The 144,179-nt window shown below is 40.1% G+C and overlaps 3 protein-coding genes across 4 annotated transcripts; 1 reads left to right on the top strand and 2 right to left on the bottom strand.

The window, feature by feature from the left end:
- Nucleotides 1-64,045: 64,045 nt before the first annotated feature.
- On the bottom strand, nucleotides 64,046-65,846 carry LOC133624859 (proline-rich proteoglycan 2-like). Its single transcript, XM_061989628.1, has 2 exons — nucleotides 65,359-65,846; nucleotides 64,046-65,020 (listed from the first exon to the last, which is right to left on the bottom strand). Exons 1-2 carry the CDS (start codon nucleotides 65,844-65,846, stop codon nucleotides 64,813-64,815), a joined length of 696 nt encoding a protein of 231 aa, XP_061845612.1. The 3' UTR covers nucleotides 64,046-64,812.
- Nucleotides 65,270-113,698, top strand: RMDN2 (regulator of microtubule dynamics 2). 2 transcript variants are annotated; one of them, XM_061989922.1, is made up of 11 exons: nucleotides 65,270-65,518; nucleotides 66,037-66,503; nucleotides 73,186-73,375; nucleotides 75,686-75,788; nucleotides 77,835-77,895; nucleotides 90,178-90,253; nucleotides 91,917-91,994; nucleotides 100,590-100,688; nucleotides 102,281-102,334; nucleotides 102,429-102,509; nucleotides 113,112-113,698. In XM_061989922.1, the coding sequence occupies exons 2-11, from the start codon at nucleotides 66,049-66,051 to the stop codon at nucleotides 113,163-113,165; spliced, it is 1,251 nt and encodes a 416-aa protein (XP_061845906.1). In that variant the 5' UTR covers nucleotides 65,270-65,518; nucleotides 66,037-66,048; the 3' UTR covers nucleotides 113,166-113,698. The 2 variants fall into 2 exon arrangements, with proteins under 2 accessions (XP_061845906.1, XP_061845907.1); XM_061989923.1 differs by lacking the exon at nucleotides 102,429-102,509.
- A 23,941-nt stretch (nucleotides 113,699-137,639) lies between these two features.
- LOC104559443 (cytochrome P450 1B1) lies at nucleotides 137,640-142,926 on the bottom strand. Its single transcript, XM_061990103.1, has 3 exons — nucleotides 142,907-142,926; nucleotides 141,090-142,100; nucleotides 137,640-139,397 (listed from the first exon to the last, which is right to left on the bottom strand). The coding sequence occupies exons 1-3, from the start codon at nucleotides 142,924-142,926 to the stop codon at nucleotides 138,785-138,787; spliced, it is 1,644 nt and encodes a 547-aa protein (XP_061846087.1). The 3' UTR covers nucleotides 137,640-138,784.
- Nucleotides 142,927-144,179: the final 1,253 nt, after the last annotated feature.

Genomic DNA, 144,179 nt, shown 5'->3' with positions numbered 1-144,179 from the left:
GTTTTCCTAATGTGAATACCTGTTCAGCAGACATCACTTAAACAATGGCATTCAAATAGAGTAGGCCATGTAAAATAGCTACTTTTATTTGTTAGCTGCACGCCCATTGTTTTCAGTCAGAGCCTGTAGAGCAGCTTCAGCTGTACATTCCTGGGAAGTGAATAATATCAGTTGAGATTACGCTACAGTACCACATCTATTACAAGCACATTATAAAGATTGAATATAACCTAATTAGGAAATGCTGAAGTCGGCTGGGTGTGGATGTGGGCTGGTAAAGAGTCATTTTACATGACCTTCACTTCACTGAAAATGAGAGTTCACGGAGGATAAAGGTAACAGTATAGATTTCAGTCCCAAACTCAGATATCACATGCTCATCTCACGTTCCTCATACCCTTGCCACTAAGCTGAACAATTGCTCCCCAAGTTTCACTGCTGTGAAACTCTTTTGTAAACACTTTGTCAATCCAGCAGGGTAAACTAAATTTGGTCAAATTCTTATTTTTTACACAGATGAGAATTAGCACTCTATTCCGGCTTTTAGTGCTAGAAGGAGGAGTTTGCCAACAGAGGCAGCCACAGTTTCTCCCAGGAAGCCATTCTCCTGTGTGCCCTCACAGAAGGTTGTGTTTCCTCAAGATTGCCTACTACAGCCCCTTCCCCCACCACATGAGAAAAGAGAGCTTAGCAAGTTGGTTGTCTCCTTTGGCTCCTCACACACTCCCTTGGCTTGGTCTTAAGAAAGCAACAAAAGACCACAAGTTCCTGTAGACCACAATGTCCTTCCTACCTGTATGATGGGACAATTTGAGATGTAATGTAGCTTCAGTTTTTCTTAATTTTTGAATTTGGATGGGATGTATTTCAAGGATCAAAAGTTATTCTTTTTTGGTTTTGGGTTTTTTTACAGGTTCCTTAAGGTCTCTTCTTCATTGGACAAGTGCATGGGCAAGCTCTCCCAACAGCTTCATGGGGCCTTCCTCAAACTATGGATCTGTCTCTTCTGACAACCCTTCTGGTCCACAAAACAGGGTTGTTTCATTGCTTGGCTTGTGGCTTTACCACAGCATCACTGATCAGAACTGTAGGATTTCACAGCTCTAAAAACCCATATCAGCTGCCCTGTTGTTGTTAGCCAGCCATGCTGCTGGCTAACAAGAAGTCACTGAAAAAATGCCTTCAAACATGTTTCATGTCTTGCATTTACCTCCGGATTGCAAAATGAAAGTAGCATTAATGACAACAGCTGGAACAGATCAGTACACCAGGTTGGATTCGTGCCTTACCACTGATTGGAATAGAGGTTGCAGAGAGAAAACTTCAGTATGCCAAGCTGAAAGCAGTCTGCTGCGTTTATAGGACAAAGTCTTGTCTGTACAGGTACTCAAAAAGGACAGACCAGTTTTCCAACAGCACACCACAGAATGGAGCAATTCAGCATGCAGTTAGAACTAGTAAATATAACCTCAGACATCACAGTATGTCCCCAAACTGAATCAGGACTAGAATAGATATATTGAGGATAGCTCTACTCTTCATGTGGTGAGACCTGAGTTAAAAATCAACAGTTATCCATTTTCTTTGCCATAAATAGATTTTTGAGACCCCATTCCCACCAAAACCAAAGGAATTATTCATCTTTTCTTGTGTTTGCCTTTATACATTAAGTACTATGAAATTGGTTATCAGCTGATTTTAGTGTAAGTGGAGAATTACTGTTAAGATCAATGACATGATGCTGGTGGGAAATTACATGCAAGCATCACTTAAAGAAGTGCACTTCATAGAGACATGTCTTTACTACACATTTACTATGGTGTGTACTTCTGCATCTCCTCATGCTGCCATAGGTGTGCAGCTCCTGTCCTGTGCCCTGTAAAATGGGATTATGTATTCCACAATCCCACAACTATTCTCTAGTTCGCAACCTGAACAAGTCACAAACCAAACCTGAAACTGACAAAACCCCGAAGATTGTAAAGGTCTGACTTTTTTTTCTATTGTCCACTGTCCCCAGAGCAGTTAAGAGAAGCAAGCTGCTACCTTACTTTTGAAGCACCAGTTTTGAACTTGTTGTCTGTGGGCTCCTGATGCCTACTTCTGAGGGCTTAAGAAAAGGTAATTTAGAAAAGAATTCTCATTGTCATTAGGTTCATATTAGCACAGGAAGATTTTTAGGGGTCCACAATTTGAGAAAGATGGAAGTAGTTAGTCCAGAACATGTAGATTCACACTGTTTCGTTACACATGCTAAAGAATTAGAGATTTATTTTAAACTACACAGTAGGTACAAAATATAATAAGCTTAATATATAAGCTTAAAAATGGTTAGATTGATAAAATCTGTCATTATTTTTTTAAAGATACTTTCATTTTGTAAGACAATGTATTTACATAAAAAAAGGTCTGTAAACCTAATAACAAATATATATGTTTAGTTTCCATAATAATCACATCAATCATGGCAATGTTTTTACAAGTGTTCTGTTACGTAATTAGATGACCAGACATTTGGCTAAACAAACAACATACTGTGTGTGATTAAAATATTGTATCAAATTGCATAGAATAATAATAAGAGCTTGCTGGAAAAATTTATTTGTTTATGATAAAGAGTGGTGGGGTTTTTCCCCAGATAAAAATACTTTCATCTGAAGAATATAACTGTAATTAACTTCTTCTCTCCCTTCCTTGCAATCTCACACAAAAGTTGTCATCCTAGAAGATCATTTGGGAAGCAATTGGACTAACTTTTCAAAATGTGGCAAGAGCCTACAAATTGGCCATTACCTACAGGCAAAAAGTGCCTTGCTAGTGGAATCAAAACCCAACATAAGAAAACTCCCACTTAATTCAGTAGGAATTCTGCTTGAACTGGCTTAGCCCAGAACCAGATGCTTATGTTTTGTGGAAAGTTTAACACTCAGTGAATATTTTAAATCACATTCTGTTTTAGCTAACTTATCATTTTTGTGTAACCTCTTAAGCAAACTGTTATGTCTATATTACAATATATACATTTTAGAGAACAAAGATGTGTACCATGTTTAATGTTGGAGTTTTTAAAAATGTTATTTATCATAGGTTTATTACACTTAAGTCTGTAAAAACTACAGGAGTGGAACAAATAGAGTCAGTTAGTAACATCTGCCAGTTTACTAGAAACACACAAAGTGTTTTTGTTACAAGTTTTCCATTACTTGAAGTACCTCAGTGCTCTGAAATGTCTGAAAATGGCACTTTCTATTTGATCTAAATGTTCAAGTTGCTACACAGAGCTATGTGTTAATGCAAACCAGATTATCCCTTTGAGTTACAGATGATGGAATTGGAAAAAACTAAAAAAAACCCAAACCTTGTCAGAATCCCTCCTGTAGGTGCAGACAATATGGAATCTAACAAACCTTGCAGGATCTGAGATAGCACTGCATAGAGAATAGAAAACCACACTGCTTTCCAACCATTTGTTTATTCAGCCTGTCTGAATACTTAGAAAATCCATTGCATGCATCTTTATATTTGACTTCTGTTTGTCTGTTCAAGGCCGTAAAAAGTAAACCTGAAAGAAATAGAAAAACGTGAAATTGCTTTCAGGTATCTATGTATTTTTTCTCCATTTTGATCTGATTTCTAAGAAGTCTGTAACTTTCTTTTTTTTCCATCAAGTTTGAGTTCCTTACAAATATTTCAGGTAGTTTCATCAATTTTCAGTTTCTTATTGGAGACACATCAGCTTAAAGCTAGGGTATTAGTGCTCAGCTTTGGATTTCCAGCCAAAGATTTCCAGGAGCTATCTTGCATTTCTGCCCTTGAAAAGATGACTTTTCTACTAAGTCTATTCCATTTTTAACTGGAGTCTTAACTGACATGCAAATCTCAGTTGTATATTTTATGCAGTATAGGCACATCTATTGGAAAAAGACCTTGGCACTGTGGAAAAATGTCACGTGATTACTCCCTCATGACATGTCCAAATATGAAAAAACTACTTTAAAAATGCATCATTGAAAAAAAAAAAAGTCAGAGGAGATTACAATAAATCCCCTTGTGCATTCCATCGAGAAAGGAAGTAGCATTACTCAACATCTGCTCAGAGTCAACCAGTTCCTGAAGTTTGGAACAGAGCTTTCCTCAGTCTCTGATTTGGTAGGATGCACACGTGCAGATGAAGAGGCGATCCTTCCTGAAGGGAAGCCACAGCTCTCAGCGTTTCTAAAAGTTTGGAGAAGGGAGGGAACATGTTTGCTGGGAGGAGATAGAGGAAGAGATCCTGTTTCTGCAACTCATTATTTCCATATTCAGGCTTGCTTGCTTTTGTGTAGTGTTTGTTTTAAAAGTGACTCAGAATTTATGGAGCCTTTCAGGAGGATGTCCTGCAACCTGTGATTCACGACACGCCATCCTGGAGAAATTGCATGCTGGTTAATAATACCTGCTCTGTATGGAACTGCATTTCTGAGCTGTAAAACAAAACAAGTGCTGACAAATCCTTCTAACTTAATTCTTTCAAATTTTTTTTTTTTTTTTTGGTGTACAGTTGTTCAGAGTATAGGCCAACCCCCCTAAAAGGCTTCCAGAGTTCTTGGTGACAGTTCACAGGCCTCACAGAGCACATCCCTCCACACACACTGACTCCCTAGAAATAAGGGGGGCGTATTTAACAAGCTTAGGCATATTAATGCTACATTATCTGAAAAGCTGGTATATTCTTAAAACACAAGCTTCCAAATAAAAACTTTAATCTGTAAAGCCAATCACCATACCCAGAACTCACTGCAGTGGAGCAATCCAAGGGTTTTACCTGGGAGACATCATCTTATGGCTCATTTGAGTTCAAAGGAAACTTTGTTGACTTCAGGTAGCTCTCTGCCTGGCAATATGCATAATAAGATTTACAAGTTTGGAGCATGCTGTCTAGCAAGCTATTTTTATCTGATTTTAAGTCACACTGTTATTTAGAAGAAATAAAACTCCACAATATTACCAAATTAACACTATTAACACGGCAATTAATTTTTAAATATGCAGTCTCTTGAAAGTGAAATGGAAATAAAAATGTAGGAAGGAAAGTGCCATTAAAAGTAAGCTACCCTTACGATGCAGCATGCAAACAGATGGGCTTTATAGTTTGTTATTAGTGCCCACAGAACTTGCTGGTACTTTGATGCTAAGATTTGACAAAATACGCCTTTAACAGTACATCCTGCCTGCACATCAAAGTGTCTTATAAGGGCATAGTGCCAATGATATTATTTTGCATACCTTACAGTTTGGCTGATTCCTTTCCTGCAAGGTAAGAGACTTTTACTGTCCTCAAAAGAGATTACCTGAAAGAAAAAAATGATGACAATAGAGATAAATACTGATCTGAATGGAATTACCTTATAGTTAAATAATCTCTTCTGTGAGTGAGGATATGACAGTCAGCACCAGATAAGGATCAAGAAACACTGAACTTCTACATTCCAGTGCTTCTCATTTTGGTGTAGTAGTATTGCCATTTTCTGTAAATAGTTGTGGCTTCAGCTGAGCTGTGCAGGATATTGTAAACTGAAACACTTCCTAAAAAACACAATGCCTGCACAGGTGCAGTGAGCCAGCAGGATGATATGAAGAGTTATTCTGTGACGCTCATCCTCACCAATATACGTCTCTTGATCTCTATGGCCATAAGAAACCTTTTAGCCACATTTTCTCTTAGCATTGAATACTCCAACATGCAAAGAATGTTTTCAAACAGGATGACAGGGCTACATCCTGCTTGGATTTGAGAGGAATTGATTGCAAAGGGTAGGCCATAGCCCATAATATCCTTCCTGCTCAGTTGGGCCTCCTATCGCTGCTAATCTCAATATGGGGAAGTCCCAAATAAATAGGAGCTTTAAACTTCCCCTGTTGTGTCACATTCCTATTTGGCATCTAAACCCCTATTATTTGCTATCCAATGGAGAGATAAATGGATCATTGATTAGCTCATGGTAGGTTTGAATCGAGGAATGTGAGTATGTGAAATTGCAGCACCATTAGATCACCCTGGGCTAATAGCTGCTATAAACAAACCTCAGCCCATTGTTTTTCAAGGATCTTTCCCATTCCCTGTGGGACACAGGTATCCCTGGTCCCTGGTAGATGCAGCTGGCACATCCAAGATGTGTCTAGGCTGAGGGCAGAAGGCTATGCTATTATGCAGTGAGGATCCTGGGCTCCTCAAGCCTCTGTCAAGGTCTTGCGTGAGCATGTGGCATCTCTCTGCTCAACTTCCATGTTGCTTCCTGCAGAAACCCAAGCAGGGAGAAGACAGCATGTGTCTGATTTTCCCTCCAGGATGCTCTCACCCAGGGGATCAGAAGTGCTTCTGGATCCAACAGTTTGGACAGGCCTCAGGCTGGTTCTACAAAGACGGTTTGGTTTGACTACAGGAGTCACTCTCTCTAGGTTGAAAATGTACCTCGCTCTTGTTTGCATCTCACACTGAAGTTCTTTCCACAGTATCTGTATGGTGCTTATTGACCTTCTAGAAGTAATTACCTTTCAGTAATCAGCCTTTCTCTCTCTCCACAGTAGTTACCTGTAATTGGGGAAGACTGGTGAGTGGGAGATGGTGGGAAGGCAGAAATTGAGCATTGCCTGCTTGATGTTTGAAGACAACTTGCACTCATGCTGTGTAGCCCAAGGGTACCTTGAGTAGGACAGGACTCCTTCTCCCATGCTGGCATCTCTCTGGCCATGGTGTGAGCAGCTGACTGAGTGAAGTGAGGGATTTGCTTTGGAGATGGGGGATGGGTTTGGCAGAAACTCACAGTCCAATCAACTGCTCCAAGGCTCTGCTACAGGCACCTTGAAGAGAAAGCCAGGACTGGATTAAGTCTGTGTCTGACTGCACAGATTTATGTGTTTTCTGTGCAGTTACCCAATAATTGTGTAAATTTTATCAGGACTGTTTGTTCTTCCTCATGGTTCATCCATGTCCTATGCCTTCCCTGTGTTTGTTTTTCCACATTTCAAAGAGTGAAAGATAATTTCACATGATTTGGTGGGACAACAGACTCCAGCAGTAACCATATCTTTCAGTAACATGCTTTTCGCCAGAAACTGCATAGAGAGTATTAGTATTCATTTCCACAACTCAGGTCTCCTAAAAGACCCAGTATAATCAAATAATACAGCATTTTGTCTTGCTTAATTAATGAAAGGAAAAGATTGAGATAATTTATCACTTCATCATCCTCCAAATTAAAAGTCTGGTGTTTGAGCCCTTTACCCAGGCATCCTATTTGTTTCTATTAGGGTAAGATAAAAAGGAGTATGCTGACAGGCCAAATTCTGATAAAATTATAATCTTTTAAGGGACTGATTCTGCTTTCTTTAAGTGTATTGCAAAGCAGAAGGAAACTTCACAGTTATCAGGGGAGCTGTAATGCAAAAACATCAGCAATAATATCTGGGTCCTAGCTATTTATAATAAAAGTTATAGTGTTATGTTTGTCTTATGTTTCTCAATAGTTTAAGTTTGAAAAAGAAAGTGAAAACCAAAGGCCTGGCTTGACAGTGATTACTTAGTTCCCATTTTCTTTTCTAAAATATAAATGTCTAGGTTTTCTTCTACCTTATACTTGAATAATTTCATAAATTCATCACTAAGTAGGAAATGTTTTACTTTTTGTTTAAAAGTCCCTAATATAGCAGACTAAGCTAAGTCACTGACATGAAAATCAACTCTTAAGTGAAGAAGAATTTACTTTTACAGCATTCCCTGTAAAACATCCTAAATCTCCAGGCATATCAGAGGAAGTAATTAATTATTTTTTAGCATTGGACAAGAGGTTCTAGATAAAAGCCTTAAAACTGGACTGTGAAGGTATTATTGTTTTCAGTAATTGGAGGGATGGACTGCTTCAGAGCTGATGAGTCATTGCAAGAGCTTGCTGGAATTGTTGCTCCAGCTGCATATCAGGATCCACAGGTGCACATTTCTCGGCCCTGATATTCAAAATTAATAAGGAAGCATCCAACATTCAGCAAATTCCTACTAGCTGAAGAATATATTCTCCAGAGAGAAAGGCATGGTAGCCAGCCTCCTCATGGCAGCATACAGTACCTATTGCAGTGTAGAAATACAGTGATTTCTGATCTGCTTCAACTTTCTGCTTTGATTCCCTATTTTATTAGTCCAAACCTAGTAACACACTTGTGAGCATGACCTAGTACTAAGAGCTGTCTTGAATGTTTTCCTACTTTTTTTTTTCCTCCATTTTTGCCTTTAGCCTAGTCTGAAGGAAAAAGTGAACATCCCAAGACAGGCAGCCAGCCAAAAGCTTAGGGACTTCTCACCTACAAGAGTTTCTTGTGGAGCACAGAGGAGAGTACATGCAAAAGATTTGAGCCACTATTATTCAGTTTGCAGTCTGAAACAGTTTAAGAGTCAGATCTACTGTGCTCTGCAAAGGACTCTGCATACAAAATCCAGCTTACTCTATTGGCAACAGGTTACAATTCCAGTTAAAGTATTGAAAATTATACTCCCTTTTAAACACTGCATTTTTTAAGTGTTATGTATTTTTTGTCCTGTATCTTGTATAGTGTTTGGTGTTTATTATAAACAACTACTGAGAGGTTTTCTTAGCATGTCTTTTCCCATTCCTCTTAAAGCTTCCTTTAATCCTAAACAGGAGAAATTATAGTTGTTTATCTTTTCTGACCTGAGAAAGAGAAAAAGGTGAACTGTAATCATGGTAAATTATGCAACAAATCAGAATTGGGTTTGATCCAGCTCTAGTTGTTAATGTATAACATAATACAGATTTCTGATTACATGATTTCATTAGTCAGTAGGAAGACACGCTTCTGCCTTCTTCCGCCTGGAAGTCTCTCCTGCGCAATTTTTGATCACTTTCTATATTTGTCTGGGATTTTCAGCCTTCCTAGACACTAGTTCTTGGTGAAAGGTCAGACACTGTTTGGCATATGTCCTGTACTGACACATGAGCTGACAGTTTTGGACCTGGTTTGTGTACAGTGTTCTAAGACAAGCACAAAATGTGGACACACTGTATGGATACATCCCTCACACAGTGCTTGATGGTTTGGAAAACATAGGATATACTCCACGTGAATTATACAGTTATCTGGGACCTGTGAAATCAGTTTGATGTGGGAAGAATCAACTTTAATTACTGTGCTGGTGTTGCAGAATTACTCTGTGGAGGGAGCAGTAAGAGATATGTGTGGTGGTGTCACACAAGGATAGAGCATGTGCAGCAGAGTTCAGCCGGCTCTATCCTCAATTGCACAAGAATAACTATTTAATCAATTTTTTTGTACTTTCAGTTAATTAGCCTTGGCTTTCTTGAGTGCTTTCTCAAAGACAAGCTCCCAGTGGAGACAGTCTCGTTTCTCACTTGACCCAGCTAGGGTTTTTTCAGGAATACCAGAGATTTTGGACACTGCTGCCTTTTGTGGCTGAATATATTTGTGAATACACATTAGATATTTAATTATATTTGGGATTTCAAAAAAGACCAGATGATCTCCCATGACAGGATCATTCATTCTTCAGCCTCCTGAGTACATGAATTTATGACCCTCTGAAATGCAGATGGAACACTGAGGTATAGTTCCTTTTTTTCTTGACTCATTCTAACCGGAATTTAGAATACACAGATACTCTATTTTTTCAGATTTATGTAATTATATAAGCACTGCTAAGACTACAAATAAAGCCTTAGATTATTGCAAAACAGCAATAAGGGTCCAAGAAAAACTCCAAAAGAATGTTCACTTATGGAAGGAGAGAGAAATATTTCTAAGACTCACATAATAATTTTAGCAATATCTGAAAGAATATTTTTTTCCCAGTTTATCTTTTGCCTTTGGTAATTAGAAGTTATGGTTCTTGCCCTGAGGAACTCCAGTTTCCATTTAGCTTTGATTTCAGTGAATGAATGGAATGCAGCTCTATGCAAAACGCACATGTTGCCCATGGCTTTCTTATTGCTAGAGATTGCTTGTCTGGTGCTTGGTGAGTTAGAATTAATTGGAAAAAAAGAGGTCTGAATTTTGGGTTGTGCAACATCCTTTGCTTATGATAGATTTGTAAATAGATAAAGCTGCTAGTATTATATGTGAGCTTGTCAAATATATGTTTGCTTTTTAATCAGGATAGTATTTATGCTTGTTACCATGGTTTTGCTGCATTAACTCCTTCATTATGAATTTTCAGTCAAAAAGAGGAACAAAGATAAACATTAAAAAAGGAGAATAATCTTTTGCCAAGATTTTAAGTACTATGGTATTCAATCAGTTTGATTAAGTGTTTTATTAAAAATAATAACTACATTTACACCAGCTACATCAGTGCTCTCTCCAATTAAGCTACTTTGGGATTTGTAAAAGTGGTCAGAGTAACAGACAGATCATACTGATTAAAATTTTATCAGCATCTGTTTTGCCATGCAGTTTATTTCGTGCAATTGCAGAACTCAGACATCCAAAAATGATAAGATATAAATAATAAGATTTTAAGTAACAAAAATGTTAATGCTGGTTTTATTCCCTGATGTTAGATACACTTTGTGTGACCTTATATCTAGTTTGTGTCATACCCTGCTCTAAGAACAGCACATGATATTGTACTTTATTCTCCTTAAAAGCCCACTATGTCCCTGGACATTCAGCAAACCTCTCTGACATGTCATTAATTTCTGTGCAGTTTTACCCAAGTCAAAAGTATTTCTAAGTAAGAATCATTACATACGTGCATTACATTAATCAGTGCAAGCTTCTCATGAATATGGTGTCTGTTTACACATACACACATTAGCAATAGCTACTATGAAGATTTAGTGCTGTTTAAACATAAGCTAGGTAACATATTTCTTCATTTAGCCTTGCCAGTCCCAACATTTTGCAAAACAAGAGTCAAGCCTTGAGGTCAGCCTACAAATCACGGTATTCAAAATATAAGTTGAGAGGGGAGTGGGGGTGTTGGGGTTTTTTTTTTGTGTCTTTATAACTTCTTTAATAGTACCACATGTTCATGCTTTTTGCAACACAGAATTATAGGAACTAGGGTTTCTTTATGAAACACAGTAAATATCATAGGACTTAGAGTCTTACATCTTTTAAAATTTTCCTGCTTTTTTCTACTGCCAGCTATATATAGGGACATTTAAACTGATGTAGGGGAAAAGATATAGCAGTCTGTCTACAAAGACCTTGAAAAGCTGTCACAAAATCTAGTTCGCAAAAAGAAGTTTGTCATTTTAGATATAGTTCCTGCATTTTGGCATGTACTTAAAGCATAGTGAAGAAATCTAAATGAATAATGAATAGTGGACTGAAAAAAAAGGACTAAAAAGCAAACCAGCATATAAATTTCCAGCTTGTTTTATCTAGGGTGACATATACACCATGGAAATAAGAAGAGAAGTGAGCTAAGGTTTCTAATACTGTATATAGTCTGGATCACAAGTCTTTGTAGTGCCTTTATGTTACATACATGTATTAGCAGACCAGTACATTTTTTAAAATACGGTAACTCAAGAGTACATATGAAAACTACTGCAAAGTTTGCTACTTTCTAATTAACTATACTTGAAAGCAATGCAATATGAAATGAGTGGTACATTATTATAGTCTCTCCATTTCAGGCATGTTTTGTGTGCATTATGAACAAAATACATTGGGAAACATCTGGCTACATTCTTCTTCTGATAGATCAAAATGAGTGCAAGTTGTAGCACAGGAGCAATTTTATGTCTGCAGTCCTCTTCTCCCATGAAAATTCAGGACCCAATTCAAGGCTGTCAATACAAGGACTTTTGTATTTCATCAAGGCTTGCATTAAGTTGACAGTACCCAAACAAATAATTCATATCTGCCTTAAACACTACTCTTTCTCTGGTGAGGATATAGATCTATGCAATTAGCATAAATGAGTTTTATAGTCACACAGAAATTCCTTCTCCTTGCAGTAGTTTTCTTCTTTCCTTAGTCTTGACCCTATACATATACTATTAAAAGCCTTTAACCATATAACCCATTTTTATACACATACACACATATATGTGTACACATATATACATATCATAGAATCATAGAATGGTAGGGATTGGAAGGGACTTTTAGAGATCATCTAGTCCAACTTCAATGGTCTTTAAACAGCAGTAACATACAATTTGTTTAGTCATTTGTTGTTAATCTCCTGCATGTACTGAAATCAGCATTCCTGATTCAGAAACACCTGATATTTGCAAACTCCCAAACCAAACTGTCTCTCAGCAGGACAAAAGGGCTTTTCAAGATCTCTGTGGTAATTGCAGCGAAGTTACTTTTCATATTTGAATGAGATCTTTTCAGCTCTAATTGTACAAATGTTTAAAGTTGCCGCTGCTCTCTTTCCCCCTCTGCCCACCTAAGATTCATATCCCCACTTCTGAGGGTAAGGGAGCTTCTCTTATGGCAATACCAGCCAAATCAGTTCTCCATCTCTCTCTGTGGCTGCACAAGTACTTGTTTTGGTAACAAGCAGATGATCTGGACAAGGATACAATCAGCTCTGTCCATGGCAAGATTGCTTCCTCCAGCAACAGCTGATAGCGATATCTGCTGGCTGAAGTTAGTCCAACTACTGCCCCAGACAACAATACGTTGCACAAGACATTCTCAATAAAACATAACAGTAGAATACAGTCTGTCTATCAGGTCTACTGTTCATTGAGAAGTCCTATGAGGAGCCATGGAGGTTGACTGCTGTTGATTTGGAGAGGCTTCTGCTCTGGTGCTGGTATGTGCAAATGATCCACCAAGTCACAGCCATTCATACAGATCTAAAATTTCTAGCCTCAAAATAGCTAAAGTACCCTTAAAACCCCATTCGTCAGCTGAACTACACTGAATGGCACTGAATCTGCACAGAAAAAGAGTAATTTCCCTAGATGTGCGCCCGACCTTAGCCTCAGCATATTAGCTTAGCTTGCACACAGTGGGAGGGTTTCAAAAATGTAATGGGAATGGGTTTTTTTTAGTTTCTGAAGATTGATGGTTCTTCTTGTTAGCAAAAACTATGTCCGCTAGAGGGCTCTTTTAATTTTGGCTAATAAAATCGGAATGAAAATGTTATTAAAATGTTGAAATAAAATTATATAGTTATGTGAACTTTTTATTTTGAGTCATATCATACTGCAGATGTAAATACTGATAATAATAGTCAGCATTTTTTTATTCAAAGCACTCTTGATTATCAACTAATTATCTACCGATTATCAATGATCTACTGATTTATCCTGTCTGGTGTAACAGTGACTTTTATTTCATGCATGGAGTAATTTGAATGAATCAGATGTACCTGGCACCAGATTCTGATTCAATGATGTGGTGAAGATCAGACTTCAGATTTCTAGGCACATTGTCTTCCGACTGGCAATTCATAATTTGATAAATTTGTTTGTGAAAAAAGCACTTTTCAGTAGCCAATCTGCATTATAATGGATATTTTTAAATTAATCAGCTACTGTTTGAATTAGATCAATATGACCTTGAACTCTGTAGCCTGGATTTTCTGCGTTTATGTGGTTGTTTCCACCAAGCGAAGGTAAGGACAAATTGCTTTCAATTCAAAACTGCAGCATTTTACATTTGTTGTGCACTTCCAGACAAGTGGAAGTGATCCCACAAGTGATACGAGTCTCTGGAAAATGAATCCTCATACTCTAATCTCAAGCTGTAGTGTCATCACGCACCTCACATGATAAGGCAGATGACACAAATCTCCAGCTCAGGTCAATTATATTGAGCAGGAGATCCTTACTTCACACAAGTCATCTCAAACTCTGTATATGTTATTTTTCTCCTTTCTTCTGTTCTCAACATTGCTTCTGGGCTACTGCATCCCTTTGACCCTCACTGAACCTTGGAGTCCTTTCTGCAGGATACATCCAGCTTGCTGATAATTTCTATGGTGACAAGAGTTTGTATACCTCTGCAGGCACAATCCACAGAATTAAGTGTTAACAAAAGCCTTGTTTCATGTACATGTATACTTCCCCTCTTGCTGCAGTCACAGCTCAGAGGAACTGCTGCTCAGTTTGTTGACCACTCCACACAGATGCATACAACCCAGTGGCTGCAGCTGGACTGAGTACAGAGAAATATTGCTGTTTAAAACACTAGAACACAACCCCAGTAAGAGCAATTATTTCAGTACTTCTACCATGTACTTTTCAAGTTCTGGACACCTCAAAGATTAAGAATGACCAAAGCATCTCTCTCAGGAATGCCATGCTGGGCCAGAGAGGATGCTTCTGATTCACGGCCTTTGACTGTGTCTCTGGTAAGGACAGGCAGGGGAGAAAGGGGGAACAGGTTCAGACGGAGATACCAAGAGCAGAGCTGCCCTCCCTACTCTGCTCTGACTGCTCAGCATTTTTCACTGCATTTGGCCCTTGCAAAGCAGGAACCTCTGACCTAAACACTCAGCAGCTTTATTTGCCCACACTCAATCTCTCTCTTTAGGAAACATGATTACTGGATCCTAAATGCTTCCTAGAGTCTTTCATCTTTCCTCTATCTAATTAATGCTAATTTTCTTGATGGCACTCCTAAAGTACAGTCGGAGTCTGGTTGTAGATTACAGAGCACTCTACAATATCAGCAGTAAATCAGACAGAGATTGTCAAGCACATATAATACGCATTTCCTGAGACTTGTGAAGAGTGGGATTTTATCTTGCAGTGCATTAGTGCCCCAAAGATTGTGTAACACTATAAGTCACTCAGTTATCATGACATTTGGTTTCCTGGAAATTCTCTTCCTTTATTCCATATGCCTGTTCCATTTTTGTAGACAAATCAGTTTGACACATATTAACTTGGAACTACAACTTTTGCCTTTTGGGTGGTTTTCAAGACTGATTTAAATCAAAGAGCAAAACATGCACTTAATGTGTTGCAGGAAATGAAGAAGGATCACATTCATATTTTGAACCCAGAAGTGTACCTAAGACAAAACAGAAGAATGCACATTAAAAAGACAAGTTATGCTCAGCTTGCGCTGTAACACATATGATACTACTGAACCCATGAAAAGAAAATTACTGTCCATCTCTGAGATATTTGCCTCTGGTAAGAAATGTATATGAGTTATTTTTCAATATCATTTTAGACCACTTGGCTATATGACTTAAGATAAATAATGTAGCCGGCTTCATTCCACCTACTACTGAAAAATCTTTCTTTTGGGGATGTATGACTGCTTGCACAGTCATGCTTCAAGTCATATTTGTGGATGTACATGCAGAACGTGCAAGTGGTATTTGGAAATCAAGTTCTAAATATATGTCCTAAATGCTGCATCATCTTGTCACTTGCAGTTGTGGAGAGCAGATATGAAATCTGACACTTCTGGCTTGCTGGTATTTTGTCATTACTTCCTACTGATTACCCAGAGATCTGATCACCCCAGGGAACTCCCACAGGTTTTGTCTCTGTTTTTCTGAACTGTGTCTCTTTGATGGCAATACATACAAGGCAGTATAGTTTTTGACTTGACTCAGATTACTGTTGTAACTCTCACAGCAGCAACTCAGTTTCTCAGTGTCTCTTGTTACTACCAAAGATCAGAAAAACTCTCTAGTAGCAAGATGGAGATTGGTCACTTCTCACAAGTAACAATTGATAGGACAAAAGGAAATGGCCTTAAGTTGCACCAGGGGAGGTTTAGAATGGACATTAGGAAGAACTTTTTCACTGAGAGGGTTGTTAGACACTGGCACAGGCTGCTCAGAGAGATGGTGGAGTCACCACCTCTGGAGGTATTAAAAAGACAAGTAGCTGAGGTGCTCAGAGACATGGGTTAGTGGTGGGCTTGACAGTGTGAGGTAAGTGGTTGGACTCAGTGATCTTAAAGGTGTTTTTCCAACCAAAACAATTTTATCATTTTCCTAGCTAAAGTACAGTATCTTCCAAAATGCATTCAAGGAAGGAAAACTCAGACAAATATACCCTTTCATCCTTAATAATATCAAACTTGTCCATGCTTTTACCTGAGTTTGTATATAACTTATAAAATGAGAATACAATCAGAGCATATATTTATAAATGTAAGAAAAAACCTGTATTGAGTTTTCTCCAGAGACATTTTTCTCAGCCAGCATATATAAAAATCAGTTCATTTTTCAATTACAGCTTAGCTTCAGCCACTACAGTGGCCCAAACAAATTATTTTCATTGTAAATTATGGTACCCACATTTTACAAAATCTATGTGTTATTTAGTTTAAAATCCTCCTCCCTTTTAATGAAATACAGTAGCTGGCGCTTTTGCTGAAAAATTCATTAAATATTTCCATATTGGCTTCCAACTTGTCTGCTGTTTTGGCCTGGAAGAATACAGTACATCTTTGTGCGTTATTAATGGGCCGAGCCTCTGGACAAGACCGTGCTTTTTGCCACTGCAGAATTTTCTTAGAAACTATGCACTATCAAATGGACGGAAACAGAAACTTTCATACATCCAGAAGACTATTTTGAACAGGATAAGTTAAGACATTTCATTAGACAAAATCTGAAATAGAGATGTCTTCCCTTCAATGCATAAATTTTTTCAGAAAGTCCTAGGCATTCTAGCAGTTGCCACACTAGGAGGAATGTGGGAAGTTGTTACGTCTGCAGGTCAGATCTTTGGCCTATGAGTCTTCCCCTCCTTTTCACTCTGAGATGAAGGATAACAGTGTGAGCATTGCCAAAGTAGAACTACACTGAAGGGTTGCCAGATGTGGGTGGTGCAGACAAATCACTGTCAAGTGCTAAAAGAACCATTCCAGGAGGGCTGCAGGCTCTGGGCTGGGAAATATGCCATTCCCAACAGCACTAGGAACCATATGCAATGCTGCTACATCCCTCAAGCACTCCAGAGACATACTAAGACTTAAAGTTGAGTGCTGAAACAGAGCATTTCAAGATTTGGAACCCTCACTGCCCTGGCACCCAGGAATCCTCTAGCAGAGCAGTGCAGATGTGTCTCAGAGGCTCAGTTAAGACCCCTCTGTACTTCATGGCATGTGCAGCACATGTGGTGGAGCAGGAGAGCAACTGTGTGAGGCCCTGTGCCCAGAGGGCAGGAGCTAATGGAGCTGGTTCTTCTCATATGGAGGAGAGGCTTCCTTGGCTGCACATCTATCATCTTAATCCCCAGCACTACAGCTGAACACATCTACTGAAATGAAGGCAACACAGAAAATTGTCTAGGAACTGTCAGATACTTGAGATGTTTGTACTACAAAGATGGTTTTTGGAGAATATTTGGAGATATTGTCACCCCTGGAGCAGAAATAAACATGTGCCTTGGTCTCAGTTGCAACATGTCATAAACTTGAGTAATGTGTTAAACCACTGGTGAAGAGTGAGCTGTGCTATGTCCTGGTTTAGGCTCATCTATGAACAAAGGACCATGATCAGCCATAAGTACCAAGGGCCTTTGGAATGCCCTAAGGATAGGGAGGGCTCAATTGCCACTTATGGTCCCAGGCAAAACAGAAACTTGGGGAAGGAAACAAAAATTAATTTAATTCACCATGAACCAAAAACAAAACCTCAAAACATAACAAACAGAAAACATCACAGAGTGGTATAAAGATGAAGAGCACAACCAGCACTTTAAGACTACTCTCTCCCCACCCCTCCCCTCTTCCTGGGCTCAGAGATCCGATATCTGCCTCTTTACCTTCTCCTCCCTTGAATGGCTCAGGGAGTACAGGGGTGCAGTCAGTCCTTTCCTGATGGCTCCTGCTGCTTGTCTCTCCTCAAGGCAGCCAGGCCTTGCCAGTCCTCCCTGCTCCAGTGTAGAGTTCCTCACAGGCCAGGCAGCCCTGCACTGGCTGCTCCGATGTGTGTTCATCCTGAGAGCTGCAGCTCCTCTCTGCTGTGTGTGTCTCTGTGGCCTGTAGGCTCTCCAGCACGGCCTGTGCCATGGCCACCTCCTCACACAGTCTCTTGCCCATCTGGGCTCACTCACCCAGAGCTGCTGGTGGCTCTCAGTCCTGCCATTGCCCTCCATGAGTTTCAGGGGTACAGTCTGCGTTCTTGCCACAGACTGCTAGGGAGGGCCTTCCTTCCTTCCTTCCTTCCTTCCTTCCTTCCTTCCTTCCTTCCTTCCTTCCTTCCTTCCTTCTCTGACTATGGGATTCACATGCTCGCCTCCATCTTGTACCACTCCTCCATCTCCTCTTTCAGTTGCAGATTTCCCTTCTTAAATAGTGATGGCAAAGGCACCAGTTTGGCCCAGTCAGGCTGGAGATGGGTCCACCTCAGAGCCAGATGATGTTTCAAGAACTGCTTACTGGGACCAGCACTGCAGCTCGCTCACCGTTACCAAGCAAAAAGTGACTCCACACAAACCCATGACAGCTATTGAGCCAGTATGTAATTTGTTGGGGAGGTAATGACACTTTCCCTGATGCTCTCTGCCTGGTGAGGGACCCAGCTCTGGCCAACAGGCATAAAGGGATTTTCTGGACTTGTATTTCCTGACTGCTTGGCAGAAGTGAATTTCTGTAAATTATTTTGTGCACAGTTGCTGCTGCATGTTTACTAGTATCATATCCTGGAGAGACACAAAGAAATGAAAAAGGAAGTAGCAGTGGCTGAGGAAAGAACATGACAGGATACAAAAACATGGGTTGTTTCTTAAAGCAAAAAGAGTTTGGAGAAGGTTCTAACATAAGATCTTCAGTAGAGAGAGTAGCGTGTTCTTGATGACTAAGTTGTTCTCCCCTTTTGCTGAAAGTTCTTCGCTTAATGTTGCAAGAAAATAGTAAGATTTTTAATCTACTCTAACAAGGTGAAAACTCAGATTGCTTTTTTTTCTTTACTTGTATGTGTTCCACCATCGGCAATCACTTGCAGAGAGCAACAACCAAAACTCGTGAATGTGCTGCAAGTTCTTCAGCACCATCTACTGGCACTTTCCCTATCCACCACTTGGACATTGCATCACCTACATCTCTTGAGACACTGTCAGGAACAAAGGAAATCAGCAAAATCCTCCAAGCGACAGTCTATACATATAAAACTTAAAGACTACCCTAGATTCTTATAATAAACATAGTGCAAATCAGTCAACTTAGAAGCCATGCAACCAAGTTAATGTTTGTACACATCCCCTAACAAATGTTATGGAGGCCAAGAATAAAAAGACAACTCAGAGCAAAACAAAAGACATGAGGTTATGAAAACACAAGATGAGGTTATCTGGAAGAGAAATAAAATCTACAGGGAATGTAAGAAGATATTAACCTGGAAAAGAGCTTTTGGAAGCAAAGACTGAGGACAATATTTCCTGAGATCTCTGCCTTAAGAACAGATCTGTGCTGAGTTTATTGACAGTCTCTACTGTCTTCAGAAACAATGACATGACAATAAAAAGAAAGCCCGTCTTGTAGACAGTGTAATTCAGTGCAGCTCACTGACATCGAAAGCACTTAGTGATTTGCTGCAGTGGAGGAACCCTTCCCTCTGATGCCCTTTCTGCTAGTGGAGTAGACTCAAATTGAAGCATAGACAGTGAGTAAGCCCTAACGTATATATAGTAAGTTGAATAGTGTTCAGAGCCAATTTTCAGTATTCACTTCATTGACAAAAGATGGTGTGCCAAAGGCATTCCAGATACCATGAATGAGCTGTTCCTAGTATTTCTGAACATGAAATAAGAACAGAGAAAAATGGCATAACAGAATGACACATTGTGATAAATACCCATTAAGTCTAAGTTCTTTTTATCTATAGCTCTATCTTCACAGATTTATGACAATTCAGTGAAGCAGAACAGAGAGAAGAGTATACTCTTCTCATCATGGAAGTTGACCTCAAAGCCATCTCTAGTCCCATAAAAATCCATTGATAAAAGGCTTCTATACAAAACCTTCTCTTCACAGCTTTTTCTTCTTTTCTTCTTTGCAATTAACATAATACTTGATTGCAACAGCAGTAAAATGTTGATAAAATTATCATTTTGCAGTATCTATTTTGACAGTACCACCTTCTGAAAAACATTTCCAAGTTGTCAGCTTGGCTTCATGAGAACAAAATTTAAGGAAAATCTCATTTAGCATCAGTGCCTACTTATGCTATTGTTGCAAACACAAATGCCTCCAGTAGTTAAAAACAGGATAACTATTACTGGGTGTAGCTAGGGCTTCCAGCAAGTTGTAGTTCCCCATGACATCTACAGGCTAATGAGTTTCATGAATCTTTTTGGAAGACATTATTTCCAAAGGAAACACGAGGACCTGAAATATCTCTTGAAATTAATGACCCCAGCTCTGTGAGAGGTAGACATATTTCAACAGTTTAATATACGTGAGAAGTTAGTGAATGAACAGACCATGGGTAAAGCAAAACTGGATAAGAAATGAGGTTGAGAAAGCCTTGAAGTGACAAATACTGGTAACACTCTTTGAAAAGGCAACTGATAAAGAACAGGCAAAGGCAGATTCAGAAAAAGTAAAAATGACAGAAGAATTGCCCTCAAAAATTATTCTGAAATTGTTGCAGATCAAGCTGTTTTATATTTATACACTTCTTTAAAAAGAATAAAAGAAAATTGGAGTATACTTTAGGGGATATAAAACATTCAACAGGCTCCTTCACTGTAGTGCAATTTTATGATGTTTCCAAATTTAGTCATTCTAGCAACTATGAGCTCAGAAAGTTGCTAGTGTACTTAGCTGAAGATTAGAAGTTGGCATCATGTTATTCCAGATGGCTTTTGGACAGATCCAGGATGCTCAGATAGAGCTGAAGAGCGTTTGGTGAACATATGGGTGAGTTGCTTGTAGATTTTGTAAGATGTTGATAGCATCACACTTCTCGCAAAACACAAAATGCTTGTTACCGTTTATAAGAAATGAAAGTCTTGAAAAGTGTTTGTCTTGAGTGACAGAGGTAAGAACGTGCACCAAAGAATTTCCTAGTAGCATCTATAGCTGAAGTAGAACAAATCCTACATCTTAGGGATGGAAACATAAAACAATTAAATCCTACAGCTGGAGTGCTAGAGCTGGAATTTGGCTGGGACTTTCAGTTATAATAATAATCATATCTCCTTCTAAAGACTACAACTTAGTGTGTCAGTCAGCATTACAATTTAGTCTTGAAGTTCAGTTCCAAGTGTCAATTCAAAACTACCATGTTTTCCATCCTCCAGGCACAAGTCAAAACTTGACCTTAAAGGAAGGTGTTATTCCTACATCTTAGGGTAATCAAAGATAACTTTTGAGGACACTGACAGTTAATATCTGAGCAAAGGGCCTGTGGTAGTAGTAGATTTTAGCTCCTGTTCCCTTCCCATTCAGTGCTTTACACATTACACCCATATATCTTTTGATGGTATTCACACACTATGTTCTCTATGCAAGTGCAGCATGAGAAAGCCCAGAATAAAATTGAAGAAGAGTAAAACATGCCTCTCACAGGCACATATGAGGGACAGGACTTTCCATGCATATCAACAGACTTGTCCAAGAACTACAAAGAAAGGACTGTAACTTCTTGTTAAGAAAGCCAAAAACTCATATCAAAGAATCTTCAGAAATAATCCAATGCCATGACTCCTGCCTTCAGTTTGTGTGGGGATTCTGTGCATCCAGAGGATGCATATGCAGAAGGAAAAAGACTTCTGGCCAATCTTTGCACCATGCTAGGGGCCCAGCCAGACAAGAGTCTCTCCACCTCCTCAGCTGCCCTGCAGTAAGACCTGCATGGAGGTGTTTTCCGTTCTGCCATGCCTACAAGCAATTAGCTGTAGTCCAGAACCACTGGGGTGCAAGTCTCAGAGCCTTGTCCAGAACCTGATTCATTCCTTCAGAGGAACTCAGGTACTGTTGATGGTAAACATAACCCAGCTCTAGTGACAGCTACTTACACTGCTGAAGTGGTAACTGAAAAGATGGATAGGGAATCCTGAGAGAAGACTCTGCTGATCAGTAGGGTCCTACAGCTCAGTAAACAAATTGCATTATTGTAGCAGTGGAATAACCATTCTAGTAGCTGCATCCTGTATCACTTCAGCTCTGTTTTAAACACAAAACAGTGGGTCACTCTGTAGATGGAAAGAAAAGAACCAATTATCCCCAGTCACCTGTTTGCAGAAGACTAGCACAGTCCAAATTTCTGGGTAATTTCAATTACACTTTAGTGCTGACAAGTACCTGAACACTGCTTAATTATGCAGGGTAATCATAACTGTGTCCTAGTGACATGCATTTTGTGGTAGATAGACAGGATATAAGAGCAATTGGAACAGTTTTCTAGTACACAGCGTTAATAAGAGAATAGCTGAGGAGATTCTATTGGGAAAGCAGGAAAAACACTGCCTTTAGGAAGAAAGTGATAGAGAAATGTGTATTTTGAGAGATGGCTAAATGGCTAAGTTTACTTTAGAAGTAGTCTTTACAATCTGGGATTCAATAAACTAGTATTCATTAGATTTAACTAGCACTTTTGTTGTTGGACACAGCAATACATCCTTCTGGTAATCTGCAGATCTGCCTCAGTTTTCGGCAGGCCCACGTGCCTTCACACCCCAAGGCAAACTAGACCACAGGAATGCCATTTGGGGCTCTGCAGGAAGAGGAAAGCCAATAAGAAGTGTACATAATTCCCACTTCAATCAACAGTGCTATCAAGTATGACTTTATGAAGCTGAAGAATATTTAATAGCATTGCCTATTTACATTTTAATGAACAGATCATTTTACTCCAGAGAACTGTTCACAAAGAGAACTGAGATTCTTAACAATCATTGCAACTGTGATGTAACATATATAATTTAGTCATTGTATACAATGATGGCAAATATCTCTCCTGCATGTAACACATACAATAGAACTATAAAATAAGTTACCTAATAGAGGTTTTGTCTCATCTGCAATAATTTCATTTATTTAGGACAATATTGGGGACAACAAAAGAGAAGCAATTAAAAAAGAATAACCCATTTGTAGAAATGAAGAGTATAGATTGTTACACTTGCATTAAAACTACCTGCAGTAATAACAATAGGGTACAGAACACCAGTGCTCTGTACAATACTGCTTGTAACTCCTAGAACAGGTATCTGGTGATGCCTGAGAGTTATAGGAGACCTATATAAATTGAGCCTTTAGGCTTAGCTGAGGCATTTAAACCTATACTTAAAAAACAACAACTCAACTGACTTTTGCTTAAACATTCAAGCACACCATTCAATGTACAGCTAGGGCACATCGACACCAGTGTTTCATAGCAACTGGTCAAGGTAATTTCAAAGAATTCTGAATCTAGAGAATGTTTTGTTTTGCTTTTATTTCCTAGCTACCTGTAAAGATTGGCTTTTTGCCTTGCTTTTGACTCTGCTTCATTAGCTATGAGTAGGAGCTTTATTGCCTATGTTTCATTAACTATGAATTGGAGCTTTAAGTCTCAAAGGGATGACAATCCAGCATTTACTAAGCATTAAAATCAAATTAAAATATTGCATTGTTTGATGTTTCTGCAAAGTCCAAAAGCACTTTTAAATCTCATTAATTGTGTGATTCCACTGATCATTTTCAAGAATACATTTTTTTTCCATTTTGCTATGTTTCTAGAGAACTGGAAAAAATATGTGCAATAGTGGGAGCTACTCTTCTGGGATGGGCATATAAACAAATTTTGACAGACTAAATTGCTTATTCTTCTTCTTACAATAGCAAGGTAATTACAATTCTTGCTAAAGGTGAAGAATGAAAGACTTTCAGAGGTATTCAGTAAATTTTAATGCCAAAGTAAGAGCATGTGAGTAAGTTTTAATGATGTTGGAGAGATTCAACTTCAAAGAGTGGTCATACTGAGGTCATTTAATTAAAAACTTAGAGAATAAATGGCTAGAATATGCTCTTAACTGGTTATTAGCCAAGAACATGCTCATGACTGGTTACTAGCCAACACATAAATGGGAAGTCTGCAAGCTGATGATGAGAGTCTTCTTGAACCAAATCAGTAACAAAAATGTTAATGAATGAAAAATTCAGTCAGAAGGCAGCTATTTTTCCTTGGAAAGAGGAAAGAATCATCAGCAAGTCCTTTGGCTACTTCTGTGCATATCATAGTTTTATCTGAGAAAATAACTTCTGATATGGTGCATGTATCTCAAATGCAAAATGGAGAACTTAAAGCCAATTTAAAAGCTGCCTTCCCTGAGACACTAAACAAAGAAACCTGAGCAATTGCAGTTTGGCTAGGAGTAATCTGTTGAGGTACTCTGATAGAAACACAGGGTTGTACATATACTGCAAACCAGAAGAATACAGGCAAGTTTTCCAACTATGACAGATGTATCTCTCATCCTACTAGCTGAGGGAAAGAGAGAGACTGGTGCATTTTTTCAATCAAAATGTACCCTCTTGATTTTACCTAAAGGCACTCTCCTATCTACAGCAATCATCCACTGCATTCTAAGCAAATGCTCTGACTTTCTCTGTTTCCTTCCAAAAGTTTTGCTTTTAAAAGGTTCTTTTGGACAGAGGCTGTTATGAGTAATATCACAATGGTGTCTCCAAAGAGTTGTTTTCTGTTGCTCCATCAGCAGAGTGAGGTTAGTGTCCTGCAGAGCACCTAGTGAGAGCAAGGGCACGGCACAACTGTGTAACGACAGGGATTATGCAGTGCTGCACACAGCAGTAATTAGATTCTGTTATAGGGAAGAAAAAGGCTGGGAAGTGCTATGGGAGATTAATGCTTATGGTAAGATCTCTATTCAGAAGCTGGGAGTGGTTAGACTCATGGAAAGAGCAGTAGAGAAGTAGTGTGAGAAGAAATTTAGGAGTAGCCTAGAAGGTTGTCCTATGCAACATAGTAACTGATGGTTTCACAGATGCATATAACAGAAGATTGGAGCATAATATCATCTGCTTAAAAACAACTGCCGCTTTTCCTGTCAAGCAGGTCTGCAGGTGTTTTAATAAATTTTGAGCATCCCTGCCTCTCATTTGCATGGCAGTCAGGTGAAGATGCAGTGCTTGACTGACCCTGGGATGATGCACAAGCATCTGGAAGAGTTAAAAGTTGAGTTCCAGCAGACGGTGGCTCGGTGTCAGCCGAGGTCTTGGAAAAGGTCTATACCAGGGGAAAAAAAAAAAACAAAAACAGAATATGTCTGTGAAATGTTCATCAACAACCACATTGAACCAGAAGATTATCAGAGAGGGACTGGTACGTCAAACAGCAGCTCGGCTTTCTGAGGAGGACTGCTTGTTGAATGTAGGGTCTTTGGTAGCCTTCTTTGTGGGAGGCAATAAAAAATGACCAGAATAAAATATGATGAAGCGCTGTTTTTGAACAGCTTAGTGACTCCAGAGAAGTCATTTGTGGCTAGGATTTCTCTCATATTATTTTACAGCATTTTTCTGTTTCAACAAAAATGTATGTTGTGCATCTGCATATGGTGAACTGCAGATGTGCTGGAGAGGAAGAAAAGTTCATTTAAAACTTGCATGTTGGAAAACTTCATGCAGCGTGAACTTATTTTCTCTTTAAATTAAACATATATTTGAGTACATTAGAAAAGTGCTGATTTTAACTAGTTTTGGTTTTGATCTGGGAACTCAGAGGGCAGTCATCTGAACAAATTTTTGCTCTTACTGAGCTATTATTATACCTTAGAGACCTGAATGCTTACAATGTGCAAATTTGAAGGTAATTTGACAGGACATGTGGAATCTAAGGTAGTAGAACTGTATAAAGAGGCTCATTTTCCTGCAGGAAAAAGGGTTCGCAGTATAACCCGGCCTGAAATGCCAACTCAGCAACAAGGTGCCACAAAAATTTCTTTCCAAACACTGTGGCATCTGTTATTGCCAAGAAACCTTATAGAAGTTAAAGAATGTGATTGAGATGTTCAGAGTAAGATCCTGAATTCTACTTCAAGCTGTGGTGATGACAGTTTCTGTCATGTCTACGCAGGAAAAGAAAAGTATTGCTGTTATATATGTAGGTCTACCTTACCAGCAAAATCCAGTAGCATAGGTGACAAAAATAATGAAGTCTGACATATTAGCACACGCTAGCAACTACACTAAAAACTCTCCAAGAATCCTGGCCATGTATTTTGCTTTCTAATATGTTCTAAAGGCCAAGCCACTGATTCTTCTTGCCGTGGACTATCTTGGCTGATCGTCCTTGCCTGTTGATGCTATCCCACATCTGCCAGCACACACTGCAATTGCACTGTGATACTACTATCACAGTGAGAATATTTAGATATGTAAATTTGGATATCTGAAAGAGGGAAGTGGATTTCCATTTCATTTTCGTGGTTATCTGAACTGACTGCCATACCCAGGAAAGCAAATCATGACTGCTTGTTTTGGTGGTGAGCACCTGCACACTCTCACACTCTGACCCTGTATCTCTGTCTGACAACATACTCTCCATAATTGCTGGGTGGCCGATGATTTGGTACATGAAAAGAGTATTTCAGACTGAGTACACAGAGATGAGGAGGTGCAATGCAAATGGATAATTTAGAAATAAAAACTAGGTGGTTGTTCTACAGTAATATTTATGATTTATCATCTGTAAAATTCTTTTACCACATCTAAACCAAGGACTTGGTGTTTTGGAACTCCTGTGCTTTGTGGTTGGAAGCTCACATCTCATCTGAGATGGAAAATTCTTCCTCTGGAGGCAATTTATTACTCATGTAACAGATGGTATTCTGTTGAATGTGCAGCATACTGAGGTTTAGTTACCTGTTTCACTCTTTCAACACAAAGTGAAAATATGGAGCTTGTGGGTTTGGAAGAATTTCTCTTGTTGATACGGAAAACTGAGATTTAACTTGGAAATTCTTTGGTTGTGTTTATGCAGGGAAAAGATTGTTAATGTTGGAAATTAAGTTCAAATGCATTCAAAACCAAACTCCTGTCTTCAGAGACAGCTCTTGTTTCACTTTTTGGTGGACACCATTCCCTGAGCAAAAAGTCTATCATAATTTTAAATATTTTAAAATCTTATAAATGTATCTATTTTACAAATGGGAAAAGTGAAGGTCTGAGAGGCAGACCTTTGTCTTACTGTTGTGATATTTAATTGTTGAGAACCCATCAATGCTGCAAAAAGCACATCGAACGGTGTACCCTGAATCAAACTAAATAATTTGATTTGTCTACATATGACTTGCAGTATATTTCCACACTTTTGGAATATACTTATCTGGACTATATGTCTTTCAATCTGACTGATGTTTAAGATTAGAGAAATCTAGAAATGTAATCCCTTCATTTTTCCTTTCTACATCTTCTTCATCTGTAAAGGTATTTTTGTTTCATTTTATATTGTAATTTCAGTAAGCATGGGAAGACAGATATGACTGTGTTCATCTTGAGCATAGGTTACTAAGGAATTGCCACACTAGACCACTCACATACATCTGCTATTTGATGATCCAAAAATACATACAAGAAATTGCTAAATGGCTAATCACAAAGTGAAATGCACTCCCGTGAAACAGTTGGGGAGCTGTCACTAGTCAAATGTTTCAAAGTAATCGGAATTTTATGTTTCTTGTTCTAGTTCACCTCAAAATGATAATAGCAAGGATGCTTCTATTATACACTCCATGGTGGTTTGACTGTTTAATTATAGCAGTTTTGATACTATTCTTAGTTTTGAACAGGACTAGGGTATCCTTGTGATTCGTTTTTAGTGTCATGTAAGGTTTGCTTTGTTTTAATTGTGAATTAATAGGATCTAGTAAAAAAAAAAAGTCTAAAAGTAAATCCATTTGATACTTTCCTGGTGTGGATAGCTGTAGCTCACTCAGAAAAGTTTTTGTCTTCAGGCCAAACTCCTAGCAGTCCTAAAGGAAGGATTAGATTTGTGTGTTCTCTCCTTTGTACGTTCATATTTGGATTAATGTCTTTGCAAATGTTCTAAGGAAGTGTCAGATCTGCAAAGACAAAGAACAGGTATAGCTATTTTTGCTGTGAAGCTTAAGCTTATATAATGGAGAATGACAGGCTGCTTGTACAAGTATAGCAGTATAAGTAAGCAAATATCTCAGAAACCTATGCAAGGCCTTGCAGCAGATAAACTTAGTCATAAAAGATCTAGAGAACAATTTAGGGTTTCTTAGAGGTAAGAGTCAAACTGAGCATTGGTGTATTCATGCAGTTGGTTCCTATCAGGTGAAAAAGAAGATTAGTACACAGTACTGATTAAATCCATTACTTGAATGGTTATTAAGGCAAATACTGAAAACTATTAGCCCAAAGGGTAGGCATGTGGTGACATGGAAGTGATTTATCAGGATTGTATCATTCTGTAAACAAAGCTGTGTGTCTCAAATTTCACAATTTTTCGGATTTTAGACTTTTTCGGATATGGCCTTTCAACTAAATTACAAACTCTGTAGAAACAAGTTGCACTTGAGAAACTGTTTATCAAACAAATACAGGATGCTAAAGCTATAGGTTTATTTTGCCCCCCTTTTTTTAAAAAAAATTAATGCTATATTTACAATGTGAATTTCATGTTGACTATATGGATACTTTGTCATTCATATTTGGATTTGTCAGGGTCCTTTTCCAAGGCTTGTTATCTAAGCAACTGCAAAAGTTACATTTGATGTCAGTTAAGATGATTCCTTCAATCCCGTCACTGAGGCATTCTAATCACTGGCTTCCAAAAACTTCAGTCTGCAGATAACCAGAAGAGAGAGATCATGATGTAAACAGCAGGGTTGTCCCTTCCATACAAGCCCCCATCTGTTTTCTGATTTAGTCAGAAGTGGGGAGAATTGGGTCAGTGTGCAATTTTCCCCTCCAGCTTCCAGTTCTTACTTTAGTTTCTTTCATCAACGGTGCAGTTGAAAACACTCTTCTCCCAGGATCTCAGCACAGACAATAGGAGGTATGAGAATCCTAACATATGATAACATCAATTTAATCTGTATCCTGTATCATTACCTCATCCAGCTTTAAGTTGCTCTTTCCATCCTGGCTATGGGTTCAAAAGACTTGTCTTGCTGCATGGAGCTGCTGGCACAAAGTAGCCCCAAGGCCTATCCAGGAGCCACCCTGCTGAGGGGACATCTCATGCCTGAGGCAGTCAGCAAGTGACTTTGTTTTTCTCCACCAGCATTGCTTTCTGTGTTGCTATGCAACTCTGCTCTCCCGCTCCCCCAGCTAGGGCTGCCTCTGCAATCCTAATCCATTTGCATACCCTTTTGGGTGTGGAGGTGGCATAATCCTTATTCCCACCACTAACCTTGATTGGTGCAGAGCATTGGAAATTTGGGTGGGGAGAAATCTAATGAAATTAAACAAGGGCAAGGGTAGAGCCTTGGGAAAGAATAACCCTTTGTACCAGTACAGGTTGGGAAATGAACTGTTAGAGAGTAGTGTAGGGAAAAGGGACCTGGGAGTCCTAGTGAGCAGCAGGATGAGCATGACCCAGCAATGTGCCCTCGGGGCCCCAAGGCATCCTGGGGTGTATTAGAAGGGGTGTGGGCAGTAGGTCAAGAGAGTTTCTCCTCCCCCTCTACTCTGCCCTCATGAGACTACATCTGAAATCTTGTGTCCAGTTCTGGGCCCCTCCGTTCAAGAAGGACAGGGAGCTGCTGGAGAGAGTTCAGTGCAGGGCCACAAAGATGATGAAGGGAGTGGAGCATCTCCCTTATGATGAAAGGCTGAGGGAGCTGGGGCTCTTCACCTTGGAGAAGAGGAGACTGAGGGGTGACCTCATTAATGTTTACAAATACATTAAGGGTGGGTGTCAGCAGTATGGAGCCAGGTTGCTCTCGATGTCCAATGATAGGCAATGTGTACAAACTGGAACATAAGAGATTCCAAAGAAACATAAGGAAGAATTTCTTCACTGTGAGGGTGAGGGAGCACTGGAACAGGCTCACCAGATGGGTTGTGGAGTCTCCTTCTCTGGAGACATTCAAAACTGACCTGGATGAGTTCCTGTGTGACCTGCTCTAGGAGATCCTGCTCTGGTAGAGGGGTTGGACTAGATGATCTTTCAAGGACCCTTCCAACCCTTAAGATTCTGTGATTCTGTAATTGCACCAAGGTTTAGACACACAGTAAATACTGTAAATATATGATCAGTTTGAGATCAATACACAACATGGCTAAATTATTTTTCCCAGATCACCAAAGCAGATGGCATAGTGAGGATTAAAAACCCAGTTCCCACATTATAGGTTGCTTACATAATCTACTTGGTGATTTCTCCCTCTTCCATGTTCTTCCCATTATTGCTGGGAAGAAAGCAGTGCTGGGGCTGCACTTCTGCCTTATGTGTGAGTGCTCCTTTTCTACAATCACACCAGTGCCCCAATGCAGGGCAGAGTCTTACTTTAAATAAACTTAGTTTATTTAGTTTACTCACTCAGTGAGTAAATCTCTCTGATCATCTTACAGTACTCTTATGCAATGGCATAAAATTTGGTAAACATTTCTTTCTCTTATGAATTTACCTCCAGGAAGATGAGAAACCACAAGGAATTTAAGCACTTTGAATGTAGGCTTTGCATGGAATTCCTACCCTCTCCCTGAGTAAATCCTTGGAAATAAAGTTATTTTCAGATGTCTTCACAGAATCTTTCCGTCAGATTGCTGAGGTCATGAATAATAGCTTTATTGATAAGAAATGTTGATTGTCTGTTCAGCAGTGAGGAAAAATACAATGGCACTATTTTTTGACAGATCTTTTAGACTTTTTTTTCCTCACCATCAAACTTTCAGACTTCTCTCTAGCACACATGAATGAATTAGCTGTGCATCCCTTTGCCACTGCCAAGACCCTTCTTATCCCACTCTGTAGCTTTGCATCTCAGTGAAGGCAAATGTCCCCTTTATCACCAAGAAACACACCAAGACTTGGCTAAGATTTAAGGCGCAGACTTGTTGTTTTCAAGCTCAGGTTGGAGCTCAGAAAGCAGCTGGTAGCTGGATCTAAACCTCGTGGCCACTTGAGGCAGACAGGCAGTATTTTAGCCCTGAATGTGCTATGCTGCGATGACATTGACATGTGTGCCTCTTTTGGTGTCACTGTTACCAAGCTGATAAATGCAATTGTGAGTCTTAGGTCTTGAGCTGGATTTTAAACTCCACGGCTAAACACCACACTTGCAAAAGCTGCATCTTTGGATATTGAACAAGTCTCCTTATGGTAGCTGAAAGGTTAGTATTTTCACCAGGTTCTGTAAATCAGGTTTTTCAGAGGCATCTGTGCTGACCATGCACTTTTCAAAGCTTTTGTACTCAAGAGTACAATTTTCAAAGCTTTTTTGGGGCCAGGGTCTGATTTTGAGAAAGAAATGTTTGATCCACTCTAAAGTTAGTGACGTGCACGATGTTTAAGATAGACAAGGGGCTGGGCTGAAGATTTCTTTATACTTTAGGTACTTAATTTGTACCCAGCGGAGCAGAAGTAAGGCCTCATTTCTACACCTGCTCCTATGTCAGTTGGTTGCTTTGATCTGCAAGCTCAATTCAAAATAAGGAAGGATTACAGAACCTAATCTTCTAATAGCAACATATTTATAATGTTTTATACTTGAGAGTATGAATTTTCAAATGTAATCAGGTGGGATTACAATCCATGTAGCACCAGTATTTTAGATCTTATACATTATATATGAAAGATCATCATGGTGAGCTTCCAAGAGCTCACATCTACCATGATATATGATAAGAAAAATGCTTTTTAGAGGTTTTGGAAGCTTCTCCACACTTTTCTATGGCTCTCCTTTGAAATTCCTGTTCAATTGCAACCTCTCTGGTGAACACAGCTTTCCTCTTTCCCTTGCTCTTAATGCAAAGGATGACTCAGAAGAAGGAAAGATGGTAGCTGCTTTCAGAATACATAGCATTTGAAATTAGAAATAAACAACATATATGGCAACTCTGGCATTACAACACCTCACAAAGATGTGATGTAAAGTGTCATTCAGCTTTGAAAGTAGCTGAATTCTGAGGCAATAGCTCAAGTCTACAGGAAGAGCTGAATCCTTATTTAACTGAGAATTTCTGGCTGACAGTCATTGCACTATTTTCTGTCTGTCAGCTTCCCCCTGATTCTTTACCTATCATCTCACATATTTACAAGATAATCTACAGGCGAATTTGATGCAAAAAGTGGCACAGAGCTTTATGTCATTTTAAAGCAGCTTATGAGTGGTCTTGCTGAAACTGGAATGAACTTGTCTGACTTATCAGTAAGTGTCATGACAGTTTAGTTTTGCTGTAATAGTTTAAAATCTGTAAACTAGTTTGACTGAAAGTGCAGGCTCTTGGCTATTCTGATTATTGTGCTAGCAGGTTTCAAGAGCCCAAAACTTGTTTACGTCAATAGGAAATGTTCGAGCACAGCTGATTTTTACCTACTATTTTAAAAATACTTCTTCTCAGATCAGCAGGAAAAGAGATGTGTTGCTCAGCAAGTCACAAAGCATTGTTTAATTCTTATTTTTTCTGCTACTTTATACCTCTGACTCTACATGCAAGTTCAGTGAGTACGGACTCCAACCTTAACAGTCAAGGTCCACTTCCTTACTGCTGAAAAGTCTGACCCTACCAGCACTCCATTACATTGAGCAAGAAAAAAAATACATCCTGAAAGGTGCCTCAGCATAAGGGAATGGGAGAGTAAGTGTAAATAAAGCAGAAGCTGGGCAGACCAACAAGAGATGTTTAACATTCCACGCTCTCCACAAAGGGTAGGTCAAGGAAAACGAATAAGTGGTTGGGATGAAGCACATGCCACAGATATTTTTCAAGTACTGTTCAGCAGAGTATATCTGGTCACGTAAACATCCACAACAGAATAGTCTTGTTCTTGAACGTGGCAAATCTCCCAAGGATCTTCTATATGCACTGCAGATGAGTCTAACTACGCAGGGAAGCTGCAGATGCTGAACTCACGGCAGTATATGTGGAAATTCACAGGCAGAAATAATACTGAAAGCTGTACCCCAAGTGCCAGATGTTCTCAGATGTGACCAGTTGAACTCTTGCTTGTTCATGTCATAGTCAAACCAACATATTGTCAAGCTACATGTGCACTGAATGACTCTGGGCAGGTAGGAGGTGGAAGAAGTGAACTTACCAAAAGTTGTAGCTCAGGGTTTGGGAAAAAGCTAAAAAACTTCTTTACAACAAATTAAAGTTCCAGAACAGTGGGTAAGGCTTCTTATTCTAAGGTGCAATCCAAATTAATTGCATGAAAATCAGAGTTATTAACACTATATTGTAATTTACATAGACTTGAAGCAACAGGTTTTATTCTATTTATAGCTTAAGCCGCTCAGGGCTTTCATTTTGTGAGGCTGTAGTGGTGTAAAATTGATATGAGACCAAAGGATGTTTTTTTAATAGAAACTTAATGAATACAATACTTAATAGCAATTGGCTATGCCGATATAGGTCTTTAGAAAGCTGCAAAGTGTTCAGCAGTGGTAAAATGTTTCTATCAACTAAACCTTCCTTCCTCATGAATCAGCAGCTATTCCATTCTGAGAACTGCCCTGCATATGTATAGAAGTAAGAGCATGTTGCTAAAACAGCTGCACTCAATAGTGGAAACGTAAACTGCACTCAGCAAACAACAGTATGGAAAAAAGTACTTCCCATGAAGAAGACATATGCTCACTTGCATATCTGGAGACTATTTTGTTAGCACTTTTTTTCCTACCAGGATAGGACCACCAATAGCCCTTGAAGGGGCAGAAGTCCTATATGCAGGATATTCATGCATAATCTAATCTACCTTGAAGTAAGAGATTTTTCCTCTATCCCCATCTTTTTCTCCCGCCTACTCCCCTGCTGTAATTTCTGACATCTTTCTGCCCTCTGAACTATTTGCATATCAATTGCCTTATTTTTTTTAAAAGAAGTTTGTGTCATTTTTCTAAGCTTATTTAAATGGAAATTGAGCTCAATACCTTTAGATTTCACTAACACAGAGTATTTGTCCAGTTTCAGCTTAAGTAGTGTTTACTTTTCCTTAATGGATCTGGGTGTCTGAACTTGGATTACTGACATAAGCACAGTGATAAGAGGTTCCTGCTGCTTGGGCATGTCACCTCTCCAGCCTTAGTTACCAACAGCATCTACTGTCTTGAAGAATCTGGAATATCACATATCTCTGCAGGGACCCAAAATATGGAGAATGGGGACATACCTCACTACTGTCTGCAACTTAACCCTTGCAGGAGGGGAAAGACAGAAACCTCCATGTTACAAGTGCTCTCCAGTCTTTACGTCCCAGTCTTGCAGCCTTTTTGCCCAGTGGAGTATCACTGGTGTCTCATCACTCCCCATGAAAATCTCTCTGAGGACTGCAGGATTTTTCCCTTCCTGAACTGTGATCATACAAATTAAATGAAATCCTCATTCACTCTGGGGGAAATTCCATGTATGGTTCGAGGGCAGCACAATCTTAGATATGCAGACACATCAATTTTCTTTCATAAAATCATGGAATTACCCTTGGCAAAAAGGAAGATAAATCATTAAAAGCGTGTTATGACAGGAAAATGTAAATAACCATACATAACAGCATCTGTTCCTGATCAGGTTCCATCCTTTGATCTTTAGAAAGATAGCTATTAATTAGCAGGGTCAACACTAAGCTTTTTCTCAGTTACAATGCTCTCCTTAATCACCCAAATAATAGATAGTTCCTTGTAGTTTTGCTATGCTAAGCTCCTCTGGGAAGGATTCTTCAGATAAATGGGATAACAAAATTACCTTAGTATAAACAGTTTTGAAGTTAGGCCATGTCTGTATTAGATAGAGAATCCATCTTATTGACAACCATGAGGACTGAAACCTTTGAAATCCTACATGAAGTGAGTTCCAATCATACTAAAAGTGCTGGTATTGCAATTGAGATTCTAATTGCTGTTTGCGACGTGGGCATCTATCTGCTGTGCTGCGTTCCATCTGCAACATAAAAGCCGCCACATCACAGGCTCCAAGACTGCTGAAACACTCCTCTTATGTTGCATTTCAGTCTTGTACTGATAATCTGGATAAACTATAGAGTCCTACTGATGCCAACGTGACTTGACCCTACGATGGAATGGTGTGTCAGACCTTGAGGCTGGTTTCAAATTCAGAACAGGCAAATCCTAAAGCTTAGTGCCAAACCATATGCCAAGAGTAAAACCCTGGACACGGTATTTGCTAGAGCTGGGTCTCACTAGTCTCCACTGTGCAGTTTCTAATTCCACTTATTTGGAATTCAGCAGCAAACTGGAACAAGTTACATCTGTAAGTTAATTGTAGGTCATAAAATTTACAGGGAATATCTTTTTTGTTGACATGATATAATCACACACTGTTTTTCAATGAAAGTCATAGGAAACCATATGGAGGGAGTCTACTGAAGGAATGGGAAACTACCTTGATTTTTCTTACTTTTGACACAGCCACAGGCATTAGAAGTTCAGGGTCTGTGAATACGACCCTCTGCCACAAGATATGCAGAAAAACAATCTATGTGAATTTGTAGGTATGCTTAAGATAGGCCCAATATGGCCCAAAGTACTTAGGATTAGAACTGCTGTTTCACAATTTTCAGGGCTGAATGTTTAGAAAATCATGGAAATACCATCTTGTCTAACTGCTAATGTATTTTTACATCAAAATAGTTTATTCTTTCCAAAAAGATATGTAGTCAAATACATAAAGACTTCCTCCTAGCTGGATCCAACAGATACTTGGTATAATATATGTAAATGCAACAAGATGGAATACTTACCATCGGCTCTCTGGTTGCTTTGACAGAAAGACAGTGGGAGAATTTTGCTTGCAGACAATGACAAAATGACTGAGTAAACAGTGAGAGAGGATTCAAAGTAACATATACAAGAACTGCAAGCATTTTGAAAATATGGGCATCCATGGTCTAGTTTACCTTACCACTGGAAAGAACCGGGTCACAATGTTCATGTGTCATGACCTGCACAGCTCTAGTATTATATGTAAGAGCATGTGCAAAGTAAAATCATTATTTGTTCAATCCTTATGCAGAATGCTACAATGAAACTGTGGCTATATCTGACTGGAAGAGTAGAAAAAATGTAAAGCCAGCCATTGTTGGTGTACTAGATAGGTCATGGTGGTTGCATAGTTAAAACTATTCATTGTATATTGTGAAGGGAAAGATGTGGTATTTTTAAGAATGACTCTTCCTGTTCATTATCATGCATTGCAGAATCATTAGATTATGTCCCATATTAAGTAGGTGAACTGGCTTACAGATTTCAGCCAGGTTTTCACTTATCCATAAATCCAGCTTGTTCTCCAGGACAAGTCAGCATCAAGGCTGAAATACTAGAGTCTCTGTAACTGCCTGCAGCAACAGGAAATGCTGGCGAAGTACAATGTCCAGCTTCATGCTCCCCACTCCACTACTTCCTTTCATCTCTTCCTTTTCACAGCCGCAATAAAACAAACATTACTTCTGGCCATGACTCACTGTCCACCTCTCTCAGGAAGAGCATCCTATTGAGCTGAGGCCACTGGATTACAGAAAGTTTATAACCGTCTCTCCCTACTGAAGCATTTGCATAATGTGCTTGATTTGGTACAGAAAAGAGGTATACAAATGCCTCAGCAACCTGGGCTGCACTTGTTCAAAGAACCTAGATGGAAACTAGCAAAGGTGGTAGGCGTTGTTTAATCTGATATTTGCAGTTCTTAACTACCACAAACAGGTGATAATCAGATACAACATCAGAGCTATAGCTTCAAGTCCTTTGCAGATAACATAAAATTGTTGACCTTATAAAGGGTTGAGATATGTAATTTTCTTAAAATGTTACTTTTCTCATCATCCTTCACATCTTTTGTGTCACACATAAAATACTCTTATAAGAGTTCAGAAACTAGGTAGCAAAACATTAGCAGCTCAGAGTGCTTGTGGTGACGTGCCTGCAGCCATGCTCTGGTGCATTACAAGTGAAAAGGGAGAGGAAACTTCCAATAAACCCAAGCCATGAACCCTCTGTGCTGGGGTGGAGGTGATGGGTTCCTTTCTTCACCTGTGGACCCAAGCCCTGAGTTTATAAAAACTAACTGTGCAGGGATACAACATAAAAATGTAGTGTCTTCTTATACTTGCTCCATTCTCCCCTCCATCCATTGCTTACACACAAAGCACTACATGGCCCTCCACTGGGACTCTTAGCTCTCCATCTCCGAGAGGCTTTATTTCTGCCTAGGGAAAAGGAGGCTAATAGGTAAAATATGTTGGGATGTATTTGGAAGAATGATCCCTGTAGTTCCTTCTGCTCGGTATAATTCTGCACACTACTACCGATTAGTCCATAGCAACAACTAACAACAGGGACTCCTCTGTATCCCCTTCTGTCTGAAGGCTAAGTACTAAAAACAGATGTTAATTGTACGGTTCTAGAGAAAAAGAGTGTGCTGGGGTGACTCAGGACACATTCCCGCTGTTGTGCAAGGAAAAATGGTACTTAGATATGTGGAGATTTGTCTGTGGTTAGTTGTGGCTTGTTGGGGGCAGGGGAAGGGTATGCATGTATACACAAAAGCTCACAAGCACCACCCTGAACTATTTTAATTCTTGGAGATGAAGCTGGTGATTATCTGCTGTCTAAGTTAGCAATTGACTATTCAACGCCATAGTGGGACAAGCTGAACTTGGTGACAAATAAAGAATGGGATAATAAACAGAATTTTATGTGCTTCTTTTGAAGCATAAAACTTGCTACAAATTACATATCGTTAAACAAAGGCATAAAAACTTATTGGCAAACAGAGGGCGGCAACACTCAGACAAAAATGTAAATGTGACTCTGGTGCATGTATTTCTACCTGAGGGAAATTAATGCCTGTGAAAATACTCAAGACAAGAATGTCTATGAAAATGAAAACACTCAAGGCAAGAATTTATTACCCTATTTTTTTTTATTGTATTTTTAAACATCCAGTCAAGTGATAGGAATGTAATGCTCTGGATCACAGTCACCCTCTTCTCAGTGCTTGACTATAACCACTGTCGGGGAACTTAGGACAGCATTTTACACCTCAAGTTAGACACAAGTTTGTAATTAGGCACCTGAACAGTTAGCGTAATTGCCTTGGCTAACAAGCATATGAACAGAAAACTTCTTTAAGTTAGCTGAAGTTGTCCATTAGGGTACTTACAAGTACTAAGGTTGTCTATAACCTTTCCAGACCTTCAGTTACTTTAGTTGAAAGGATTGTAAAATTTCACTTATTACGTGACATCACATGTTACAGCTGTTTTTTTGTCACTGTGAAGCTCTGCATGGTGGAGTCAAATCATTAAGAAATAGTATTTTGGCACTCTGCCCTTTCCATAATAGACCTGCAGGAGGTATTGGTTCCAAGCAGTTAGTTTCTCCAAGTTCTTTTCAAAGTACTTCCTTGAATGTTTGCATAACAAAACCTATCATGGAAAGGGTAAGTCTGTTTTCCTTGGTCCTTCCTTGTCTCATCTGATCTAAATTCTGTCTTTAGGGGATCTTCTTCACCTTCTGGACAAACATAGTTCTTTCTCAATAATGCTTTAAGCTGCTAGTAAGATTGTTTATACAGATTGTAAGTGGTTAGGAGAGCTATTTTTACAGTCACCAAAAAGGAAAATTATGGCTCTCAACACCCCTTGCCTGTGTACATTCAGGAGATGCTGGTGGGGCAGAAAAATGAAGAACCTGATGTATGAAGACACTGGCATAACTTGCTTCCAGACTCCAAGCAAATTCAAAGCTATTGCAGGCACTGAAACAACAGTGGCATCCCACTGTGCTAAAGGAAGACGGGGCGCTCTGCTAATGGGGTCCTCTGGTATTTGAGGAGATATCTGTATTGTTCTGCTTTTTTAAAGGTTCAGATGCTGTTGTGAGGCTGATACCTATGAATGTGAGCTTTTGTTTAAAAGCAAAATAGTAATTTTAAACAGTAGTTTTCAATATGTTAACAAGAAGCTTGAAAATGTATACTCTGAATGTTCTCAGATAATGAAAAAGCAAAAGCAGTGCTTCTGCTTTTTAAAAACTAGATTTTTTAATCCAGCTTTTGGTAGATGCCCAGCAATGGGCTCAGTTTCACTCAGATGTTTGGCTTTTCCTGCACTTGTCTTGCCAATGGAGAGCTGTGTCCTACCTTGTTTCTCTCCCAGTTATGCTGGAGTAAGAGGTTTTGCCACTGTGAAGCTTATGTTTACACTGGCCGCACTGTGACCCTGTTTTGTGGTTCTTTCTCTCCTTGCCAAAATATTTAAGTTTCCACCAGCAGAAATAAGAATATGGGTGAAGAGTTTTGGGGTGAGTAAAAAACAAAGATAGAGTGTGTGATGACAAATGGAGCAGAATTGGTTTTTGGGAAGCGAGTGGAATGGACAGGAGGAGGAAGTGAACACATCAGGAAGGAGTATAAGATTCAAATGCTTTGTATTGTTGAATCTCCAGCACTTTCAAGACAGTGGTCTCTGCAAGTCCTAAACAACATTATTTTTGTCTGGTTACTATAAACCAATAAACAGGAAATGTATTATAGTAATAAACAAAGGGCAGGAAAAAGGAAACACCACTAATCAAACAGGAACATAGCCTAGGAACGCATAAAGGGACAAACAAGAGTTTTGCCCCATTCTTGCTCTGTGAATAAAAATGAGCATGACAAAGCACAGGGTAAAAAAGAAAGAGACATTGTGGCAGCATAGAAATGAAGACCAACATTATCAGAGACATTTTGTGGCCTTTGTTGTTAGGAAAGAGCATGGAAGCTCTGAGTCTTGTCTGAAATCTAGCTGCTGTTCTACCTCTTACATGGGAGAGTTTTGCAAGCTTTTCTGTGTAAGAAACTGTAACTACCTCATCTTAGATCTGCCTCGTGACTTTTGCACAGGTTTGCATCAACAGAATGAAGGTATATTAGCATGAGAACATGTACAATACTCAGCAGTTGCCAAAACTAGTCTAGGCTCATGCTGCATGGAAAGCAAAAATGTAACTTCTTTCGTTTACATATACATACCTATTTTTATATATATATATATATATATATATATGTACGTATTTCTTTGTGCAGGAACATCTTGTTTCCAGCATTTCTAGGTTTTACTTCAGGGCTAGGGAGTATCCTTTAACATACCCTTTGTTCTTTTTTTGAATGTTTGTTCTGTGTTTTAGCCACAAAACCCTCTTTAGAAAACAGACTTTCTGTACAGAAACTTTAGTCAAAACTAACTCTTAGTGTTCTTCTAAAGGTTATTCCATGAGGTTCATCCTAAAAAAAAAACTGCATTCTTGGAACTAATCTGTTACAAGTTTTATTGGATTATGATTCATGTAATAATCTCATGGCTTCATTTTGCACCTAAAACACAAAAGTAAATAATGGAGAATAATTTGGATTTATTTTCTACAGATAGGATATTCATTTAAAAAATGCTCAAATGAGAAAATGAGCCTCCAGTGGATAAAAGCTAGCAGCATTTTAAATACCTGATTGTTCTTCACTAACGACCTGCACAATGAGACAGATTGCACAATCAGCAAGTTTGCAGATAGTACAATACCAGGAGGAGTGGTTGATGCACCTGATGGTTTTAATACCATTCCTGGGGGACTTTGACAGGCTGGAGAAATGAGCCAACAAGAAACTTACAGGTTCTAAAGGGGAAATGCAAAGTCTTGTCCCTGAGAAGGAATAAACCCAGGCACCAGTATGTGCTGAACACTGACCTGCAGGAAAACAGGCCCTAGGAAACCTAGGACTAGAAGCTGGCTACAAACCATTAATGTGATGATAGCCATTGAAGGGACAAGAGGCAACGGGCACACACTGAAATAAAAGAAGTTCCATTTAAATATAATCAGAAAAAATTTACAGTAAGTGTGATCAAACACTGGCACAGGTTTCCCAGACTGGTTGTGGAGTCTCCACCTTTGACAATGTTCAAAACCCAACTGAACAATGTCCTGAGCAACCTGCTTTAGCTGACCCTGGTTGGAGCAAGGTGGGGTTGGACTTAATGATCATGAGAGGTCCCTTCCAACACCAACTATTCTGTAATTACTTAAATTTAAAAAAAGAAAATCCCAAATAATAATGACAAGTTGAAGTTTAAATGACCAGCAATTTCACAGTGAAAGATAAGAGGGGGAATATTTTGCAGAGTATTTCTGATTACCTCTTCTCTGAAGGTATCCCAAAAGTAACAAGATGCTGCTGAACAGTGCTTTTTCAGTGACTACAGAGCTGACATTAGCAGGAACCGAGTAATTGAAGGAGCACTCTGAGGTTTCATCCACCAGACACTACAGATGGCTGAACCAGGAGGAAATTTGTGAGGAAAATCATGGGTTCTGGAATAAGAGAAAAGAAGTACAGAGCTGTTTGGAGAGGGGTTACATTCTGGCACAGCAGCTGTTATGGATGTGTCTGGTTCCCACTATGTGCCTCAGTCCTCTTAATGCTCCCAAATGAGTACAAGGTTGTGTCCAGCCCAAAGGGCTGCTGAACTTTGGCTTGAGGTATGAGTGTAGTATGAATGCTTTCTCCTTCAGCAGCTGGTCATCACCTGCTTGTCTCACATTTCGTCCCAATCAGCTTTAGCTCATTATCCAGTTCCTACCAATCATGACAAAATGACTTAGATAATGCCTTAAGCAGCATAGCAAGGATAGCTTTGGAAAGTACTACCCAACATAAGGATGGCAGAAGGGTGAGCTGAAGCAAATCCATTTCCCTGGTCTGTTTGGGATCTTTCCAGAAAATAGCATTACAGAGGTCTGGAGGACAGAGACTAGACAAAGTTAACATCCACAACCTGCATGACCTTCACATGGGGTAGCTTAAAGAAAGGAGTAAGATACTGTTCCACCAGACACCAGGGTATCTGCAGCCTAACTAGTACTCGACTGTGCCTGTACCTAAGAGATATGTTTCTCCATCACGGAAGCATATGTGTGCTTGCCTTGTTCATGGTCAGGATGGAGGAATTGTCTCACTGCTCTGCCAAGAGCTTAACCCTGACAGGCTGTGAGCACACTCTCTAGGCCTCCATCTTCCCTGCAAATGGCCTAGCTTCAGTCAGCGGACATGCTTCTAACCAGCATTAGAAGTTAACTTCAGGTGTTGAGAAGTTTCAGCACATATAAGCTATCAAATATGGACCTTGTTCATTAGTTTCTCACCACTGCACAGTCTGTTTGCCATCCTGTTTTGCATTCCCGAAACAAATACAAATTGTTGGCAGAGCAGCATGTACGGAGAAATAAGAGGTTCAGAGTGGACAGCCCTTCCTACATGACAGATCATTTCAACAGGCAAAGGGCCCAGTCAGACTTAATGTATTAAGGAAGTGGAACCATAACTGTATAATGACTCATCCCTGCCAAAACAACAGTAACAGGACAGATCTCAAGTTTTGCCTCTATGAAATCATGCTGAGGTGATGAGCAGAAATACAATGTGGTGAGAAGGACACATCTCTGGGCACACAGAATATTGCACATGCTTCAGCATCACAGCACATAAGAGTATCAGCATATATCACCAAACATGGCTATGATTTAAAACACTGGTAATTATGATTCTCAGACATATGAGCTAGTTCCACAGCTCCAATAAACGAGAAACTTCTGCTAAAATTTCTGACACACTATTTTTTTTTTGCACACACCAAGTGCTGAAAACAAGTATGAAGAATTTTGCTAATAACAATCAAGCATTCACACTTGCCAAAGACACAGCAAGAAAATCCCTTATGCAGCCCATTTCTTCTTAGCATTATTAGTAAAACTATTTAAAGTTTAATCACTCTTTTCAGTTGTTGGCTAGACTCTCATTCTGATGTCTGAATGAAGATAAAATGAAAAATCTCTAATGAAAAAGTCTCTAAAGAATTCTTGTGCAGCTAAGCTGATACAGGTGCAACACACCAATAGGTTAAAGCAAATTACTCCAGCTTAGAAAACCTGAGACATTTATTCTTGAGTGCAAATTTTAAAACCTTTAAAAATCAAATGTTAGAAGCAGAAACCTGGGAGTAAAGCAAACCTAAGCCTTCATAAGTTAGTTTTGGCAAAATTAGTAAAGAAAACAGAACAAAATAAAATATGATCAAGGTAAGGGGAAATCCACAAACATAAAGGCACTCACAGTATAATTTTTTTCAAAGTGAATTTTCACCAAAATCTTTACATAAACTGAAAACTTCATTAAAGCATAAAGTTTGAAAGTGGACACAGGTCTTGTTTATTATGTGAGACTCTGATGTCAGTCCAGGTGGAGGCTGTAATGAAAATAGTTACATTATTTCTGTCCAGTTTCTTTGAAGGTTAACCCAACATCACAAACCTGTATAACGTGTCGTATAACACCCGTTGGCCAAGCCAGGCTTGCTTCCATCTATAAAGCCCTAAGACTGTATAGACAGTCCATAAACTGACCTACAAATTATTTGTGGGATGGTGGCTCAGTAATTGCAGGTTAAAGTCTTTTGAAGCTTATTATCAATAGTTTGGAAAAGATGAAAGCCCAGGTTTCCCAGAAACACACATGTTGTCTTGAGCATGACAAATATTCTCCAGATGTGAATGGAATGAGTGTTTTCACAAATACATACCTGAGGTCACCTGACTTGCAGGCTAGTCCTGAGTGCTGAGCACATTCATGTCACATGTGATGCAGATCTTTTAAAAACTAAAGGGCATCTTTTTGAGAAATATGCTGTAACTCCAGAATGGAGAAGAGGAGAGAGGTATTCAACTGAGACAGGAAAATCACCCACATGCCTTCTCAGCTTGACAAGATTTTTATGAGAAGTTGAAAAGAAACTCCTCCCAGCAGGTCCCACAATGGGCCTGAACCAGCCTCCAGGATCCAAATCTTAAGAACTTCACATAAGCCTGTTCATAAAGAAGATAATAAAGAAGGAAAGAAAGCACTAATTTTTACTTGAAAAGGACTATTTTTCTTTCGTGAGAGAAGAGTTGTGTTATGCTGCCTCTGCCTGTTGCTGTGTGGGAAAACAAGTGTTGGGAAACTCTAATGATGCTGGCTGCTACAACTTCGGCTGGGATAAGGGAGTTACCTTTATTGAGGCACTGCCACTACACACTTGGATAACTATCACACATGTGTACACACAAAAGGCTGTGTTTATTCATTATGGTGTAGGCACCACAGCCTTAGCAAAGTATTTGCATTAAATGCAACCCTTTTCTAAGAAGGTCGTTGTTCCAATGTCAGAGGAAGGAAATCTGTCTCTTGCAAAGCAAGCATTTCCGATTTCTAACTCAGGCCATCAGGCAGGCTGAGAGAAATGCTCTGTGCTTCCCCATCTCGCCATGCCCACATTTCCTCTCCTGTCCTGCACTAACAGCTAACAGCACAGAGGGGATCCAGTGCTCCAAATTAGTACCTGGATGCTTTGTCAGACATTGTGTAAGGAGTCCTGGAAGTTGAAACATTGACTGTGAAGCCAGTGGAAGGTGCTGAGGGTCAGGGCAAGGCTCTGGGCACACATTGGGGACCTAACTGTGTCCTGACTGGATTCATTTGCATATGAATGTTCATCACCATGTGCCTTTTCCTCAGCACAGGTACCAAAAGCATAGGTACTTCTACCAAAAGCATAGGTACTTCTTTCATGAGAAGAGGGTACTGTCTTTCATTTTCCTTTTATGAGAAGGGTTTGGTTATGCTATATATCCTGAATAACACTTTTTTGGCAGGGGATGGACTATCCTGTCTTCCAGAGGTTGCACTGGTTAGATGAATCAGGAGGAAACCTTTGCCAGGAACACTATCTGTCAGACCCTGTGACAGCACAAACAGAAAATACTTGGAGAAGCAGACCTGCAGGCAATGTAGATGTGCTAATAGCTTGTTTAAGAAGGACCTAAACATGTAACAGCATGGACACATCTGCACCTTAGTTGTAAAGACATGCTGAGAGGCAGTAATTTAGGCAGGCAGAATACTGCGGTGCCTTCCCAGGCAGGTGCATTGGCAAAGCTGCTTGAGGATCTGAGGGATGAATTCAGGTAGCTTAAGTGGCAGGTGAGGGCCTCAGCCCCTTTGGGCACTGATTCTCTCATGGTTTGCTAAATATGGAGTAGCAACGGAAATCTGCAGGAGTGAAAGATAAATTGTACTGTTAGTGAAAAAAAACACACCGTTACAAGTCTTTGTGATTCCTGAAAGGCAGACACTATCTCAAATCCAGGCAGCAGTGTCCAGCGCACCCATTGGAGGCAGCTATACTCAGCTCTGCCACTGCTTTCAGGTGTGCTTGAGCTCCCTGAGCACTTATGCAGAAACATGGAGCACATTCAGGCTTCAGCTAGCTCCCAAAATATGCAATTCTAGATGTATTTTTCCGATCCAGTTTTCTCATGACTGTGGCAATCTTTGGTTCTGATGTGTAAAAGCTAGAACCAGAAGAAACCATGCATTATTTTGGTTTGTTCTGAATTGGTTGGATTTTGTTCCTTCTTCTTTGTTCCTTCCTTCTGTTCTTTGTTCCAACACCAGATATCCTGCAAAGTGGCAAATTAGAAAGACTTCTATTAAATGCTTTGTCTAAACCTGCTTCCACCTAAATGAGTTACCTCTAAATTCTGTGGCTGAGCACTTTTGCTTAACATATGAAGGCCCCTTATTTGCCTTGTGGCTGGAACTGACCCAGACAGTTTAGGTTCCCAGGCAAATGCCACCTACTTGGGCCATGATCTACTCCAGTGTATTAAGTCGGCCCTAGGTTAAAGTAGTCAGGAAACAATACAAAGGTGCAATGCTTGGGTTTTGGTACAAACAGATTTAACAAGTCCAGGGACACGTGGCTGTGGTACATGACCTACTAACAAATGCACAATAGTACCAATCCTATGGTCTTCCATAATTCAATAGCTTTATGAATGTGATAACTATTGATAAGTTGTACAGACATTCCTCAGATTTGATTTATAATTAGAAATTTTCCAAGAATTCTAGAAATACTTGGGTTTGTTGGGACCTTTAAAGACCAAGAGTAAAAGGATTCACATTGAAAGCCAAGTGCTACAAGCCATATGCTCACTAATCCCTCAAATAATCTTCTCTGAAGAGAAGTAGAAAATATATCTGTTGTAATGTAAATATGAAATTGATGTAATTTTCTTTTTTTGTTGCTGATTTATGAACAAGGAATAATGGCAGAATGTCACTTGTGTCATGGTCAGCACAGAGTGCAAGTGGAGAGAGTGCTGCACATAGTATATGCCTACCTCAGAAGTTCTCTGAGTCTCAAGAGGGGCCCAGAGCCTTCTTTCCCTCAAAATATTAATTATTTGGTTATTATTGTCATATATTTGTTTCATAGGCATCTAATAGCAGATATGTATTTGCTATTACACCTTTGTTGGAAATTTAATAGATGCTGTCCTTAGGCTGAACTATCTCTTTATTAGTCAACTCCAAATAAATTACTTTTAGAAAGAATTGTTTTTCTGAAGAAAAATTTTTTATAGAAAAAATATAGTTTTTAAAATGTTCTCTATGCTTCTAACCTCATTTTGATATTTCCTTTCTTTGAACTAATTGCTCATTCCTGGCCATTTCTGTTTCCCAGTTTCCCATCTGAACATCATTACACTGTGGATGTATTCAATCGCCTTTTTATCACCTCAGAAGTAACATACTCCTTTCTCTAGCTTACTCTCATTTGAAGAAAAATAATATATTACTTTAGGGACCAACTTTCTTTTATTCTGGTTATTGATGCTGTTATCCAATATCCATCAATGAAGCTTTTTATTCTGTATATATCCATGTATTAATACAATTGTCTGGAGAATCACAGTGAACTTTTAAAGAGAACTAAAACAATGTACAACCTCGTTTATATGTGATAGTAAGTGAAAGCCTTGTACAATTAATGTATCAGTATTGGTTTGGTTCAGTTCCCAGATGTGCATATTTCACTTCTCAAGTAACACTAAAGACCTCAGTTTGGCTCAATACAGCAAGTCTATTAAAAAACTTCCCAGTGACATCTATGTTACAGCAGAACTGGTTGGCTGCTAGAAGGATTCTGGACTTTGAATATTTTCCTGTTTGCATACTATAAAATGTTGCATGCTAGGCTGTGATATCACTTTGTCCTATCCTATCTTTATGGTTTAAACTGTTCTGCTTTCCCATACTTACAGCAGTTTAAACTCCTCCAACAGCTTGTTGGTTCAGTAGAGAAGTTTTTGACTCCTTCATCCAAAGTCTAACAAGCAAACATTGGTGATGTAGAGGGCTTTATTTGATGAAGTCTGCCTCTCAGGGGAAGTTTATAGGCATACTTGAAGAGCTGAGGATGTTTTTGTAGTATAGAAGCCAAACTGACCACGATAAGACCTTGTAGGGTGGAACACCAGGATATTTTCTGTGTTTAGTTAAACTCTTATATCTGTGAGTAATTTAAAATGCTGATTAGATTTTATTGAAGACTTTTGATTCCATTTTCTCAAGAGGTCTATAAACATGAGAGACTTCTTAGGCTATGAACAATCCATATTCCAATGCCAGGATTTAAAATTAACAAACAAAAATTCCCCAAATCTCTCCTAAGACAATAGTTAAGATTCTAAAGGACTGTAAATTAATTAGCTTTCCAAAAGGAAGGGAGAGTGAAGTCTAGGAGTCACAGACTTCCCAAAATAATGTGTTAAGCAAACCAGAGTCTAATCTAGTTGAAAGCAGTGAAACTATTCCTTTCACTCCAACAAAGGTCTAAGGACTTTGTTACATCCAATAGCACTATGAAATATAGGGAAGTGAGACTCAAATTTTATGACATATTACAGCCATTTGGACATGGGACATGTGGAAGGACTGTCTATTTTATGGATAAGAACAACAGAGGGCTGGAATTTTATGTATATGAGACTATCTTGATATAAACCTGTGGGATAAAAGAAGTTAACAGGGGCAATCATTAATTGCATAGCAATAAGATTCCTTGCTTTAATTGATCTGGTCAAGACAAACGGAACAAGCCTACAAATATATAGCACAAAATTACTTCCAAAATCCTGCTGAGCTGATACTTACATGGTACAGCAGCATGTTGTGCATACCAACCACTGTGCTGTCACTGCTACCCTGTTAAGACATGTTCTGCATATAGCTAAGAAATATCGTGTAAACATTATTTCTGTTGAAAACAACCTCTGATGTTTACAATAATCACTAAAAGAACTACAAAAAACAACAGTTCCATATATTTTGAATCTGAAATACTCTACAATTTACAAAAATATTAGTTCCATCATTTCCAGGAAATCTGCTCTTCATTTTCCCATTGACTGCCATGACTTGCTTTCCTGTTCCAACTAACCCAGACTGTTTTCTTGTGACATGGCAAACAGACAAACGGAGAAACCTCTTTACTGTCTACAGCAGAGATTCTGATCATCTACATATGTAAACTACAAAAATACAAATCAAATAATTTTAATAATACTTTGCTAGTTGTATGTTGAATCTTTTCCTATGCTAAGCTCCTTTGTTTCTGTAGGACTACAATTTCACACTAGTTGTGTGTTTGCTTTAAACAGACCCATAAACAGAGATCCACTGGGGAGAAGAGGATAGAACTGTTGCAGGTAATGGGATTTTGAGTAAACCATCCACAGTGAAGAAAGAATTGTGAGCGGTTATGATGAAACAGGATAAATTTGTGTCTTTAGAGTTGTAGTATTAGTCTAAAAAACCTTTTCTAATTACGATTGCTTTAAAAGACAACCCATGCAAAGTTTGAACATTGCAGTATCTTAAAACAAAAATTGAAAACCTAAATGTCTAAAAACGTGCTTCTGATTTTCACATATTTATATCTAAATTCATGAGCACCCATCTGACTATTAACTAAAAATACATCAATATCATGAAAATTATTTGTCTGGTTTTGCTTTGTTTTGGAAAATTGAACCTTTATAATATACTGAGGTATTTTTGCCACATATGCTACATAAAACCTTGTGAGAAATACAACTTCAAGCACCAGGGTTTTTTCAGTTCTAGAGCTGAAGGATCAAGCAGTCAGCCAAGAAACACCACAGAGGAACGTGTTGAGGGAATAGTAGTTCAGGTAGATGGTTTGGCATGTTTTCTTGTATTGCACCATTAAATTCCAGAGTATCTGGGCTTGCCAGGACTCAGTACAGCCTTATGCATAAGTTACAGCCCAATGGGGCTCCCAGACTCACTGGGTTCACACACCAGAAACCTACCAGCAACGCTGCAGAAAATGTAATTCTTTGAAAACCAGATGTAGCCTACAGTGGTAAAGAGGCCTGTATTCATACAGTCATAGTAGGCCCCAAAAATCCCACCCCATCAGCCTCTTGCTGACAGCACTTTAAGAAAACTTTCTGGAGTATCCTATGAATTATTTTATTAAAAAACAAAACAAAACAAAAAAAACCAAACAACAAAAAACACCTTTCATGGAGTTGAATAGGCTTTGTCACAAAAACACAGGCCCTAAGAAGTTTTCATCTTCCTTTAAAAGTTTTAGAAGTTTTGTAGTAATTTGTTCAGGTTTTTGATTGCTTTCTGTCTTTACCTCTGTTGAATTCGGTGAAATGCTTTCATAAAGGAAATAATTCATTAATAGTGGTAGCCCTTAGTACAGGCCTAAATGAGGAAGGGAAGTCTGAGTTCTCCATTGCTGGTGATCGCAGCACATAGGAAATCCTTGCCCAATCCTCCCACTCATTACTTGGCACAAGACATGGCTGGAAAGCAAAAGGTCAGAGCCTGGGGAAGCGCTATACCTAAGGTGATTACGATTTATTAGGGCACACAAACAAATCCTCTGCACTAATTAGGGAGACTGGCAGAGAAAGGAGTAAATTGCAGCTGAAAAGACAGACAGGAAGGTGAGCTGATAAGTCTCCCTGACCAGAAGCCTGTGAGTGCTCCTGTCAACTTTGTCTGTTTTCAGTCCCACAGTGAACTGCAGGTCAAGTTAAAAGCAGTGCTGCCCATTGAGTGCCAATCTCTTGACAGCATTCTGATTTCAGCTGTCATCTCTAGAGACTGTATTCAAGAGGAATGAACTTGAGCAAAAGAAAGACAAGGGAACAGGGAGATTCCCTAGAGCCCTTACAAAGGTTGTCCAAGGAAGAAAATATAGACTATGTGGCTTTGAAGTACTTGCAGATTGTCTCTGTCAAGTTCCACTACAGGGAAGAACCAGGATCTTTCAAAAGGAAAGAAAAGATGCTTCCTCAGACTCTTTTCTTTGACATTTAAGAATTATTTCATCTTATGTTTGGTATGCCAAAATCAGATTTTTCCTCAAAACTCTTAGGGATGAAAAATTGTCTTGTTTAGTCTTCTCAAGAGTGGCTTATTTGGCTTTTAGCTTTACTGATTCACTTCTGATTCTGTAGTCTCCATCTTTAAAGCACACCCAATGTAGAGCTGTCTTAAATTTTGTCTGCTGTTCTTGTTATTAGGAGTATGATTTCAATGATGAATGTTTATAACACAGCTTGAGGAATTTCATCCTCCCCTGGTAAACTGTGTAGGAGATTGCCTACAAAGACAAAGAAAAATGTCTGCTGGACTATAGCCAGAAGCTTGGACTTGTTTACAAAGAAGAAAATACAAGTTTAACCTTCTGGTATTGTTTACAGAAGACATATTAAAAAAACATCACCTCTCTTCTCACAACCTAAAATGGAATCAATCAGTGATTAGGTGTTTCCACTATTTTATGGCAAATCCCTTAGCAGTGACAAGTTTAATTCTGCCCCTTGACCGGATGTCTTACAAGGCTGTCCTACTCTATTTTCTTCTATAAATACCTCTAAGTGGGAAAATAAATTACAGATGAATGTGAAAACCTGAAGAGAATGAAAAGATATGAAAAGAAAAAGTAATAATAGGCTTTATTCACAGGTGTGAATATCCTGACTTGAAACAACAGATTAAAAGCTGCAGACCAGTTTTAACTTTCCTAAATAGTTTGCCTGAGCAAGATTTGGAACTTAAATTCAGCAAGCCATGATATTAGCTAGTTTTATACTTTTGCAATTTGTTTAATCAGGACCTGAAGAAAGACTTCAGGTTTTGAGCTGTTCTGAAGTCTGTGTAACACAGGGTGTTCTGACCTTCAGTTAAATTCACTGAACCACCTATTAACCAGATAGTTTCTAATCTACACTAAAGAGAAGCCAAATCACCCTGTCTTCTCTGGCATTTACTATAATATAAATACACATGTTCAGAGCTGTATCAGAGAATGGTTCTAACAGGTAGAGAGCCTAAAAATATTCATGCCAAATGCTTCTTGAGCATTTCACTGCTTGCTTAAAAGCTGTAGATGTCCAGCAGTTATTAAAGAGTTTCAAACATGACTTAGGTGTTGCTGACCTAGCTGCCAGGATGAGCTAGCCTTTCCCAGCCTGAGAACCTGTCATGGTTTTGCCCAGCCAGCAATGAAGCACCATGACAGTCTCTTGCTCACTGCCCCCCATCCACCTCCATCCTCCTTAAGAAGGCAGAGGCCCCAGTGAACTGGGAGGAAAGAAGATAACCAAGGATGTTGTGGATTGAGACAAGGGCAGGGAGGGCTCACTGTCAATTACAGTTCTGGACAAAACAGATTCCACTACTCAGAGAGGAAAGTAAGAAAGTTTATTCTACTAACTATAAGAAACAGAACAGAACAAAAAGCAAAAAGAGAGCAGGATGATGACAAAAATTACAACCAGCACTTTAAGAACTTCCTCCCCCATCCCTCCTTTCTTCGCAGGCTTAGCTCACTGCTCCCAATATCTCTACCTCCTCCCTGCTCAATGGCTCGGCGGGGGTAGGGAACGGGGGATGTGGTCAGTCTCTCACAGATGGACTCTGCCACTTTTCAGATGAGGACGACTTCTTGCATTCTTCCCCTGCTCTGATACGGGGTCTCTCCCCTGGGACACAGTCCTCAATTAACTTCTCTGGTCTGGGTTCTTCCCAGCAGCTACAGCTTCTGCTGATACAGGGTCCCTCACACAGGACACAGTCCTTAATGAACATCTCTGGTGTGGGTTCTTCCCCACAGTTACAGTTTCGGCAGATAGAGGGTCCCTCCCATGGGACACGGCCTCTTCTGGGCATAATTTTAATGAATATCTTTGGCATGGGTTCTTACCCACAGCTACAGCTTCTGTGAATATGGGGTCCCTCACATAGGACACAGCCTCCTCTGGCCACAGTCACTGCCCTTGGCATGGGGTCTTTAACAAAGTGACTCGCTGCCCCTGATGCAAGGTCTTTAACAAAATGCAAACAAATCACTGCTTCACCAGTTCCCTCCACAGGATGCAGAGGAGTCTTTGCTCCAGCACACCTCCTCTTCTCTTCCCTCACTGACCTTGGAGTCCGCATGGTTGCTTCTCTCTCTCTCCCAACTCCTTACACTACCAGCCAGAAAAGAAGGAAAGATAGCAAGAAGGAACAGCAGGAACTCTCCTCTTTTGGCTTATTATTCTTAAAAAGTGATTGTACAGCCCCAGAATTGGGTCTGGCTCAGAGCTGGGGAGAGTTTTGAGCAACTTCTTACAGGAGCCATCTTTACAGCCCCTTCCCCCTTAGCATAAAAGAACGATAACTGAGAACAATGTATCATGCTCTGTGTTTCCTCCCCTCCCTCACTGGCCTATGTTAAATGTACCCCGTTAACTCTATCCCCATGGAAAATTTTATGCACCAGGAATGGAGAAGCATAGCAGCAATAGTCTTATGTAGCTGATGGAGAGGTTCAAAGTTGATGGATCCCTTCTGTTGCTGCATCTCAAAAAGGGAAGGTAGGAAGCCTCTTTTTCCTTAGAGAACCTTATCCCTACTGCTGCTTCTGGTTTGGAGAGGGATGGATGCCGTTTCTGCTGTTGGCATTGCCTGAAGTGCTCTGGAACAGAAGACCAACTCCTCTTTTTTTTTTCATTGGAGCCCTAGAGAACCAGAATTTCTCTCCCAAGTTTCTGGAAAAGACTATGCATCCAAAGTGGGATTACAGTGGACATGTGGGCTTGATTCTCCCACATGGCCCCATTTCTCAGGTTCACAGGCTCCCTGACCCATGGTAGCTTTCCTACTGAGCTGTCAAGAAGGCCAGAAAGCATGCAAACTGCTGACAGAGAAAGCCAAGTAAGCCTGCAGAGGAAGCAGGCAGCTTGGGATCCTGCCTGGCTTCTGTCACAGCCAATGTGCTCCTCAGAAAGCTGTCAATTAGAGTTTTGGGTTTTTTCCCAATGGAGAAATTTTATCAGAAATTTCCAACCAGTTCTGCTCTGTGTTGCTACTGCTGCTCCAAATGAGAAAGTTAAAATGTCCCAGAGAGCCTTGCACAAGGAGGGCAAAGGGGCCCGGGAGACCTGGCCTTATGGCAGGTCTGCAGTCCTGGCTGCCACAGCTCAACCACAAATACACTTCCGAAATGTCAGGTATTCCCTCCTGAGTTAAGTACATGTAGTCACTCTAGTGTGACTGCCAAACAGGGCACGTAACTTGCCAGGGTTTTATGCAACATTGTAGTGTTCTGATAAAAAGTTCTGCTTCTTATTAGAGTCCCAGTCCTGGTCAATATTCTTTGACTATAAAAGCAAAGTGAATTCTCGTGCTATTTTTTTTCCACAAAGAAGTATACACTTGCTTAAAAATTTGAACTTGTTACCTTAGCTGACTGAAATGTACTTACAGCCAAGATGGACAATGGTGTCTGTCTGAAGTATGTAGAACTCCTCAAATTAGAGTTCAAAACTACTACCATTGAAGCCAGGCTCTTACAATGAATCAGGACGTTGATCCTGATGAGTAATACTATTAAAATGTTACTGAGACTTTGCTGGCTCAGCTTAAGCAACAAATCAATGATGGTGTTTCTTTACACTGCAACTCTCCATGTACTGCTGTTTTCTATATATTAGAAAGTGAAGCATGGTGAAAATATAAAGCTTGTTCTTAGTGTATGTTCTTCACCTCATGGTTTAAAAGTAGATATTACAAAGAAAATTAACTAGGATCTAACTAGTAACTCGACATTTTAAACTAAAGTGCCTGGTTTGGGCTAATTTTTATCATGTTTTACTGTTAAACACAGATTATGGTCTTAGAGACATCACAGATGGCTGCCATTGCCTCAAAGAGATTAAAGTATATATATAAAAAAAGATGCAGATAAGAAAAAATGCACTGAGAAACCCATTTGTTTAGAAATACTAGTCAAGCTTTTTTGCTGCACCAGACTGCTGTTCAGTGCAACTCTTTGGGAGCAGGAAGCCAAGATAAGCAGAGAGGCTACCACAGCTTCGTGATTTTCTGCTCATCCTCCTGTTTCAGTTCAAAATAGATTGCAGGACATCTTGTCAAAGGTTGAAACTAAAGTCACTCTTTTAAGACCAAAGAGACAATGACAATGACACAATCTGGCCTCCCACATAACACAAGCCAATATCTGCCTCCAATAATATACCCTAGGCACATAAGAGCAAGACTGAGCAGTCTATAGCCTGAAGCAGATGGATGACTACTGTTATCTGACTCAAAGATCTGTTCCCCTTTAAAGTGGCCTTTCGCTCCACACATTTAAATTCAGGAGTGAGGAAATAGGATTATGGTCACCCTTATTGCAAAGACAAGCTTTCTTGACACTTAAAATTTTACTGACTTTCTCCACTTTCCTTTATTTCTTGATTCTTCACTTTCACTTGTGATTACTTCACTTTTCTTCTAAGTATCTGTTCTTCTGCTTCCATTTATCTAACACTCAAAGGACATAATGCTCCTGAACTGAATCTTTCTCATTAAGGGTCAAGCTACACAGAGCCACACAATAAGAATTACTCTCATTCAGATCTGAACTGGAAACAAAGACCACTACTGCTTCAGTAGAGAACTACAGCTGAGAACTTCTACTACAGTAGATAACTACCTGACTACAGTAGAGAATCTCTACTGCTCTCTTGGCTAGTCCAGAGATATCTTTTACTTTCTCCCTGGTACAGGTACATGATTCGGGCAGTTAGGTGTTGTCCTTCCTTTTTCTATTTGAATCTTGTACCATTTCTACAACAGTAGGCCCAATCAGTGGCACACCCTGAAGGTCCACATATATGAGTTGAGTCAAATCAGTCACCATTTTCCTTCAGCTCTTGGCTATGTGCTCTTAACTTTTTTCTCACACTGGGCTTTGCCTTGAGCTGATTCAACCCATCAGAAAATTAACTCAACAGAAAAGTGGGTTTCAGTCAAGTCAGTGGGTTGAGCGATGTGGTGAACTCTGGCTCTGGTGCAAGGGAGAGTGTAAAAGCATCCATTTTTCACAATCCATCTTCTCTCTTTCATTTCTGCTTCTTATATAAAACTACTGAAAGATTAACTGGGTTGTTAGTTCATATCTCAGTTTCCTGAGGACAAAATTTTAAAAGCCAGGCACCTAGATTCACCCAAGGTACTCCCAAAGTGATAAGTACCTACCACCCCAGCCATCCCCTCACAGCCAAGCCTGTACCTGGCCACAAAACAGGACAGGTATGTCCCTCTGCCCAGGCCTGTTGGGTCTGCCCAGGGGTCTCACATGAGAGGACTCTGGCATGAGGCTTTCAGCACTGATAAGGCTGCATCTCAAGTATTGTGTTCAGTTTTGGGCCCCTCACTACAAGACATCAAGGTGCTGGAGTGGGTCCAGAGATGGGCAACGAAGTTGGTGAAGGGTCTGGAGCAGGGTCTTAGGAGGTGCAGCTGAGAGAACTGGAGCTCTTTAGTCTGGAGGAGGCAGAGGAGAGACACAATCACCCTCCACAGCTGACAGAAGGTTGAAGCAAGGTGGGATGTGTGACAGGATGAGAGGAAATGGGCTGAAGTTGGGTCAGGGGAGGTTTATATTGGAGATTACAAAGAACTTTGTAACCAAGAGGATTATTAAGCATTGACACAGGCTGCCCAGGGAAGTGGTGGAGTCACCATCCCTGGAGATACTGAAAAGCAATGTAGATCAGGTGCTGTGGTACAATGGTTTAGTGATGGGCTTGGCAGTGTTAGGTGAGTGGTTGGACTTGATGATCTTAAAGGTCATTTCCAACCGAAATGGTTCTATGATTCCTGTTCATCGCCACCCGGGAGGCAGGACCTCGAAGCATGTCACCACTGCCGTTTGCCCCCAAGGAAACAGATAACAAAACTGAGAAACACTGAGGAGGGAGTGCCCGTGTGGACTTTTCCTTCAGCATAAACTGGCACTTTTCCCGGGACATCGCCACTGCCTTTCGGCCTTAGAAGAACAGAGCCCCGCGGCTATCAAGCGGGCGCCGCACTGCGGGGCTGCTCGGGCCGACCTCCGGGGGAGCCGCAGGGCACCTGCGGGAAAACCGTTAGGTGGCGGGACTGCCGCTAGGCCGCGGGACGCCGCTCGCACGGGGCAGGCCGGCCGCTCCCGCCTCCCTCCCCTTCCCCGCCCCGACAGGCGTTGGGCGGCGGACCTCGCGCGCCACCCTATGGGGCGGTTGCGAAGCCGCCGCGTACTCACGTTCCCCTCACATCTCCCGTGACAATAAACCGTGCCGCTTCCCGACGGCCTCGCGGCCGTGTCAGCGCGAGGAGTGTGAGTCCCTGCTCCCTCCCGGTGCTTTCCAAGAGCCTGTTGTGTGTGCGAAGAGACTCGGGCACTTGGGGAGGGAACTGTGCACCTCCTGCCCTGGACGCGTGTAAGGTATGAATGGCACAATGTATGGTTTAGAACTAGAAAGGGACCAGATGGCCATGAGCTCCTGTCCCCTGCTGTCTCAGGGAGGCCTATTAAGTACCTCTCTTCCGGCATGGGTCACAACACTTCTTAAAACTGTGTGGTATTCCTGCGTTTCACACATTGTTTCAAGAGCAGTTCTGTAACCCAGCTCCCCTGATGGTGTGTCTGCTTGTGGAGAGCATACACAAATTTGCTTTTGCGCTGTCCGTGCTTTAGCGCAGGCACCCCATCTCTCTGTCTCCCCCAAGTGTGTGGGTAGCAGCCTTGACACCTGTGCTGGGCTTACCAGTCATGCCCTGATCTCTGGTACCAGCACCTCTTGGCAGGAGGTTGCTGCTTGCACATTTTTTGTGGTGGCAGAGTTTGGGCTGAAAAGCCCCTGGCATATGGCAGGGTGTGGTGTAGTTGTGAGATGAGTGTTGTCCTCAGGATGGTGTGTGGCCTTGGGAAAATCATATGGGCCACATGTGCCTCAAACTACTGCAAACCGTTTGCTGCCTGGGACAAGGGGAATCAAAACTGGTTATGGGGAGGCAGTTGATACTACCGCCTTGGAGCCAACCAGTACCTGATTTATGCCCTGACTTTTGTGCTGCTCATGGATGCACAGACTCACTTTGCTCTGCAAACTCGCACTTGCAAACCTGCATCAACAATTCCAAACATTGTGACTCAAAGGCATAATTATAACATTTAATACTGACATGATGCTGTTTCTGATAAAAATATCAAGGAAGATTTAAATATTATTGACCAACATTAGTTTGCAGCCTAACACAAATGGAGAGAGTACCCTTGGATCTAACGGGTGTTGTCTTCTCCGCTTTTGCAAATTCAATTTGCACCTGTATTTGGGGAACACTGCAGTAAGTTAAAAAATAATCACCTTTTTTTTGCATAATTTCTGCATTTTTAAATGAGAATCTGCTGCAAAATAATCAAACCAATACTTTGTCTGCATCAGTTTCTGTTTCTCACACTGCTGGGTCTTCAGAGGAACTGTTGACATGTACCAGAGTGTAGTGCTAGATTTTATGCTTACCTCCAACTTCTTGCTCAGTAGGACAAGGTGTGTAAGAATGCAGATCTATGGACTGTTTTAAAAGCATTTTAAATTTTAAAAACTCAATTTAAAAAAAAAATTGAAGTATCAAAAAAGATTGCTTTACATCTGGAAAATATGCTATATTTTGCCAATATAGTACTTCTGGAAATTGTTTTCTTCCCTTAGAAATAACTGTAAGAGCAGTCCAACAATTCTATTTAGAAAGTGACAGACACAATCCCATTGACATGAAAACAATATGAATAAATTGCTTCACCATTATTTTAAAATTTTCACAACTCTGGGACAAGCTCTTCCGTTCCTGTAATTAACTTTTTCAGATGTTCTGCTTGGTTTTGTCCTTCTTTACCAACCCAAAGCTATTGAGTAAAACATGAGGTACCTCCTTTATGAACATGGATGATCATGAAAAACTGCTTAGTAAGTTGCTACGCTAGATTATATCAGTGTGCAATAAAAATGTGTCAAGTACTTTATGTGCCTGTTGACAGACACTGGTAAACAAACAAGAGAACGGGGAAAGCATTTTTTAATTGTTCATATAAGTTCTTCTTAAGGCTGGAATCTTACTCTTGTTCTCAGAAATAACAAGTACTTCTGTTTGCATATAAAAGCACGTGCCAATGAAAATGCTTCTAAAACAACTATTCTGACCAAAACTTTATCTGTTTGTCCTGGTTTAGGCCAATCAATCAGGGAACAAAAGAACACGATTAGCTTCAAGTACCAAAGACTTGAGGATTGCCAAAGGGCAGGGAGAGCTTAAGGTCCAGGACAAAACAGACCAGGCTTGGGGAAGAAAACAGAAAATAATGTAATGCGACACCAACTAAAGCATAATCATAAACCCCCAAAACATAACAAACTTAACACAACACAGAGTGGTACAATGATGAAGAGTCCGACCAGCTCTTAAAGAGCACCTTCTCCCCACCCCTCCCCTCTTCCCAGGCACAGAGTCCTGATCCCGGTGTTTTTACCTCCTCCCCCCTTGAACGGCTCAGGGGGGCAGGGAGTGGGGGTTTCACTCAGTCTATTCCTGATTGCTTCTGCCGTTTGTCCCTCCTCAGGGCAGGTGGGCTCCGTACCAGTCCTCACTGCTCCTCCGTGGGGTACCTGACACACACGGCAGCCCTGCACGGGCTACTCCGATGTGCATTTATCCCAAAAGCTGCAGCTAGCTGCAGCTCCTTTCTGCCTCTCGTGTGGGGCTGCTCTGCGACCTGCAGGCTCTCCAGCATGGCCTGCGCCATGGCCGCCACCTCAGACAGTCTCTCGCCAGTCCGGATGCATTCACATGGAGCTGCTGGTAACTCTCAGTCTGCCATGGCCCTGAATGGGTTTCAGGGGTACAGCCTGCATTCTCACCACGGCTTGCAGAGTGGTCTCTGGTCTGGTATTCCTCCTTCCTTCCTCCTTCTCTGACTGTGGGGTCTGCGTGATCACCTCCACCTTGAATCACTCTTACATCTCCTACCAGCACTTCGAATTCCCATCCCTAAATAGTGATCGCAGAGGCGCCAGATTGGCCCAGCCTGGCCGGAGGTGGGTCTGAACCCAGGACCCCGGGGAGAGTCCAAAAACTTTGTCAGGTCTTCATGCAACCCCCTCCCCCGGTTACCAAGCAAAAGCTGCTCCTTGCTAAACTATGGCACTGTTTAAGAGACATACTGTAATGTTGCCTGAGATACTTTCCTACTTTTTCATTAGACTTGAATTTTTAAAACTACATATTGAGTAACTGCAGTAAATAGCATCTATATTTAAATAGCATCTATAAGAAATGGCAATAGAAGAATCATGTGCCCTGTTACCACAGGCAGCACTACTGCTTATACTCTAAAATGTGCTGGAAGGGATTTTGTTACTTCTGCTAAATTACAGTACAAAATTCTAAGCAGTCAAAAGAACCCAAATCTCAATATGGACCACACTGAATAATGATTCTCCATATAAACCTACCAGTTTAATCCCACTAGCACAGTCTGGGTGAAGCATTTCTAAATTAGAAAAGAAAAAAAAGACACACCAAAACATGCAAACATTTTAAAAGTCATCAACATTCTTGACAATTGAACTCAATATCCTCTTTTAGATGAAGGCAAACTTGGTATTGAAGCTGCTGCAGATTTTTTTCCCCACGAGGTAGCAGCACCAGAACTGTAAATGAGCAAGTGGTTTCTGAGCCCATCTCACCGAAATTCAGAAAGGCTGCCCGGTTTACTTTCATTTTAGTCTTCAGAAATCTGCAACTCAGAGGAAAATCTTAAACATCAGGATTGGGTGCAAATAGCAATTTAAATAGTAAAATCTAGAAGACCTGTCTTGTCATTGTGTATAGCAAAAATCTTGTAACTGATGAGGAGTTTCTTTCTGTGTCCCTCTGGTTCCCTCACTTCTCCTTGTGCTTTTTGATGCATTTAACAATTGTCATTGTCCAAAATCAATCCTACAATGATGGAGGAACTCCTTTGCCAGCACAAGGTAAAGGCTGGGGGGGAGGTGAAGGTGATGGAGCACTGTCATAGGCTGCTCCGAGAGGTTGTGGAGTCTCCTTCCTTGGAGGTCTGGGTACATCTGCTTTGGCAGGGGGGTTGGACTAGATGATCTCTAAAGGTCCCTTCCAAACCCTGCCATTCTATGATGATTCTATGATTCATTCTGTCTTACCTGAATAATTTTGTAACAAACCTCCTCATGTAAATATGTATAGAACAACGATTTGGGTTGGATTAGATAGGCACTTCTGAAGCAAATCTCCCAATCATTTCAGCTTGGCAGCTTGCTTCTTCCCATGGATCAGACTTTGGCCACACCAGTTGCACTTTGAGAAGATCCATTACAGAATCACAGTCAAGGAACTGCAGCCAAAGATGGGCATGCAGCCCCTGCTAGGGGGGGTTTTGCTAGGCAAAACTTAACCCACAGCACAACATGAGTGTCATGGCCACAGCAACAAATGTTTTGCCTACAGACATGCTCTTGTCAGACCATGCTGCCCACTCATGTGTGTACAGCCTTAGTGGCCGAGAAGGAAAGTTAAAAACAGAAAGGAAATTTTTTACAAGTGCACAAATGCTACTACAGAACAGGGGCAGAAATGATGGAAGAACACACCACATCATCTGGATGAATGGGGGTTTTTAATGTGAAATTGCAGGCAACCTAGGGACATGTATGACGCCATTTTTAGTGGAGGGACCAATCTGTGAATTTCAGGAAGGGGCATTCTGCCATTTGGAGGTGGAAACAGTAAAACTCTTTAAAGTAGTTTAAATGTTCTGAAATTGCATATTGATACGGAAGCTGGCATTAAAAAGATACTCTATTTTCTATTTCATTAAATAGAAAATACATTGAGTGATGTGAAATGCATGTGCACACACACATGCATATATTTATAAAGAGTTTGACTTTTTGAATTTTGACTCCCAAGGAATATATATATATATATATACATATCTATGTAAAATATCATTTTATACATGCTTTCTCTTATGGTTCTTGTGACTATTCCTGTATTTTCCTCTTTGGAGTATACCTAGGCACTCCAAGGACCACTTCATTTTGTGAAGGAACCAGGCAGCACTGTGGAATTCTGTCTAATTCAGCCTTAAGTACCTATTCTTATTGTTGTCAACATAACATACATAAACTCTTTTGGGCTGCCAGCTCTCATCTTTTACATCAAGGAAACTGAATCATGTACCTTGACCTAAAAAATGAACGTAGCTCACACAAATATTTTGATAATGTCCTTGAGCTTCCCGGTGAGAAGAACATAAACACAAAGAAGCAAGAACAGCATGTACATCTTATTTTTTTCTTTTCTTTTTTAAATGCCACAGCATTAGTGACCATTTGTACTTAGCTGAAATTGCAGCACTGGATCCTATCAGCACAATAAATAAATAAACAGATGGTTGTGTGTGCAGTTGAACTAATGAAGCAAGGTTTCCTATCAGGTTATACATTTTAATTCAATTCCCTCACACCTAATAAAAAGTAAGTTCTGCTTTAGGTCTTCCTGGCCTTCCAAAATGCTTTTCTCCTGTATGAATTCCCAGTTCTGCAACAAGGGGTATGCAATCTTCCCTGTTGTGGGGTTTATTAATTCAGGGCTTTTTCCTTTAAATGATCAGCTAATTCAAAGAAGCTTGTCAGAAGTTAACTTATCTGTTGAATTTGACTGAGATTGGCCAAAAATTCAAAAGTCCTGGAGAGGATGCAGAGATACAGTTTACACTTGCACACACAGAGATATAAAGACAGCAGCAGTTACAGTAACTCATCTCCTCTGGAAACTATGCTAAGCAGTATACCTTTATGTGAAGAAAACAGAAAAGATCGGTGTGCTATTTCCTATCACCTTTTAACTCAAATTTATTAATTTTTCATTAAGGGCACTGGACAAATGTTCAGGGCAAGAGTAGGAGAGAATATTGACAAGTCTAACTGAATATTTCCCTTTGAGTTAAGGTAATTTTGTTTATTTTTATAGCAGAAGATTCAGGAGAATATAGTACAACTCAGCAGAAGAGTAGGGTTTCTGGCAGGCTGGTTGCAAGTCTGGTCAAAGGTATTTATGCTTTCACAACATTTAGTGACTTATTAACAATGTTTCATTTTACACTTATGAGACAACTGCTGAAGTAATAAGCACAAAGTGTTACTAACACATTTAAAGTTTCCATATTTGTTACAAGCAATAGATTAATCTCTCCGGGGGGACGGGGCAGGGGGAATATTTCAGAAAGAACAGCATACCACAAAAGGAAAGTTACAGAAGAATTACAGCTAAGGCAGTTTATGTCAATGGTAAAATACAAATTCCTTCCATACAGACACAAAAACACTGGCAAATTAAGCTAACCCTTGGCTGGAAACAGCATACATCTGTTACTGACAATGCAATGGTTCTCTCATCCATTGAACACAATTGCTCAATAATTAACTTTCTAATATGACACACAAAAAAATACTGTCCAAGTTCAAAATTTCCCAAAAGACCTGCTAAACTCCACGGCCTAGTTTCACAGAAACAGTGCCATAAGGAGGCTAATGCCCTTTGCAGGTGTGTTGGCATTGCAGTTCTGGTGTGCTCAGCTCTTCCTCAAACATCTGCCTGGGGCCAGGGGTGCAGGGAGGCGGGATGTTCACAGGGTCTTAGCACCGTGAACCTGCTTACTTTCAAGAAGCTTGTTGGAACTTCAGTATCTTGACATCTTTCTTTTATCAAAGGTGGCTGAAATTAAACTACAAGTTCAGGAGCTAATGGGTGGAGAAAGTGCCTTGGTATTGCCTGACAGAAGGGCAGCACACAAGACAACCTAAGGACATAAACTTTGTCTTCTTAGGAAGAAAGGCTAAAAATATAGTGAAAATACTAAACCCACATGGGACTAACTATTTTATAACAGATGGTGGTCTGGACTTGCATGTTTTTTAGGACTTCAGATACAACCTTTCTTTTGAACTAGATAAAAATCCACATGTAGAATAAGAGCACTTCTCTAAAAGCAGTTCCTTTCAGTTTTTTTAGAAGCTATGTCAGATTGAGGCAAATTTAATTTTGTCAAATCTAGATAAATTCGTGTTTAGTTCCCCATCTTGGAAAGCTGTTGTATTCTGGCAGGTTTCTACATGCATGCAATAACTTCTGAGGTTCCATGCTGCTCTGCCTGGGTAAAATGCCCACAGGTGAAAAGCCAATAAGCAGTTTGAGACCAGACAGATGACCTGATTTTTGCAATTGTTGTGTATCCAGGCAGGTGTGGACAGCCTGAAAACAGACTCATAGCCTGAGACAGCCACTTTGGAAAATCTTTAACAGAACTCACTTAGGTTTTTGCATCCATAAGCTCTTGTTTCAGCATTGTGCTGTGTTTGCACTCTGATTAATTATCTTTTTAAAATCCTTTCCTGTTTTAGTTGGCTAATAGAAAGATTTTTGGCAGATAGTACTTAGAGGAGAAAATAACGATTCTAAAAAAAATGTTTATTACTGCTCTTGAACATTTTAAATACTGTCAGCATGGACAGCCATGTAGACCTGTTTCATTTTAACACACTATGTAACCTAAACCAATTACTGATAGTGAAAGTTGTTCTTTAAAATAATTTTATTTTAGTAAAGTTTCCATAAGATTTAAGAGATTTACATCCTTGGTTTAAAAATATGGAATTACAAATGTATGAACAGATTATACTTTTTTTTTTTGATAACTAGAAAAACTGTAGAATAGGGAAGCAATATTCATTCTTCTGTCTTAGCAAATTTCTACCTTTCTCTCTGATTGTAGCTTGGTCTCACATAAAGATAGTTTCATCCTCAAGTTCTTAATGGAGAATTAGTTAGCAGCTGTAGTAGGAAGTCTTTATTTGAAGATAACTAGACATTAGGCTTATTTACATTTGATAATTTGCAGTAAGACTCAAAATACTTGAGTTCTTGGTACCTTTTTAAAGTTTGGAGGGTTTTTAACAGCACTTTGTTCACTTTTTAAAAGTAATTAGTATGTTTAAATAACTACATTGTGTTCTTCTGTTTCCAAGTGATATGACTGAGGAAAATTCCAGCTATTGACAAGTTGGTCTACTGGTTGATAGAACTAGGACAAAGGCTGGACTTTATGATCTTAAAGGTCTCTTCCAGCTGAAACGATTCTATGATTTTAAGCAGTTTTTTTCATTGCACAGATGTAATGGTTTCCACAACAGTTTCCTCAAGCCCTCACACAGAAGAACATACGCTCTAAATTTTGGCAGGACGTTTTGCACGGGCACTCTCCAGAAGCGTTCAGGAAGATGAATGGGCATAGCAGGTTTTCTGTGACAGTCTTTCTTCCATTCAAGGCCAGAAACAGGAGGAAGATCCACGAAGAAAAAATACTGGCATAAAGGAGAAAGAAGGATTTTGTGAGGACAGGGTAACCTCCTAGATCCTGTTAAACTCAAGCTCCTCCATGACTTTGGCAACGTATAAAGGACTTTGGTGGAAACAGCATTGTGCACTTGGATGGCTAAAATCACAGTGAAACTTTTGTGCCAGACTGCTCCTCTTCCAGGCATCTGGGCAGGGATTCTCTGTGATTTTGTAGCTTCGGGTCTCTACTAATGCCATGGAAATACATTTTCGCAAGGGCCTAGGAGTAGCAAAGCTTAAGTTAATGAAAACAAGTAGCCAACAAACTGAAGACAGACACACAATCGGGTAAATTTGTTTTTAAACAGCATATTCGAGCAACGTCCGACGCAGGTGCAGCAGGCGGCCCTCAGCTGCACCACCCGGCGGCATTCCAAAAGCCCTGGCCCACCCCGGCTCAGCCGGCGGCCCTGGCTAGGGGACGCTCTGGGGCTGCCGGGGCCGCTGATGTCACGCACGCTGGGGCACGCACAGCACAGCACAGCACAGCACAGCACAGCACAGCACAGCACAGCACAGCACCCTCCTCCCCAGGGCAGCGCCCGTCACCTGAGCTACCCGGCCAGCGGCGGCGGAGGCCCGACCTCCTCGATCCGGGTATCACCGCCCCAGGGCGGCCCCGCCCCCGCCCCCAGTGGCGCGGCGGGAGAGCTGTGGGCCCGCGCGACGCCGCGCCTGGGCCTGAGTCGTTCGCTCCCGCCGCCGGACCGGTCCGCCAGTACGTAAAGGGGGCGGCGCAGGGCCTGGGGCTGCTGCTGCCGTTGGCGGCGACCTCTGCCGGGGCTGGGGTGGGCTGCGGGACGGGCAGCCCTGGCGGGGTCCCTTCGATGTGGAGCGGCGGAGCCAGGGTGGCGGCCGGGCACCCCTGCGGGCGGCAACAGCTGCCTCTCGGCCTGACAACCGGGCTTCCGCGGCGCTGCCGGTGCGGGAAATCCGATGAGATAAGTTCCTCGCGCCAAAACCGAAAAATCCCCGCATGCAGAGGAGGTTAAAAGTGACGGCTGCGGTCCTGTGCACGTCCCTATGCAGAAGAGCGTGCCCCTCATGCTCCGCAAACCCACCGCCCCCATGATTTTGCTGTCCTAGCACATCACCTTTTATCGCAGAATCTGCTTGAGTTGTACTGTAACTTTGTGCCAATTATTATGGCCTTACACTTTTGTGACTTAAAGTAAGTCGTTTGGTTAGAGTAGGATAAACATCTTTAACTCTGGCTGTTTTGTCTCACAATTTCAGGAAAGTGCAGAAATGTCTCCCATCGAAAATAAAAGAATAATGCTGGTCATAATGGCAGGTACTGCTGGAATAAGCCTGATGCTGATTTGGTACCGTAAAATCCGAAAACCAGCTACAGCTCTGTGTACACCAGCGTTGGTAGGTGTAGGTACCAGGCTTGATTCTGTGGGCTTACAAGATGAAGCTCATAATGAGCAGGGAGCAATAATGGCTTTACACAGAAGGCAACTGCAGATACTAGAAAAATTGAATGGTTTGCTAATAAGTGTGGATGAACTGAAGAGAGAGGTGAAATTTCTGAAAGAAGCTATTCCAAAGCTTGAAGAGCTTGTTCGAAATGAGCTTCAAAGGAAGGGAGATGTTCAAAGAGTTAGCCCATCACACAGAGCAACAAAGAGGAGAAAAGCTGAGACAGCTTCTGGTGCAACAGAAACTACCAGTTCTGAGGAGGCGGAAAGTGAAGGAGGGTGAGTCAATAATGTTTTGTATATACTACAGTACATGTGCAGTGCAAATGGCATTATTACCTATGTGAAACTTCATATAATCAACAGGAGCCTTTTAAAAGTTTTTTGTGTATTTTAGATTATGCTACGTACAAAAGATGCTCCCCCCACTCTCAAATTCAGATTACTAATTTTTAGATCAGAGAAAACTCTGGGTGGCTATCTCGGAAGCTGGCTTAATGCCAAGCATAACACAGATGCTGAAGGGTACATTTGGTAACAATCTGATTCAGTATTGCTACATAGCTCTGCCATAAGAGGCAAAGTTCAGAATAGTTCTGTAACTTTAAAAGTACTTCTAGTAAGAAAATAGTCTTGTCTCATGTCTGACACAATTCATTTAGGTTGTACAAATGCTGTTGTGTTTTTTGTGATAATTGTCTTCTTAAAGATGAACTGTCACAGTGTTCTGCGTAAAAGTATCCTGTGCTATGAAAGTTAGGGCTGAATGCAACACAAAAGGCCATATATTTATGTATAGTTACCATTGTGTACACTTTAAAATTAATCGTAAGGGATTTAAGGTGCTGACTTGGTAAGATAGTTCCTAGTTTTGTTCACATCTTGTAGTCCCATGGTGTTTAATGGAATCTTTCATACACATGAGTTGAGGAATGTGTTAATGGATCAGATGTACATGAGAATCCAGAAGAGTCTTTTCAGATGTTGCCTAATATGCCCTCCAGTAGTAATGTAAAAATGGTGATGACATTACTCTCCTGTAGTTGCAACTTTGTTTTGATATCATCAGATTAGATACTTGGATGCAATTTTTCAAGGGTAACATTTATAGCAACTGAGTTTTTTAAATCCTCTCCTCACTGTGTTATACATACCTGTGTAGGCAGCACTGTGTCTGTAAACTGTCTATCTTAAGTCACTTTTTTTCTTTAAAGATATTTAATCAACTGCAATAAGACAGAAACACTGTTTTTTAAGACTTTCTCAAAATCTATTTTCAGTTCCTCTAGGCAGAATTTCTTACTATATTACATGCCATTCCACATACTTCACAAGTCTTACACTTTGCTATGATATTTTGGGACCTGTCAGTTCTATTAAGAACCACTTCTGTAAGTGTTCAGTACTGGCAGGGGTATTCAAAGGCATTCCTCCTTCATATGGTGTAAAAACATTTCAGTTCTGATTGTTTTATCCATTAGTTGGTTTGCAGTGGCCTTTATGTTATGCATAAACCATTTGGAGATACAGATAAGGCTAAAGGACCAGTTTATGAATAATGAAATTCACAGACGCAATAGAGGAGTTATTCCACACCTAGCATTTGGGAAGAGCCTGTTTTCTGGTCAGGAGACATGCGTTGCTGTTTGAGACCTAGTTAAGGAAACTTGTCTGTGTGTGACGAAAAAGCTGATGAGATGATCCAAGATAAATGATTATAGTGTTCAAGAACTTTGAATGTGTCCTTAAGAGAGACCTTCTCTGACAAGTATTTGCATGCAGTCAGAAGGAAGGAAGATAATGTTTACATTACCATTTAAATTTGGTAACTGTGTGCTTTTCCAATGCTATTTTTTTACTCCCTTTTGAAAAGAGGTGTTATTTTCTTACTAACACCATGTACTTTATGTGCATGTTTTGCATATCTTCTCTAAATTTGAAATAATTTTATTGCATTTAGGTAATTTTTTTTTGTATTTTTTTCCTTCATCTTGCAAATGGAAATATCTTGTTAATCCTAATGTGTGTACAACTGCAATGTATATGGCTTTTTCTGAAGTCTTCTGTAGCTTTAATGACAGTAGTGCATGTTCTATGAGAGTTTGTCATGAGAGACAATAATAACACACTTTTTTCCCCAGTTACTGTGCACCACAATTTCATGTGTTGTATGTGTAACACCACATGGATTGCTTTATACTGTTCTCTGCTGAATTCCACACACAATTCTGCATTGAGTTGCTAGTTTGTGTTCCAGAAAAATACTGGTTTTCTTTGTTACAGATAAAACATTTTTTCAATTTTTTATTCTGTCTAAAATACGTACGTTTCACTGCCTTAGTAGTATTTCTATGATCTAGAAGACAGGATTTTGCATGTGTTAAGTACTTAGAGTTTTAACTGACAAATGGATAGGTGCTGGAATTTGGCAGATGGTGTAATCTTAAGAGTTTTACAGACTTGTTCTGAATGACTACATTGGTTTCAGATTTGTAAATGTCTTCCAGAAAAGCTTTTAGTGCTACCTGTTTTTTCCATTAAATACTTAAAGCTGGCAGTTCTGGACATGGTCTTCACTGTTTTGATCTGCTCTGGTCATATTCTCATTGCCACTGTTGGTATTAAACACCTTGGAAAGAGAAGCTTTCTATTTTGCCTTTCAAAAATGATGGATTTCTGTAAGTGGAAAAATATCACATACTTTTGAAGAAATGAGGTATATTTTTACATAATAACAGCCTGAATGGAAGGTACACTGAATGGGTGGGACATTGAATGCTGAAGAGGTTACAATTTATTCTCTGTGTTTTTCTGTATTCTTTTCTTAATAGTTTGCTTCAGTTTCTGTAATTTACTAGTAAAAACTTCAGTCTTTAACATTTGAGATTGTATATGAATGAGTGTCTGTTACACAATAAATTGTATCTAGATGATCAACTGGAATGGAGAGTGTTGCTTCATTCTCCTCTTCATGGTTTTAAAGCTGTTTCCTCCTTAATACAGGCAATGATGAACTGTTGACCTCAGTGTCATGTTTGGCACTAGTCTTCAGTTGGTCTGGCATCCAAGCTTTTCAAAATTTGTTTGGCATCAGTCACCAGAGATATTCACCACAGTAAAGCCTTTTCCTGTAGATAGTTTGTTTAGAGTTTTTCCTTGAAATAGTTTAATTATTCAGCACTAAGAAACATTTCCCTTGCCCATTTTGGAGTATCACTTGGCTTATAATTTCTTTATTTATTTTTACTGCCCATTCATTTTCAATGCAACCATCAGTTGACCTGAAAATCTAGTTTGTCAATATTTCCTCAAAGGCTGCTTATTGCTGATGGATATGCACTCTGCTGCCTCATAAAGCACAAATTTGATCTAGATCAGTCTGTGACATACAATCACTTTTCTATTGAATTAGCTGGAGCAGATGAGACAGTGTGGGCCTCGGCCTGTGGATTTTTTTAAGTGAAACATATTATTTGATCTATATAAAAAATGAAAAGTTGTGAACTGCTGATACTTGGGTAGGCTTAATGGCTGCCAATTTACAGGCAATCCAACACAGTTTTTGAACCCGCAAAGTGGGTGGTTTATAACATGTAGCTCAGGTTTTATACTATCTCAGATTTATACCATGTAGCTCAGTCGTAAGTGCATGGATTTACTGAACAGCTTAACCACAGTGTGGTGAGTCTCTAGGACAGTTTCCATTTGTTCTTTGAACTTTGAACAGTCCTTTGTGATCCAACTAAGTCTTGTTGGTTGATCATTGCTCCTCACATTCTTATCACTGTTTTTCTCTTTTAAATAAAATCTATTGGTAATAAAGGTGAAAACAAGTTGGCACTGACTATAGACATTTTTAAAGTTTTCTATTATCTCATGTAAACACTCACTTTTCTGTGTTTATCTGTTTATATATTCAGTAAGCAGGAAAACACCAGGTGAAATTGCAGATGTCAGTGTTGTTATATGAAATTTGTAAACAAACCGTAATGAAAATCTTTTGTTTTTTTGTAAATTTCCCCTGTCATCACCCCTTAGACTTAGTTTTTAAAAAGAATATCGTCTTCTGCTTATGTTAGCACTGATTTTTTTTTTTATAGTATTTGTTGAAGCTCTTCTCATGTAGTTTTATGTCAGTTATATCTGCTACACTCTTGTTTTGTCCATAAGAGGCTGGAAGGTCTTCCTATCTTGTAATAAAACTGGCTTCAGTTCACATAGGTAAAGTACAACTTAGGCTGTTAAGAAAAATCCTAGCATTTTATTTTTAGAAGTCTATACTGCCTTTTTAACATGTTACATTTTCATGCTTAAACATTTCATATATTATAAGGATTGAAGGGAAAGCTACTAAGAAGATAAATATAATCAGAAACAAACCAGAAAAACATTCTTTGTGCCTAGTTTGCCAAAGTAGTGGAAGTGATATTTGACGTTTTATACTTGATTAAATTACCTTGCCGTCATTTTACTCCCATGACTGCTGAGCAATGTAGGAGTTTTCCTGGAGTGCATAACTAGTGAGGTGAAAACTCATTACAAGTAAGTCATGAAGTCCTTGTCTATCACCTTCGTGCTTCTCCTGTGGGAAATGCTAGAAGACAACAATGTCAGCTCTGGAGACAAAGAAGAAGAGACAAGGAAGAGAGGACTCTCTGAAGGTATTATGAAGTTATTTTTCTGAGGAAAGAAAGGAAAAATTTAGAGGCATGCTGGTGCTCAGTCTTAGGTACTAGCAATTGTTTGCACTCGCCTGGACATTTTTTCTATCAGTACATTTAATTTTTGTCTTTCTGATGAAAAACATTTCAAACCAAACTTGGAAAATATTTTAAACATTTTAGATCTTTCTTTTGAGAATGCAATTCTTTGTTGGTTTTATAGAAACCCCTGCCCTTTAGCATAGCTCAGTGTCTTCTCACCTATGTCAGCAGGCACAGGGCTGTATGGTTTGTTGCAGTCCCTAGAAATTGATGTCATTTCCTTACACTTTTGTGTTTTTTCACTTCCCACAGGTTATTTTATAGGTATTGTTTTGCCTTCTTTAAAGCATGTGATCAACAAGTAAATTGAGGTTGAAGGCATTCTTATCAAGGTTTAAGTTGGTCTGCTCTGCATTTAAATTCTTTGAGGATTCATAGCAGATAAATAGAGGAGATAGGAGAGAATTTCCCAGGGCAGTGGAGGTGAGAGGGAATGGGGAAGAAATTACATGTCCTCTTTACTGTTTCTCAGCACAAATGTGGCCTAGAGATCCTGTTTCTGTAGGAGAGGTGGGATGAGGAAAAGCTTGATGCAGTATGGTCTGATCTTCAATATTATTTGTCAATGATATAATTATCTCTCTGGGGGTTCATGTCATCTGTTAGATAGTGAACTACTTCATACTTTTTTCCATTTGAGTCTCTCAATGAATATTCTCATATGACTTATCTACTGTCATATGAATTTGATGTTTTAGCCATGACAGTTTCGAGGCAGTGCTGCTGGAAATCTCTGCTAGGCTTGTTTGGAGTGACAGGGCTTGTCTGTCAGCTCAACCTTGACCTTCATATTTTTGCTGGGAGAGTAAAATTTTTGAATAATCACTTCTATCTGTTTTCTAACATTGGAACATTAGTGATCACAGAAATCTTTGCAAATGTTTGTGCAATGAAGATTCAGATGACAACATCAACACTGACTTCCAAACAGTGATTCCTTGCTTTCGTATCTACATGCTTAGGTAGCATTTGATGCAGTGCTCAGGTTCCTGTAACTAAAGAGTATTACAGTTGCAGTATTGCATGGGAAATTGCCTTTACTGCTTAATTGTTGCTATTTTTTATTATCTACTGGCCTTATTTTAGATCAGTAATTGTGCAAACCCTCAGTGCATTTATCTTTTAATTAGGAATGGGGTGGGGCATCCAAACCATATGAGGAAAGATACTTTTCAGGCATACTTTGAAAGTATGCTTGGAGCATACTTGGAGCAGCTGTGCAGAGACAGACCTTGGAGTCTTGGTTGATAATAAACTAAAAATGAGCCAGCAATGTGCCCTTATAGCCAAGAAAGCCAATGGTATCCTGAGTTGCATCAAGAAGAGTGTGGCCAGCAGGTTGAGGGAGGTTCTGCTCCCCCTCTACTCTGCCCTGAGGAGGCCTCACCTGGAGTCCTGTGTCCAGTTCTGGGCTCCCCAGCTCAAGAGGGCTCCCCAGCTCAAGAGGGACAGGAAATTGCTGGAGAAAGTCCAGCACAGGGCCACCAAGATGATCAGGGGACTGGACTCATCTTCCTTATGAGGAAAGGCTGCGGGAACTGGGGCTGTTTAGTCTGGAGAAGAGGGAGGATCTCATTAATATTTATAAGTATATAAATGATGGATGTCAGGAGATTGGGGCATCCCTTTTTTCTGTTTTATCTAGTGATAGGACATGGGGTAATGGGATGAAACTGGAACACAAAAAGTTTCATTTAAACATAAGGAAAAACTGGTTTGCTATGAGGGTGATGGAGCCCTGGCACAGGCTGCCCGGAGAGGATGTGGAGTCTCCTTCCTTGGAGGTCTTCAAAACCCGCCTGGATGCGTTCCTATGTGACCTGATGTACGTGGACCTGCTTCTGCAGGGGGGTTAGACTAGATGATCTCTAAAGGTCCCTTCCAACCCCTAACATTCAATGAATCTATGATACTAATGATTCTGATTCTACATTTTTAAATGCAGTATTAGGCAGCAGGACAGTATAATTTCTTGCCTGTTACATTTATAATATGATTGTGCTGTCCCTTTGAAAATAAAGGCCTTGTAATAATACTACTACTAATAATAATAATAATCTTGGTGTTATGAATAAAAACTCCTTTAAGGCCGGACAACTAGAAGAAATTTTCTTCTGAAATTTTTGCATTTGAATTTAACAATGCTTTACCAATATTTTTAGAAAAGGTAGTTATTATTCTATTGTCTGTAATTTTAGTTATCTTACAGCTCAGACTGATTCTGAAGGAGACTCTGAGGAAGAAAAAAGATATATGAAATCATCTGATGCCATTGTGAAATCAGAAGAAGGATTGTCTAATCTCTTACAGCACGTGGACAATTTGCACAAGGGTTCAGAGGATGATAAAAAGGAGGGCTTCAGACTGCTGCTTGAGCAAGATGACAAGGTATTAATGGGTAAAGTTCATATTATGTTCCTATTAACTCACCCTTTGCACTGCTTTTGAGAACTTCCTTAATACGAGCATTAAAATCCATATAGGAATGGAAGATGTAATTTCATGTTGATTTTTAAAATGCAGTGAAAAATAAGTGTTTCAAGGTGGTGTCAATATTCATAGAAGTTTTGTTATTTTCTATCACAATAACTTTGAGGCTTTGTTTGATGTATGTATTTTTCATGTGACAAAGAAAGATCATAGGCTTTTGTCGTGGTTTGGCCCAGCTAGCACAGCAGCACCACGACAGTCTCTCGCTCGGTGCCCCCATTCACCCCCACCCTCTTTAGGATGGCAGAGGCCCCAGTGAAATGGGAGTAAAAAGATAAGCAAGGTTGTTGTGGATTGAGACAAGGGCAGGGAGGGCTCGCTGCCAATTACGGTTCCGGGCGAAACAGACTCCAGTACTCAACTCAGAGAGGAAAGTAGGAAAGTTTATTCTACAAGAAACAGAACGGAATAAAAGCAAAAATGGAGTAGGATGATGAGAGAATTACAACCAGCACTTTAAGATCTCCCTTCCACATCCCTCCTTTCTTCCCGGGCCCAGCTCACTGCTCTCGATATCTCTACCTCCTCTCCTCTCAACGGCTCAGGGGGCCAGTGAATGGGGAATGTGGTCAGTCTCTCACAGATGGACTCTGCCGCTTCTGTCTTCTCAGATGAGGATGACTCCTGGCATTCTTCCCCTGCTCCAACACGGGGTTCCTCCCCCGGGACACAGTCCTTAACAAACTTCTCTGGTGTGGGTTGTTCCCAACAGCTGCGGCTTCTGCCGATACAGGGTCCCTCACACGGGACGTAGTCCTTGGTGAATATCTGGTGTGGATTCTTTGCCACGGTTGCAGTTTCTGCAGTTACAGGGTCCCTCTCTCAGGACAAGGCCTCTTCTGGGCATAAGTTTAATGAGCTGCTTTGTCATGGGTTCCTCCCCACAGTTACAGCTGTGGATATTGGGTCCCTTCTTCAGGACACAGCCTCTTCCAGCCATAGTTTTAAAGAAGAAAATCACTGTCCCTGGCTCCGGGTCTGCAGTGAAGTGGTTGGGTCCCCTCCACGGGACGCGGCCTCCTCTGGCCATAGTCACTGTCCCTGGCTCAGGGCCTTTAATGAAGTGAATCCCTGCTCCTGGACTGGGGCCAGCTGTAGCAAAATAAGTCTCTGCCCCTGATATGGGGTCGTTATCAAAATGAGTCTCTGCTGCTAATGTGGGATCTTTAAAGAAATGAAAATAAATCTCAGCTTCACCAGTTCTCTCCATAGAAAGCAGGGGAGTCTCTGCTCCAGCACACCTTCTCCTCCTTTCATCACTGACCTTGGAGTCCGCATGGTTGTTTCTCTCACTGTTCCTACTCCTTGCACCACCACCAGCCAGAAGAAGGAGAAGGGGGAGAAGAAAGAAGATGATGGAGGAAGATGGAGGAAGAAACCTCCCCTTCCGGCTTCTTCTTAAAAAGCAATCATGGAGGCGTCTAATTGGCTCAGCCCCAGAAGTGGGTCTGGCTCTGAGCTGGGGAGAGCTGTGAGCAACTACTTACAGGGGCCATCTTTACAGGCCCTTCCCCCTTACCATAAAAGGCTGTCATGTCAAACCATGACAGCTTTTTTTCTAGGTAAATGATACTTAAGTTTCCTGGTTTTAAAATGATCTATGTAAGAAAGGCCTGCAGAGTTGTAACCAGACCAAGTGTTTTCAAGAAGTCAAACTATGAGCCTGTAGTCTACTATATGTGAATTTTTCCTTTGACTTCACTGTGCATAAATGTAACTCCAGTTAACAAATTCAAAGTGGTTTGACGTGCAGTGCTTAATTCAGTTTATTAATTTCTTCTTATTTAGCAAACATTATTTCTGATTATATTTTCATTTACGTATTGAAATACCCAGAAAGGTAGATGAGATACTAATTGTGAGTGTGGTACTTAAGGCATCACTAAAGAAAATGCACATCGCATCATTCAGAGATCTGTTGTGCTTTTCTGAACTATCTTTTTATTCTTATAGTAAAAGAACTTTTAAAACTGATTTATGAAATAAAACCTCTTTAGACAGCTCAGGGCATTTTCAAAAGCTGTATTCTCATTTGATTGTGAAAAGCTGGTCATCTGATTCTCACATAAACTAAAAGGAGTAATAGAAGAATGCAAAATAACCAAAGATTTATGCCATGATCTGATAACCTGCTTTAAGCACCCTGAAAGGAAACTGTTTAAATTACATTCTGATCAGTTTCATTACCCAGCTGTTCTTTACTTTCAGTATGAAAACTGTGTGGACTTTCTTTGGAGACTTGCGCGTGCTTACGGAGATCTGTTTGAGATGACTACTGATGATGAGGAGAAGAGGAAATATGTTACTGATGGTAAGCAGAGGAAAAATGTTTATGCAGAATGACATCTGAATGAAGAAAAGCATGCTTTGAACTTTGGTAAAGTTTTCCAATCCACAGAATTTCCAATCCAATAAATGAGAGCATTTGTACTGTAATAACATTTTCTGCAATAAACTACCACACTATACAACTTCAGTCCACCTTCCCTCATTACAGAGATCCAAAAATCATTGAAGGAAAAGTATTGTGGGTCATAATTGAAGGCTGTTGACTCTGATGTGGTCTTGAAATGCTGTATTTTATTGAGAATCAGATGGATACAGAATGTGAAAAAAGACAAGTGCTGTCAGCATATTTTTCTTAAATACATCTTTGGGAAAGTGAGAGAAATACATAAATGCCAAGATAATATCAAGGTTTGTTTTTCTGCTTTCCTTTGGCAAAAGAACACTCCTGCATATCAGCAACCTCTTTTGTGGTGGTGGGGATGAAACTTTGTGAATCTGGAAAAATTGTTGACCAGAAACAGAAGTTGTGTTGTGACAGTTTATATGGCTTCCAGGCATCTCTTCCCATGTGTCCTGTTTGACAGCTCAACCTCAACAAAGTTCTGATTTTCTTCACAGCAGTTTTTCCTTGTTGCTTGAAAAAACATTGCACTTCCTTTCACTGTGTGGATGAACATTAGCTAGAAGTACAGTTTACATTTCCCTTTTTGTTTTGGATTGTCTTCTTTTTTTTACGAGAAAACCTACATCTTTCCAATGTCACTCTCCTTCAGTCAACACACTATTCTTATAATAATCCTTTCTGCATGAGTGTGGGAATATTTATCTCTCTTTTGTTTCTCTATTGCCGCTGCCTCTTTTGCTGCACCTGATTTAGGTTTTATAAGGGTATTTCAAATTCGAGTTGTTTTGTTTTTCAGTGACAGCATCACTGACAAAGCCGTTTTGGCTGCCCTTTGTCATTCTTAAAGACAATACCATGCTTTTGTGTTCTCATTACATATTCCATAGCCAACCTCAGCTTGTCTAAGGTCCTTGTCCCTGTCCTTTTTTCATCGAAGTACTCACGAAGACGTGCACTTGGTTACTTAATTGATACTGTCTTTGCTTTAATAGCAGCATGGCTTCTTTGTATGGAAATCATGCAGTGCACTGAGGATTATGATACAAACTAAATTACAACAGTAAACTCCTGTTGTTGGATACTTTGCATATACCAGTGACTACATGTAGCTTCAGCTGATGAAAGATAGTAGCATAGCAAAAGACAGGGAAAGAAAGAATGATAGAATGAAATTGAGTCTTAAGTGTTGAGTAACCAGTCTAGTTTGGCTTACTCTCCTGAAGTGGTGGGTGGTGGCAGCCTTTTTCATCTCAGTTTTTGGAAGTGATGCAGAGGGATTAGGCTGTGGGGGAGCTGGCAGTAGTTTTGTGGTATTTTTCATTCCATTAGGTTGGAGGACTGTGTATGCTGTTCTTTGTTTTTATGAAGTTAACTTGCAATAGAGAAATGTCAGTGTGGCTTAATTGCTTGCAGCTGAGACTCTGAAAAAAGCAAGCATATCATCTTAACTTCTTACTGGGAGCATATGTTTGATCAAATCACTTACTGTCATCTTTATTCAGTTAAAAGTGCAACTTAAAGGAAGTCTTCCTGCTGGAAAGGAACTTCAACTAGTTCATTCCTGTATCCAAGGCAGGAAACACCTCTTCTGGTTCTTCTGACAGGTGCTTTTGTGACCTGCTTTTAAGTGTCTTTATTCTTAACAGGCAATATGGCCTCCTTTGGCAGTCCAGTCCAATCCTTTCCCAATTTAGCTGCATCTGAATTGAATTTCAAGAGAAAATGCTAAAATTGCACCTGTATATATGCACCTAGTTATGTATGTGTGGATGGATATGTAAGTGCTGTAAAGTCAAGGTGTTACACATCCATCTAAGTGTTTACAGAGACAAGAAGCAATTTCTTCTTTCCAACTAGAGCATATCAGGTTGCTTTATTCTTGCAAGTTGCCTAAAAGATGGAAGGGTACAATAAATCCTTTAATGCATTATATTCCACTTACAGGAAAGATTAGAGCTGAAAAGGCAGTTCAGCTGGATGCCAGGAGTGCTGAGAGTCACCAGTGGTAAGTTTGAGAAAGTATGCATTTTTGCAAACTTATATATTTATCAAATCTAACAAAAAAAATCTCAGTTGTCTTTGGCTCTAAGTAGTGCTCACAGTAAGTTACATTTATCATGTTTTTCATCAATTTAATAAATTATTCATGAATATCTTTTAATTTTGTTTCATTCAACTCCATTATCATCAATTGCAGCTGATGTTAAGTATTCTGTGAAGTATTTACTATAGTGTGTGAAACAACTCCATAACCATACTTCAAACGTACCATTGTATCTAGGTGGGGGTATTTGCTTAAACCAGTATATTATTGCTCAGAGAAGCCATAGTTTTCCATTTGTTTCTCTCTCAACACTTCACAAACTAATACACTTTGATCTTGTATTTTGCCCTTTCTTGTACTAATCTAAAATCTAATAATTAAAAATTGTCAATGGGAGGACTATGGAAGTATCAACTTCTCAATTTTTGTTTTATCATATAATTTTCCTCCAAATTTGGCACTTAGATTAATTTTATAGTCTTTGCCAGAACAAACTCTTTCCAAATGTAAACATTTATCAAATCCACATCATTAGGTAAAAGATAATTCAGCTGAGCTCTAGTATTTTATTAATCAATTTACTGAGCTACTGATTTCTCACATTGTTATCTTTCCGTTTCCATTTTGGTTTCTGTGTTCTTTATAAATTTTGTCATTACACATGTAGGGTGGTATTTCACTTAACTTTTACATATATAAACAAAATCCTTTTATCCCAGTCTCCCTTCACAGTCTAAAAAGAAGTAGCCACTCATGGAGTGTAGTTCATCTGATTCCATTTTGCCCATCTGCATTAGAGTGAGATGAATTTCTCCTGAGGTTCAGTTGACAACATCTCCATTGCCAATAAAGGGTGAATATGTTAGCTAGCTCAGGTTTAGATACTTGATTAGACACAGATGTTTTCATTTAGTTAGGTGACTCTCTGGCTTGGTCTCTCTCTCCTAAACTTCAAAGATGGCTGTGTTATTGTTCCACACTGTGTTCCTGTGAGCGTTGCCATACTTCTGATTCCTTTTTTCCTTCTGTTTATAATAACCAGTGATCCAAACACCCACTTTGTAACAGTGGGGTGCTAGAAGTGGTGTGCTGTGGGAATCTTGACTAAGCTTCACTGTCACGTACAGATTATATTTGCTGTTTCTCATGTCTTGCAAGTAATGTGATGCCTGCCCGGTGGTGAAGCCTAGGTCTCAGATGGCAATAATGTGACAGTTTAAGACAGGAGTCTTTGCTTTTGGCATTACCCAGCTGTTTGTTAATTCCTCTCAGCTGGAGGTTGCCACTGTAGCAGCAAAACTAACAGAAGAGAATCCATCTGAGCATCGCTCCTCAGTGCAAGGTGATTTGAAGCCCATGTAGCTTGAACACCTGCTAAAGGCAATTTACAGCCATTTCTGCTGTTTATCTGACCACAGTCATGGTCACTTCTTCAGGGTATCACAGTTATACTCCTCTCAGCTAGAGCTGTGTGTGTAAACAACCACAAAATCACATGCAAGCACAATTCCTCCGTCTCCTTCCATTCCTCCCCAGCCCATGAGACTGACAACATTGTTAGAGTACAACCTCCCTGGCAGAAACTATGCTGATAAAAGTTTGCATGTTCAGGGAGATGTAGGTGGTCTGTTGGGCTTCAGATGTGAGATCCTGTACTGGCAGGCACATCTAGCAAGGGAAGAATTACGAGTGTAAGGAGATGTGTTCCAGAGGTTAGTTCAGAAAGCCTACTTGCAAGGTTTAAGAGTAAAATCTTGTGTTTTGTAAGCTAATGTTGCTTGTAACAGGCAATGGATTTCTATATGGCTTACATTTTTCATCCTGTTTGAGTGCAAGTCAATGTGAGGGGTTTAACTGTTAAACTGGGGGCTTTCTGGAGGTGTAGAGGGCCACCACAGATTTGAAGAGTTTGATATAATACGTTTTTCTGAATATTTTATTTGCATCTCTTTTCTGAAGTCTTTCCAACTTGCTTCATAATTTTTAAAGTGTAATGCCTCATACTATTTATGCTGCATTAACTGAGGCTCAGAATGGACTTCCACACTCCAGACAGACATTTGTAGTTTTGACTAGCCTGCCAACTGTTGTTCAGTCTGTGGTTCCAGTAGATCCTTCTGCTGTGTTGTTGCTTCTTAACCAGATGGATTTGTTTTATAACTGTACATTTCTTTTTTCTTCCTTGGTACTCTACACACATTTCATTGATTTCAGATTATTTCTTAGGTTTATTGAGGCCATTTAGGTTTGTAAATGCTTGTATGTCCTCACAGATTAAAATTTTGTTTGAGAATGTTATGTCATTTTGTGTTTTTTGGTTTTTTTTAATCGACCACATAAATGAAATTACTGGAAGGTAATGTACCCAGCACAAAACTTTGTGGAACACCTGTAATGATGCTTAGGTTCACCTGGTTCTTCAACTATCTCTACAGGTAATTTAATCTAAACGTTAGTTCCATGGTTAGATTTTGAGAAACATCAGGTAGGACAAAGTCAAAGGCCACCTAAAGGTCAAACTATATCCCATCTCTCTTGCATTCCTCTAATATTCCTCCAGGCTTCTTTATCTTGTCCGAAAAGAAAAAATGTTATTGTTTTTATACTGTTTGGTCATGACAAACCTTCGTTATGTGTTTTGTATGCTTCTACACTTGGAGAATAATTTACCCTGGAAGGTTTTCAGTTTATGTTGGCTTGTCTGTAATCCCTGTCCTTTCCATTTCTTCTTCTTTTTTTTTTTTTTTTTTTTGGTGCATTGCAATTACATTTGCTTTTTTTCCTTTCTACATTACCCAGGAGCTTTTGGTAGTCAGTTATGTGTCAGATTTGGATTGTTTTAGTCTGGCTAATGCAATTTATCTAGTTTTTCTAAACATTATTTTCAGTGTTAATCCCCATGAACAGGAAATAAGATGTCAGGGAATCTTCCTTGTAGAAACTGTTCTCAAAGTTGTGTGGAAACAGAAGTTTGCCTAAAATCATGAATAGATAAGACTCTACATGAACAGAAATCAGTGCAATAAAAATAAGGCATGAAGAAATAATATGTGAAAATATTCATATGAACTTCTTGTTTAAAAAGGATAATAAGAGAGAAAACAAAACTTAAAAAATTGAGCAAACATTTACATAAGGATATTAGGATCAGTAGCAGAAGGTCATTTAGGTAAAAGTAGTATGCCATTTTCCTTTATGTTCAGAGGTGAAGGGCAGTATCTAACTCCAGATTGACACTTAAATGTCCTGTCTTTATTATACATATCCACATGTGGGCAAGTAGGGACTTGTCCACTCATAGAGAGAGAGGATGGAGAGTTGATAGGCAACATGTGCCATTTGACACGATGGGATATTTGCCTGGCATGGCAGATATTACACAGGACCTTTGGGGGTCTGTACCCTTCCAGGCCAAGAGCTGGAAGTGATGGGAAGCCCTTGGACATCTCCAGTGGCAGCAGGCATCTGTGTCCATGCAGAGGTCCTGTGAACTGAAGAGGATCTCTATTAACTGTAATAGATTAGATACACAGGTGAGGAAAAGCTCAGCATGAAGGCAAGCTCAGTGTGACAGCAATGCTGGCTCAGACCAAAGTCTTTCCTTTTCATCTCACTGCCAACAAAACATTTTCTTAAGTAATATAAGGTAAATAATCTTAGCCTGTGTGAGTTACAACCATCTGTTTGTTAGATAGTTTTCTTATTTTTTCTGTAAGGTTACCTCATTTTGTATTTGCTATTGGTGGAAAAGCGAGCTTTCTGACCTTGAGAAAAGAAAGTTTTGGTTGATTTCTTACTAATATGTACTTTCTTATTTCTGGGGGATTTTGGTATTTCCAATCAGAACTACTGAGGTTTTAACTCATGTTTGTTATAGCTGCTATCTATATTGTCCTCTCATGCATTATTTCTAATGCTTTCTTAAACTGTTTAATATATTATGGCTTACTAAATGAGTGAGGATTAAATGATAGGTTGTTTTCCTGGTCCTATTCTTTGCTCTCTACATACATTTAACCCTTGGGGGTTAGGGGAAAATGTAAGTGAAGAAGAAATTTAATTCAGCTTTGTTGGCTTCGCCTTTTGTCACTATTTCCTCATTGAAAACTGTTTTGTTTTCATTTATGTTTCTTTTCCTTCTGCTGTATTTATACAACCTCTTCTTACTGCTTTGTATATCTCTTTTGAGTTGCAGTTCAGATTGTATTTAGCATTTCTGACATATATATATATATATATATATCTTTAAACATGTCATTTAATTCTGATATATTTTTAACACTCATCCAATATCTCTATCTTAGCCATGCATTCTTATTTATATTTTTAGGGTCAATTACTCTGAGACAGTAAGTCAATAGAGAGCACCTCACTGGAGCTGAATTAGGTTTTTTAAAATGTTTCCTGCCTTTCCTCTGCATCAAAAAGGATAATTTTCTGCTGTCCTTTTGAATATTATCTTGTAATAATTATTCTCTAGAGCCTTTTATAACATGTTCTTGGTTTAGTTTTTTTCTTTAGAAATGTACACTGTGCTGTCAAGCAAGGTTTAGGGCTATGGACTTCCTCGACAATTTCCAGAAGAAACTTATCCCTGCTGCTTGAAAGCCCTGCTTTTCACATAAATATGGTTTTTTCTCACATCCTGACTGACAACTGTTCTAGTAAAACTCTAATATAGATGGAGTTATACTGGCAAAAACATTCCTTTTCCAGAGCAGGCTTTTTTCTCTGTTGTGGAACTCCTCTAACCTGTCTGGGAACTTTTGTCTCCACTAGGAAAATTTAGTGGAGCAGTCTCATGAGCGGACTCTTGCTAATGTAGGCCTAGAGCTCAGCTGTCTTGCTGTACTTCTAATATTTACATCAGTTAAGGAAAAAAAACTTTAAAAATTATTTTAAAATAAAATTGTATCGTAACATGTATCAACAAAAAACCAGGCCAGCTTACTGATCAGGGTACTGACGAGTAACCAATCTTCATTCTCAAATTATGTTTGGTAAAATATGTGTGTAAAAAACAGAGCAAAATGTCTTGAAGTAGCCAATTGGTTTTGGCAATGAACTTTTGCAGCTGCAAATAATTATCATATCTGATCCAGATTTTTGAAAACATGTGATTATACTTAATATTGTAGTTGCCAATGAGATCAAAAAACCTTCAGGTTTTTTTGAATGGTGACCTCTCAAAAACTGAAGTAAATGGAAACACCAGAAAGGAAAAACATACTGTAACCTTTTGTTGTTTGTATGACAACCCTAAAGAGAGGCAGAGTAAATATTCAAAGTGATTTGTTGCTTTGTTCAGCCGGTGTCAATTATTCAAGCTGTGAAGCAACTCACATGCAAAAGTTGGCATCGGTCAGTTGCAGGTCGGGGTGTTTTCTCCCAAGACTCAAACAAAATCTTTCTGTGGGTCAGTGAGTTATTCCCAAATGATAGCTGTAAATCCTCACAGCTCCTCTTGGATGATGGAGTGTCTTTACCATCCATTTTTAATTGGGTTTGCTATGCAAACAATTCAGTGCTGTAGTTACTTTGGATGGTACTGCTTTACAACTTCACAATTACAGAAAATACAGAATGTAGAGGCGTTAATAGTGCTTTTATTTAAAACTAGACTATCACTTTTAAGTTATTTTACGTGGTCGTCTTTTTGTAGAGTGTGGTTTTATTTTTGTAGCGGTTTTGTTGCTGTTGTTTGGTGTTTTTTTTCAAGAGTTTGAAAAGAGTCCAGAAGGCTTCTCTGCTGTTGCCCAGAAACCCACACCTCCTTTTCTGCTTTGCCAAGGACAGAAGGGTTACTAGATGTGCCGACTGTTCATGACATTTGCTTAGGAAGATCATTCTTTGCATTGCGCTTTAGTTTGTTTGTCACAAACAAATTTGGTGGTGTTGTTAAGTTTATGTTACTCTATAGAATTTAACCACTTACAGGAGTCATATAGTATGTGTCTCATTTAGATTGAAGTTACCAAGCAAAAACCTAGTAATTTTAAGTGAAGAGCCTCATTGCACCACAGCTGCCACCAAGACTTTTCTCTGTTGCATCTGTGTGGGTTACTCGCACAGAAAGAAATTTCACAAGACCCAGGTTGTCTGTGAAAGCAGGTTTTAAGTTTTTCTTGGAATTCAGTCAATGGAATGACGTTTAAGATTAACAGATACTACTGTGACAGTCAAATCCTTAAACCTATATAACTTGGTTATTTTGCAGAAATGTGGAGAGCTATGCAGATGCAGGAAAAGTGTAGTTCTTTCTGAAGAAGAACTTTTATATTAGGATGCATGTACATGCAAAGGGATTTTTTTAAAAAAATTCCACAAAAAAGTGACTATGTCATGTACTCTCAGCAATACAATTATAACAAATAATTTCCCAGATTTCAGGGGGTAATGCCATAAAAATAATTCTCTAGTGAAACAAAATTCTTTAGAGAATACATTGTAGGATATTGTCATACTACTGACAGCTTCTAAAGTGAAATCCATGTTTCTAACTAAATACTTGTAACCTGCCCTTAATTATCCCTTATTCAGACTTTAAAAAGACAGATAACCTGTAAGCTACAAGCATCTGTTTATGTCATATAGTCTTATTTTTCAGGAGTTGATAGCTTGTGCAGAAATATTTCCAGTCAAAACTTGGTATAAAGACGTTTCAAGTTAGTAGTTATTTGTACTGTATTTGATTCATGGGAAGACCAAAGGAATTTTACAACAATCTTTATTGTTAATTATGCTTATTCTTAGTCAATAATCTTTAAATTACTTAATTATTTTCCTAAAAATAATTTAAAATTTCAAATACAGAAAGGCAAATTCAGAAGCCTTTTCTGAAAAGCTTTAACTTGTTCTGTACTAAGTGAATCAAAGGGATATGTGGTTTCTTGTCTATTGCTAGTTAGAGAATTTAAATGACAGAATGGTGGAAGGTTGTGCATTAAGGACTGTGTGGTTTCTGGGGTTACTGATTAGATCTGTTAAAAGTCACTTTGTGTTGAAAAAAAAAATAATCACAGTCTAGTGGGGTTATTGTTTGATGTTTTGCTTTTTTTTTCTTTTCCATAGGGCAATTCAGTGGAATATTTCAGTTCAGAACTGTTTTGCAGTGCCTCAGGACATTTTTGGTCCCTTTTCCAAGTTCTCCGTCACTTGTTCCTTCTTTTTGATATGTGTCACCCTCCCTGCAGAAGGGAATTAGCAGGTGTTTGCACTTGCATGACGGTAGCCCTTCACAAAGGACTGAGCTCAGGTCTGTAGTCCAGCCTTTGAGGAGGTATATGATGCATGCCCTGGGAAAACGTTCTTGAAATACCAGTGTGTTGGTGAAACACTACAGCATCCTCATGCAAGTGCAAAGAAGATAGGTTTGAAATGTGAAAAGATCTATTTACTACAAGCTTTTTACCAGAATGATCACAGAGGAAATAATAATGGCAACCCAGTGATATGTATTAAATTTCTGTCAAGGAGAATCGTTGTGTTACGATCTCTGAAAGCAATTGTTTCACTCTTGTTTCCACATCTCCAAAGACTATATCGTGCTATTTTCTTCAAGATTGTATTTGCATCTATAATAACTAAAGATGTCTGCTATAAAAATGAAAACTAAATTTCTGGAACAAAGAAATTTAACACAGTTACTGGTTCCCCAGCCTCAGAAATGCAGAACATGGCATCCACATGTTCTACCGGTGAACTGTGAATTTAATTAATGACATAATTTTTCCTTGTTTTGGTATGTTGTCTGTCTTGCAATAAATTGTTAAGCCAGAATTGTTACATGTCCATACATTTGGCTTTTTTTAAAAACCAAAGTCTGGGTTTATTTGCCATGTTTTTGGTAGTGTCACCAACACAAGTGTGTGTTAAATCTAACGTTTCTCTGGGGCTCAGCTTCAGTGTTCTGGTGAACTTTTAATGTAAAAACTATATTTCTGCCAGTTTCTACACTGTAGGCTCAGTTGTATTCCATAAAGAAGGGGAAAAAAAAGAAAACAAAACAAAACCCAAACAAGAACCAAAAAAAAAATCACAAAAACCCCACCTAAACACTTCACTTTGCACCTTGATGCATTTTACTTTGTACATTGACAGTCTCTCACATTCTTAACCACTGCTTCCACATGCACACCACCATGAGGAAGATGATGTTAAACTGTTACTTTACTTTTCCATGGAAATTTATCAGATGCATTTTTATAGATGAAATACCATGATAGGAAAGTGATACAATTTTAAGTATGCATAACCACGGTCTCATGTAGTGCAACAGTGGTCATAAACAGTGATATAAATTGCAAAATCTCCCGATATAGGAATAGCTATCTCATTGAAGTGAGATTAAAAGAAAGCCTGAGGGTCTGCTTGCGTTGCAGACAGAAAAACACTGTAAAACTGGTGAGAGAGGGAGTCAATGGCTAGGAAAGAAAGACAGGACACTGAGCTGTGCAGAGATGAGATGATGCAAGAACACATTTAAAACAGGAATGGAAATTAGCTTTCTTTTCACTGGGCCTCTCATGTGTTACCTATGCCTTAGCTTTTACGCATGCTACCTTACCTGTCAAATGTGTCCCTAGTGAAGAGGAGGGGTGGAAAATAGCACATGATTTTTGTTTTTTTTTTTTTGTATTAGTAAATATCACAAACTCTCTCCCTGTTTACAAAGTAATATCAACTACAATTAGGAAAAATTTTCCTGTTGACACTAGTCTGCTAAAAGGGAGACCTAGTCTTCTGAATGTAAGCCCTGTACTCACACATTTCTGAAATAAGAGGATTTTTTGGAGATGGGACAAAGAAGGGAATATAGCAGGGTGTGGAACAAGCCTAAGAAGATGTATGTTATTTCTTATTTTGGTCTGTGGAATATATCAGGGAAAATGTAAAACTTGCTGTATTTGGGTGTCCTAATGTGGATTTATCTTGGTTTGAGACTTTAAGACTTTTCTGGAAGTCCATCTCATGGAATATGTTGTTGACAGTGTATTGTTGACATCTCTCTGCTTTTTTGGTATTAAACTTCAGATTTCTTGTGAACAAGATTGATAAAACACACTGCGTCACACCTGCTGTTGCAGCTGTTAAGGTGTGCCCCTTATTGTTTTACCATGCATGTAGATATTCTGGAACAGCAGAAGTGAAAATTTAATTCACCTTGATTTGGGCCCCTCTGTGTGAGGGCCATATAGGTGCATGGCATCCGTCTCCATCAGCTATGGTTTCTTTCAAGGCTCTGAGTTTCAGTAACATTTTAGGAAAGGGGCGTGGTGCTGAGTAGATGCAGAGTTAGTTTGACTCAATTTGCTGAGTAGTTTGATTGTGTTTGTGCTTAGAAAAGGAGTGTTAATTGTGGATGATTAATCTGTATACTTCTACATTGTTTTCAGTATATGCAACCTGGATTTTTTTTTTTTTTTAATATTAACAGAAGTATTGATGTGTGTCTTAATGAGGTTACAATCATTATCATGTCTGTCTCTGGGGTTTTTTTTACATTATCCAGGAGAGTGTGAGCGCAGGAGTTAGGTCACTTCCTTGCAACACTTAGTTGGCACAATTTTCTCATAATTTTTCTCTGTGAAGTTACTGTAAGCAGAGTTTTAATCTTGATGGTCAAAGGGTGTAAGGCAGACAGTGGTTGTGAGGAAAACCAGTATTACGTGTACGTTTTACCCATTTCAAAGGATATTTGCGCGTTATCGTGTGGTAATTTTTTTATTCCCCTGCTCCATATTTTTATAAAAGCGCACAAGGTGGCGATATAAAAAAAAAAAAAAAAAAACAAACCAGAGAAAGGCTTAGGCTCCGAGGCTGCTTGCTGTGTCTCAGTGTCACCAGGAGATGGGGCAGGTGACAAACGGAGGGGGAAGGCTAGGGAGCGGCGGGCAGCCGCGCTCTGCCTCCGCTGCCCCCGCGGCGCGGCGTCGGGCTGCCGGCTCTGCCGGGAGCTAGGCCCCACAGCTGCGACGGTGGCTTCGGGACTGAACTGCAAGAAGCGGACGGAAGCAATTCTAGTTAGTGCCTTCCTCGTTTTCTCTGGTCATTTTCTTCATGTTGCCTTTTGCATTAGTGAAAATAAGGTTTGCTTTGTTTCTTAAACTCTTTGAAAATTATTAAAAGTGCCTAAAAATAATTTTCTGGGGAAAAAAACCCATTTTTAAAAGAAATTAAATGAGTATCTAAAATGTCATAGAACCAAAAAAAAAAATAAAACCAATTCTACTGTCTGCCCAGCACAGTTCAAAAGTATAAAATAGAAAAAAACCCCAAAAATGCTAATGCATGAAAGATATTCTTCTTTTTTAACTTGAAAAAGTAAAATATATCTAAAGTTAGTAGGTTAGCTTATTTTTCGTTCGTTGAAAATTTTACTAAGATTTCCCTCCCCAGAGGTTTTTAGCTCTAAGTAGAAGTATTTCTTTGAACTGGTTTAAACTAAGGCCCTCTTTCTTGTCACGCACAGACATTCCCGCAGGATGCTGGATTAGCTTGTTCGCTTTTCATTGTTTTCTTTTGTAGCAGCAATCCGTTTAGCTATGGTATGCTGAGTTTATCTGATTAGCACTTAATGAGCAAAGGGAATAGGGGAAATCTTGCCTGAGTTACTTAAGCCTAATAAAGTTTTCAGTACCTTCCCCCTCTTTCTAAATACCTGAACTTTCCTGACCCCCACCCCTTGCTGGTTCCCTCTGCTGCAGCTCATTCCCATATGACATGTTCTCTCCCTGCAAATTTAGCTGTCAGAAGTAGTAGTGCCATTAGCTGGATTTTGTTCACTGAGCATTGGTCACAACATACATTCTGCTCAACAATGTTTGACAGTCCATCTGGAGCCCTTAGAGTTTCAACTGCTAGTTGTTATGCTCACCTGCATGCCTTACCTACAAATACTGACTGAAAAAGCAACAACCCTGTAGCATGAGTATTTCTAGCTTACAACCATTAAGTATAACTATAAGCAACAAATATTTTCTTTAGTTATGTTGGCAGTGACATTTTAATGAGGACTCACTAGAGCTTGAATAATTATGTTACGTAAAGAAATTCAAGAAAGCTGAGGTTTGGTAATGCTTAAAAACTGTGTGTTCTATACAGATTGGAGGTCTGTTACTTATGGTAACTCGATAAGTTTCTTGAGTAAGTCTCTGGACTTCAATTTGATTCCTCTCTTTTAGGATTCATTTTTGGTTTTATTTGATATTGCATCGTGAATTTTTTAGTACAAAAGCAAAATTCTTAAAAATTTAAAGAAATAATATGAATTATTTTCTGCTGCTTAAATATATATTTTGTGGATCTATTAGTAATATATGGAAATGCAAAATTGTCTTAATATTAATGAAAATAGATCCAAAGAAAGTACGATTGATGCCTGAGAATTCTTTATGCATAGTAGATTCTGTAGATGTTGAAGTAATAAGGAAAAAGCAATAGAAGTTTAGATGGAGTGTAAATAAAACAATAGTGTTGTTTAGGAAATCTGAATCTTTACAAGCAGGGACCTCTGAAAATATTTCAATTATACCTGCTTAATAATACAAATTTTTAATTTATTTTTTTACAAATGATCTCACATTTCTTTTATCACTGTCAGTGTCCTCAGTCAATAATAATAACAGTTGTAGTAATAAAAAGCAGTAGACAGCTAGTAATAGCTGTAGTGATCCTTTTAGAGCAGAACGTGAGTGTACAGTTCGAAATAATTTTTAAAATATTAAAAGAATGCCAGAAGAGTACATGAAGATCCTTGAGAAGGGTAAATGAGCACTCTAAACGGTTTTTGAGGTCTGCACAGCTTCCTGCTGAGCCTGCTCCAAGGATTTGCCTTCCCAGGTGAAGCACAGCGGCTGATGGTGTTCACAGTCTTGGTGCACTTGTAATGCAGAGCACAATGTGTCAGTTAAACTGCTATCAGTGCTGGAACAGGTCCAGAAGTGTTGCACTCTGATACAAATGGTAGAAATTTGGTAGGAGAAGTTCCTGTTTTTTTCAGTTCTCCAACAGTTTAAACAGTGTCATTTAAACTTCATGTTTCCATCACTGTTTTGTTTAGTTTGGTATTTTTGTCTGCTCCTGAATGTGTACAGCTCGTGCCAAACTCCTATCCAGCTATCAAGATGGGAGAAAAACAGGTGTTAATCTATGAATTAGGTATTGAGATATTTTGTAATTTGATTCAAAGATTTATTTAAATCACAAAAAGTATGTGTGTGTGTTTTTCTTTTCCCCTCTCAGGTTTGCAATTATGTGTGGCTACATGTCTCAGTTTGAGAGTGTACAAAACAAAATCAGGAATGGCTATCTCTTTAAGGTATGTTTTTGTAGGGTTTGGGTTTTTATAAGCTATTCCTTTAAATTATTTCCTTATATGGTTTCTAAGATGAATTTTTCCAAGATGGTAGTTCAGCTTCACGTATCTATTTTGGTGCCAATGTTAAAGTGAAAAGGCTATTTTTATGTATGCAAATAGATCATGTGCTTACAAAATATGAGAACTGAGGCAAGATTCTGGGAAGGAGATGAAGGTTTCAATTTTATTTTGTAGTCAAAGGTAGGAGGAAAAGGGAGTAACAATTCTGTTTAAAAAATAAAACATGAAAAATTAAATTATTTATTCACACCGTTCTGCAGTCATCCTTCGTGTCACCCTTAAGTAATGTTTGTTTTACCACTGTCCTTTCAAAGGTAATTGTGTTTTCTGGAGTTAGCAGTTTGTGTTACATGTGCTACTCTCCCCCTCCTTGTCCTTGGCATTACTTAGGCGCTTTCCATCCTTTGCCCTCTGAGCTGATGTACCCCCTTTCTGGGTGTCAGTGAGAGGCAGCAGATGTGTTCGACTTCCCAGGGAATTTGCAGGATGGGTCTCTATCACATCATGTCTGTTTTAGTCCTTGGGGTGTCATGGAGATTTTCTATGAGAGACTGTTAATTATATCTGAGTTGTGCCAAGCAGACTCAGCCCTGAGTGCTGGGCAAGCCAGGAACAAAGGAAGAATGACAAATAACACAAGTGCTGCAGTTGTTTAAGGATGGACTTTAAAAAGAGCCTGCAGTGTTAGCAGTAGCCTTTTCAGGGAGATTTTCCTTTTCTGCAATCTGTATGAATCACTTGGAAATGTTAAGGATTTGGAAAATAATAGCATAAAAATATAGCTCCTATCTGAATAGTTTGTGAACAAAATGATAGAATAATAGGCTCTTAGATCTGTATAACGTAAATATTTTCATGTCTGGTTTAATTAGAAAAACAGAAGATATCTGGGGTTGCAAAGGGCAGAAAGAAACCTTAGAAGTGAAATTTATTTTGAGAGGCAAATGGTAGTTACAGGTGAAATAACATATTTCTTTTTTCTTCAAACTCGAGTTCAGCAATAAGAGCTTTCTTTAGTAAATTAAAGAGAAATAAAGATACTTGTGACCCATGATGAAAGTGAGTTTGGAAGAAGCACCTCTTTAGATGCTTTCACTATAAAAAGAAGCATTTATTTTTTCTGAATTTCACATTACAGTAAAAATTTGTTGTGTCGTACTATTTCACTGGGGCAGTCATTCCAGGGTGGAAGAGGCTATGCTTCAGTGATGGTTGCTGGCATGTAAGATCTATCAAAGAGAGTGGTTGCTTTTTCACTAATTTGGTATTTGAGAGTTTCCTACTACTAACTGTAAATAAAATTAATTTAATTGAAGTTGTTGCCTTTTTAAGACAAAAGTTCTCGAGTTCTTTGGTTGAACTTCAGAGCTACTCATATTCTAAATACAGAATATCTTTTTGCATTATGTGCAAGTGGCTACATAGTTGTATTTATGATTTCCCTTCTTTAGGAATGGATTTGCTTGTTAAAATATTTTTAGGATGTTAGAACAGATTTGCAGCAGAAGTTCTGAATTTGTTTATGATTTGCAGCAAACTTCTTAGAATGTAAATATGTTTGCCAAAAAACCATCTAAAGTGACACTGATTTTCTTTCTAATAGGAGCATCTAGACAAAGCAATTGAACTTAAGCCTCAAGATCCCTTTTTATATTACCTAAATGGAAGATGGTGCTATTCAGTAAGTTGTTTTTTTATCTAGCATATGAGTTGAGTATACCGAAAAATAACAATGTATTTGAAATGAAATAGTGAGACTTAAGACAAAGTAGGTGTTTATTGAAGTAGACGTTTTGAGCTAAATGAAGCACTACGTTAATGTTTCCTGAATTAACTTTCACATGTGATACTAACTGCTGACTGTTCCTATCATGTACATTAAGTAAGCTGTGCTTTTATGTCTCTCATTGTTGTGTTCTTATCTGAATATATGAATGAAAAGTAATTGATATTTGGAAGGAGAGGAGCGTGACCTCTGGTATTGTAAGCCTTGAATTCAGATCTTTATTCTCCTGCAATTTTTTGTGTGACCTTGGGCTGGTAACATAGCCTTTTGGCAACTTTATTTCCAATCCATAACTGAAGTTAAAGGCATTTATATGCCATGTCTGTTGTAACAAGGCTACTATACTGACTTGGTAAACTCCAGGACAGTGTCACAGCAAAAATGCAGGAATAGGAATCTGTAATTCACCAAAAAGTTGTGCAAGAGATAAAATTTGTGTTATGCCAACACAAGTACTTTTAAATATTGTGTTAATGACATTATAAGTAGTCATATATGAGAATGTAAAATAATTGTTTTACAAGCTTAGCTGTTGATTAATTTGGGGGGATTTTTTTTTTTTTTTGAAAAGTGGTACTTGTGCTTGCAGTATGAGAGCTGTCTTATTAAGCCCACATCTTTGCTGGCTTATATGGCTATCCTTATTGCTTCGTCTTTAGTGCTGTGAGGAGTCTTTCATCAGAAGAAAATGTACTTGCATAGTCTATGCTGTAAAAGCTCACTGGGAGGCATCTCAGAATAATAACTGTTAATGCACAACGAATTCCAGTCATGCCTTTTTCCTCCAACTACTTCCAATGCTAGTCACTGCAAAATGCCTGCAAACTGGAAAGAAGTTGCTGTGATACATTGCAGCCTTTGACTTTGCCTTCATCTGCAGCAAGACTTAATGCAAAGTAATATTTAAGCATTTTTTTCAGATCATTTGACTTTCAAAGAGCTTTCAGCAACTACATTTTTTCTCAGTTGATTTGAATAAGGAATGACACCAGCTTTTTCAAAAGGCTTTTCATTTCGCTTTTCGTTACACTTTATTCTTGAAAATCAACATAATGTAAAAGTGAGTTGCTGAAGATTATCCTTTAGTATGCTTGCTGTCCTGCCTTTGAAGAACATCTCTCTCACCAGTTATTCCTTAGGCACTTTCATACTATGCTCTGTCTAACACCTGACTGCAGCTTCCATTTTTATCAAACACTCCCAGATGTTTTTAATTTCTAACTTGAGCTATAGCTTTTGGAAACCGTGTCATCTCAGTGTATCTCACTTTGTTCTTATTACACTGGTTTGTTACTTGTGTTTCATTTCAGTGACAATCACCACTTTCTGACCAAGTTATACATGTGGTTTGTTGCAGTATATCATTACAAACTCATGTTCCACAATTCCAGCAGCTACACGGGACTTCCTTATTGAACATGAAAGACACAGACTAGCATTTGCTTTAGGATATGACCTGACCTATGTTTTATTAAGTGAAACAATCCACCTAAACAGGCATAGCCACTGAATTACTTAAGGATTGGTTTTTATTTTCCTTCTTTTTTCAGTAATTCTTGCCTTCTGCGACTGCCATGAGAAAACAGTGACCTGAAACACTTTGATTTTTGTAGTACAAATAAATGCAAATATAGAACTAAATAACATTTTGTTTTAACTTCTGGGGCCATGAGTACTTAAAAACTTACTGTCATTTGCAAACTTTCAGTAGCAAGATGATGCTGTCGTTTAAGAACAATAGTTCCTAGCCCAGTGAAGTTGGTGATATCCTCATGGTTTGTAGCATGCTATATGAGCATATTTCTGTGCTGATCCACTAGCACAAGTTTTGTTCATTCATGTTATACAGATAGGTATAGGAGTTTGTGGAAGATGTGATGAATTTCTTGGTCTTCTTCTGCAGACTATGGAGTTTTGTGCTGTAATAGTTGTCCCAAAAGTACAATGTTGGCTGTGGCATTGATTCCAGATACTTGTTCAGAGCAAGGGTTACAATAAGGTGCTTGAAAATTTCATTTATCACTCCTCTGTACTTGTACCTGTAGACAGAGTGATAATGCTCTTCTTAGACTCTCTGTTTTTTCTGTTTAATCTGGCTGAGGCTGAAACTGTAGGAAAGCTGTATTGTCCAAGGTGAGGAAATTAAAGGATGACTGGGGAAATATGAATAGTTTTTACATTTAGCCTAACTGACTTTGATATCAAGTTAGGATTGGCCACAGTATTTGTTCTTTAATAAGTATTGCTTCCAGGGGTGTTAATGTCTAGTTTTAGTCATATATTCTTTTACTGAAGCAATGTAGTTTAAAAGGATAACTAGTGTTTGATATTTTCTAGGCTTTGATAATACTTTTGGGAAACCTGGTATATGTGCCTTCCTACTGTAGTCAGACATTTCCCATGCACTCCCCATTTAATGTTGGAGGATCTTATTACTGTCTCCTAGCACTGATTTTTAGGCTGATAAAGTGAAAAAAACCCCAGGTTTTGTATAAGTGACTGTAAAAGACAATGCTGCAAGTGTTGTAACTCAAGGTTCCAGTTCAGTTTCACAAATGATAATCAGTTGAACAGACTTTTAGGTTAAAAGTATGATGTAGGTAAATGGAAATTTATTAAGGCTGAAGGGTATATCCAGAGCCTGTGTCCTGTACTGATAAAAACTATTTGGTTTGTGGAGTTTTGACAGACTTTGCCATTTCTCACCTTCCTCAGTGTAACACAGTCCTTTGCAAAGAGCAGTGGTACAGCAATCCCAGGTTTCTTACTCAGCAGTTATTTGTCATAGCATGTTCAGCAGGAGGAAAGAGCTGGATTTTCACTGCCTCACAGTGGGAGGGGGATGGCTCTGATACAGACCCAGAGACAATTGTGTGTCACTTTGTCTAAAAATCAATTTTTGCTGTTTCTTATTTTTCTTACCGTTTACTGTAAAGGCAGTAGAGATATACAAGAGAGGAAGATTCTGTTCTGAAGTGTGTATCATCTTAGCTTTGTTAGAAAATTACTAGTTTCAGGTAGGCAAGATTTTCACCAGTCATTTAATAGATGTTGTGAAGTGCAAAATTTTGCCTGTGAGATCTGATGTGTGTACAAGAAGACACATATAGCTATAATGTTTATTGGTTTGTTTTGCAGAGGTGACAAGGAAAAAAAAACCCCACAGCTATTAATTATTCATTGAGCAAATATAATTGAACACCACAGTAATGCATAGCTGCTAGAACCCAGCCAAATGTTATTTTAATGTTCTTTTTCCAAAGCTGATAAGAACTTCTAGGTAACGGGATTTTTTTTCCAGGGTAGCTTTGGTGATAATGTTAGGAAAATACAGTTATGATCTAATTTTAATGAAGACACTTTAAAATATCTAGTAAGCAAAACAAACCAGTCTTTGGTATGTAAAAGAGATGTTATTATTGCAAAGAAAAACAACTACGCCAAAGTCATTTTCAGGTCTTTGATTGTGGAAGAAGCTTTCTCTTTTCAGTCTCCTGTGACAAAACCAAGATCTGTTAAGTATGTATCTTTTAGGAAAGATTTACTGTTTTAAATATATGCTTGAGTTAGTTCGTATAGTTTAAAGTAAGTACAGTGTTTAGTGCCTTTCAAGTTTCAGCTTGTTATTTGTTAAAAGAAAGTGAAAACTACTTTGCTCTACAGACCAGCGAGAAATATTTATTGGAGGTTAATTGATATGTGATGCATAGCATATAGAAATTAATTTTCTTTCCTTAGAGTTTTGGGTACAATTATCTGATAATCCTTTATAATGGTGCATCTGTGTGAGTTTTTTTGTTTTAATGTTTAGAATAGCTTTTAAAATGGAGTACACACCTAGTTAAGACTTAAGGCTACTTGCTGTTACAGGACTAACACGAAACAGTTAGCTTATACTTGTGAAACTGGATCAGAGCCTATGGTAAATGCTAGTGTGCTATTAAAAATTAGATCTCTTGGGATTTTGTTTTTGCAGGTTACATGAATTCATCTCTGGTGTATCCCAGTGTCTGTTAGAGTTACACTAGGGAGCAAAGTGACCCCATTTCTTGATCTGTGTGCTCTGCAAATCTGTCTCCCTTACTGGAAAGGGAAAAGGCCAGGAAGTTCAAGTTGGATAAATGCCTAAATGCCTGTGCAGACTGTCCTGGTTCCTCAGCTGGCAAGAAAGAGAATATTTGTGTTGGAAGCCAGTATTTTAAAACTGCTGTCTGGTTACTTAATCTCTTCCAGAAGTCAAAACATTGCAAAATTATTTGATACAATTCAACATTAATATATTGTAACAAACAAACAAACAAAAAAAAACCCAAAACCCCCCCTCTCTGGGGATATTTAAGTAGGTGCCATTAATATTTTAATAAAGCTGGATCAATGGGATGATTTTCCTTTATGGAAGACCATTTGTGATCTGTCTTCACTGAGCAAGTAGCAAGGAAACATCAGAGGATTAAATTCTTTAATGCTGCAAGTTGATCTGGCTGAATTTTGAGTCCAAATGAGTATGTTTCCTTGGTACCAACACCCTGGAATCTGAAAAGAGCTGTCAGTGGGCAAGGTTTGCATCTCATCAGAAACAAAAAAAAGACAAAACCCACCAAACTCCAGCCTTTTAGTTAGTTCTTAAGTGTTTTTTGCAGGCTTAGGGATATTTTAGGCATAAATAACTAAGGAAGGTATATGTGGCTAAGGAAGAGGAAGGGGTGTCAGGATATGCTTTTCCCAGTGTTTAGGGGAGAACCACTTTTTTTACCTTGGTCTCTGGAATTAGTAGAGATTTGGGTAGAATAAATTGATGGGAGCTTGCTGCTTGACAGATCTACGTGAGAGATTGTTTGAGACAAGCATCTCTTAGCTTTGGGACACAAAGAGTGGCCTCTTCTTGGCAGAGGCCAGGCTGTCATGGTGACTCAGTTCCCTCCTGTCCTAGGGAAATGCAGGAATTGGCTGATGGTCCCTCAGGTCCTTGGTTTTTCCTCTTGAGCTAGTGGGTCTGGCTCTCCTCATGTATGGCAACTGGGAAGCACTATTCCTTGAGTAACCCAATACATCAAAATCTGATGTTCTGTGGAAACACAGTGCTCCTTGCAGTACTGTTGTGAATTTTCAGACTGCTGGAGGAACTGATGTCAGGGTTTGGGAGACTAAAAAAACCAAAACTCACTTGGAAATTATCTGTAGGGCAAGGGCAGTCTTAATTCTTTAATGTTGTTGTAGCTATTATTTGCTGCAGTTGCTGTTTTCTTATTATTTTCTGCTGTTCCATTGTTGGAACTTGCAGTAAGTGAAATCATGGTTCTACTGAAGTCAATGGCAGTTACTGTCTCTTCATACTTGATTCTGTATGGATCTCCAGATCTGCTTTGCACTATTTAGAATAACCTTGACTGTAGAAGTCAAATTTGCACCACTCTGAAACATGCTACACCAGGGTTCTGTTGCTTCTGCTTGCTCACACAAAGAGAATGCTTACTCAAGTTAGTTGATACAGTAGAAATGATGTTTCCATTTCACTGAACATGGCATAAGATTTACTTTAATAAAGTTATTTCAAATTAAAGACTGGGCTTACATGTATTTAAGGGAAGGGTATAATTTCCTGTTCATCATTATTGCTCCAGGACACAATTTTATATCTTGCATAAAAGAAGTCTTTTCCTTTTGTCCCACCTCAGTCATAGGGGAGTGCAGACTGACTCGGGTGGGGTGTGTTTAAGCTGTTATGATGTGATTCACCTCACCTGTCTGTAGCCATCCATAGGGTATAATTGTCTCTGTTCCTTTTGTAGTTGGGGGGGGAAAGGAGTGTATATCTCAGCCTAGTGTAAGTGAAGAGAAATTGCCTAATGGATGTGCCTTTCTCTGTATTGACCATGCAAGGTACCTGGACAACTTGCCTGAACTAATTACTTCGTTTATGAATGGCCAGAGTTAGCTGCAATGGGTTCATCAAGCCCATGGCACATAAGTCTTAACTGCTCAAAACACTACTGAACTCTGAGACTATCTGTGTAATAGTCACAAAGCATAATGCTGGAGTTGGTGCACATTAAAGACAACTTACTATTGTGCATACATATATTTCACTTTGAAATGTCCTTTTAGGTTGATGGGATTCATAACTTAAAAATGGCCGAGTACAGGCATGTTTGGGCTGTTTCAAATTTGAATAGTGCAAAGCAGCACCCAAGCCAGACAAAATAAGGACTAAAACCTCAGTAAATCAGTTCTGATTAAATCTTGTAAGAAAATAAAACAACTGCCAGGAAGAACTTGTGTTTTCAATAGGTAATTATAACTCCACATGAAAAAACTGCAATTTTCTTTCCTCACTATTGCTTAACAGCAGACACGTGTGTAGTAGTTGTAACTATACAGTGTGTCTATCTCCAGGGTGTTGTGTGGTCTTGCAGTGTTAAGCATATACATTGCCTTTATTTTTTTCCCCTCTCATCCTCCCTCTGTAAGCTATCTCTATCTTGTTGTGATAGACCTAGAAACATAGCAAATCCCTTCCTCTTAGAAAAGAATAGAGAACACTGGAACAGTGAATTGGCTCGAAGAATACAATACTTTTGCAAAAATCTTTTTAATATCTCTTGCAGAGTATGTCTTGGAAACTACAGAGTAGCTAGGGAAATTGTGTGAGGGAATTATATACATACCAGTCTGAAGTTTAAACCAGGATGCTACAGTTTGTAACACAGTGTGAAAGCACTTCAGTGCAAAGAGGTATTTGTTTCAGTGCAGAAACAATTATCTTGTTTCATCGATGAATAAGGACTCTGGGATTACTGGAGAGCTTTTGTAAAAACTACTTTATTGCCTTAGAAGATGCTTCAAGAGAAGTATATGTGAGAGAGAGGGAATGAAAAAAGCTTTATTTTCTTAAATAATATTTCTCTCTGGAGTATAATTTTTAGTGGGTTTGTGTGAAATACATACTGATGGCACTGAACAAATAAGGCATTGGGCCCTGCTGACAACTAGCAAGACTTGGCCAGGATGCCTTCTGTCTCTGGGAACAGATGAGAAAACATAGTCCTGTGTGTTTTCCTGTCGCATGCTGGCCTGTGTTTGTACTCTCTTTGCAAAGGTATTTTTAGGGTAGTTTGCAACAAGAAATACATAGAGCTTGATACTTGCTCAAAAGAGAAACATTCTGGTTGATGGCTGTGGAGTTATGTGTGGAGAGATTCTTATATTTTACTATAATTAACTGAGATCCACCGGATAATTGCTTGGTTCAGTGGAGAAGGTGGGGGAAGCAGCAGCAGTCCTGAAGAGACTGGGAAGCCAGCGACTGATGTGAGAATAATCTAAAGCTATCCAAACCCAATTTTTTTTACAGCAGTAGAACATACTTGAGTCCAAGGCTCAACTCTGTTATTTGAATTGCAGCTCTCTCTGAAAAAGAGATGTCCCAATGTGCCTCATATTTCAGCTCCAGGTCTCTGATGAGAGGCTCTCTTTCTTTGCCTATGTGTATCTCTTCTCTGTGTTGCTCTGCATAGCTCAGGCCAAAAATTGCTAGGAAAACAGTAAACCTTGTTTTTTGCCATTTTTAAACTCAGTTGTACTCTGTTGCATGAGCCACCAGTGCTGTGGTTCAAATACTGACGTGAAGGAATAAATTCTTGACTACAGATATAGTAGAAGTATCCAAAGGACAGTGGCTTCGTTTCTCCATTTAAATGGGCTCCAATCTCACAGTGCATTTCTTAGCAGCTCCATCCTTCGTTAGAGGTTTGAGGTGTTTTTTGCCAGGTTAGGTGATGGAGCCAAATACTTTAAGGCAGTAACCAGAGCAGTTTCTATCAGGTGTTAGTATATGCAAGGGACAAAATCATGTACATTATGTGGCAACATGTCAGCCTGCTAAAATCCTTTTATAGCAGCCAATCATCCTGAAATGAGAAGAGATCTTTGGCAGGTGTTATTTGTCAGGTGTTAAGAGGAAAAACAAAGCCTATTTCTTAACAGCGGCGGTTACCAGCTTCTGTGTAATAAATAAACTTGTTTTACTAGTGCCACATTTACCAGCACTCATATTTTGGCTGTAGCAACAGCTTTGTGATGTTGAAAAGTATTCAAGTACATGGGATTGTCATAGTAGCCAAGTATGATGCTAAGCTATCTGTCTCATGAAAACCTTAAGAGGTTTAAAGCAGTTTCTATCCCTTGGCTTTAGAAAAATGGCAAGATGTTATGAAACCCAACCTCTACTTTAAGCTTTGTACATTGGAATAATCTGATATCAACTATGATGGTGTTTTGTCACATATTTCTTAATGTGTTCACTTTCCAGTTAACAGAATCTAAAATCTGAAAGACTATGCTTTGAGCTGGCCAACAATATGAAACATTCCTTTACAGGCTTTTCAGCAAAACAGGTTGTATAAGTAGTACAGTGCCTCAAGACAGCATTTACTCTAAAACTTAGAAGCAACACTAAAGACTCCTGATGATTTTTATTTTCTTAAATTATAGGTAGCTCAGTTGTCTTGGATTGAAAAGAAAGTAGCTACTGCTCTCTTTGGGACTCCACCAACTTCAACAGTAGAAGAAGCATTGCAGAATTTCCTTAAGGTAAGTCCTAGCCAAGGATTTTCCTGTGTATGTGTTGCTATATGTGATTGTTGTCAAGATGTCTGCTCAATGGATTGTGTTTAGTAGCCATAAAACCAGGACTCTCCTAAATATCCCAAATACCATAGAGCTCTCCACTGAAATATTTTTTTTCTACTTCATAATCGGTTTGGACACAAGTGGCTAGCACCTTTCTTCTTTAGCTTTAGGGAATTCATCAATGACTTGGCCTGGTCAATAGTTACTGGATTTAATGTGGGATGAGTGTGGATTAGTTACACATGCTGTTGAAACAAATTAGCCATAGTAGTAACTGGTGATTTGCCCGTTTCTGCAAGAGAGTTACCATAGGCAAGGAAAACTTTGATGTTATGACACTTTTGTTTTTCTGATCTAAAGCTCTTTTCATTGCATTTCAGTAGAAGCCTTTCTTGTCTGTGGAGACAAAATTACCTTTGTAGTGAAGTAGTAAACAAAACTCTGTCATATAGGTCCGTGTTCCTGGGCATTCTACCTGAATGCACAGCACATGACTAAAACAAATCTGTCTTTCATTGACTTTTATAGGAATCATTTCTACTTTTGGAGCTGAAAAATACAAGTTTTTCACTTGACTGGATTCAAAACGTGAACTTTCATTATGACAGTCACTTTCAGACAGTTTCTCAAAGGAATTGGACAAAAATATTTTCTTCACTATCAAAAGTGCTTTTTTTCTTAGTCTATTTAAAGACGGAATGATCTCCTGAATTTAGGACTGTATAATAAGTTACCATCTTCCCAGTTTAAGAGATTTTATCTTTAAGGTCAGAATCCAGAGAGTGTAGAAAGAATTTGAAACATTCACTTTAGCTTCAGGGCATGTTGTGGTGGGCTACAGAGTAACTGTGGTTTTAAGTCATCTTCTGCAACACAAATTAAATTACTGTCTAAAAGACAACTGTTTGGGTTTCTTTTTAATTTGTTTTATGATACACAGCTGTAGTGAAAGGAGCATTGTTTTGGTCCAAAGATTGCTGTAAATTTCACTGATGTAATGTCACTCCTCCAAAAGCTGTTTGTTGATCAAAACTTCTTCTTCGTTAGTAGATAATTTGTAAGGTTTTTACTCATTCTTCAAGCTTCCACATCTTGATGTGTTTTAAAAGGAAGACAATCTTGACATACTTTCCCTGCTCTGGCAGGGGGGTTGGACTAGATGATCTTTTGAGGTCCCTTCCAACCCTTGATATTCTGTGATGAGGAAATAAATGTTAATAAACTTGACAGAGCAATGTCTTCCAACTCACTGTGTAAGTGAATGAATCCAATAGATACTCTATAGAATGATCTGATATCTTTACATTTAGGGAGAGAGGAGAACAAACAGTATGTAACATTTTTATACATTCAGCACTTAATGTGCCTGGTTTAGGATCTTGAGTTTTCTTGTTTTCTTGATTTTTGGAAGTGCTAAACAAATTGCAGCACACACAGTAGGGATGATTCAGTTTGAAGAAGCTTAGTGCATAACTAAAAATGTTACGCTGACCACACAAATCTCATCACACAAGTTTTATGTCTATTTTCTTTCCTGTTTTTTTGTTGTTTAGGCAGAAGAAATGCATCCAGGATATTCCAAATGCAATTATGTGTATTTGGCAAAGGTAACCAAGTTCTTCTTCTAAAAGTAATGATTTGTAAACTCTGGTATTCTTGCAGTGGTCTGACTGGAAAAAAAAAAAAATTTTTTCTTCTTAGTGCTATAAAGATCTTGGCCAGAAAAACAATGCACTGAAGTACTGTGATTCTGCACTGTCAATTCACTCAGTTACTAATGAGGTGGGTATTGAGAGTGATACTTGTTCTCTTGCGACTGCTGTCCTGTCTTTGGCACCCATTATTGCACTGTCAGTAATAACGTAATATTTCACTTCTTCCTGTGAACACAGAACCTTCCTTTTTCCTCGTATCTAGGTTGGCTCATTACAGTTATCTATATCAACAACTCAAAAAAAATCTATCTCTGAGGAACTGTCATGGACTTGTCTGTATCAGAGGCTGTCAGAAATTGAATTGCACTCTTTGTAATTCAGCCCATTTCATTAGACTCTCTTAAAGCATAAACAGTTGAGTTTGTTACTCTAGCCGTGCTGAAATTTTGGCCCCAACCTACTTTTTCTCAGATGAAAACATTCTGGATTTTTATTCCACAGTCTACTTCTGCTCCTGAAAGCCTCTGGTTTGTGGTTCTTGTCAAGGCCTCCAGGACAGTGTTAGCCATAGCAAAGGTAGATGAGTTACTCAAGATTGTCATTGTCTTCAGACACAATGCAACTGAGGAGGCACAGTTACATCTACTGGAACATAGTTTACTTTAATAAATTACTAGATTCCTTTTTAGGCCCTTTAGAGAATTTTTAGTATGTGGACACAACATTTCTGTAATTATTTAAGAGATTTTAAGTGATTTAATTTCTCGAATACAAACCAAGTCATGGCAAGAAGGTTCACTCTGATCTCGTGTAGAAGCAAGTTCCATAATTACCGACCTATGACTGGAAACATCTTACCATCCTAGAGCATGACAAGTTCAAACCTGAGCTTTGTCAGCCTAAGGGACTCCCTTTGAGCACAGCACATGTGGCAGCAAAACAGAGGTTGTTCGAGAGACAAATCGGCTCTATCCCATTTAATTCTTTGAAGTTAAGGAAGAAGACCATTAAATAGATCTGTAACTTGATTGACAATAAATACAGTGTGTGGAGCGCTAACATGTTTATGTCAAGTGTTCCTACTGGGAAGAAAGACCACTGCATGCCTCACCAGCAGCTGTGCCTGTGTGGCCTTTATTTTTGGCCCAAGTTATAGTATGTACCAATCATAAATTAAGCAATCATTACTCAAGTTCAGTGTTTCTTTTAATATATATTGATACAGATATGACATTAATAATCTCTTCACTCTGCTTTATTCTTTACTTACTGATGAAATGTACCTTCAGTTTGACTGTTACTGAACAAAAGAAAGACTGCTGTAAATTATCTGTTATTTGGCACCTTGCATCTTTGCATAAAAAGTAGGACCAATGGTATAAGGAAGAGAGCATATAACTGAAATTGCTTGAACTCAGCCTGGTTTGTATATATCTACACTGACTGTGCTGGTGAAAATTTTGGGTTTTTTTAAATTCAATTTAGTACAGGTCAGGTAATCTTGCAACAAACTCTGAAACTATGTGGTAGAATTGAAAACAAATGTATATCACAAAAACTTCTGGTGGGAAGAAGAATGTCTGTGTTTAGTAAACCAGAAGTCACTCAACATATAAAGACTCCTTGAAACAATATAGAAGTAGCATGGCTCAGGATTTATCTTATAACAGTAGCTGAACAAAATTAGGTGACCAAAGGTAGTTGCTGAGGCTCCCTCTATTCTCAGTGGAGAGAAATAGATATATTTACATGCCACATCCCGCCTCTCTGTTTCCTGATGGGAGGGAGAGACTAAATATGAAGATATGTGTAAGATATGTGTACCTGAGATACCTGACTCCTAGGCTGGGCAGTTAATGAGATGTGAATCCTGCCTCTGAAGTCCAGTGTCATCAGTCTAAACATGAGCTGGAGTTCAGTGTGCCCTGAGTCACCTGGAGGGACTTATTTCCTGGTAAAAGGAAGTACCAGCAGACTTGAGAAGGAGAGAAGGCCCTGAGGTGAGAGCAGGAATTTGGAAGCAATCTGAGGGGTGAGAGTGTGTGTACTGGCAAGCAATGTGGTGATGAGAATAATACTGGTTTGTGAACGGAAGGAAGAGCACCAAATGGGCTCCAAATATCTTTTGTGCATCTGAAAAGGACAAAATGGTTTGTCTTCTTCTGTTTCAGCTAATTCTATAGATGTCACAGATTTATCTGCTTTGTCTTGTTTGCTTGTGATGTGTTTTAAGTTAAAAAAATCCAAGAAAATATGAAATTGGGACAATAGTGTGTAATTCAGTAAAAAAATAAAAAGGGGGCAGTCAACATAAGGTAAAACCAAGAGCACACTGAAAGGCGTTACTATAAAATAGAGATCTGGAACACAAACTCTGCTGATGCTGTTACCTTACGTCCCATCTGAATTAGAATATTACATATTGTTTTGGTTATTGTGTTAGAAAAAGACTGTTACTAATTTTTTGGGAGAAATGTGTTGGAAATGAAGTGGTTTGGGGCTTGGAGCTGTGTGTAGGAATAAAATTCAGTCAGGTTAGTTTAAGGGAGGGAAGAGACTGTAATAAGACTAACTGCCTGGACAAGTTCCTGTGTGACCTGATCTAGGTGGACCTGCTTCGGTAGGGAAGTTAGACTGGATGATCTCTAAAGGTCCCTTCTAACCCTTACCATTCTATGATTCTATGATAACGAGATGTTGAGGAAACAGTAGTAAATGGATGCTGATAAAGTGCCTGACTTGACTACAGTCAATTTCTTTCAGTTTACCACAGTACAAGATCTCATGTTTGTCAGCAGCATGGTATGTTGTCAATGTCATGTGAAACCCATCATTCCCAAGTGTAATCAAAGTCTCTCATTTGAGTTTTCACTGTTACTGTTTTTAAATGTTGGCTTCTACTAAGAAACATATATGTGTATATATATATATATAGGCATAAAATCAGGAGCAGACTGAGACACAAAGTTGCTGGAAAGGTGCCACATTGAGGAAATGTATAATATTTCATGATACAAATCATCCCGTAGCATAAGTATGAAAAATAATAGTAGGCAATAGTTTACTTTTTGTTGCTTCTGAGCATCCACAGTTTCCAGTGACTTCAGTGGGAACCAGAGGTGCTCAGCATTAGCAAAAATAGCCCATAGCTCATTTTAATCCTCAGGTCAAATTTTCAGCTGGTTTAACTCAAGGACTTTGTCTAGGATCATTTCATGTAACATTTCAAGTTAAGTGAGATCATTTTTGTCTTGAGTGTTGTATCACATCCAAATATCCCTTCTGTGCATCTGTTCTACCACTTACAGTATATGTTTTTAGTTCAAGGGGTAGAGGGGCTTCCAAGCAGAGGTAATCCTTGTTAAAGAAAAAAAAATTAGATGGCCAGTCTCAACCCTATTATGAATCTGAAAAAGGTTATGAAAGAAATCTTAAAGAAGAGACAAGTTCTGATCGAATGGCTCTTGTGGGTCCTAATACCAGTTTTTTTAAATAATTTGCCACATTTAGGTAATCATTCTATACAGTTTTTTACTTTAAAGGAAATACAGGAGATTTGGTGCAAATTACATCTGGGAAATGAAACTGATGTTAGAATACTACTTTAGAGAGCTTTATCATCTCTAAACAAAAACTTCCAATGAATCAAATGGTCCTTCCTAGGCCATAAATACTGTCATACTGTAGAGCAGTATGGCTGGAGGTGCACAGGACATGACATTGTCCTGCTTTTCTCTGGTTGCTGTCCAGGTGGATAACCTCAGGGTCCTGGGAAACATTCACCCTTTCAGTAAAAGAGATCCTAATGTTCAAGGCTGCTGTGAGTTATTGGAAAGTGCATAACAGCTGCTCTGTTTATCTAGTAGAAGTTACGCTTACTGAGACTCATTACTTTGTAGTGCACTCAAAGCCCTGGTGAGTGTGACTACATGAAGGGCTGTGAAAACCAGATGTGGTGGACTACTATGACTGGAAAAAAAGGACTTTGTTACATTTGAGGAGAAAAATGTAATTTAAATTTGAAAACATGAGCTTTTTTCTTGCATGTAGAAAGACATAAGGAGTTGGGGGGTGTGTGTGTGCTTGATTAAACACATAACACTTTGCATGTAAGAGAAATAAGATACTAATTTCTTGTTCATAACAAAGACTCCTTGTTATTCTCGAGGCTGGAACTTACAGAAAAATAAAGTCTCAATGTAGAGTTATAAAGTATAATCATGAAGAAATAATTTTTTCTTGTACCTGAAGATAAACATGGGTATAAGAGTAAACTCTGTGTTTGTAGGACCAATAAGCTCGACACAAAGGGAAAGATTCTGGTCTCTATGATGTTTTTTGAAAATTAATCTGAAAAGCAGCAATTACATTACAAAAAATGTGGTCTTGGAAGAGCCACAGACAGCAAAGCAGGAAGAATGCAAAGCAAATCTGTTTGCACTAAGAGTTGCTGAAAGTCTTACTTAAAATGCAGATAAAACTTCCCTGAAGGTGAGAGTGTATTTTACAAAATTATTGGTGATTAAAAAAAAAGTAGTTAAAAACCTACTCTATCCTTCCCAGAAGTTACAAATTAAGGCAATTCAGAGTTGAAATTAACACTTGAGAGAGATTTAGATATTATCTAAATTAGAAGTTGATCATTATGGCATTCATTTCTTACAAGTGTAGAATGGCAGGAAGCAGAGACTTGTTGAAAGCTCTGCCTTTGGCCTCAGTGACATTTGAAACTCTAGAGAAGCCCATGTGGAGGAGGAGGTAAATGTAATAATGGTCAGGAGCAATGGATGAATGTTTACAGAAGAATGCAGTTGCAGAGCAGAAATCATGCCCATAAGATTTTCATCACCATAATTAATCTCCCAGGTCATTAATTTACTTTTTTAATATTGTCTGTAAGGAAAAGACTGAGAATGAAAGAGAAGGCAGAGTATAAACTTCAGCAGCCATCAGTTGTTCCCATTACCATAGACCATTTGTATATCTTGAATTTTCCACAACAAATTTCCCAAGAAATGCCTACTCAAGTCACCAAAGACTTTGCTTTGGTATTTCCAACAGATCTCATTTGCAGCTGCTGTGGCAATTTTTCCTTCTAAGAAAGATTTTTGAGGAGAAACAAAGTAATTTACTTCTGCTTTTAAAGTGAGGGCTATAAATAACAGCTTGTGTGTGGGGAAAAAAACATACCTGTAAAAACTAAATGAATAATTTTGATTAAAAAATGGTTTTGTCTTTTCATCAAGCAGAACATTTTCTTTTCTCAACACATCAGCACAATAGAAAATGTCATTGTTTTCAGAGGATATTAATTTCTTTAGATGTTTTTGCACATTTGTTATCCCAAAGCCAAGCAAAATTCCATGGTGTTTCAGTTACAAAATAATGTGTTCAAATTTGTGTTCATTTTGAGTTCTAGGCTATTGTTTTCCTACTAGTACTGTCTGTGGAATTGAACAAGAATTTCCTAATAGCTACCACCAGCCCAAAGTTAAAATATGGTTTGAATATACTTTTTTAAACATATTCCTTAACTCGAGATTCTGTCATCGCTGAATATGACTGCTTTAAGCTCAGGGAATCGGCCTTTTAAATACTCATTATGAAGAGACTGAATTTCAAACTGTAAAATGCTGGTAAAAATGAGACTTTTGTGAAAGAGATGATAAAAGAATTAGAGACCTTCTATATTTTACATGATTTTTGCACTTCAGAGAATACAATCTGTTTCTCTCTCTCTTAGTGATCAAACTGATTTGCTGTCTGCAAGTTTTTGAAGTTCTTGCCAAAGAGTTTGTTTGCATTGTCTGCTTATTCTTTCTCCCCCTCCAAAACAATTCCAAAAAATGAAGGTATTTTTTGTAGTTTAGTGTTTTCATACATAAGAGTAAAGTCTATCCTGATAAATACTAAACTTAATTATATTTATAACTGAATTGACTGGTTTATCAGAAAGTATTTACTTCAACATCCTGTCAAAGGTAACACAGTTTTAGTGCAGTGAGACTGATCAGCAGATGATTCCTCAAAGCATGGAGTGTATCTTGCTGGCGTGCTGACAATGCCTGGGCAGAATTGGAGATGTGTCCAGGGAGGTGGTGGTGCACTGTAGGATGAAGAGATTCACAACTGATTTCCTATTTTTGTAGAGTGGTCAAGGGAAGTTAAACTTCCAGAATTTTTTAAATATATTGTCTCAGAGTCCATACACTGGGTGAAGGAAAGCCTCAATAGGCGTCTTTCTGAAGTGACTATAACTGGACACAATCATGTTCAACTCATTTCACTGATAACTGCACAGACAGAATGTCTCTAGATCCCATTGTGGTAGGGGTAGCAGCTGGGCAGAAAGAAGGGAATGTCTTGAAAACTCCACATTGTGTAAAATAGTAAAAGGAAATCAGATTACACATAAAAGACTAACTTAGAAAAGAACAGGATTATTAATTATTTTGTGATTTTTCAGCAGCAGCCCTCAAACTAGCTGAACTGTTTACTGACAGTCTTCTGGATGTGTGAAAGGGTGTTTTTCCTTCTACTTGAAGTATAATCAGAAAGGCTGTGGGAACTGGGACTGTTTAGTCTAGAGAAAAGGAGTCTGAGGGGAGATCTTATTAACATTTACAAATCTAAAGGGTGGGTGTCAGGAGGTTGGGACATCCCTTTTTTCTATAGTAGCTAGCAACAGGACAAGGGGTAATGGGATGAAGCTGGAACACAAAAAGTTCCACTTAAATATAAGAAAAAACTATTTTACTGTGAGGTTGATGGAGCAGTGGCACAGGCTGCCCAGAGTGGTTGTGGAGTCTCCTTCCTTGGAGGTGTTCAAGACCTGCCTGAACATGTTCTTATGCAACCTGATCTAGGTGAACCTGCTTCTGTAGGGGGGTTGGACTACATGATCTCTGAAGGTCCCTTCTAACCCCTACCATTCTATGATTCTATGTACTTTGAAACTGTGCTTGCCTTGATCCTAAAAGCCATGAGAAGTCATGATTCATCCCCAGAGGAAAATACTAAAAATATGAAAGAACATAAACGCCCTAACTTGTGACATACAGCAATCGTATAGAATGTTGCAAGTGGATGACTGCAATGATTTATCAAAATATCTAAGGGGAAAAACAGTGTTATACAATTGTATGCAAATTAACACCTACTACTGTCATACGATCTATTGTGAAACTGAGAAGGGACAGCATATAGCTTTATATGATTTACATTGTCCACAAGAGCTGTTACTCTCTAATTAAAGATCCTTTTGCACATTTGCAAGTCTCTTCTGTTACAGTTCAGGATTTCTCCTGGAGCTGTGAAGGAATGATACAGCTGTACCCAAAAGCAGAAATAGTTCTCAACACCTCATTGCTGTTACCACACATCAGAGTACAGCTTTGGACCACACTTGCAGCCCAGCTCCTTTAACATACCATGCAGTCCCACTGACTTCAATGAAGCCCTACAGGATGCTTGTCAGCTTGAGATTTGGCAGAGCTTGCACACAGTTATGTTATAGTTGGCTGGTGTAGCCATTTTCATTGTGGTCATAGGAGTATATCATTCTCCGTTGACAGTTGGGACTTTGTCAACAAGTGCACACATGTGCAGTGCCTGGGTTGAATGTGTTCAATGCATAAGGAAATAATTAGCAGAGATAGAAGGTAAAGTCATTATCTTTCTCTCTCTGCTTTACTTACCATTTAATTTTTACATGCATATTTATACGTTTATGTTTGTGTGTGTGTGTATATATATAAGTAAGTTTTTTCATCAGAAATTAACTGTCAAAATGTAGACTACCTCTAATTAAGCCAACATCCTATTTTTTCCACCAGCTCTCTCTTCTATCTTGCTCTTGCTTTCAACTCCCTCTCTGCCCTTGTTCAGTCCCTGGCCTCTCAGGTCTTTTTTTTTTTTTTTTTTCCCTGTGTGTATCCCTTGTGGATGATGAAACATAGAAGAAAAATAACTAAATAGGAAGAAGGGAAATATACAGTCACTGGCCCTGTCATTTGAATACTTTTTGTTTAGAAGTTTGCAGAACATTTTGAACTCATATTCAACTCTGAAAATGATATGAGAAGTGTTTAATAAATGTAAGCCTTGACAGTCGAAAGTCAAGGTTGAAAATGGCTGTGTATTTAGTCAGTGTTGAAGTAAGCCTCGGGGTGAACAAATGGGACTGATACAAATATGTTGCATTCCTCCTATGACTTGCATCTCTTCCTCTCTGTGCTGCACTCTAAAGAGAGATCAAGGCCTGCGTGTCTTAAATAAAACAAAAAACCAAAAACCCCCAAACCACCAAAAAAGATGACCTTATTGTTTGTTTTTAGAAATCCGCAGACCTAGAGATCAATGGGGAAGAGGATTGGCCAAATACAGGATTTATGGGTTCATCTTTGGGCATTAATGAAGTTTCCATCCTTAAAACTGGAGACTGGTACATTGAACAGAGTTGTGGTTTCTCTCTCCTCCTTAGCGTGACATATACCTTTGGTCTGGAGGGAGATTATCCAAAGGTGACGTAATAGTTCACTGACCGTTCTTGGCTTTGTTTTTCATGCCATTACTGATTTTTTTTTCAATGCTTTTGCCATCTGTGTTCTTATTATTGACTGGAAGCTGATGGCCCAATTAACGCAGCCTGTTTAGTGTTGCGACAGTAATAATTCCTGCTTTTACTGATGTAGTCTTGTTTAGAACTGGCAGCTCAGACGTAGGATGCTTTGCACATTTGCGGTTTCTTCTCCAGACAGTTCTTAGAACAATCATGAGTTTGTTTCATTCTTTTTCCTAAGCCCATAGGACGATTCAAGGAAGAATGCCCAATATTTTTGGGACCTTTGGAATTCATTGAAGCTCATTGCCCAATGTAATCTCTTGCTTCTAAGGAGAGAGACATTTATACAAAGTTGTTTGGAGTTATGTTTTTAAAATGCTGTATGCTACAAAGTCAAGAATCTCATCAACTCATGAAATGCCAGAACACCATGCATTTTTATCATTTTTGGCATAGAAAAGTATAGGACCAGATACAATGAACCCTTTTACATTTTCTCAATATCATGGGACAATATCTGGCTTTTTACAGTACAGAAAAGAATGTGTTTTCCCTGAATTAATCAACGTATTGATACAAATTTTGAGTTTTCCAATTTTGATTAAAAGCCACAGGTGGGTGCTTCAGGTAGCCTGTACTGATGTGGAGTTTAAGGAGTGCTGAATTCAGTGTGACATTTCCTTCTGTTAGAATATTTCGGCAAGAGCTTACTGACTTTGCAGTGTGTGCCTTTTTAGGCCTCTGATAAACGATTAGGCAGATATTTTAAGTTGTTGTTGCCAGTGGGAGCAAGAGAGTGAGCTCCAAGAGAAGTGTCCAGCTAGTGTATTAATGCCTTTATCCAGACCAATAATATAATGTAGTTTGACATGTCTGGCATGTGGTTTGTATCATCTCAGTATCATTCTCTATTCCTCCGTGACATTATAGACAACTAACCAAAATAAAAAGAAGCAGAAATTTCTTCACCCATAAAATGTATTTTTAAATGTCCCATGTTTTGTTCCAGCTCTCTGGTTGATTGGATAATTAAGTGATCCTGAAATTCAGTGATTACTTCACTGTCTATCTGCAGTATTTTGTGTCAGAATTGCCTGTGACATTATCTGGGAAAGAAATACTAGGCTCTGTCATTAGAAATACTTGCACAAAGTTTGTGATGTGCAAGTGCTTTTCACTTGCACCATAAAGTACACGTGAGTGCAGGTATTGGGCATTCGGACCCTTACCAGCCTGCAGGCATGAGGTGCTGAGCTTTTTAGAAATGTGGTTTTAAACCAAGGTCCATTTTGCAAGCTGAAAATTTTGCAGTGGCAAGCAAAGCAAGTGGATTATATCCAGGTGACATTTTGGAAATACGTATAATGGTAGAGTTTTCAAACTGTGGTTACATGTTCATATGCCTGTACCCCTTTATGAAAAGTTTATATGTGGAATAGCCAAAGCATATTGTGCTACTGTTTGCCTGTAAAAGGGTCTGTAGGCTGGGTTTGATTTAAAGCCCTGTGCAAACTGTGCACTTACACATTGGCCTAAAAGGAGCCTTTCCCTTCTGTCCAAGGAGGTATAATATAGTGTTGGCTCTGAGCACAGCAGATGCTTTGATTTTGCTCCCCAATGGCTCCACTTAGAGCCCACCAACACCAGTACAGAAGATACCCATGGTGGTTACTGCAGGTAGGTAGGTATGGCTGTATGCGCTGAAACCGTGACCTAACCTAGGTCATTCATTACATTTTTCTTTTTAATTGCATAATAAATAATCATCGAACATCACAGAAATATCTTTAGAAAAACTGCATGTAGTTGGGTTGCAAGCTTACCTAAAGTTTAAGGCAAGGCTCTACTTTATGCAAAGTACACCAGTAAAAGTCATGGCCTAAAATGAAAGGCTTACTGGTCTGTGAGGCAACTAATTGTGGCTAACATTTTAAGTGCTTTAATAGAGCTGTAAAGGAAAGACTGCCATCTGGCTCTTGTTTTCACTTCAAACTTTAGTTTTGCAACAACTGATAAATTAACTTACTATGCAGTCTTGTACATTCTGTGGCTGTTACAGTTGTGTGTTATGTCTGGTGTTAGTAAAGAAAAGTTGATAGGCACGTATTAGGCAAATGAAGGGATTTATCCTATCTAAGTTGATGCATGATTGTCTGTCTCTTTCAGGATAAAGAGGCCCAGAATGACTTAGAGGCTTTACTTCTTACACTGAAGCTATGATACTGTGCACTTTTTAACTCTTCACTCTGTGATAAAATTGCAAAACTAACAGGAGAAGCTGTAGTGACTGGGAACTGCGAGTGAATTCCAGCTACATCAAAGGGAAAACTGTCATGGATTTTCATTGGCTTGGATCAAGGCCTTTAAGCTTTTGGCAATTATGATATGAAAATGATGCATTCATTTTTGATTATTTATAACCTTGGACTGAGTTTTAATTTTAGATTGCTAACACTATGAGTCTGATTCTCTGAACATGAAGTCCACTGCTGGCAATGGACATACAGGGGGTTAAAATGCAAAGTGCATAAATCTCATTCTTTGAAAGATAAATAAAGTAGTATGTGATGCCAGCATAGAACTGTGTGTAGCAAAAACAAACAAAATCTTTCTATAGTAAATTATATTTGTATCAGCTAATTTACAAAGATGTATACAAAAGAAATTCATGAATGTTTATGTTTACGCATTTCTCTACTCTTATAAAGTTAGAATCTTGTTGAAGCTGTTGACTCCACAAAGCTCTTTTTACTTAAAACCTACTGTTGGTTTTACACTCAAATGTGAAAACTTTATAAATTAAATATTAAAGCTTTACATGGAAATGTGAAAAGTTTATAAAATAACTATTAAAGTTATATTTTATTTGTAACATCAAGTACAATATTAAAAATCAGACCAATTAAATTGTTTTAGATTAATCTATTACAGATGTGATGTTTAATGGACTTGTTACAGGACCTCCATGAAGTTTGTGAATCCCAGCCCTTTCTCTTTAAATGATTGCCTAGCATGGTGACATCACTGTGTCTTTGGAGAACCTAGTCCAGCATGTGACCATCACTAATCTTTTACATCATCTATATAACATATCCTGTATATAAAAATAGACTAATTAAAGACCTGGTACTTCTCTCTGAGTGTGTAGGACAACAATGCTTTCAATAAAATATGAGTAGGGAAAGTTTTGTTCACCAATGGACTGATCCAGAATTAACCAGAGTCACTGGCACTAAAGGCCAGTTTTCATAGGCTTTTAATTCAGGATCTTAGTCTCCATGCAGGAAGTCTATCTGGGAGAGGTAAGCATTTCTGTTAAAGGAAATAACATTGCATAAGGACAACTGCATGTTCCTTTGACGTGTTTGATGTGTAAGATAACATGGACCAGTTTATGGCTAAGACAAGGAATACTCATGTGGCACCGATATATTGAGCTACTGACTGGGCCTTTAATTTTGAATAGATGGAGAACAGTGAACTTAGCAAGTAGGAACTACAGTCGCCACAGCAAAAACCTAAAAACCGGGCAGATATGGAGTATGTGTACATGGGACTGAAGCATTTGATAGAGCGAGGTTTAACTACTAGCAACAGAAGGCAATAGATTTAGTAGACTGAAAGATTTTAATGTAGCTTGAATTAATGACTTCTCATAAAGTACAGAGATTTCTTTTCATAAAGTTGAATATCTGTCTGTGTTTTTAACACATTTTCTTTAAAAATAAGTTTTCAGATAGGCAAGTGTTGCTGTGAGGTATCTCTGAACAAAATCTGAAAGTTCAGAACTAGTTCAGAGTTCTCACTGTTATCTTCATGGTGTTCATTATCCTGAAGGAAATCACAAATGAAAATATGCACTTGGTTGTTGGTTGTAATATTCATTCTGAGGGAAAGTAGTTCCTGTACCCCTTTTTCAATGCCAAAGCTATCTTTTTTTTTTGCAGATAATTTCAGAGAAAAGGGGAAATACTGTATGAGATAAATCCCATAAAATAATTCCTTCTGTGGTGGAATAATTGACTTGTGACAGAGAAGCTGAAAAGGTGATCTTGATTTTATTAAGGGGTTTTTGGTAAAGACTGCTTTTGACATTTTCATAGCCAATGCAGGAAGCATAGTTTAAATGGATCTACAAAAGTGATTTGTACTTAGAGTTGTTACCAATTCACTATCACCTAGGAGGATGTAATAAGGAGGCCTTGGATCAATTTCAGGCTAATCTATATACCTTTAAAAGTAGATTGAATTATGCAGCAGATATTTAATTTACAAGCGATTATTGCCAATGAAGGCTGAAACTAAATCAGAGGAATAGATAGGACAAGAAACAACTTACATTAATTGCAGAAATAGGTGACATAAGTAGGAATCGCTTCATTAAGGGCAAATAGAAAGTGTTGAAGTAACAGATAAGAGGATGGAGGAGACCTGGCTAGTTGTAATCCTGTGGAAAAGGACACACACAGATTTGAGTGAGTGGCAAGCTAATCATGGATCAGTCATGTCATGGGTATGTGAAAAAGCAAATTTCATACTAGACTGAATAAATAAGTATTCCTTATTAAAGTCACATGAAATAACCTTTCCTGTAATTAGGCCTAATAAGGTCTAGCGAGGTCTGAGCTGGAATACGATATCCAGTTTCAGGCACCACACTTCAGTGAGGTTGGGGGCTAACTGGAGAGAGTCCAGTGGGGAGAGACAAGAAAGATGACAGTGCTAGACAATATAATTTTGAGTGTAAAAATTGAAAGAATTTGGTTTGTTTAGTCTGCAGGAGCAATGACTAAAGGAATATTCACATTTGTAAAAAGCTATTGCAGAGAAGACTTTTGGAAAAAAAAGAAAAACCCAAACCTGGTTCTCCAAATACCCTGTTTATAGGATAAGAAGTCATTGCCTACCTTTAAATTAGTCATCAGGAGAAAATAATCCTTATGGTAACTTTGCAAAGCCCTGCAATATGTTTCCCAAGAACGTTATAAAATCATTTACACAAGTTTTAAAGTAAAAGTTAAACAAAGACTTCAGTCATCGGCAATGTTTAAGCACAGCTCATCCTCTGGGAGAGGTTAGACTAGATCACTTCTTAAGATCCCTACTGGCCTTGCTGTCCCTAGGGAGTGCACAACTCCAGCCCCCTATGAGCCAAGGACACTCCTGCTCGGTTTCTACAGTTGGTGGTGGGATTGTACCTGCACACACTGGCCCTTCATTTGGGCACAGACTACTGAATTAATTTGTACTGTGAAATATTTACCAGTTTGTTTCAAGACTTAAATTTAAAGATGTGTATCATGGCTGCCCTCTACTCTTTATCACACCTGTGGTTTTACTCCACATGATTATATTTTTCAATTAAATTTCTGAGTTTATAAATGAAATCACTGATCCTTCTTTTCAGCCCTCTGAATTAAGCCCATTCTTTTGCTTTAGTTTTTCATCATTACTAGTTTATGTGTAGAATCGAAATAACAAAATAACATCTAGGAAGGAAAAGACTGGTTTTAATTATTCATAGTAAGCTGTATTTCATAGTTAGCAGAAATATTCCTCACATGGGTAAGAAACTGCTGTTTTATACAGCTAAGGTATTTGGGACTTTTTTCCCAGTCACTGTACATGAGCATTCTCAACTTTTTTGTTTCTGCTTTACTAGTCTGAGAACTTTTAAAAATTAAATATGTTCTCTAAATTGTTCTCTAATTGCTCTTTGGGATAAAGCTTTTTCATATAGTTCTAGGCCTAGGTTATCTATATCGTATCAGATGGAGAAACAGCAAGCATAGTTCCAGGGGCCATATGTTTTCTTTTTTGTTTAAAATATCCATGAACAGACATTCACTTCCTTAGCTTTGTCTCCCTGGAGGAGCTCTAAGCTAACCATATTAACCCCTGCGGGCCTTTAAACTGTATGCAGCAGATGGGGCTGTAGGCTGCCTGAAGCCACAGTGTCTTCGCCATGTTGCCTACTACCTCCTTCAGCTCTTCCACTGTGGCATCTCTTAATTGATCTTTGCCCCCCTACATCCACTGAAAATTCTCTGGAGGAATTTGTCTTTTTACATGTTTGCAAAAGGTGAGTTCAGGGGGGCTTGAGCTGCTACTAGGATTCTTGTGCTTCATTGCAGTTAAAATTACTAGTTCTGCCTTCTGGATAATTGAGATAACTTTTGTTTCTTGTGGTGAAACTATGAACTCTGACATTGGATCCTGATCCCTTTGAGATTGCCCTCCTGTAATAGCAAGTAATCACAAACTAAGTTGTATGTGTTTTGGTCACTGGCACACTGTGGAAATGGTTACAATGATACACTCTCATACTACATTGTTTAAATTGCTGTCTTCCATTTTGCAGAGTTTTAAGGTGCATTCTCATTTTTATGTAGTAATATTAATACACTGACTTCTGGAATTAATTAGGAAGCTTCCTAACAGCAGTGAGTAGCTGACAATTTAGAAAGAAAAGTGGCAATTCCTGGGTCCATTTAAATAAAAAACCTGATACCTAAATCCACCCCATTATTATAGTAGCAAAAGCCTGAACTAAAAATAAAACAAAAAACAAAACACCACACCACTCCTGTGGTGCTTTCTTTCAGTGGGCACAATAGTCACGATGGGCACACTACACCTACTCCAGAAAATCCTGCAGTAATGTGACAATTAAACTTGTATTTCAGCATTCATCCAGCAGCAAACTCCAGAAGGATTAACTCTGAAGCCAAGGGCCAACATTAATGCTTGCTTTTTTTTTTTCTTTCTGTACATAATGTTATTTTCTTATTTTCTCAGACTTTTCCTTCTTACAGATTCCCAAGTTCTTTGGAGAAGAAACAAATCAAACTGTCTTGACAATACAAAGAATAGTAAGATTTTCTGGCCCCATCTGTGTTTGTGTAACCCATGCATGTGTGACACTGGTAAATGAAGCACTAGGACGAAGAATGTGAAACATTAATAATTTTATTTTTTTTTCTTTAGGAAATCTTTTGCTCATTTTCTTAAAATAAACAAGCAGTCATTCTAGAAGTATCTGTGAGAGCAGTGGCCAGTGTGAACTTGAATCTGAACTTGAATCTGAGCAATGTGCTTGCTAGTGGTACTGACCCATGCTGTGACTGTGTGGTAAGCTACTGAGCTACCTACCAGAGTTGCACACATTTAAACACCGCCTATCCACTTTTCATTTAACCTGTTTAGTAAGTTTAATTATGAGTTGGTTTGAATTGCCTACCTGTATGAACAACAACAACAAAAAAAGGTCATACAATATTGAGAGTATTTTAACCTAAATGTGTCTTAAGGACATGGACATGAACATGAATGTACTTTTTAACCTACCAAACTGAGTTCATGTTTCTAATTTGTGAATAACGGTGATCAACATGGCTGATTAAATTTCAGTCCCTAGGTGAGAGAAGGCTTCTTGTTCACTCTTCAGAAAAATGTGGCAAATCAGCAATGTGGGTTCAATGATTTACTGGAAGAGGATAATTTATGAAGAATTGAAGCATCATTTGTGAAGCCCCTGATTGTGTGTCTGGGTTAAGGATTGCTGGTTTTCAGAATGCTAGGCTAGCTTAGTTAATGCCCTATAAAATCATAAATGAAGTCTTAAAGTAGTAGTAAAATTTATGTTTTCCAAAATAAAAGAGCAGAATGCTTTTACAGCAACACTTCTAAGTGCAGCAAGGGGTTCGTAGTAAAGCACTTCAAGATTATGTGTTGGTTTTGATACCACCAGTGCATGGATATTGGTAGTCTCAAGAAAATCAATGTTCCTGATGTGTTCATAGATCTCTGAGAAAGAATTACCAGTGCATGCTAGCACAAAATACAATAATTGAATGTGTGACCCCACAGTCATTTGATATCTTTGTTTTAGAAGTGTTTGTCTTGCTAAAGAGTAGTTTCACTTGATTTGTCCCTGTAAAACCAAACTGTGACATTTTGGTGTTAGTGAGAAGATGGCAAAACAGTCACTGGGCACCAGTGAGACCAAGGCTTTGTGCCAGGATGACATTTTTTAAAGTACCTGCTTAGCCTTGTGCAACATTTGTTTCTGTATATCCTCATACTTGGTTCAGCTTGTTCCAGCTGCACGCTGCTTTCAGCCCCTTTTACAGCCACTCTTTCATGACCAAACATGTTGATTCAGGAAATAGGAAGGCCGGCCTTTTCTTCTGTCATGGGAGAAATTCCAAGGAATAGATTGCAGGGAGGGGGGAAACCCCACAAACGACTGGAGCTGGACTATATGGTCATTTCAGCAATACTTTTAATTAGTTGTTCACACATGATTTCTGTAAAGCGCATTAGTTTACTCTCTAGGGGGTGGAGTTTTATGATCAATCTAGCCTATTGCACATCACAGAATTTTTCTCTAGCCTTTACATTGTAATATTTATTTCCCCTTCTCGACTTATTTCCCCATCTGAAAAAATGAGGCTGGTAGTTTTCCTTTCAGCTATGTGGATGTTTGAAGATAAACATGCCAGGTTGTGAGGCATAGTTCTCCACAATGGGAGCCGTCACAGTGCTTGAATGGACTATCTGCTTGCCATAGAAGCTGATAGCAACCCCCCTGTTGCCAGGCTGGCCTTGCAAAACAGTGAAAGCATCTTGTGCTGTTTCAGTAACTGTTAGAGCCACACCAGTTCAGCAAAGTGTTAACTGGTTGGAGGAGTAAAATAGGCTTAACTTTTTAGGCCTCTTTTACTCTTTCCATCAGTACCTGAAGAGTTGTCAGGGAAGATGAAGCCTTGGGAAGCATTTATGCTGCATTTCCAGGCTGATTTGGAAGGTCCAGGTAGGCCGTGTGGGTGCATCGTTAAGTACTGAGCTGTCCCTCCAGCTACAGAAGTGTATTTGCAAGTGCAGCTGTGAGCAACCAGCCTGGCTGTCAAGTGGTGGCTGGGCGTGGAACAGGGCAGGGGCTCAACTGAGTCTCTCCACTGCTGTGGGCCAGCAGCCTAGCGAGGCCACAGCAGAGGCAGGCACTCCTGGCCAAGCAGTGGGGAGAGTGGCACAGAGTGTCCGCAGATGGAGTTCAGGTGGGCCCTGGCAGTGGAGAATCAGCAGTTCAGTGGACATGATGGGACTAAAGCTTCCCAGAGAACTCATGAATGGTGATGGTCTCACACGTGACTGCTTCCTATCTTTGGGGGATGTATGCTGGTCACTTGGGAACTGTGTTGCTGCAGGAATTTGGTGAAAGATGGGCTACGCCAAGCCTCTGGCTGCTGTTGGCCTGGAGGTGAAGGTGGGGTGAGTACATGCTCTGCAGGATGTCCAACTTCACGCTGCTATATCTATATCAGAAAGCATTTGTAACACCTGGGTACTGTAGTGGTGGTGGATGTTTCACAAACTTGTATATCTGCTCATGGCACTTGCCACTATTCAAAGAGAAAATCTGGAAACTGGTTCTAGAAAAGGTAAACAAAGGTAGACAGGATTTAGTAACTCTCAGTGAGGAGGCATGTTAAGTCTTGTGCCTTTAACTATCTGCATGCAAGGCCCTTGTGTGCAGGACTTCAACTCCTCTGCAGTGAAACCTGGGAGAATGCTCCAGAACCTTCCGCTGTCACTACCACGTCCTCCCCTGGGGTGCTGGGGCATGTGGCAGGTGAGAGTGAAAGGAAAATGGGTGTTTTTCCTTATTTCTTTACTTTAACAAAATGGGGTTTGTTCATGTTCTCTAACTTAAATGTATATGGAAAAGTACACGGTATAAAAGACGTTTCAAATACATGACCTATAAACTGACATTTTCCAGTGGGAAGAGCTTGTTACTATTAAGTAAATGAACGCTAAAATCAATCTAGAGCATTAGTGCAAAAACATTGCTACAGCTTGTTTTTTGGGGATGTATTTTACCTGCCAATATTTTATTCCATTTCCTCCATAGCTGTTTACTGAACTTAGCTAAAATTCCGCTGACTGACCTGTATGAAAGTCCTGTGGTGTTCGTGAGGATGTTGGCAGCTTTTGTGAGTGAGCTAGGTCCCTCAGCTACTCTCTGCAAGGGGAGTCAACACCGGTTCCTGGCAGCTGAGATCTGTTTCATCAATCAATTGAAATTGAAATGTTCTATGTATCTACAGAGCTGTTGGTATTAGGTAAAGGCAAACAGGCTGATTGGCTTAATCTATATTGTAACATCCTATGTTCTGTGTGTTGCACTGGATTTATTGTTATATGAATGCTATGGATTTGAGACTTCATACTGTCTTATTACTGTCTTTTGAATGTTAAACTGTAATTACACATTGAATGGGATCAGAGTTTCTGTGTTTGTGTGTGTTTCCATATAAAAATATTTGGTGAGTACTTATATCTGCAAGTTTATTAGAGGAATTAAATTGGTTATGATTTGCTGCATTCTGTAGTTACATTAAGCAACTCGATTACTTTGGGAACCTTTTGAGATTTCTGTCTATAATGTGTGAAGTGAAAACTTTAGCAGTGAGGGGGAAATATCCTGCCCACACATCATTTTGTATCTTAATTTCCAAGAGCAAAGTTTAAAATGCTTAATGAAAGGAATTGCTACAGTTTAGCACTTAACTGGTCCTCCCTTGGGGAGGAAAGACAGGAAAAATACCTGTTGAGTACAAAGAATTGCCTGATCTCTTGTACGCTGGAGGAGAAATGCTAGGTGATAATCCTGCTCAAGACTGCAGGATCATCTTGATACAGAGCTGTCAGTTCCCACTGCAAGGTTTGTAAGGATTATGGTTTGCAGCGAAATGCTCAAGGAGGCTTGCTTAATACCCATCTGTGGTATGTTTGATGTTCTTTCGTTTCCTGAAGTGAGTACTCATTCAGCAAAAGGTGAAGTAACTCCTGTGGGAAGGGAGAGAAATGTCAGGCAAGACTGAAGCAATCTTGGATATTAAGTATGAGGAGGCTGAAGCACATCCCTGAATGGCTCCTGCTGAGACACTAATAGCCAGTCTGCACACCCATCTTACACTGAATCTATCGGTTTTCTTGCCAAAACAAGTGGTACTTTCAATTGTATTCCAAGTAAAGAGAAGTCAAAATGTAACCTTAAACTAGTAGACTTTAGAGCCAGCATCAGAGGAGCTATAAAGTGCCTTTTCTGCCAAGCAGACAGGCGGGGGGGTTCAGCAGGAACCACAAGCCTGTCAGTAAGTTTGACCTAAGACAATTGAGGGCCCGTGGCCAGAAGGGGAGGTGTCTGTAAAAACTGAGACTTCAAGCAGAGGTCCTCTCTGAGACTTCAGTTTCCAGTGTTTTTGGCAAACTCTGTTTTTCGGTATTGATCTTGTGTGACTCTTTCTCTCTGGAGCTGGCTTTGATGTTTATTCTGATTTTTCTGACACATGGCAGTCAGAAACATACAAGCTTGGAACCTTAGTTCAGCGTTTGCTTTCTGCATTGGTATCTTCATTACTACATACAGCATGCAATATATTGAATGCTTAATGCATACAGTATGTACAGCTGAGGGAAGGTAATGCTGTATTGAGTTATTCAATCATCATCTTGCCAAACTACCTGATTATTTACCTGTTTTATTTGACCGTGTCCTGTCTCATCTCTGTCATAAGCTTTTGCAATGAAATGGAGCATCTCTTTTTTGAGAGTCTCCTAAAGGCTACAAAAGCTGTTTCTTGCACTGGAGACCTGTGAATCTTTGCCATCAGGTAGTTTTTTACTCAATACAATTATGATAAAATACTGCTGATGTGGAAATGGGTATGAAGCAGCCCAATTGCCCAAGTCCACACTTCACATTTTCTCTTTTCCAGTGTCATGGTTTAGTGAGGAGATGCTTCTGCTCGGTAACAGGGTCAGGGGGCTGCAGTGCAGACCCAGTAAAGAGTTCTCAGACTTTCCCCCAGCTCTTGGGTTCAGACCAATCTGGCACCTCTGCCATCACTATTTAAGGACGGGAATTTGAATTGCTTGTGAAGAGTGGTGCAAGATGGAGTCAACGATGCGGATGCCACAGTCAGAGGAAGGAAGGAGGAGCACCAGACCAAAGACCCCTCTGCAACCCATGGTGAGAACGCAGGCTGTACCCCTGCAACCCATGGAGGACAATGGCAAGACTGAGAGACACCAGCAGCTCTGAGTGAGTGTGCCAGGATGGGCAGGAGACTGTGTGAGGAGGAGGCCATGGCACAGGCCATTCTGGAGAGCTGCAGAGCAGATCCACATGAGAGGCAGAGAGGAGCTGCAGGGTGAGGTACCCCATGGAAGAGCAGGAAGGACCGGCAAGGAGCCTGCCTATCCTGAGGAGAGTCAAACAGCAGAAGCCATCAGGAATAGACTGACTGAAACCCCCATTCCCTGCCCTGCTGAGCTGTTCAGCTGGGGAGGAGAAAAAGACATCAGGGATCAGGGCTCTGAGCCCAGGAAGAGGGGAGGGGTGGGGAGAAGGTGGTCTTAAAGGGCTGGTTGTGATCTTCATCATTGCACCACTCTGTGTTGTTTTGTGTTTGTTATGTTTTGGGGTTTTATGGTTATACTTTAGTTGGTGTTGGATTAAATTATTTTCTGTTTTCTTCCCTAAGCCGAGTAGCCTGGTCTGTTTTGTCCTGGACCTTGAGCAGCAATTAAGCTCTCCCTGCCCTTTAGGAATTCTCAAGTCTGTGGTACTTGAGTCTAATCGTGATCTTTTGTCCCTTGAAGGGCCTAAACCGTCACACCAGTGTCATAAAATATTTTGTGGTTCTTATTGACAGATTTCAAAACAATACATCTCATATTCAGAGATGAGTTGAGTAATTCTTGATATTGCAGGCATCAGAGAATGTGATCTGCTGGCACAGATGAAATTCTCTATTAAATTTTGCTGAATGGTTTAGAACACTTCTGGTGTGAAAGGATACCTTTCTGAGTACTACTTCATATTAAGCACTTTATGCCAATGTTTGTGTGCCATGAGACTTTGAGGCAATCTTTTTACACATAGTGTTCACCTGAGCTCTTTTATTTTGAGAAATATTGCATAAGTCTTTTAAGATGTTTCTCCTATAGTTGCCACTTGCAAATTACTCTGCAGACCTCATCCTTCATGTTCTAGGTTTAAAACCAAAAAACAAACAAGAGCCCTCAACTCAGTTTCTAACTCTGGCCTGGAGAGGGATTCAGGTGCCCTGGCATTCAGTAAGGATTTTCCTGCTCCTTTGAGGTGAAAGAATTCTCAGTGTGATAGTGAATAGGGTGCCAGGAAATTAACTGTAGTTATCTTCTCAGTTTCTGTTGCTGCCTTTAAGGATTCAAACTGGGGGGTTGGACTAGATGATCTCTAAAGGTCCTTTCCAACCCCTACCATTCTATGATTCTATGACCTTAGATTAATGTCCTGGAAGAAAGCCAGTCAGTGAAAGTATTCAGAGAACACTGTTTGCACATCACAAAAGCCACAATTTCTAAACTGTAAACAGTGGGAGGAGCGAACAGGTTTTGTGGTGTAGGAAAGAAAACACCACAAAGCTATCAGAATGACAATTCAGTAAAGAACTTACAAAAGCAATATTAAAACCAGATGGAACTATATTTTTCTTATTAATTAACCCTCTTTTTTTTTTCCTCATGAAAGTAGGTTTGACGTTTCCCTGGTATTATTTGCAAAGAGGCATGTCCATCAATTATTTTTTTTTCAAAATACAGAAATGTATCATCACTATTCTTCTCATAGGAACCACGTGGCAGCCTGTAGTTCTGTCCTAAGAAGCAAATAACCCTGTAAGGACACATGAGGGTGAAACGATGACACTGGGCTGCCACTGAGTTGTAAACAAGGCAGTTCTCTCTCTGACAAGGTGCCACTTGTAGAATTCCCATCTGTTGTTTCAGTTGGAGTTCTCATTAGCCATATTGGAGGCAGCAGAGCAAACATTAAAAAGACAGAAATGAAAACCCCTGATGTGTGCCAGGATTTCTGCTTCAGCTGCTGCATGAGGGACACCAAGGAGTCTCAGCAGTGTCAGGCAGCAGTTTCTGAGGTGCCTGGGGCACAGTGTTTGTTCCAGGAACACCACATTTTGTTGACTCCACAATTAAATGCTCTGGGATTTTAATTTGCTATTTACTCATTTTTCATTTCCTTCATTTTTGGCATTCAGACTCAATTTTCATGAAAAGATTGCCCTGGGACATGAATGCTTTCCTGGAGCTGAAAGCTGGATTAGCAAAGCAATTTCCTAGGATCTCCTCCTTAACACCCATCTCTGTCCCTAGGGAAGAAGTAGGCTTGCTGTGAGTCTATGACTCAAAATGTACACATAGGTTTCATGGTAATACAAATCCCCAGCAAGAGCTTTGGCCTGGGGCTTGACCACATTGATGTGCTGCTGTTACAATTAGCTCTTCTGTTTCTAGGTTGGGGAGTTTCTAGGTTGAAATTCATGAGCCTGCTTGGGATCCCAGCCCCTGCAATGAACAGGGAGAATTGAAGTGTCTCAGAGCATAGCAGCAAGGAGTGGTTTTCCTGGGGGGCTGCAGCCTGCCCTGTTAAAACGCCTCACACCTAATGTGTGTCTGCATCCTGTGATACTTTCTGTCCATGCTTTAACACTGGCAATAAGCCCACTTACTGGAGAAATCGATGTTTCCTCCATTAGGGAATGAAGAGGCTTGTCTGCCCCTAAATCCTGGGGGCATGCCCCAAGCTGTTGACTTTGGCTTACGTGTACAGGGGCTACCCTGAATTGTTTTACATGTTTGCATTTCATCAGACATTACCAATAATGTATAATTTAAGGGACTGTATTTAACTGCTGGTGACTGTGTGTTGGTCCCAAATGAAGTGGTCTACTAAAATTACCTTGTGTTTGGGTATTGGCTGCATCATTATTTACTATTTCCTGAAACATAAAGGAGGAACAATTCAAACATGCATCTGTGTGTAAGATGTTTGGCAATGTAATATTTTTCTGGGATAACTCCTTATTGTTAAAGGATTACTCCCAGGGCTCTGTCCAAATTTCCTCTTCCTCCTGCAAAAATATAAAACTCAACTATAGTACTCGTATCTCTCTACATGAAAGCTTTCACAGTTCTCTTTTTTGTTGTTATGTGTTTTGTTTGTTTGTTTTTTCTCCGTTTAACTTTGCACTTCTCCAGCATTTCTTACGTCCAGATTTTTGAGTGCATAAGGGTTAGGTGCCTAAATGACTTCTAGGGGATGTGGTCTTGAAAACTTGAGTACTCCGCCCTGAGTTGGAGAAAAAATATATTGGAAGCATCTGATATTTGTTGTGCTCAGGAATAATCCTGAAGTTTTGTCCTGCTCGTGTAATCCATCTCAGTTAATATAAGGACCAGTTGAACTTCTTTAGTAACAAATACCTTTCCTCTGTTCCCAGAAAGCTGAGTCTTATTTCCAAACATTCAGAACTAAGAAAACTTTAGCGGATCTGTTTCTATAGAATCAAAACCTCTATGTGGCTTATTTTGGAAGAGCACTGTTCAGTTCTACCTCAGCAGCAGGCTGTTTCATAAGACCTGGATGTCTTTTTCCAAATGGGATTGGAGTATAAAATAAAACTTCAATCTGGCATTCTTTTTCTGATGAGAAAGTATAAAAAAAGAATAGTGGTGATAAAAGAATAGTGGTGATATTATTACTCCCTATTTTTTTTCATTATGAATAAGAAAAAACTTGTGCCACCAGAACAAGCTCCTTCAGAAAAGATGGGGACCCCAGCTGTGAAGTATGACATGCAAGAATATTCTGTAAGGTTTTTCTCCTAGAGAGCTTATATGTACAAGCACTGCTGCTTCCTTAGAATGATCTTAGTAATGACTAATATATATATTAGTACATTAATTGACCATGGATTAAGCTCTCAGCTTTCATCTTGCTGACTAGATTGAACAGTGGGGAGATGTCTGGCTGCAGGTGAAGAATGCACATTGCTAGGAGATGCTGAGGTTTCTTTTGAAGGAGACCAAGAGGCTCTATTTATATATTCCTGTGACTGCCTTCCACTGCTTCCTGTGCCCAGCTGAGCAAAATGTGAGGTGCTGATTGGTGGACTCCAACCCTACCTTTGCTCCTAACAGTAGAATTACGTCTGCTGCTTGTAGGTCAATTTTTCCCTCTGCTGGAGTGACTGCATGTGGGAACCACTAATGCTAGGCTTCTGAAACCTGGAAGTCCAAGTATGACTACAGGGTTCTTGCTTTCATCTGGCTGTGTATTTCTGCTCTAAAAAAAAAAAAAAAAAAAAGGCCCTTAGCTCTAATGTCATGGGTGGTCCCACACAGGGAAATATTTCAGCTGTGCCTTGGTCCTTGATTTACAAGTGTGTGATGTGCCAGTGTCTCAAGGTGGACTGACTGGACTTGGAGCCAAAGATGAAGTAGGAGGTCTCTCCTGTTGCTGATATGGTCATATCACTTGCAAAGAAGTTGGTGCTTCCTCTTGTGTGGTCTCTGTGCCTGTGTCTCCTTGTTTGTGCTCTTCCCTGGCAGTTCAGCTGCGGAGGATCTCAGATAATGTTGGCCCCCAAAGATGGTATTCTAAGGAAGCTGTTGGGTTTTGGATGTGCAAGTTTCTCCGCAGATTCATGGACATAGATGTAGATACCAAGTTCACATTCCCATTTTTTCTAGACACTTATTAGACACAAATGATGAAAGAGCCTAGAGTCTGTGGTCACTTAAGCCAAGCAGTGCATTTGCCATGGCTTGATTTCTTTGCCAGTGCAGGATACAGGCAGTGCAAGCAATTTATCATAGGTATTGACAGCAATGTAGAAGCTTTTGGATTAAATTTTAGGTACTCTGCTACCTGTGAAACTACAGTTTATATTCTGTCCTGAACAAGGCTGTAGATGAAGAGTGAAAAGCAGAGGGATTTGCTAACTAGGATACAAACTGAAGCTTTCTAGGGGATTAAACAGTTTGCATGATACGGCATTTTAATTGACATAAAGCCTTCCAGCAAGGAGGCAGAAGGGGATTTTCCAAGCTTGGGAATAATTAAAATCACACTGAAACTTTCCTAACAGGTGCTAGATGTGACATAGTGTGTGGTCTCCCTGAACAGAGTTGGCTTTCCCTATAAATGGGAAAGTGCAACATCCGAAGTTTCAATGCATGCATATGGGTAAACAATGCTTTTATGGCATTTTAAGAACAATTTAGTTTATTGGTCTTTAGATGTATCTTAAAATCTTGTTCTGTTACGACTTTAGCAGAGCTGTCCAGTTTCCAAGATGTGCTTCTAAAGCAGGATGACGGTTGTACCTGGTTTTTATTAACCATATTACATGCTAAAAATAAACCAAGTTGCAGACAGCTGACAGCAATGCAGACCCTCAATGTGTTTCATTAAAAATAGTAATACTTCTTGAAGGCATAGAGCCAGAGATCAAATTCTCTTTGTCTCCTGGAAACCCTTTTGCTTGTCTGGGAGAGCAAGTCACCTGACAGTTTGAAATTTACTGATATTCATCAAGATCATTGGACTTTGAATGGAGCTTTAATTAATTATGAACCTTAACCCCCCGTCTTAATTTGTTGCTGGACAAAATAAGTGCCTTGTTGGCCACTTGCAGAGAAGTTTCCTGGTAGTGGATATTACAGGATCCCGAGGTTGTACATCAAAAGTTGAGAACTGCAAGTGCAGGATTACAATGAGGGTGGTCTAATTTTTTAGACCAGCATAGGGATGTGGTGATTCTCTCTAATTTGTTATTTTATCATATCTGAGTTCCTTTGTGAAGAAAGGACCCAAAATGACAACAATGCTGAAAGTCAGTGAGCAAACAGGACACTGTTTATTAGCCGTGTCTTAAATTGCATGGCTACTTCCCTTACTGCTATAGGTAAAGTTGCCGTATGTAGTGCTTAATTGTTATTTCAGGTATCAAAGACACTGGGGTGCTATTCAGAACTTTAAAAGGCTTAAAACCTTTGAAAGGTGTGGGGAATTTTCACCAGTCCAATGGATCATACCTGTGGGCACTGATCCCAGTGATTTAGGAGTGGCTCTTCGTTAGAGTCTTTGCTCGTGAAGTGTCCTGGACCAACTCTGTTCCTGCAGGCAAGCAAGTGCCTTGTTCCTAAAGTCGAGTGGAGGATTCCTCCCCTCTGTTTGTCCTGGCCTAGGTCTTTAGAGAGAGTCAGCAGTACATGTGGTTCCTGTTAGTTCAGAAAACAGAAACATCTGGGGGAGACGTGAATGGCTTACTGGCTCGGTTCAGCAGCAGGAAAGTCTGTGACAGATCAGTCTGGGCAGATAGATCCTCCCCATTATGTGCTGAAGCAGAGAGCAAACGCACACAAAATCACATAAAATCCGACTCAAAACAGCAGGAGATGGGCAGAAATGGTTGTTTTGTATAGCCTTCCTCTCTTGCTGCCTTCTGGGAATGTTTCCTAAAGGAAGGTGAAGGGAAGGCTTTTCTCATCCAGTGGGAGTGGAGATCAGTGCTGAGTAAAAGCACTTCCTGGGGACAGCAGTGGGTGTCCCAGTGTGATGCTCATTGCTCATACAGGTTTAATTTCAAGAGGAAAGGAAAGTGAACCAGCAGTGAACATATTACTATACTGTAAAATAATCTGAAGGAAAAAGGCTTGTAGTGTGATGGGTAGTTATTGCCAAGGTAAAATGACAAGACCGGCTCCAAGAGGCTCTCCTTGATTGGGAGGTTGGATCAGATGACTTCCAGAGGTCTGTTCTGATCTCAACCAGTCTGTGATTCTGTCACATCCAGTAGTTAAATTGGGTTAGACTCTGCAACGTGGCCTGGTTAAATCAATGTGGCTTACTTCCTTAATCCCTAAGAAAACACCAGTGTAAAAGTGTGGTGTGTGTTCAAGATCAGCAGGCTCTCTGTGTTCTGTAGTCAGTGGAGATAAAAGGGCAGATGGGATCAATTGCCCTCTGCAGAGCTGTGTGTGTGTTCATCAGTTACAGCCTGTGGTCCCTAGGGTACCCTGGGAATGGGGCACATTAACATCAGCAGCTGACCATATAATTTTTCCTCATTTCCATTCTCCTTCATGTGATAAACTTTTATTTCTGTTTTCTCTAGACTGTTATTTCAACATTTTTCCTCCTCTGCTGTTGTTTTCTCTGTGTTCTCCTCACTTCTCAACTGCCTCCATTTTCCTTATACTCATCGCTTCATATATACAGAATCTTCTTTGCTACTGACTCTGAAGAACTACTGCTGCCATTAGCATATGATCAAACCATGCTGGATTTAACCAAAACACAGGAAGGTGCCTATTAAAAAAAAAAAAAAACACATATGACTTGAACTCAGTGCAGTAACTGACTAGAATTCTTTTGCCAGTTGAAGTTGCATGTACTTCAGGGAAATATTTGAGGAAAGAGAGGGATGACAAATCCTCAGGGAGGAACTTGTTAACTGGTACATGAAGACCTTGACTGTATATGAATGTAAGGATGCAGGAAGCCCTGCTAACTGGATCTTTGCTAGAGAAAATATAATGGTCTAATCAGGATATGGTTTCAGGGCTACAAAGAGAGATAAAGAGGTCCGATCACTTCATTAATTGACTTTTTATAAGCTCTAGAATAAAGTCTCTGTTCTCTTGAGAGCACTAAAACTAAAGTTAGTATCCAATTCTTATATATCTGTTCTGCTTTCGCAATTTCAGGCATTCGGACAACTGAAGGAGCACCTATTTATTCCAAGAACTTCCCTAAAGGTTTCTGTTCTGCTGAACAGTTTTATGGTTTTACATTGTATGTACTTAACTCTGGGAACAGGCTAGAGATATTTACTTAAGCAGAAAATTATGGTAGTAGGGTAAGAGACAGCTTATGAAGACAAAAAAAAAAAAGGAATATTTTCTGGCTTTCAGTAAGACATGAAGCTATTTGAAAGTGTTGTATAGTCAATACATTGTCAGTCAAATGCTTTGAGTTCTGACTGCTGATGACTTTAGGGAAATTAGTACCTTACCCTTGAAATGCAGAGGGCAATATTGTCAGTGTGCTGCAAATTTGTGTGCACAGATGCTGAGTATCTCAGTCTTAATGTCAGCAGCGGTAGAATTTTTTGTAAATGCTGTCAGATCAATGTCATGGGAAGATTTGCCTTGTCATTCTTTGGGAACTTTCTTAATTTAAATTATTTCTCTAAAATAGATTTTTTTTTCCCCCTCCCTCCTCTATGAGGATACATCATTGTTTAATTCTATTAAACATTCTCTGTGCTGTTTCTTAAACATATTAAACATTCTCAATGCTGTTTCTCAGCATTGGCTGAGCTGTCCTCTGCTCACTGTGGCACAAGATCTCATCACATACTTGGAAGACGGAGGCTTGGCAAGATGAGAGAAAGCACGCTCAACCAGAGAAAGGTGGTGGAATACACTTCCCTTTTGTTCCTGTACCACCTGGAAGGGTTGCTCAGAAAGCTCCCCTGCAGGGAATATTGTTCTGGAGTGTAGATACAGCTCTTCCTCGTTTTTGCCAGAAACGGAAAGATGAATAGAGCTATGTCTTGCAACAAGCTGCAGCATGACATTGTGTTCCAGCAGCCATATTCCCTGAATGAAGGGAAGGAAAAGAAGTTTTGTTACAGTGAGACAAAGGTTCATTTAGGAATCTAATTTTTTATTAGGGCAATTACTGTGAAGTCTGAGTTTAATTTCTGAGTCTAATTTTGTTTAAAATTTCAATTTTACTTGAGTTCTTTAAATTTCCTGAACCACAAAAGACTGGTAGCTTTGTAATTTATGATTTTTGTCTGTAGATTGAAAAAGTATAATTAAAAATAAGATAAATGGTAGAATCAAAATTTCAAACTACAGTGTGGAAGTTTTTCACAGACCACAAAGCATAAAAGAAGCATGGAGTATTGTTTCATGTTCTGCAGATAACTGCAAATTGTACTTGCTTTGTAAAGTCAAGATTTGTCTTAAATCTTGCATTCTCACTAAGAAGGCTCGCTCATGACACATCTCCAGCTGTCAAGAGTGAAGTAGTCCAAAATAAGTAGAAGGTGTTCTCTTATTCTTAGCACAGAAAAGATTCTTACGTGAAATCTTATCTGTAATCAAGAAAGGATTAGAAGCCTGCTTCTGTGTGATAACTGTTGTGCTCTTACCACATCTAGGCTGGGAGAAGGGAGACTGTGAAAATAAAAATCTACTGTAACAACTACTACTGCCAACAAAAGGTGATCCATCACTGAAAATATGCCAATATTATCAGAGGATAAAAGCAGTTCTGGCTCATCCTACAATACACATGCTATTCTTTCCCTAGGGGATACTGAGAAATCCTAGATACCCCTGAAGGCATAACTGTGTAGCATGGGAATACCCAACTCTGATACAAACCTTTTCCTGCTCAGCTTGCTCAAGTAAATAACACTGACCTGTTCTCAATAGATCCTCTAGACCAGTAGGGGTTTAGTCTGGTGTAGTGTCTGCACCTTCCACTGCTCTGTCTCAATATTGAGAGGACATTTTTCACAAAAAGTGTTTGAGTGGTGCAGCTGGGTTGTTTTTTCCTTCCCATTGTCCACAGATGCTGGGGATGCTGAGATGAGCAAGAGAACAACAGGCTGTCCATGACTTTGTGTTGAATAGTTTTGTTTTCACATCCTGCAGCCTGTATGACACAGCCCAATCCTTTCTGGTTAGTTCCTCAGCTCTTGTTTCCCTGTTTGCTGCCCCTCAAATCTATTACTTGAGTTAACAGGCAGCTAGGAGTTAGTATTAGGACATCCTTTGTTTGTCCAAAGTTTTCAGGAAAATAAGCACTCATTCTGTCTTCAGCCTGGTGTGAAGGCAAGGTTTGTTCCAGGTGTTCTCAGTTTGATGTTTCCTGCTGCTGATGCGAGTGAACCTCTTTAATATCATGTGGATTCTTATCACCCTAATGCTGACACCCTGTGTGTACAAGCAGTGTAAAATCAACACTTCTTGTTCACTGGAAATCAGAGACCTCGTGCACAGTTTCTCTGGATGGAATCTTCCTGCACTTCGAAAATATGTTTTCCTCTGCCAGCTCTCAGCCACTCCAATAAATGTCTCCTCCGTAGCCCTGCAGTTGATTTATGCACCTTTAATAAGTCCCCTGTGCATTCACTCCCTTCTACTCTCCACGCATTTGCAGCTGAAATACCTCAGCATCCTGTATCTTCTGAGTTAACTGAACTGATGGATCAAGTGTCCCCAGACATCCAGCACAGGTAAAGACAGTAGGGAATTGTTACAGACTCTTTGTTTGATTTGGTTAGCTCTAGCTTTGTTCTTTCAGGCTAGAGCAAGATCTGCTCTAAGCATTGAAGGACAAGGCAATGCTAACAAAACAAAGAATTTTCTGGTTAGTGGAGCTGTATTGAAAAGTTAGCAAAAAAACCAAAGGAGGGCTATCAAAGTACTGACTACAGCCATCTTAAATACTCCAGGCTGTTGTGCTTAGTTTGGTTTTGGTAGCAGTGGGGCTACAAGGATGGACTCTGTGAAAAGCTGCTAGATGCTTCCCATGTATCTGACGGGACCAGTGCCAGCCAGCTCTAAGATGGACCCTCAGCTGACCCAAGCCTGGCCAATCAGTGACAGAGGTAATGCCTCTGTGATTAATATATTGGAGAAGTTGATGTGCAGGTGCTAAAACTGCAGCAGGAGTGAGAATGTGATAACATCTCCACAGATACCAAGGTCAGTAGACAAGGGGGAGGAGGTGCCCAGACACTGGAAGAGAGATTCCCCCGTGACCTTTGGTGAAGACCATGGTGAGGCAGCTGTGCCCCTGCAGTCCATCGAGGTCCATGGTGGAGGAGAGATCCACTTGCATGACCTGTGGAGGATCCCATGCCGGAGTGGGTGGATGCCTGAGGGAGGCTGGGACCCCTTGGGAAGCCCACGCTGGAGCAAGTTCCTGGCAGGGCCTGGAAACCTGTGGAGAGAGGAGCCCATGCCAGACTAGGTTTGCTGTCAGGACTTGTGACCCTGTGGGAGACCCACACTGCAGCAGTTCATTCCTGAAAGACCGTTCACCCTGTGGATGAGACCCACATTGTGGCAGTTTGTGAAGAACAACTGTAACCCATGGGAAAGACTCATGTTAAAGAAGTTTGTAGAGGACTGTTCCCTGTGGGATGGACCCCACACTAGGGGAAGTGTGAGGAAGCCTCCTCTTGAGAGGAGGCAGCAACAAAGTCCACCTGTGATGAACTGACTGTAATCTCCATTCCCCTGTGCCACTGTGCGGGGAGGAGGTAGAGACCCAGGAAGAACAGAGGGGTGGGGGGAGGTGTTTTAAGATTCAATTTTTATTTCTCATTTCCCTACTCAATTTTGATTGGTTGTTAATAAATCAATTCTACCCAACTTGAGTCTGTTTTGCCCATTACAATAATTGCTGAGTGATCTTCCTGTCCTTCTCTCAACTAACAAACATTCCATTATATTTACCTGTCTATTTTCGGAGTGGGAGTGATAGAGAAGCTTTGGTAGGCACCTGGCACCCAGCCAGGGATAAACTACCACAGTCTTGACTGAGTATAAGTGACTGGAACATGAGAAAACTCACCTGCAAAAATGTTGTTGAAAATTGAATCCCTGTATCTGTGTTGCACTGTATACCAAAATAACAGCATCATTAAGAACTTTGCCCTTTTCTTCATCTGGGGAAAAGCCAGATCTACCTTCAGCATTACCTCAAGTCCAATTCATTGTAGGAGCAAATGAGAGATCTGAATAAAATTTGCAGCAAAGGCAAATGTTAACTGTTCACCTTCCATGGCTAATTCCTCAAGTTTTCTCAGGCAAAATGTGAGCTCTCAATTGACTCAACCTGAACTAAAGATACTACTAAAATTTCGGGAGATGGGCTAAATGTGTGTCTGTGCACATACACAGAGAAAGCAACCCTGGGATGACATGGCTTTCCTGGACCATTGAAATCACTACAACTACAGCATGAAGATTTTAAAGGAAAAATCTTGACTTGAATACAGCTGCTTCTTTGTGCTTCATTTCACAAAGAAAGTGCAACGTGTATTTGTCTCCCTGTGGTGACATCAAATCAGATGGTGTGGGAGGCAGTGACAGTGCAAACACAAAATCTCAAGAGATGTGTATGACTTGCTGTTAAATGTGACCTCACACAGTTTTGAAAATGGTAGTTTTTCTACCAACTGTTCCAGTGAAACAGATGGAAAATGGAATTACTGAATTAAAAAAACCCAAACCAAACAACAAAGCCAAAACAGGCCAATTTGCTGGGTTAGTTTTTATTCTATTTTCTTAACACTTGGTACTAGCTTACAGTAGGCAATCAAAAACTTTCAGTGCCCTAGTCAACTGCTATAAATAGTATTTGCAGTGATCTCCAGGAATCTCTCCAAGAACGTCACCTTCATGCTAACTTCTGGCTGCATCAGCACTGTATCTTTCATCACTAAAGCACCAGGTTTTGCTATAAAAATGTGCCTGTCAACACTGAAATGGGAGTCTATACTTCAGCTGTAGATAGCTGGTAAAGAAACATACCTAGAAATTAACAGGAGGCACAGACAGGGTGGCAACATCTCTTGACAGTATGGAGTGGCTCTTGGCTTTTACCCAGGGAAGATACTCGCTCTATATCTACCCCGTGGCCCACCAGTCAGACCCAGCCATGTGTGCACTACACTGGGGTATCTTTGGACACTACAACTACCCCACAGGTCCTAAGCTACTTCTAGGAGGTCTTTGAAAGATGTTTTCAATGTGTGTTCCTTCTGATTTCACCAGCTCAGCATATACTTATAATCCTGACCCCTGAGGGAGAAACTCCAGATAAAAATTATCCCAGTTCAGGAGGGAACTACTGCTAGTCAGCCCAGCCTTCTGTCCCACTAGCTTTTATTCCTCTTCCCCAGGGTCAGGGAAAATGTGAAGGTATTTTCTAAGATTGCTCTGAAGTAGGCAGGCTTGTGTAGCAGACGGGGGAAAAGAAGATAAAGAGGGGTAGAGCTACTGCTGCATCATGAGGACATATTTTATATATGCAATACCCGTCACTACAGGGTTGCTTTCATTTTGTGAGAGGTTCCACTGTGAGGGCATGTTAAGGCCTGTTTGGCCCTGAAATTTCCTTCCTGGTACTCCCAGGGTGGTGGAAGTACACTAGTGGGGTTTGGTCTACACCAAGGCCAAAAGAGCACAAATTGGTCCCAAGGACAGTGCTGGGGATCCAGTATCAGGACTATATAGACGTCAGCACTAGATACAGGGGGAAAAAAAAGAGAAAGGAAAATCAGTCTGTGGGCTTGAAACAAAAGGAGATGGAAGCAAACTGAAATACCAGAGGGAAGAACGTAGCATTGCAGGCTAAGGAGAGATTAACAGGTATTAAAAGAAAGCAAAGGACAGGAGAGAATTCACATCAATGCTGAGATGAATACTCTTAGGAAGGAGGATGAGGAAGTTGAACACAGAGAGCAAGGTGTAAACAAGCAGGCAGACCAGAGAAGTTGCAAGGGCAGGATGGAGAACCACCTTGAAATCCAGAAATGGGAAGTGGAAAGCATATGAACAAATATTTCTGATCTGGAAAGTAGTATTATTTTAGATAAGATTTTTGTGTATCTTAATGTTAGAAAGCTACACATAAACTAAGCAAAGGCAGTATAAGAAGTTTTATTTTGTATTCTGGTAACACAGTGATATATCTCCAAGTGACCACAGAAGTTAGCTCGCTGAACAACTGCATACATTCTAAACGGGTGCTACTAAATAGAAGTAACTTCACAGATTATTCAAGGCATTATTTGACCAACAGCTATGTAGTGCATGAATCCCAACAGACAGGAGCAATGTGAATGGATGTTGCATTAGTAGCCAATGCATAGTTAAAGCTTTTAGAAGAGTACAAAATTAAAAAAGCCACTTTAAACCAAAATACGAATTGGTGGTCCTTGCATTAGAATAACTATTCTATTGTAGGTTACATCCTTTATTTTAATAATAATACTTACAAAGGTACAAGGAAAGCTGTCTTGCTAGCATTTGATCTTAAGTAGATCTCCATATGAAAATGATGAGTATCTTGTAAAGCTTTTCACAGGTATAGGCTAAGTTCTGGGGTATCACAAACTTGTACGTAATTCAGAAAAACACCTGAGGTTCCTTGTGTGTGGAACAGAAAGCTTTTTTAGCTCTAGATAAAATAGATGCCATAGGAAGTCAGAGACTTTAAACAGGTACATTACTACTGTGTGGGGTTACAGAGCAGTACTTTTAGGCTTGATTTAGGATTTTAAAATCAGTAGCAAAGCTTCTCCTGAAGATCAGGATTGTGTCATTAACTCAGCTCTTCCCAAGGTCAGTAGGAACTCTGCCACTCACTGCTGCCAGCGTGACTAAGACTGGCCATCTATTAGAAAACCCAGTGTTAATCTTTACTTGCTTAGGTCTCAGCAGAGCTACTTTACTGTGTAGCGTTGCACCCTTATTTAGAAAAATAAGAGCTAGAAAGCTCTTACTAATACCTTATTTAGTACTAGACTGAACCAGCAAGTCATGTGAGGCACTCTCACTTCTGATGGATTTCATTAATTGAAAGTGGCCTGTGGCTCCAAAGAAGCTCCCAACACTTTTAAAAATCGGACATTTACATTAGGGTTGTTGCTTTTTAGAAAAATACATACAGCTTAGCCAGTGGTTCAAGGTGTTAGTTTCATGTATGTATTTTAAAATAATAGGTTTGGGTTTGTTTTTTTTTTTTAATTTCACATCCTTTGCCTGACAAAAAAACTTGAAAAGTTCTTTTTCTTCAGTAATGGGTACATTAATTAGGACATGTAATGTTAGTTTTCCTTCTAAGACTTTGTTCTGAACAAAATGCACTAACATTTCAGTTGATTTTTAGACAGATCACTTAATCTAACAATGTCTAGTGAGCAGGGATATATTTGCTGTATGCTTTACTTGAGGCTTGTGGCATGAAGTTTTTATAGCAAGTCGAAATTTTCGCTTCTAAATGCTTTGGCCCATGTGGATTTTACTGGATTTACCTATGTGTCTAGGGATATTAACTCTCAACTACAGAAATACGAAGTTCACCTATACCTTTATAAAACTTGAAACTTCAAATATCTATTTTGTTGACAAAATATGCTAATGAGTATATTAGCATACGGCGTCACCCCTGCCATCTGTGACACATCAAATCTGATCTTTTAAAACTTAATGAAAAGTCACTGCATTAGGATATTCTGTTCATTTTCATACAACATTTGAATTTTATTTTCAAATGTGCTTAGAAGCCTTTTCTTTATAACTCATATAAACACTTTGGAATGCTAAAGGCAAGACTTTACATTGTCATTTTAAAATAGTTTGAATATTTATTATTGAGGCAGTAAGGTACATCCCAGCAGTCACAGCACGGGAGCTGCCTCGCACCAATGGCAGTTTCCAGCAGAATAAATTCAGAGGCAGGCTGCAGTGTTCTCAGCAACCGTTTTTTTTTTTAAATAAGAGACTTCACTTTGCGATGTGGAGCCACTGGAGGTGAACTCAGAATTAAGGCATAGCGCATGGAGATGTGGAAAGGATTGTACAGTTCCTAGGGATGGTCCAGCCAGTCAGTAGATAACAAGTGCTTTACAATGACAAGTTCTCCGAACAAGTTAGAAAAGCAAAAGCTTACTTTCAAATTGCATATATTTTCTCATTTAACATTAGATTGTTCCCCTGGCTCTCCTTCTACAATTAAAAAAGGACTGAATTATACCTTGTGCAATTTCCTTCTTGCTCTTGTAACTTGTAGTATTGGCTATTTAAAAAAAAAAATCACCTGAATATAATTTATTTAAGTCTGAAAAGAGAGAGGGATTATCTTTTGATGCAGGGTTTGCTGCTTAGGCGTTTGCTGACAGCTGACTCTCATTGGCTGCTTTCTCTGCTTGCAGTCTTTGGACAGCCTGATCAAGCAAATCCATAGTATCTCTAAGCGTAACATTCAAGGTAAATGGCTTCGGTTTAATGGTCAACCCATAGGTAAAGTCCATTTTAGGGTCCTCGTTTGGGTTAGCAGTAAAATTGCACTGATGCACCAGTATGGAGGTAAAGAGAAACAGCTGCACTTTGGACAACTCCTCTCCAATACACCGACGTTTTCCCAATGAGAAAATCATCACACTGCTAGTAAGATCTTTATTGATGAATCCATTCTCATCCAGGAACCTTGTCGGATCAAAATCCTCCGGGTTGGACCATTTTGCTGGATCGTGATTCACTGACCACTGATTAACAAAAATCACCGTGTCCTTGGGAATGAGGTAGCCCATTATGAAAGTGTTGGTTGTGGTGGCATGTGGGATAGTAACAGGCACAAAGCTGCTGAAACGCATGGATTCGTACAGGAAAGCCATGATGTAGGGCAAGTGAGGCTGATCTTCAACACATGGCAGACGGTCTCGTCCAACAATCCTATCCACTTCCTCTTGCATTTTAGCCTGCACATTCGGATACCTGTCATTTAAAGTAAGATGTGCATGTACATACATATCACTTTCAAAAGACTTTCTTAAAAACAGTCCTTTCTGGAAACATTCCTTACAGAACCTCACCCCTACCCTCAGTAATGAAGTCTGAGTAAAATTTAAACATGTTGCAAGGACGTGTAGACCACGATGGAAAACTTCCCATGCAACTGTGTCATTTTAGGTTTAGTTTTCACTTTAATATCGCATGTAACTGATTCTCAACATAAAAAACTAAATTAACTTAAAACATTCTGAAATGGAATATTCCAGTTCCATTTGGAAGACTCATTCTAAAACTAAGATTACCAGTCTCTTGTAAATATTGGGCTTCCTTAAAGGAACGAGAAGTTGGTTTTCTACTTCTGTAGGTGACTTCTAAAAGGGAGCATGGAGTTTTTTATCACTGGACATATTCCATACCTATGAAAAGCTGCAGGTTTTTAAACTGAAAAAAAAAAATCCCTGTTAATAATTTTCAGAATAGCATTATGAACAACCCGCTCTTAATTTGTGTATAGTTTTTCCAATTAATATAAAAATCTTTTACATATAATGTATTTTAAGATGACTGCCTTGAAGTCTGGATAGTTTGGAAGACCATAGAGTAAGTAAATAAGATCAGAATATGATTAAATTTTGGTTATTTTCTTTTGCTTGTCCAGAAACACACGATCTCCAAAGAGCCTTTATTTGCTGCAAGCACTCAGGTTTGGCTTCTTTGTCCTTGCCTTCTCCTCCTGCAGTAGATCTGCATGTGGAATGCTGGGCAAAAGTAAGAACCCAACAGGTTATGTGAACACCAGGCATCACACCCTTAGCTCGAAGCGCTAAATATCCGCCTATTTTTCCAGAAGCAGCTGAGTAGATAATGTTTGCATAAGCCTACAAATTATGCATACAAAGAAAGAAAAAGCCACCACAGGCAAGAAAATTAGTGTTACGCGTTCGCCTATTGAACCACCTCCCCCTGCTGAGGTTTTCTCCCCTCGCTGAGGTTTTCTCCCGTCGGAGAGCTGGTGCTGGGGCTGTGTGGGGAGCAGTGTGCTTGCACCTGCCAGCTGCCCAGAGGCTCTGCCTTTCCCGGAGTCACGCAAGGGCGATGCGGGCAGGCACTGCTGGCAAATTAACATAATAGCGGGTTTGTAAACCGGTGCACGAACTGTTTATCTTGCTTAAGCAGTTGTTATCCTGTTCCTGTGATCTCCTTGATCAGGCCTGGTAAAATCTGTTACTTTCAGGTTTTATTCGGCGGCCTTTTTACCAGCTTCTCTTTATGCACCATTACCCAGCTGCGCGAGGAGGGGGTTTTGGAGGTTTAGGGGCTTTTTTTAATCCTTTCTTATGTTTTTCTGGCAGGTTTCCCAGAGCCTCCGTGTCGCTTAATCGGGAGCCGCTGAGACACCGGGCCCCACAGAGGCTGGCCGGCCGCTCCGCCCCTCGCCCCCAGGGCCGCGGCTGGTGGCGGGTCCCCGACGGCACCCCTCCCGCCCCTTCGCGGCCCAGGCGGGCCGGCTGTTAACGGCCTGCGGCGATGCTGCCGGTGCTGCAGCCGTGGGAAGAGGGGTTCGCACCAAGACTCGCACCGCGACGCTCCGGGACTGCCTCCCGCGTAATCCTTCCTAAGGGCAGGTGAGGCGTCCTCGGCCCCCCCACCCCGTCCCGGGCCGCCGGCACCTACCTGATGAGGAAGATGAGGAGCCACTGCAGGGCGGTGGAGAGGGTGTCCTGGCTGGCGCCGAAGATGTCGGTGACGGTGGCGGGCACGTGCTCGAGCTGCAGCCTCGGCTGCTCCCGCTGCAGGTGGATGAAGGCGTCCATCATGTCGCGGGGGGCGGCCCCCGGGCGCAGGCTGCGCTGGTGCTGCAAGAACTTGCCGCGGACGAAGCCGTAGAAGTCTCGGTTGAGGTCGCGGAAGGCGCGGTAGGCGGCGCGCACGGGGCTGGGGAAGCGCTGGAGCCAGGGCAGCGCGTCCACCAGGCTGCCGGCGCCCACCGCCCGCCCGAACTGCTCGTTGCGCCCGACCAGGCGCAGGAACTCGCCGTCTCCGTGGCTGTAGCGGCGGCCGAAGCACAGGGCGCTCATCACGTTGGCCACAGCCACCACCAGGACGCGCGTGGGGTCGAGGAAGGCGCCGCCGGCGCTGCCGCGCACCAGCAGCGCCACGAGCGCGCGCGCCTCCCCCACCAGATGCCGCTCGAGCAGGCGGCGGGTGGCGGGACTGCCGGTGGAAAAGGCGCGCACCGTGGCGTGCGCCGCCCGCCGGTGCAGCTTCCACAGCTCCGAGTAGCCGCCGAACGCCAGGCTCAGCCCGCCCGACACCAGCCGGAAGGACGGGAACGGCGGGCGCCCGGCGAAGGCGGCCCCCTGGCGGACGAGCGCCTGGCGGATGGCGCGCTCCCCGTTCAGCACCACCACGGGCCAGCGGCCCAGGCGCAGCTGAAACACGGCGCCGTAGGTGCTGGCCAGGCGTGCGAAGGACAGATGCGGGGCGCTGCCCAGCTGCGCCGCGTTGCCGATCAGCGGCCAGGGGAACGGGCCTGGCGGCGCCTGGCGCTGGCCCTGCCGCCAGCGCTGCCGGACGAGGAGCTTGCCCAGGTGGATGGCGGCGAGCAGGCAAAGGAGAAGCAGCAGGGATCTTTGCAGAGGGGGCACGCCGCCCAGGGCCTCCCCGAGCCTCTCGAGAGCCATGCTGCAAGGAAAAGGGAGAGAGGGGAGTCAGCGGTCAGTGGGAGGCCGCCCGTCGCTGCTTTGTGCCCCGAAGCCCCGGGTGGGCGAGGGGACTGGGGTGCCCCGGCGCGGCGGAGGGGAGCGCCGGCAGCCGGCTCGGCTCCCGGAGCCGGGGCGCGTCCGTGGCGGTGCGCTCCTCCCGTGCCCAACGCCCGCTCGGGTCCTGTGCGAAAAAAAACCCACAAGGGATAATCGACGATCAAGCGCAGAGCTTGATCAAAATCGCATTTGGCGGCGGGGCCACTGCTTTTTCCGTCATCCCCCGGTAGGGAAAGTTCGCAACGGGGGATCCACAAGGAGAGAGAGAGGTGCAAAGGGAGGACGGCGAGAGGATGCTTTTGGCTTGACGCGCCTCCGCAGATGCAGGCAGCCGCCGTGCGCTGGAGACAGGTTCATCCTGGCGCTGCACATCCCTCTTCCCGGCGAAAGAGCCCCTGCGAGCAACAGGCGCCCTGCGGTCCCGTCGGAGCTTCCCGCTGCTCGGGACAGGAAACCTCCGCACGCGGCCACGGAGCTCCTGTCCCTGGCTCTTCCCTCCTCCCCATACCTTCGCTCCCGTCGCCGCAGCGAAGGCTGGCGGCCGGCGGCTCCGCAGATGGGCTGCGGAGGATGCCTTAGTTGCCGGCGTGGCAGAGCTGACTGGTCCCGCTTCCCATCCCCGTGCCTGGGGACCACCCGCTCCTACCGTTTGCTCCAGCCTTTCTGAAGCAACGAGGGGAAGAAGGGGTGAAATAAGCTGCCACCTCTAGCGCCTGTAGCAGAACTGACCTGTTGTACGGTGCTTCCATCTGAGACCTCCGGGAAGATGGAGAGGAGCCGAGCAGCCGGCGGCAGCTCTAACGGGGCAGTCCCGGGAGGAGAGCGGCGACGTTCAGATTCTAGCCTCTGGGAAACTCATTTGGAGCCCCGGTTCTTGTCACCCGGAGCTTGGCAGATCATGTGCGGACAAATGCCAGTTGCACCCGATCCCAGCACAGAGTTATTATCACCTTCCAAGCGCTTTAACCCTTCGGAGCTCGCCCAGTCAGCAGCCACCTGCCCGGTGCAGCCCCGCGGACTGGGGGCGAGCAGGCTGCGGCTGCCCTCTCCGTCCTTCCTTCCCACTCGGCTGCTGGGCTGCGGGAACGGGACGGGGCCACCCTAGCGCGCGACTGGGAGTGAAGCCGAGAGGCTCAGAGGGCTCAGGGAGGACTTCCAGCTGCCCTCGGGCAGAGCCGAGGCCGGAGCAAGCGTGTCTGGGCGCCTGGCATGGATATTCGCGGCTTTAAATCCGCCGGCATACGCGGTGCGCGGCGTGGTGCGGGCGTGCCGAGGTTGGCCCCGCTGACAAATCACCGCTTCCTGGCCCTTCCCCTGGCTTGAGGGGTCGCCGCTATTTGCCAGCCGCCCTTGGGCCGGCGCCAAGTGAAGCGGCTGAGCCACAGAGGTTTTTATGGCCGGGGCCAAAAGTTTTCGCCGAGGAGGTGCCGGGAGGGGAGAGGGGTGGCGGTCGGGCTCGCAGCCCTCTCTGTCAGGAGGAGAAGTCTCGCCTGCATCTTGGGGGCTGAGGAAGCCGGAGTACCTTCCCCTCCTCCGCCTGTCGCCTCCCCGTTGCGTGCGGAGTCCACATTGCGTGAGCCGGGGCTGGAAAGCCTCCAGCCATCTCCTCCCCGGGCCCCTACCCCTCCTCGCAATACCTGACACCGGCTGCGGGGTGGAAGGAGGCAGGGAAGCGCCGGGCAGCTCGCACCCCGGCCGGCCCCGCTGCTCCCAGCCTCGCCCTCGCCCTGCCCTCTCTTCTCTCCCGCTCATGGCACTTTCTTTTAAATCTGTCACCTCCACCCGCCCTGGGAGAACTGGCGACGAGCATCTGGGTGCCGCGATCCAAGACCTACCCCCTGCCCCTGGCAGCCCCGGACTTTCCAGCACGCCCGGGAGAAGCGGGGGATACAAAACCTCCAGGCATCAAGGAAACCATCCTCCAGGAAATCGGAACCCTCTTGTTTGCCAGGGTCGTTTTTGCTGTAACAAGCACAATTTAAAAATACAGCATTGATTTCAG

Source organism: Colius striatus, chromosome 2 (assembly GCF_028858725.1).
Source record: "Colius striatus isolate bColStr4 chromosome 2, bColStr4.1.hap1, whole genome shotgun sequence".
In the NCBI taxonomy this organism is placed as follows: Eukaryota; Metazoa; Chordata; class Aves; order Coliiformes; family Coliidae; genus Colius; species Colius striatus.
The sequence above is the reverse complement of the archived record's forward strand: the minus strand, read 5'-3'. Positions and strand labels throughout refer to the sequence as shown.

What these genes read in the sequence shown, in the direction of transcription:
- LOC133624859 (XM_061989628.1), bottom strand. Translation starts at nt 65,846, where the DNA reads ATGAGGGGCACGCTCTTCTGCATAGGGACGTGCACAGGACCGCAGCCG. An exon ending in CCTCCGCCGCCGCTGGCCGG is followed by an intron (nt 65,021 to 65,358) that starts GTAGCTCAGGTG and finishes TGCTACTCCTAG; the next exon opens with GCCCTTGCGAAAATGTATTT.
- RMDN2 (XM_061989922.1), top strand. Translation starts at nt 66,049, where the DNA reads ATGTCTCCCATCGAAAATAAAAGAATAATGCTGGTCATAATGGCAGGT. An exon ending in GAGGCGGAAAGTGAAGGAGG is followed by an intron (nt 66,504 to 73,185) that starts GTGAGTCAATAA and finishes CTGTAATTTTAG; the next exon opens with TTATCTTACAGCTCAGACTG. An exon ending in TTCACTCAGTTACTAATGAG is followed by an intron (nt 102,510 to 113,111) that starts GTGGGTATTGAG and finishes TGTCTCTTTCAG; the next exon opens with GATAAAGAGGCCCAGAATGA.
- LOC104559443 (XM_061990103.1), bottom strand. Translation starts at nt 142,926, where the DNA reads ATGGAAGCACCGTACAACAG. An exon ending in ATGGAAGCACCGTACAACAG is followed by an intron (nt 142,101 to 142,906) that starts GTCAGTTCTGCT and finishes TTTTCCTTGCAG; the next exon opens with CATGGCTCTCGAGAGGCTCG. An exon ending in CTCCTCATCTTCCTCATCAG is followed by an intron (nt 139,398 to 141,089) that starts GTAGGTGCCGGC and finishes TTTAAATGACAG; the next exon opens with GTATCCGAATGTGCAGGCTA.